This window comes from Ruditapes philippinarum, unplaced genomic scaffold (genome assembly GCF_026571515.1).
Source record: "Ruditapes philippinarum isolate M1 unplaced genomic scaffold, ASM2657151v2 ctg3031_1_1_1_1, whole genome shotgun sequence".
Lineage (NCBI taxonomy): Eukaryota > Metazoa > Mollusca > Bivalvia > Venerida > Veneridae > Ruditapes > Ruditapes philippinarum.
In genome coordinates, this window is record NW_026859889.1 from 1 (window position 1) to 107,134 (window position 107,134).

The 107,134-nt window shown below is 33.2% G+C and overlaps 7 protein-coding genes and 1 long non-coding RNA gene across 9 annotated transcripts; 5 read left to right on the forward strand and 3 right to left on the reverse strand.

Annotated features, from left to right (window-relative positions):
- The first annotated feature begins 951 nt into the window (after nucleotides 1-951).
- Nucleotides 952-5,347, forward strand: LOC132758204 (neutral cholesterol ester hydrolase 1-like). Its single transcript, XM_060749760.1, has 5 exons — nucleotides 952-1,248; nucleotides 1,797-1,925; nucleotides 2,569-2,698; nucleotides 3,176-3,239; nucleotides 3,817-5,347. The coding sequence occupies exons 1-5, from the start codon at nucleotides 1,105-1,107 to the stop codon at nucleotides 4,601-4,603; spliced, it is 1,254 nt and encodes a 417-aa protein (XP_060605743.1). The 5' UTR covers nucleotides 952-1,104; the 3' UTR covers nucleotides 4,604-5,347.
- Nucleotides 5,348-7,040: 1,693 nt separating this feature from the next.
- On the reverse strand, nucleotides 7,041-9,431 carry LOC132758205 (uncharacterized; the record flags this gene model as incomplete). The annotated part of the gene is given in 3 exon segments (XM_060749761.1): nucleotides 7,041-7,172; nucleotides 8,062-8,218; nucleotides 9,178-9,431. Coding segments are annotated over 3 exon segments (460 nt in total), but the record flags the coding sequence as incomplete, so codon positions are not given.
- Nucleotides 9,432-13,897: 4,466 nt separating this feature from the next.
- Nucleotides 13,898-15,499, reverse strand: LOC132758211 (alpha-(1,3)-fucosyltransferase C-like). The gene has a single exon (XM_060749765.1). It carries the CDS (start codon nucleotides 15,460-15,462, stop codon nucleotides 14,023-14,025), a length of 1,440 nt encoding a protein of 479 aa, XP_060605748.1. The 5' UTR covers nucleotides 15,463-15,499; the 3' UTR covers nucleotides 13,898-14,022.
- Nucleotides 15,500-24,985: 9,486 nt separating this feature from the next.
- On the forward strand, nucleotides 24,986-28,659 carry LOC132758206 (zinc finger and BTB domain-containing protein 17-like). Its single transcript, XM_060749762.1, has 2 exons — nucleotides 24,986-25,280; nucleotides 27,296-28,659. The coding sequence occupies exon 2, from the start codon at nucleotides 27,311-27,313 to the stop codon at nucleotides 28,499-28,501; it is 1,191 nt and encodes a 396-aa protein (XP_060605745.1). The 5' UTR covers nucleotides 24,986-25,280; nucleotides 27,296-27,310; the 3' UTR covers nucleotides 28,502-28,659.
- A 567-nt stretch (nucleotides 28,660-29,226) lies between these two features.
- Nucleotides 29,227-39,164, forward strand: LOC132758207 (zinc finger protein 585B-like). Its single transcript, XM_060749763.1, has 6 exons — nucleotides 29,227-29,678; nucleotides 30,863-31,005; nucleotides 33,421-33,494; nucleotides 34,078-34,161; nucleotides 37,209-37,303; nucleotides 38,483-39,164. Exons 1-6 carry the CDS (start codon nucleotides 29,508-29,510, stop codon nucleotides 39,086-39,088), a joined length of 1,173 nt encoding a protein of 390 aa, XP_060605746.1. The 5' UTR covers nucleotides 29,227-29,507; the 3' UTR covers nucleotides 39,089-39,164.
- A 7,745-nt stretch (nucleotides 39,165-46,909) lies between these two features.
- LOC132758212 (uncharacterized) lies at nucleotides 46,910-49,834 on the forward strand. Of its 2 annotated transcripts, XM_060749767.1 has the most exons (6): nucleotides 46,910-47,012; nucleotides 47,761-47,835; nucleotides 48,225-48,377; nucleotides 48,414-48,848; nucleotides 49,078-49,209; nucleotides 49,591-49,834. In XM_060749767.1, exons 1-6 carry the CDS (start codon nucleotides 46,955-46,957, stop codon nucleotides 49,599-49,601), a joined length of 864 nt encoding a protein of 287 aa, XP_060605750.1. In that variant the 5' UTR covers nucleotides 46,910-46,954; the 3' UTR covers nucleotides 49,602-49,834. The 2 variants fall into 2 exon arrangements, with proteins under 2 accessions (XP_060605750.1, XP_060605749.1); XM_060749766.1 differs by having other exon boundaries at nucleotides 48,225-48,848.
- A 1,336-nt stretch (nucleotides 49,835-51,170) lies between these two features.
- On the reverse strand, nucleotides 51,171-78,504 carry LOC132758208 (probable ATP-dependent RNA helicase DHX37). The gene is made up of 28 exons (XM_060749764.1): nucleotides 78,213-78,504; nucleotides 75,559-75,744; nucleotides 72,221-72,321; nucleotides 70,929-71,556; nucleotides 70,429-70,577; nucleotides 69,943-70,035; nucleotides 69,095-69,191; nucleotides 68,425-68,538; nucleotides 67,783-67,884; nucleotides 67,160-67,243; nucleotides 61,927-62,056; nucleotides 61,518-61,608; nucleotides 61,063-61,267; nucleotides 60,383-60,490; nucleotides 59,653-59,777; nucleotides 59,137-59,233; nucleotides 58,403-58,468; nucleotides 57,731-57,809; nucleotides 56,640-56,827; nucleotides 56,072-56,134; nucleotides 55,529-55,685; nucleotides 54,816-54,936; nucleotides 54,173-54,233; nucleotides 53,789-53,903; nucleotides 53,085-53,194; nucleotides 52,464-52,660; nucleotides 51,853-51,950; nucleotides 51,171-51,304 (listed from the first exon to the last, which is right to left on the reverse strand). Exons 1-28 carry the CDS (start codon nucleotides 78,291-78,293, stop codon nucleotides 51,228-51,230), a joined length of 3,723 nt encoding a protein of 1,240 aa, XP_060605747.1. The 5' UTR covers nucleotides 78,294-78,504; the 3' UTR covers nucleotides 51,171-51,227.
- A 9,580-nt stretch (nucleotides 78,505-88,084) lies between these two features.
- On the forward strand, nucleotides 88,085-99,316 carry LOC132758210 (uncharacterized). The gene is made up of 4 exons (XR_009629548.1): nucleotides 88,085-88,793; nucleotides 90,813-90,916; nucleotides 93,523-93,659; nucleotides 95,956-99,316. It is a non-coding gene; the product is annotated as an uncharacterized LOC132758210 (long non-coding RNA).
- The last annotated feature ends 7,818 nt before the right edge of the window (nucleotides 99,317-107,134 follow it).

Genomic DNA, 107,134 nt, shown 5'->3' on the forward strand with positions numbered 1-107,134 from the left:
CTGTATTAAGTTTCAAATTTTGTTTTAAGGGTTTTAATGAATTTTTTTATCAAAGTTTTTTTTCGGGCCGATTTTAGATAAAAAAAATATATTTTTGATATAACGACACCCCGTAAACCCGGGACACCATCGATTGAGTGAATAACCTCGCCTTTTATGTAGGCTTTTAAGTATCTAGATCTTACATCAAACGTGAGCGATCAGAAACTGTCAAATCAGTAAAAACTTGAGTCTTTGTCACTGGCATTTGTACATTTACATTTTAGTACATTAATATGGGTTAATCTGGTGCTTGACCTTTGACATTTTATTTATTGAATTTACTTGTTCTCTTAAGATGCTGAGCTAATTACATTATGTTCTCATACTTTGTTATCTACACTTTATTTTCTTAACACTTTTTTCTTATCGTCTATTCTTCCATTACACAGTTTTGTATTCATAAACCGGTGCTAGGGGGCATGAGGGATGATGCACTTTTCCACTATCCCTCATGAATAGACTCAACCAAACCGAGTCTGCAATTTTCAATTAAATTTGATGATTTCATTGCTTCCGAGGGATCTCCAATTTTTCAAGATTTTTAAATGTTCTCTAAATAAGTGGTTTAATCTTTTCAAATTATATTGTCTTACTTTAATGTGAAACAGTAATGTCATGTATCATATTAAATCTTGTAATATTTGAAATCTTTGCATGTATTTTAACTCGATCTACTTTCTTTCGTCCGTATATAGGTTGTAGCTAATGTTCCTTTGTCATATATGACCAAGGACGTTCAGTAAAATTTTCCCCTTTTAAATCTTAAAACTAGCCTTGAAAAAAGTATCCCCTTTTAAAAAAGAATTAAGTTTGTGGGAGGCAAAACATGTTGTTTAAGAATGAAAAAATTTAAAAAAACTTTTTCCCTTTACGACTTATTACGTAAACATTTAGATACATTTATCAAATTTAACCCACATATTTCCTGCACCAATATAATTTGATTTATCTGGCGGAACATTGAATTAGTTCGGAATAAAGTAATAAATCGTTTTTCCCAAAACTCCATAGTTGTATATTGAGTATAGTAAGTTAGCACAGCCATTTTCTCGGACAATAATTATGTTTTCATGGCGAATCGTTGTGTTAGTTATTGCAATTGGATTGTTTGCAAGTTGGTATTTGGACACGCCTCTACCAGACGATATGCAAGAGAAATGGAAGGTCAGAATCATAGATGCTGGGATGAGAACTTATGGGCATCTGGTAAAATTTACATGTTGTAAACTACTTTTCTTTAGTAACTCTTTAAAAATAACAATCAGATAAACCCGTCAGTTGTAAAGATTTAAATAGAAAAGGATAAGAAAATTGAGGGTAATTTGAATAAAAAAGAATGAAAAGAAGTGAAATATCTTGCACGACTGAATTAATAGTTTGTTTTAAATAATATTCGTTCATGCCTATTATGTTTTATATTTATCCATGCAAATGAATGTTACGTTGATATAGAGTATTGTTAGAAATGTTAAATACAGAGAATGTAGTTGCACTGATAAAATATTAATGAATTATAAAAACCTAAATTAAGTTATTTTTTCTACAGTAAAATAGAGAAAAACGAAACCCCTAAAGAACGTCCAAAACGACCATTTGAAATGTTGCAGACTCGGTTCAAAGCTGGTAACGGAAAGAGCGAGTTATCGTCCATGCCCTCTAGCACCGGCTTAAGCAGAATGCCATATTTGAACACAAAAAAATGTGAAATTTTGAATTTAGAAACATCCGCGGTAAAGTAATTTTTTATCTTTTAGAAAGGACTAATGGTAGCTTTGGGCATTATAGAGCCATTTTCAGTGATGGATCGATGGCTAGTTGATAAGTTTGTAATTCTTATGACTACCGGAAAACCTTGGGTTCAAAGGGAAGAAAAGGCATTACAGGTAATAGTCCATGTGAAATATTGATACAAATTAAAGCGTTCATTATAAATGCAATGAAATAAAAGTATGTCTTTAATAGAAATTCTACACGTATCTACGATTTATGACTTGTCATTTTCAGAAATTTCTACTCACCTTTTCAAATGACATTGTTGAAAGCATGTGCTATATAAATGTACACGGATAACACAAATTGCTTAATTAACAACTTTGTTGCATGTAATCAGTAAAAAAAACCGACACATTTATGCAAGAATATGATATGCTATAACGTATGCTAGAAAGTGTTTGTTTACATTAAATTGTATGTTTTATAGGTCATTAATTTTTATGAAAATGATGCGACATATATTTTGTTGCAGAATCAATAAAGAAAATTTTAGTTGATATTCTCAAATGTTTACTGTTTACCTCGACTATTAAAAGAATAGAGAGAGCTATTGTACTAATCCCGGTGTCCGTGTTAGGGTAGGCGTTTACTATTTTGCGTGCAAGCGAAGGCAATGGGTTGAAACTTTACGGTGCAGTTCCAATAAATCTAAGTTACCCTTTTACAGAGTAATGTCCCTTTTCTTACTGTTGAGCACTGAGAAAAGTCGAGCGTGCTGTCTTACGGACATCTCTTATTATATGCATTATTCAGATCAGCGACCTTTACACTGATGAAAACAAAATCCAAATGAGGATGTACGAGCCAAAGACAACATTACACCAAGATAAAAGGCCAGTTTTCTTCTATTTCCATGGCGGAGGGTTCTCATTGATGTCAATAGGTAAGGATGTACTTGCAGCCTTTTCGTCTTATTCCTTTTTATCAGGCATTAATTATATTCATTTAGAACAAAAGCATTTCTAAATTAGAAATTAAACTGTTCGCTATCGCAGAAATTTTTTTTGTTTCGAGTGGGGGGGGGGGGGTGTTACGTTATTGCATCCCAACACAGTAAATTGGGTTTCATGTATGTTCACATTCCTGCTAAACTAGTTTGGAGGAAAACTCCCTGCTCAGTTGCCCTCCTATGCATTGTTTCAGGCACCGTCAACTTTCAATAAGCTAGCTTGATAGCTTCCTCAATCCAAAGTCTCTGTCGGGATTTGAACCCACAGTGGTAACTAAAGAACCTATTTGAAGCATTCTCGAGTCTGCTTCATTGAACTAACCAAAGCTAGTGTCAAATATGGTAGCATTGTCGTAGCCCTAGTGAGGTTCGATGCAAAGTCCTGGGTTGACCAAACTCCATCTTTTTCAGAATCGTATGATGCCTTGGCACGGAAATTAGCACGTGACAGCGGTGTGGTGGTGATTTCAGTAGAGTGAGAAAAATATGTTTCCCTTTTTTTTTAAAAAATAAAAAAGGGCAAAAATTTTGATAAAAAAAAAAATTGGGGTTTTTAAAAAGTTTTCAAAAAAATTTTCCATTTTAAAATATTAATTTTTTAAAAAAAAAAAATTAAATAGGGGTAAACCCCATGTTTAAAAATTTTAAAATTTTTGAAAAATAAATTGCTTACAGCCTCTCTTTAAATGTTAATTTAACATATCTTGAGTACACACAGGGAAGATACATTACTTTTTAAACTCTACACACTATATAAAACACAGTATTATTACATAGTCATTAAAATGCATGATTTTTAAAGAAAGGAACACAGTTAGCATAACCATTTACAAGGAATACAGATTCCCAACACAGTTCATGCATATCTTATTCAAATTAGACATATTCAGTAAGAATTTCAATTATTATAGATTTCTGCAATACAAGTTTTTTACCTTAAAAAGAGCATAGTATATACATGCATTTATTGTCTATACAAACATGGATATATAGAAGAAACGCATAATGTATTTATTTTCAAATTATGCAAAAGCTAGTACTCTGTGTTTCAGTTATCGACTTAGTCCACAACATCCATATCCAACTCCATTAAACGACTGCCTGGAAGCGATTAGTCACGTGGTTAAGAAGTCAAAAGATTTGCGGATTGATCCGGATAGAATAGCTGTGGGCGGAGATAGTGCTGGCGGTAATTTGGCTGCAAGTGTGTCATTGCGCTTAAAGAAGAAGATCAAACTTCAACTCCTTCTAGTTCCGGTTTTTCAAATGTTTACATATAACACAACCTCTGTGATTTCAAATAAAAAATACTTCTCCAAAACGGTCAATAACTTAATGCAAATTGTGTTTTGGACGAACTATATCGGGTGCGGAAGTGAGTACATTTCAAATATGATAGAAAACAGGCATACGTCGTCGGAACTAAAGTCATCTAAATATGCGTCATTTGTTGATGGCGAAAAATGGTTGATCAGGAAGTATATTGATGAAGACTTAAAGAGGAAAGATTTGACTCAGAAAACTGACTTTGGAATGAAAGAGACACCGGATTGTTTAAAAAGAAAAATGTTAGATCCACTTATTTGTCCGTTAATGGCGGATAAAGAGATGTTTAAAGATTTGCCACGTGCTTATATTATGACAGCCGGATATGACCTCATTAGAGACGACGGTATAATGTATGCGCAGCGTTTAAAAGACGCCGGAGTTAGTTTAGATTTAATCAATCACAGAACATCATTTCATAATGCTTTAACATTTGTAGAAGGACCTTTGACTCTTGGAATAGCCAAACATACAATTCAAGACATTGTCAATTATGTTCAACTTCATCTATAGGGATCTATATATTATATTTAAATTATAACTGTTTAATGTTCATTTTAAGTATGTGCTGTTTAATGCATATACATGTATATCAAATATTGAAATTTACATGACTACCAATGTTATTAAGAAACGTTATTAGTAGGTTTCAGGTCCGTTTTTTTAAGTTAAAGATACACATTGTTATCTGAATAATTCAAATATCGCGTTCCAAATAATTTTATCTAAATTACATTTTCACATCCCAAGATGAGATAACCTATCTATTTATTTATGGAAAATGGATTCTTTCGGGTATCCCAAAGAAAGATAAATGCATGATGTAATTTCAGAACTCAGGAAATGTTAAATGAAAAAAAAATAATATGATATGCACATCTAAGAAAGTTTAATAAATAATATTAAACGCTTATTTTGCAAGTTATTATATGCTATGCATGTATAGGCAATGTGAATCGTATTTTCATCACTGCAAATTCTAATTTTTCTGAATATTTTCAAAATAAAATTTTCAATTTTGATAGCAATAATTCAAATGTTAATCAATTTATTGATTACAATGTGTAATTAATGATGATACAAATATTATTCGTGTTTGTTTTATTGCTGACTAAACATATTCATTTTAACATTTTATCAATTTCTATAATTTATATGTATACAATTATTACATATAGTTGAAAAGCATAAGCAAACTTATATATAGTTCCTCTTCCTGGATAACAACTAATATTCACATAGAAATATGGCAGAATATTTTTTTTCAATGTAAATTATAAGAGTTCTGTTTAAATTAAGATGTAAATTTGAAATTAAATGAAAAAGACAAGTTTCAGATCAATGTTAAGGAAAAAGGAAAAAAGCGCAATAATTTGAAAACGTATTATTGGCATTTTAAAGCAAGCTGAAAAAATACAGACATTAATATGACTAGAAATAAGTAAGAAAGCAGCATGTCTCAAGATTTATGCTAATTTTTATGAAAAATGAAGTAAAATAAGTAATTTACACAATGCAAACCGCACTTACGATCCACGTTAAATACAAGAAAGATGTCAAAATATGCAAAATAAGCCCTCTCTGCTTTAGCAACGCAGTAGAAATATGGTGATAAAAACTGCAAAATCAGTCATTTATCGCACATAACATGTAAATAATTATTTGAATCTTATATTATTTTACTTTTCAAAAAAAAGCACAATTTTTCTAGCACATTTGTAGGTTTGCAGCTTTAAATAGAACAAAATTTGGAAAATATAAGACTAACGAACAGAGATCATATGGAAATTGCTGATTTGATGTGATTATTCTAATTCGTAGTGCAAATAACTTTACAACAGTACTGTTTAGAAATATTCATAATAACGACGTAAACTGGTAAAATCCATAATAACTATCATTTCTTTGACATGAAAAGTGACTTCAGTTATAACAAAATATAAAAAACATGACTTATTTTTCCTTTTTATGTCATTTAATTTATCGACAAACTTGTTTAAGAACAGTTTGGCGGACGAGCACCTTTTTGGATCGTCCGAACTACCCCGTATGACGTTCCCACACAGAAAACTCGGTCTAAAAAATATAAAATAATAACATTGGTAATTAGCAGATATCAACTGTACGTTTGTAACGTCGATTTTCATTGGACAATTGTGACGTTTATAAAGTTTTATGTGCTTGACTGCTGTAAATGTATGAAGAAATCTCACTTTTTTTCCCCCTAAAAACGAAGTTTGTAGTATTATAAATTCGTTATAAAGATTCCTGGTAGGTTATATGGTAGTACATTAACGGTTAATTGCAATATAACCCTCGTCTCCCGGCTCGGGTTGTAAAAGCAAGCAATCGTATAATATAGGCCCATATAACCTGCTTAAAATCCTTATAACTATATTTAAACTTAACTGTGCATCTTCCACAATAAAGAACTAACTGTTTCTAATAGGGATCGAGGAGAAATTTCTGTATTAGTGTTTTTTTTAAATTTCTATCCTCTAATAAGAAAAGATAAAATTCCTTAAGACAAACGACAAAAGTGAAAACATTGTAGGTTCCCTTTGATTGAGGCTGTTCATTGACGGTAGTGAAAAGTGCAAGCTACTGTCCACACCCCTAGCACCGGCTTAAGCAGAATTCAAAATTTATACGCTAAACTAAACTATATAAAAACGTACATCTGATCACATAGAATTTGGTTAAACTGAACAAAATTTGTAAAAGCTTAATATGAAGACGGTCTTTGGTTGAAGCTAAAATACGAATATGGTATAACATGTACATGTACTGTATTACCGAGACAAAAATGTAATCGCTCCACTATGTTGGTTACCGGAATTGCTTTCGGGCATATTTCTCTTTAAATCTTTTTTAAAATAATAAAATATAATCTTGAAATTACAAAAATTAATATGATTAGGTTAAGTGTTGTATAAGACATGTTTCTTACTTATATTATCGCACTGTTCAGCTTTAAAGAGACCGGCGGCGTCACATTTTGGGAACCATTGCCCTCTGTAAACAATCATCGATATCATTGCGGAGATTCTTTTCTGCTCACATAGCGTTCGTGTCGATCTGTCTGTAAAATAAGACTGTTTTAAAAACACCGTGATATTCAACTATGAATAGGTTAAGAAGTTCAATGACTTTTGTCAATGAATATGATCGCTTTACTTCATACATACTAAATTATAAAATAACTCACTGAGTACTGCATCTCTTAAACATACCTAAAGGAAAGACGAGGTCATTATCATTTACTAGCCAATTGCAAGAAATCGGGATTGACATTTTATTACCAAAACCCGTTCCCTGTATGCACGCAGCGTACGCACACACTCACATACACGCGCACATGCGTGCACGTACTCATACGCGCGCGCACGCGCGCGCACAGACACACCGCGCAAACTTATAATTGAATAAACATGCATTTAAACACCGCACTTATGATGAAAAATTTTAGAAAATGAAGTTTAGCCTTCACAAAGATAAAAACATTTTGACCCTATTTAACACCTGCCTGTTGTGGTCCCTTTAAGATAGCGAGAAACTGCTGCCATCGATAGTTTAAAGATATGGTTTCCCAGATAGAAAATATATAACAATCATAATTCTTCAAAACCTTTCAAAATTAATAAACTTAAAGCTCGCAAATATTCGAAATGATATGGACACTTTCGTGAATTTGGTATTATTAATGGTGCTAATTAAGCGACGGGCAATGCATGTACAGCTAGCTGAATGGAGGACATCATCAATGTATATAAATTGTTTCTAAAAAATATATCACGCAACCTACAACAAAACAAAATAGTCACCAATTTTTAATTGATTGTTGCATTCTTAAGAAGCCCTTAGATATTGCTCTTACAACACGAAATTCATTTGTTAATATAAATTTGACAGCAGATCTAGTAATTAAGTTAAATAACGCCAAAAAAACTATGTTAGCACATGACACATACCTTGTTTGGGTGCAGTCACGTTAGTCTCCTCTGATTTAACACACTTTCCTGCGCCTATGATCATATGTTCTTGAGCGTCGCACACCAACCCGGTGTCACAGGTACCGAGGTTTGGCCGGCCTCTAATGGGACGTGATTGGCAAGTCTCCCCCTCTTGCTTAAAATCAATAAAATGATATGTAAATCTGCCCTTAGTATAGCGATGTCATATTATAACATATACATATTTCTAATGGAACAATTGAGTAAAGAACAATTCAAATATCATACATTATGTATAGGTATATGTATCCCATTTTGACAAATATGACATGGTGAGACAAACGAAGAAATCGTAATGAGCTGTTTCACTTTTAATTTTACCAATGAAATGTTAAACAATACTGGTTTATAAGAAATATTAAACCGAATAACAAAATAGCCGTGCTATATCATAATTAAATCAAGCCCAAGTGAATAACTTTAAGGCACATTAAGGCATATATGAATTTTTTTTCTTCTGTATAATGGAGAAACATGTGTTGAAATAGTGGTTTTAGAACATGTGAGATACTTGTTAGTTGAAGAAAATAACGGTAAATGTGAAATAATTTGTGATAAAGGCAGCAAAAAGTAGACAAAGAACTACATGTTGTACTTCGACTTCCATGCAGATACATGACTTATTGTAACTAGTATCTGTACTAATTACCAGAACGCACGCTGGCGCTTTATGAACTGTGTAAATATGAAGTCACATATACAAATTTAAAGATTCAATCGAAACTAAGGCACTTACTATTCCCCGAAATAACCTATATTTTGATAAAATATGCAAAATATATCTTACTTTATAAGTTATGCGGTCGAATTTTGACGAAGCGAATAAAGTAAAAAAAAATGTCATATTTTGCAGCCTAGTCCGAATTGTAAATAATGAGATTCTTTTTCTTAAAATTTGATTTTCTTAAGATCCATTTTTTCATCCCGAGGTGTGTACATATTTTTTAATAAAAAAATAATATGCATAGCTTTATTTAATATATTTTTCAATAGAAATGCTTTATTTACCGATGTCTTCAATAGATAAGCTTTATTTACAGACACATTTTTAACATCACTTGACTTAAACTTTACCTTGGCGCAGACATCATAACAGTGACAAAATCCTCCATTTTTAATCACGGATCCTTTACAGCCGGTGAGTGGCTCTCTTGTAGGAAGTCTGTCACATATACCATGGAAGCAAACCATTGCTTCAGCACCAATACACGCCACAACCAATAAAGTCAACCCTTTTATAAACATTTTCCTATTTTGTTATCAAACGCAGCTAATGACCAAAAGAACCGTCTTCAAATGGTGTAGTTGAACGTTTCAACAGTCTTATCTCTTAAACTTGATAGAGGACAACAAACAACACAATGACGTGACAGTTTACATATCATATCTCGGGTCAATATTTCCCTTTAAATATCACATGTATATCAGATAATTTAACGTGCCTCTGCATAACAAGAATTATGACAAAACTTATTAAACAGTACTCTTGTATTCAAATTTGTTATTCTTATTAACTTCATGTACGAACAGTTATTTAGGGCCATACATCGGTCTATCATATAAACCGGTGATATTTACGCATATAATTTTTTTTTAAACTTAGTCGATAAAGGGGTTCCATCAACGTTGATGAGAGAAAAAGAAACCCTAAAGAAAGTCCAAAACGACAAAATTGAAAATGCTGCAGTCGGTTTGGAGGATCTTCTTTGCACAATATGAGTACCAAAGCCCTAATGCAAGAAACATATCCGGGAGATTTCCGTGTGGCATAGTCGTTTTTTAGACCGGCGATTTGATTTCTTCTATATAACCTTAGGATGAACGCTACGTACCTAAAAAGAAATGATTCAGTAGATTTTAGTTGTTTGAAGGATCTTCTTCACAGCAATATAAGGCTTAAAGCTATAACGCAAGGAGAATGACAGTGAAGTGCCCGCGTAAATAGTCGCTTTTTGAACTGACGATTGTTCTTTCTGTACATAATGTGTATAGACACACTTTTCTCTAGCCTACCTTTGAAACTGATTCTGTTGCAGATTCGATTTGGTATAAGTTTGGAGGGTCTTTTTTGAACAACATGAGGACTAAAGCCCTAACCCAAGCAATATATCTGGGAGATTTCCGATGTGGCATGGTCGTTTTTTACTCCGGCAATTTGTTCCTTCTGTATAAAAAGTGTAAAAGTACCATTTTATGTAGCCTACAGTTAAAACACTATTGGTCTGATTAGGTTGCCGATTCGATTTTGTACAAGTTTGGAGGGGTCTTCTTTGCACAATATAAGTACCAAAGCCCTAATCCAAGCAATATGTCCGTGAGATTTCCACGTGGCATGGTCGGTTTTTAGTCCGGGGATTTGTTCTTTCTGTATATAAAGCGTTCATTTCATTTATACTAGCCTTTTGTGTGAGTCAGTCAGAAGATTTATGAATAAAGGAGCAATATGAAATCGTGCTGTTTCAGACTAAGTTTTGCAATGCAAAACAAACTAGTCAAGCCTACGGTGGCATAAGGATGGCATTTGTCCGTTTCTATTTATCTTGTGCGCACGAGATACATGTGCTATGTCGTGGCCAACAGTTACTAAGTCGTGGCCACGAGGAATTAAGTCGTGTGCACGAGATACTATGTACGCTATGTATATAGTAGAAATAGTATCTCATGCGCATCAGTTAATTACCTCGTGGCCACGAGGTACTTGTATCTCGTGTGCACGAGATAAATAAATTCACACACGTGCCACCTTTGTGCCACCGTACAAGCCCATAAGCGTGATTGCGGAAAGTATGTTAGTCAAAGTTTTGATGTATAAAATTTTCTTCGTTCATACGAAGTCCATTTGAAGAAAATTATTTCCCCATGCACTGTTCCTGTCGGAACATTCCCGGGCGCTTTTCCCGTCTTATTTTCTTCGTATGAAGTTAAATCGTTCAGTGCTTGGACAACCGACTGTCAATATATCCGAAAAAGAAAAATTAAATTTAAGAGATCTAAATATGTATAAGATGTAAATGTTCCATAATTTCTATCATTAGTGTTGTGTTTGTAGACAGCAAATTATACCCAATAAATTGATATAATGTATTTTATACGATATATGACTGTTTATATATTTTGTTAGTTAATGCGCAAGTACAGTCAGCTATACCCAAGTTATACACAACATATTAAAAATCAAAGCACAGAAGGCGCTGAATTTGTTTGGGTCTCAGAATGTTAGAAAGGTGAAGGTTGTGAGATTATAAAACAATTTGTTTTTGTATAGTGCCACCAATGCTTTCCAGCGTCTTAATTGTAGTAGATTGGCTATAAGACTAATTGCAACAAATTTAAACAATTTGAAAAAAAATGAGTTGCCTTAACTGGGATTTGAACTCCAGACCTCTTGTTTCCTAAGCGAGCGCGCAAACCCCTCGGTCACGGTTGATTTACATGTTAATGGCCTGAAGAAAACCATATTATTCTAGTTAGGGTTTGTAACGACGCTAACTGCAGTGGTTTAACACTTGTGTAAATAATCATGGCGCTTACTATAAGCATGTATATCTATCTATAAAGAATAAAACAATATTAGAAATCTTCGACCATTCGGGAATTATTTTGCTTGAAAATAAATCCGCCTGTCATGTGACCATATTTACGCAGTGATCTCCCCTAAATTTTTCGGACTAAGTGTTACATATAAAGGGAAGTAACCGCTTCAAAAAAAGTTGACTACTTTCGGCACTTGAAATTAACAGCATTAGAGTCTGAAATTTCGCTACCATTATTTGTTTGGTCTGACGACCAAAAACAAATAAAAACAGAAGAAATCAAAACATAAAGTTGTTTTTTTACTTTTATTATTTTTTTTATAGAAATTTACAGAGATGCATATGCATGACAAAATATCATACTCTACATTTTCTAAAACTAACATAATCAAAGCACAGAAGGCGCTGAATTTGTTTGGGTCTCAGAGTGTAAGAAAGGTACAGGTTGTGAGATTATATGTATAGTGCCACCAATGCTTTCCAGCGTTTTAATTGTAGTAAATTGGCTATAAGACTAATTGCAACACTGATATTCAATCCAATGTTTATTTGACTTAAACAATTTGAAAAAAAAATTAGTTGCCTTTACTGGGATTTGAACTCCAGACCTCTCGCTTCCTAAGCGAGCGCGAAAACCCTTTAGCCACGGTGAATTTATATGTGGACGGCCTTAAGAAAACCATATTATTCTAAATTAGGGCGTGTAACGACTTTAACTGTTGTTTAACACAGATGTAAATAATCCTGGAGCTTACTATTAGCATGTATATTTATAAAGAATCAAAGGGCTGCAAGTTCTCTGGTATTTTCTGATCTTTGCAATCTAATACGTACTGTATATCTGTATGCATTTTCCTGTATAAGTTTATTTTTATGTATTATAATTCATTTTGCAAGGCACCAGAGTTTGATACATACGGAATTCTGCATAACTAGAGTTGCATCAAAATATCATTTATGTTCATTTTTTACGACAGCTACACTTTATCCTTGCATACCATGGCTACTTCACTTAAGACACTTAAAAAAGAATTAAAAAAAAAGTTTCCTCGACTGGGATTTGAACTCCAGACCTCTCACTCACTAAGCGAGCGCGTTACCCCTGCACCACGGAGAAGTTATTCAACAATGTCTGAAAACATCAAGTCATTCTAAATTTAGAACTTCCATTGCATTTCGGGTTTGTAATCCTTATTAATTTCGAGGTATTTTGTTCAGGATAAACCTGTTGTTTAAAATTGAAGTAAATAATTTAGCGAAAATCTTCTCGCCCAAACAGTCCGACATGTAGAATCTATATATTCCACTACTCGGTTTGTGTAGTATTCGGTAATCGACATCGCTAAAAATAGTATTTTCATTGATAAAATCATATTCATCCGCGTAATTTGTGATTGTGCATTTATTGACAATTCTATAAGCCAACGCTATTTCTAAACTTTGAGTTGGATACTTGTAACAAAATAAAAATATTTCTTTCTTTTAAATCGCTAGTTTTAAGCTGTTTTGAGAACTACTTGTTGTTAGGTTTGTCGTAAACTTCTGTGTCAGAGATTGAATGTCCGCTTTGTATTTACTTATTTTCGATCAGAAAATACAATAAAACAATATTAGAAATCTTCGACCATTCGGGAATTATTTTGCTTGAAAATTAATGTGCCTGTCTTTGACCATCTTTACGCAGTGATCTCTCCTGAATTTTTCGGCGTTAGTGTACATATAAAGGGAAGTAACCGCTTCAATAAAGTGGACTACTTTCGGCATTTGCAATTAACAGCATTAGACTCTGAAATTTCGCTACCATTATTTGTTTGGTCTGACGACCCAAACAAATAATTATAACTATAACTTTTTGTTAATGGTTTTTGTTGTTTGTTTGTTGTCTTTTCTTTTTCGTGTATTTACTACGTGTAATACTGATAAAATGTATTCTTTCGTTAATGCCTTTTACCCTATGCAGAATGCGCATGTGCGAAATGCTATTTCACTTTGTCTGTCGGAGAGGATTTGAGTAGAATTAAGTGTGAAGTGGAAACTTCAGGCATCACACTTCTTAATATATTAATCACATGGTTTAACTGTTAAAAATTTACGTCTCAATAATTTACACCAGTAAAGTGGTCCTACTGGAATAGCTTACAAAATAGCAAGTGATGTGCTGTGCCAACTCATCGTGCCGTACAATATAAAGTTTTGTTTTCAGTTTAATTAAGTACAAAAGACATTTTACCCTATAAGGGACATGACTTGAACACAGTTGTTTAGAGGTCTAGCGACTTGGGTTACAAATGCAAACATCAGTTTATATAGAGCCATAAAAAAGCTTTTTAACTAATGATATAAACTATAGATATATGAACACTTTATGTAGCTTTTGTAATTCGTGTCATTCTTTTCTTAAACATCTAGAAAATGAAGTATGTACATGATTTCTTGCAAAATAACACAATAATAACGATATTAGAAATAAAACGGGTAGACTTATTATTAAAACAACATTGTAGTTGAATTGTGTAGTTATTGATTGTATATCTGATGGTTCCCAACAGGTTTCTTCGTGTATATAAGTCACGTGGTCAGCGTACATTCTTCTATTTCTATTCAGGTTGTTAAGTTTTTCACACATACTACAGTAGCCCGTTGTCATTGTAAACAATTCATGGGCAAAATATTTGTCTTTCCTTCTCAAAAAGTCCGTGTAAAGGGTTTTCGATGAACCCACTTTATGTAAGAACTTAACCAATGCTCGTGCAGTAGTAAAGTGGGCGGAGTTGATAAAAGTGTCATTTGGAAGGGCGTGGTCATAATCCGCTCCGCCTCTGGTCACCAATATAACATTAAGATTATAATACCGGAAGAACTTCTCTGTTATGTAATCTTGGCATAAACTGTTTTCAAAACTCAGGTAGAACTGATACTCCTGGTCAATAAGTTTAGTCATGTCACCTCTGTTATGAAATACATTATCAGAACAGACACCAAATATGTCAACCTCCAAGCCACTCCTCTTCAACTCCGACACGAAATCATCCCTCCTACTTGGTGCCCCGCAATTACTCACTAACCAAGCAGCTTGTTTGGTCTTTAGATGATATATTGCACTATAATCTTTTATTGGAACCTCTTTTCTCTCTTCAAGCATTCCATATGGAAAAAATATGTCCGAATCCAAACGATAAGACATGGACCAATTCATAGTATCCATCCAACTGTTGTGTCGGTAGTTTATTAATTTGTGATTTACTGGCGATTCTAAACCGAAAAATATCCAAACTTGATCACCATTTCTTTCATTTTTTACCACAGGGGGTATGATGTCTAATTGTTGTGTTAATGTAAACACCACGGCTCCATACTTTTGAATATCTGATTTGTCGTCTGACATTCTACAATTTCTGTAAATGCAATCAGATGGCAAAACACGATTTGCAAAACTAAGATCTATCCATGCAGGTTTATTGTACCACAGAATGTTAACTTTGCGATTTTCCTTCTCAGTTTCTTTATTACTATCTACATCAATTCTTGTATTGTTGTCAGAAAACTGCATTACCGTGTCTGCAAATTTCCCAGATTTTTTCTTTACTTGCACACCTTCAAACACGTTTATTAATCGTCTGCGGCTTTGTTTTTCAACTTCCGGTTTAGAAATGTTACTATTCCGTATAAAATTCTTGACATTTTCGAATGAATATGACAATGCCGTCGGCATCAACCAATATCCTTTCATATTAAACTGAATATTCACGAAGACGACACAAATTATTCCTACAATTACTAACAGAAAACAAATCTTACGCACAAATGTAATAAAACCAGTCTTCATAATCTTTGTTCAGAAAATGTATGAGTATGAAATAAAAATCGTATCGTGACATAGTGAACCGTCGTATCTTTTCTACGGAATACGTGTCGTGGTAAACCAAATATCGTCAAACCTACACAAGTCAAAACGAAATTTATAGTTTTTCAAATCGTACGAACATTTTGGCATTTCTATAAACATATTTTTAAAGAGTTTTCCATGTAAAAATACATGAATTTATTTGACATATAAAGGAATGGCAACGATTATAGCGTAGTCACGTATCAATCGAACAAGATAGCAATACCACAAAAAGGCTTCCGTACATTAATGAGATAAGGTGTCCAGGTTTTAAGGCGAAGTGACCTTATTACGACTTGTTAACGTCTACCTCTATCGCTTAAAGGGAAATATACACAAAGTGGTAACATCCTTAATATATGGCCACTTATTATTAAATATACGCTTAAAACTAAATCACATAAACAAATTAACCTATTATCGTTTGAAGAAAAATAAATGAATTGTATTTGATTCTGAAGAAAATTATTAATTCCAAAGCTCTCCTTTGTTTCATATTTTTTGTTTGTTTGTTTGATTGTATCGAATGTTGTTTTTTTTTTTGTGTTTTTTTTTTGTTGTTGTTGTTGTTGTTGTTGTATTTTTTTTTTTTTTGTTGGTTGTTTTTTTTTTTTTTTTTTTTTGGGGGGGGGGGGGGGGGGGTGGTGGTAGCCAGACACCAAAAAAATAAAAGGATTTTGAGGAATAAAAATAATAGCATTTTTGAGGCATAATGGGCCTTTAAGCATCATATGATATAAACATTAAGTGAATTTTAGAAGCTGAAATGAAATTATTTCTCACTCTTGCATTATATATACAAAAAGTACTGAAGCAATAAGCTTGATTATTATCTAAAGGAAGAATGTAGATATCATAAGTTGAATGTAAAAATATTAATTGTTCATATTAAAACAAACGTTGTTGTCAGTAGGATAACGCTCACAATATTTGAGCCGCGTCACGACAAAACCAACATAGTGCGTTTAAGACCAGCATGGATCCAGACCAGCCTGCGCGTCTGCGCAGTCTGATCAGGATCCATGCTGTTCGCTAACCAACCCTATTACAAGTAGAGAAACTGATAGCGAACAGCATGGATCCTGATCAGACTGCGCGGATGCGCAGGCTGGTCTGGATCCATGCTGGTCGCAAACCCACTATGTTGGTTTTGTCGTGACGCGGCTCATTTTGCAACAAATCTGCACGGATCTTAAATCAATAGCAGATGAGATTTTATATTTAAGATAGCTTTGCAGACCAATGTACAACTTTATGTCTAACATGACCAGCACACCAGTGTAATATCAACTGTTGAAATTCACTTATATCTCTTTCCTTAGAAATATTCTCTTAACATTATGTTTAGAAGGACTATATGATATAAATAATAAATTAATATCTTTCGGCGTGAAAATCGATAGTTTTACATTCCTCAGGGAACAAAAGTTGTGCTACTCAAGTATAAAGTAAACGGTTTCTTATCTCGGGGGAGTAACTGTTACTGATACACTACACTTCTTGCAGCGGTTACTTCCCCTGATCAGTACATTTAGAGGGGTAGATGAGTTTTACCTAGTGTGATATCTTTTAAACATTAACATCAGTAGAAGGCAGTCACTTTAATACTGACAGGCCACTCCCCTTGACAGTGGAAAAACATAAATATACATTATTCTGCATGCAATGTACGTAATCTTATACATGTAGTCCACTTCATAAATACCCTATAGCTGTCCATTATGAGTTATTGACGATGAATTTGTAAATTGTTATTAGCCCCTGGGCAACTTAAATAAAATGAATTAATATTCATCACTTAAAAATCTGAAAGGAATACATAAATATTGCTGGTTCGTGTGTATGATCTTATATAGGTATGCTTGACAATATTGTGTTGATCACTTATCAATGTTTAAGACTATCCTGTGCCCTGCTGTATTTGATCAGTTTCAACAAAGGTCATTTTTTCACACGTGGTTGGGTCATTAAATAACGGGAAGGTGTCAATATTCATCAAAATCCTTTAAAATGACCCATGGGTTTGTTTTTTGTTATACAGCCGAAAATATCTCGGCGTATATTGTTATGCACCTTGTTGTCCGTCCGTCCGTCACTTAGCAAGTTTCGTGTCCGATCTTTTTGAACCGGTAGAAGGAAATTGAACCTACTTAGCAGAAATGTTTGCCATAATGAGACGATATGCAGAGCGTAGGTTTGATCTTTCAATGTCAAGGTCACATTCAAAATCAATATCAAAATTTTGTGTCCGCCCTGTATCTTTTGAACCGATAGAAAGAAATTAAAATAATTTGGCAGAAATATTACTTCTATTAAGACGGTGTGCAGAACACAAGTTCGGGCTTCCTAATTTCAAAATTGACCCAGCCCTAGGGATTTATAGATTTATATAGATTTATATAGGAGTTTTCGTGTCCGGTCTGCATCTTTTGAACCAAAGAAGGAAATTGGAACTACTTGGCAGAAATGTTAACCATACTTAGAAGAATGTGCAGAGCAAAGATTTGACCTTCCTCAGGTCAAGGTCAATGTCACACGTAGTCATTTTCTATCAATTTCAAAATTCTGTGCCCGCTCTTTTTCTTTAAAAGCGATAGTAGGACATTAAATCTATTCGGCAGAAATTTTGTTGTTGTTTTTTGTGGGTTGGGGTTGTTGTTATTGTTGTTGTCTGGACATTACTTTTTTCAAAACAAAATCTTGGGATATCAGTTAGAAACTTCATAGGTGGATGTTTGTTTTTTCCTTCTTTTTTCATACTTAATTTTTGTGGTATTTCTCAAAAAGTATCGGAAGCTTCATATATGGATAGATCTAATTAGGGGAAAAAATGCAGCGCTTAAGAACCTGTCTTTCTTTTGCATAATTTGGAGTTATTGCCGTATGTAATTTTTTCATACCTATTTTTGCCACAGAGCATAATTTTGGGTCAATATTTGGTAACTAAATGGATAGATTTTTCTAAGGACAAATGCAGTGCACAGGATCCTTAACTCATTGATGAAAACACTTTTGGTGTTGCTGCTCTTAATTAGTATGTTCAGAACATAACTTGAAGGCTTTAAAGGAATAGGAATGGATGGATTGATGTATGTCTTATATAAATATTAATCATTTTAAAAGAACTACCATGACATTTTTTCTGTTGAAATCAACCGTATAATTGAGAAATTTGTGTTTAAAGACACTATTTTTTACTTGAGAAATAAGTTCATGGGCGCCGCCATTTTGGCGTTCTTTCACTCTCGCGAGACAGACGAGATCGCAATTATGACGTATTACACCCACTTACAGTATAGAAGGTGTACACGCTGGTACAACAGAAATATATCTTGATGAAGAACTTATTAATATCAAGTTTTTATTCTAACATTGCCTTTCCCTTTAAGAGATATCAACATGGAACTTCGGTGGTTTTAATCTTTATTCTGCATTAGATTGAATTCTCGCGGTTTCCCATGTCAAGAGTAGTGGAAACAAACGATATTGCTGACCACAGACCAATTTAAGAAGAATGTCGACAGTAAAAATTGCTGTTAACAATAATGCATTAATAGCACATTATAGTACAATGTACATTAATGCCAAACAATCATTTAATGTTGAACGAAATATCAACATACACAAATCAGAAATATTTATACTTATACGTTCGTTTCTAAAAATAGAATGATCGTGCCGCTTTTCTAATGTAAATAAAAGATCGGACCTTTAGATTAGAGGCATCAAGTGGTTTACTTATTGTTTGTTTATTTTATCACCACGTAATTTCATTTCCCACCTTTATTCTTTTTATTTCGATTTATCTAAAAATAACATATTTAACCTTTAGGAAAGCTGAAGGCCGCTTTGAGTCTGAAGGCATCTGATATAGCAAACACATTTCAAAATAAGACAGTTACAAAACTCATAATCGTTCATGATGCAAATCACAGGTGTCATAGCGAGGCTCTATTACGTTTTCTTGAAATCCCATAATTTGATAATGGGCACTTCCAAAGACTTCCTAAAATGGAAGCTAGACAAGTCCATTTAAGAAATTCAACAGATAACGGGTTATTTTGGTACGAATGTTACTTAACTTTGTGGGAATCCCCCTCCCCCTAACCCCCATTCCTTTTAAAAACTGGTTACAAACAAATGACAATAAAACTAACTCATGTTGTTGTTGTTGTTTTTTAAACATCAGCTTTTAATAGAACTAATTTTATTTTGATTACAGTTTTATCTAATGAAAGTTGAAAAAGAAAAGAATTTATATTCGAAGTCTCCCTTGTTTGCACCATTTTCTTCTACAGTTATCTGTAAATACAAAATAAAACATCACATTATTTGACTACTTTTCTAAAATCTTTCTTCTATAACCAAGATTGTAAGGTACATACATGTATTGTCATCAGAACATATGTTTTAGTCTTTACTTATATTAAACAAGACATTTAAATACTTGGACTGGTTTTGAATAGCATGATAGTATTCTAGTTTGCTCAATTCTTATTCTTTGATAATGATTAAAACGAATGACAGCAGTTGTATTACCTTTGTATGTTTCCATAGAAACCGTCATTAGCTATTACTAAATATTCAAAGAGAGTTTCTATTAAGTGTAAAATCATCTAGAGTTACATATTCGTTACAAAAAAGTTCAAAACATCGTTCATCTGAGTATACAATACTTACTTTGCTTAGTTCACAGTGTAGACCACTCTTTTTGTAGATTGTCAAAATACCACACTTGTCATCACCATCATCATCATCATCATCGTCTTCTTTTTCTTCATTTCCTTCGTCTTAATTTATAGATATACAAACGATTCTGTTCCGTTCTTCTGATACATTTACTTCATGATGCTCTGTAATAACTATTGATTCTATATCAACAACTGTTTCTTCTCCTTTTATTCTTATGCTTGTCTCATCTGGTATAAAGCCTACATTTGCATAAACTGATTCAATGCTTTTATTTGTTTTATATAATTTTAAGTCTATAACTTTGTCATTTGATACTTTGTCTAAGACTACATTATTAGTATGTGGATCATTGTCTAATGCCCTTTCTTTCTCCACAAGATCTATTTTTCGCAGCTTTGTATCAGCGTTATCAGGAGAATCAGCGTTGATTTCATTTGTCTTTTGTCTACCAATTCTTCCTCCTAATTGTCTAATATCTTTATTACAACTGTCGATATTTTGGATATTCACCTTTTCAACTTCTGAAATGAAGGCTTTGTCGTAATGTGCATTTTCTGCGAGTAAGCCATCTCTATCCTTAACAATTATAATATTTTTCTCAATGGAGCCGGGCTGCTCTGAAAATGGAATATTATTTCTTGTTTGTGTTCTTGTATTGTTTCTTGTATCAGTCTGTTCCAGAAGTCTCTTATTGGTTTTTGTTTTTCCGCCTGTTTTGTCAATGCATCTTTACTAAACATCAGAGAGTCTTGCATTGACTTAACAAAATCTGCATCCCATTCCATGTCGTTTACATAAGTCAAATATGACTCAGTTGTTTGGAATCCAGTATTCAAACAATTCAAATATGCCCGACTAATACGATTACCTACTGCAGTATCAATTAAAATTGCTAGCATTTCACTTTGATAAGCTTTATCAATTGCTTTGAAAGCTTTTTTATCGTATGAAGTGGCGGCTAATGTTGCATTTAAACTTGATTAATAGCGTTTATAAAAATTCATGTCAGTATTCAAACTTGTTACAGTTGGGTCTTGAAAATCGTGCTTTGGTTCTGGTAACAAAATATTTCTGGTGTCTGATATAGAAATCATTTCCAAGACGACATGCATGCTATCAATTATACTGTTCACACCCTCGGATTTAGCCTGTCTTAACAGGAGTCCAGTTTTTGACAATCTTTTTGCAGGTTTCGATATTGTCTTACCATAAAATGAGTTAACATACCTAAGCAAGTATCTGTCAATATCTTGTCTATTTGAAATGTCTCCAATGAACTTATCTTTAACTTCGACCAAAGGCTTTCTTTATTCTTCAAGGTTCATTTCTATAGCACCCACATTTCTCGCGTCTCTTTTATAGATTCTTTTCATAAACTTCTGAGTAGCATGTTTGAATGATGTTTTGATTTCTTTCCAATCTTTAACATCAGGCTTCTCTATAAAGATTCCTTGTCCATTTCCAATACCAATATGTAAAACAACTCTGTCGAAAGTGGCGCTGATTGGAATAATTACATCATCATTGTTTGGACTTATGAGGATATCTAAAAACAAAAATATGTTTGCTTTATAAAAATGCATGACAATGTAAACTCAAATATATCTGAGATTTAAAGTTAATGTGAAGGGTGGATAATCTAAATTCTGAAGAAAGAAACTTTTCATACAAACAAAGAAAAATTAAATCACTGAAAATCGCAAATTCGCCTTATGTGCATATGTATAATTGCACTAGTAATGTGTATATACTAATTGTCATGAAGTACGGTCTCGTTGCTCTCCTCATCGAAAAATACTTAACTCCCCTCTCTCGAACATCACGCCCTATATAGCTGGTGGATGGGGTACATCGCATTAACACAGTATTAATCATATGGAGACTTTCCAGCTATACTGGTTGAGGAAGACCTCAGGTGCCCTTCCGTGAAGTATTTCAGGCACTAACTGGTGCCTGAGTAGAAACACCGAAGTGGAAGAATACAAAGTCCCTGCGGTGAGGGACAAGTGTTTTGAAGTCAATACCACCGGACGTCCCATCTCCTGGGCTATGGCTTATTTACAGCAACCTCAGACAACTACAAATACCTTTTCTTTCTTATGACTGTTTACATCAGGTGACCTTCTCCCTACCCCATATCCCAACTCCCACTATTAGAGCAGTTCAATGCAGCCATATATCTAGCATATAACATGTCTCAGTTTAGTTTTCCAGTTCCCTAGTTTTACATCCCCCTCCCCTGCCCCCTCCCCAATTTTTTTTCTCGTTTATATCCTCTTTTAAACAACTCTTTTAACCTTCTTGCGATTTTTGACATTTAGTATATCAATAACATTATAATAAACTTCATGACAACGGTGCCTATGGGCCTACTACACAGACACATACGGGTATCAAATATTTTCAGCACAATATTTGGATGAAGGTCACTTTTAATTACTTCATTCGTCTTCACCGATCTACTTTACTAGACACTATACAAAGTTTTCATTTATTATTTCAGTCTGATATCTGATGTCTCGTTGAATCACTTCTGTGTTGCTCTTGATCGTTTTTCCGGCAATTATACCAGTCTAGTACATTAAAATAACTTACACATGACTGATATAAATGTAGAATCTATTCTAAAATGCCAAATCTTAAATTAATCAAAAAAGTCTTTTAAATTAAAAGTCAAGTGTAAAATTATTTAACTGATATAAGCTGTGTTGTGGTTTTTTTAATGTTGACAAATTAAATTTGTTATAAATTAGTCATTTGATATTGGCTTTGTGCTATACAAAATGCAAAATTCGAACCATTTTCATATAATGTTTCATAATCGTAATTTATCAATTTATCTTTCTGACAATTTCATTTCAAAACCCTTGCAACTAGAAGACAATTAACGTAGGACATAACGCATTATTACAGTTATTTCTAATAATAAATCATAACCCAAATATATTACCTTTAAATATACTTTTCGTTAAACTTTCGGTATTAATTCGTTCTTTTTCTTCCATAATTTAACTATTTTCTTCCCTGTTTTAAATCTTGCGGCATTGCCTATATTCTCCGACAGACGTTATTCGTTCAACGGCAAGGTATAATAATACACCAAGTAGCTACAGTGTGTTTTGGACCCCCCCCCCCCCCCCAAAAAAAAAGAAGAAATAAATAAATAAAATAGTTTAACCATTCAACTGAAATTGTGAAAAGAAGGCGTTAACACATGAACATTTTTTCTCAAAATGTGATTAAAGGGCCCATTATGCCTCAGAAATGCTATCATTTTTATTTCTCAATTTTTTTTTTTATTTTTTGTATCTTGTTATAGTTAAAAAAACTAGTTATTTGCTAAATAGATGAACTACCTTTTAATTCTTTTGGTCTGTTGGCAATTGTAATAATAAAAGTGAATAAGTGTTTTGTATGGAAGTCAAAATACTACTTTGTTTACATTTTGCTACCTTTATGACACATTCCTGCACGCTCAGTGCTACTTTCTTCAGTTGTTAAACATCTAACACGTTCTTAATTCATAATTAAAACATTATTAAACACATGTTTGACATTTCTAAAGAATTAAGAAATATGGATTTCTGAAGCATAATATGTGTCCTTAGCTTACCAGACATGATACAAGTACATTTATACTTACATTTGTACTTACATGAATACTTACAGTACATGATAAATTCACAGAATGGACCATTTAAGCGCTCGTTCAGTTTAAACACCATCTCACCGGTGTATGAAAACTATAAAGGCCTATAAAATTGCACGTGATTCCCTTAAAAACCACGTGGTACTTACTGACAATTTTATATGATATGATTTAGTTTACGACATGTTTTCTGTCTTAATTGGTGCACGCAACATTGTGGAGACATTGTATTGCAAACATATTTATATGTATGTAGTTGTAATAAATACATTATACATATGTGATAAATGAAAAAGCAATTTTATTTATATTTAAGTTTCCATGTCATATATTACATAAGTTAGTAGATATAGATGATATTTTATTTTATTTGTTTTTACGATTAAGATCCTAATGCGGCAATACAATCGCTTTGACAAATTACGTATCACTGGTATTGTCTTTCAAGAGCGACATAGACTAATATTTATCTATTTCCAAGAAACATATTCTTTAATAATTCCGACACATTTTTCTTGTATTGTTTTGGGTAAAAGTATCTCATGACATCCTTATCCACGATGGGCCACCAAATTATGGATTCACTACTGATCCCTTCTGGAAAATATCATATGGTGGCTGATTTGTGCCACTAGTGTTTTCGCCCCGCGACCCAGCGAAAAGTCGAGAATTAACAAGTTAAAATGGCGGGGCGCGGAGCGAAAACACGCTAATTAGCGAGAGCGCGGGGCGAAGTTTAATAAATAATAAATAAAACTTCGCCACGGGGCAGGGGGCGGGGCGCGGAGCGAAAACATGCTAATTAGCGGGGGTGCGGAACGAAGTTTAATAAATAAAACTTCGCCCCGCGCCCCCGCTTATTTAAAGACAACAGTTAACTGTATTGCATCTACCGTGTCTGACCATTTTATTAAATTGCGTGGCGTTGTCATGTGATCTTTTATTAATTTGTCGTGTGTCATGGCTGAAAGGAAACTACACGACGTTGCTTAATATATTATCAGGAGTCGTGTCGGATATTAACGACGTGTGTTTATTTTTAAAATAAAAGCGTGACATAGAATTATAACGACACGATGTTTGACATGAGCTGAAATAATACATGACACGCCATATACGACACGACACCACACAGACGTGTTTGCCCGCCATGGTCCATCGCAAGGCCAAAACGCTATATTTATCTTCTTATTTGCTAATCATGGGTCATATAGCATTTGTAAATTAAGATATAGACATGCTGAAATGGGTTAATTTGTTGTTATAGGCCTAGATCTATTTGTAAAAAATGTCTTGTAAAAATTCGGAAAGGAAGAGTGTAGGACTAATTTAACGGGAAGCTTATTACTGTGACACCTATTGTAATCGTAAAAAAGATGGCGTCTGGTTAGATATATTTTCTCTGCAGTATTATTTGGTAAATAGGAGTATTTTGGGTGATTTAAAGATTATTTAAGATATATTTATCTATGATATTCTTTTTGCTGTCTTTATTTTGACTTTGATTTAATATGCAATCTAAAACAACTGAGTACAATTGCGAATAAACAACAAAATTTACGTTGCACAATATCAAAAGTTTATACAGGGGCGGATATAAAGTGAGATAGCGAAGCAGTGGGGTTGCTGTTGCATAGAAGGTTCAATTAAATATTTTGCTTTCGCATGCAGGTCTTCAAAAGGCATTTAAACATGAATAATGGCGTATAATCCGAGCAATTGGTGAATCTAAAGGCAGTCATGGCACACTTTAACTGATAAAGCGAAACAAAAGGCATTATAACGTGAAAGCGTAACAAAAGGCGAAAGTGAAACGAAAGGCTTAATAATGCTCAGTGATAGTTGTAATTATGCAAATCATAACACGAAATAAAAAGCATTTAATAAACATGAATACAGGCGTTATAACGCAAATCAAAAGGCATGTCAGACACAAACCAAATTGCAGACTTACTGATTAAAGTGAAACGAAATGCGAAATGAAAAGCATAATTACGCAAATCAGAAACCGTTATAAAGCAAAACAAAAGGCATTTAAAGATGAATAGATTATAACGCTAACAAAACGACATAGTAACGTGATTCGTGATCAAAAGGCATAGCACAAACCAGATTGAAAGTGGAACAAAATGCGTTATAAATTATATAATGTAAAACAAAAGGTGTCGCAAAGAGAATCAAAATTCGTAATAATGCAAATTGAAAGGCAGAATTACATAAATGTAAATCAGAAATCATTATATTGGGAAACAAAAGGTGTTCTAATGTGAATAAAGGTGTTACAACCTGAATAAAAAGGCGTAATTACTTGATACAAGTGTGAAACATATAAGGCAAAAAGCGTTATAATTAAAGGCGTTTATAACATGAACAAAAATATTAAGGCATTATTACCATAAGGTGTTGTAATTAGTGATGTTCCGATTGTCGCCAGTCGCCGAAAATCACTTACTGTTATGTAAAGCGACAATAATCGATTCATAAAAATTTGTTCCGCGACGTCGTCGAAAATGTTTAAAGTTTCAAAGGGAATTATTCTGACGGTAATTTTCACCTCGCCGATCGCAAAAAATAATGTCAGAGACAATTTGGAGTTAAACAGAATCAATAAGTAATGTAAACAATAGTAATGTAATGTGATTTGAATGTTATTATTTGACATACATTGAAAAATAAAAGCTATTTCGTAAAATTATGACTATACAAGGTTAAAACTGTGTTGAAAAGTGCTAAATGAAGTTCATGTTACTGAATATAATCAAGTGCCTATGGAAGAAATGTTACTTCCCTATTTCTTTTTAAACGCGACTTTATTCGAAAAGTTATCGATTATGTCCCATCCGACTGAACCGATGATCGATTGGGACAAATTTCATCCGATTTCCATCACTAGTTGTAATGCGAACCAAAACACATAATATTGTTTATATTGTAATATGTTTATGGTTAAGAATTTAAGAGCAGACTTTACATACATGTAACTTGCATTTTGTATAAATTACGTTAAATTTGCCTTTAATACATGAACGTTGCTCTTTGTATTTAAAGGTGTTTTTTAAGGGTTTATAAATTAACTGGAAGAGTTACATGTATCATAAACTTTTATTGATCTAACTTGAGTTATTACATGTATAACTATGAATCACAATCTGGCCATTTTAAGACTAATAAATACCAATAAATCCCTGTCATATTCGTTTATCTAAAATATCATTGCAGCCCTATTGCCAGTCCACCTGTACAGTACTTCAGTACTTTGATTCCTTTTTTGAAAGCAAAGTTAATGGGCACAGATGTCTATAACTAAGAGCTGACTAAGTGTCTGAAAGATGTTGTACATCTAACTTTCATTTGGTATGAATCATGGTAAATTTGATTTACATGTACATTGCTCTTTGTATTTAGATTTAATTGTTTTTAATATTTGTGCAGGTAACTGAAATAAAAATGGAGATAATTGATGTTCCCTCCTACTCCATGCATCTACTAGAGCAGCTGAATCTTCTACGCCAAGATCAAATGTTCTGTGATGTCACAATTGCCTGCCAAAACAGCACAATGTTAGTCCACCAGGTTGTTCTAGAGGCCGCCAGCCCATACTTTCATCAATGCATTGAAAAATCTGCATCTGACCAATGCTGCATAGACTTTACTCGTTTTGATGAGAAATTGTTAGGAATTGTAATTGATTTCCTATATTCAAGTAAGTTAAAAGTTTCTAGGGATACAGTAGGAAATGTTATGGAAATTTGTGATGAACTGCATCTACAGTCTGCAGTAGATGCTTGTAACTTCTTCATACAGTTCGGAAATCAGAAACAACACACGGAAAACGATACTGAAACAGATGTTATTGAAAATGAAACTGCAACAGGTACTGTTACTGACAATCCTGTAAGGAAAAAACGTAAAGCAGCAACCATGCATGAAGAGATTTCCCCAAAACTTAATGCAAAAGCCAAAAAGGTAGCCACTGATAAGCCTAAAAGAACAAGGAAAGCATACAAACCAAAACAAAGGAAAGCATCTTCCAGAAAGGTAGTACCTGTTAAGATAACTAAAGCAGCTGAGAAAAATGTGAAAGATGAATTCAATCTTGTTAAAGAAGAAGAAAATAATCTTAATAATAATGGTGATGAAATGGATTCTAATGAAGTTGAAGAAACTGCTGAAGCTATTGTTAAGATAGAAAAAACTGGCTTTGAACCTGAAAATGTGCTGCAAGAAAATGAAGATAATGTTAATGATATAGATGATGAGGATGATGATGAAGATTGTAATGATGATGATAGTGATACTGATGATTATGATAGTAATATTGTTGATGAGTCACAAAATTCTTTGACCGCTGATGATGGTAATATAAAAAGAATTGATGCCGAAGGTAGAGTTTTGAAGAAAAAAGTTAGAAAGAAAAGAGATGATCCAACAGTAAAGAAATCCAAGAAGAGGAGAAGAAAACCTTTTCCATGTTCTATGTGTTCAAAAACTTTGACTAGCAAGAAGAGGCAAATTTTTCATGAGTACAGCAAGCATGGAACACCAATAGATTTCAAGAACATCACATTTGCTGTCAGCCCTTGCAGTGTTGAGGCAAGTTTGATTTCATTTATTTTCCTAATTAAATATAATTTGTAGTATGTACTTAAAGAAAGTTTGAGACATTTAGTTTTGTGAAATATATTCACAAAGTAATGTATTGCCTTTCTGGTTGATAAATATGAAAATTTATACATTTACATAATCAAACGCCTCCTGTGGCAGAGGGGTTTCCATCAATGGCTGAGACATAAAAATGCCTGGTTGATCATAAAAGGCAATTAAATTACCTCCAGCAGAAGAGGCGGTTTTGACCCCTGAGGTTGCTTTACTCATTTATAATTTGGCTCTCCTTTACCAATGACTTTTTTCATGTATTATTGACACTTACAGAAGATCAGTGGTTCAACTTACGCAAACAAAAATCATTAATATGAATAATTAATAATGTAATATTTCATAAAGTTTGTTTTTTTTTGGTCAAGAAATATATAACTATTGAGGTACATACTTCTATGTAAACATTATTTCATATTCAAATTATACATGATTTAATCATTTTTCTTTTTGCTTTACTTAAGCAATATTCACATTTATGTATTTTGTGCTAATGTTATTATGTTTTATGGTGATTTTGTCACATGCTTGTTCAGACTGCATGGTTCAGTGGCTACATAGTTATAATCCAATCCTTACAGGGTAAAATAAATTTGAATTTTAAGACCAGTCTCCATCTTCTGAGTTTTTATTGGTTGATCTACCAGACACAGTCTATAAATTTGACCAATAGATATGTATTTAATTAATTGACTGGTTTTCAAATTCATTTCAAAATACAAATTTTTTCTCCTTAAAAAAAGTTTATGGTAATTATACAATTTCACAATAAATGCAGCCAGTTTACCATTTGGGGGAAACAGCAATTTTTTGATATTGGGATTGCTTCTTTGACATGTATATATGTACATATACATTGTACATGTACAAGAAGTAACTTTGTAGGGGAGAAGTCAGTTTACTGCTGTAGGGGCACCAAATTAAATTAAGAATCCATTTATAATTATAGGGCTGTAACTATGTAGCTGCTAACCCACACAATCTCGACATGCATATGAAAAGTCGTCATGGTAATGCACGGCCACATATTTGTGAATTTTGTGGCAAAGCTTTTAAGTTACCGAACATTTTGGCGACCCATCTCAACATTCACACTGGCTCAAAGTCGTGGAAGTGTGACTATTGTGGAGAAAGTTTTAACCAACAGAGTGGACTGCAAGTAAGTGTCATAATAATTAATTACCTAAGATACGATTAAGATGAGTGCCTGTGAGCATTTTTGAATGTTTTTCGTCATATGTTTCTCTTTTGTGGAAATAGCATTTTGGGAATAAAATTATGTTGGTAATAGTCATAAGCAGACTGTAGCTGAAGGAGCACCCTTATTAGCTGGGCTTGTGATAGTAACTAAGGGAATGTCCCTGATTCCCTGGTCCTGTGACAGTCACTAAAGGAATGTCCCTGATTCCCTAGTTTTGTGACAGTAACTTAAAAGAATCCTTGATTCCTTGGCTCTGTGCTTAAACTGAGGGAATGTCCATGATTCCCTGGCCCTGTGACAGTAACTGAAGGAATGTCCCTGATTCCCTGGGACTGTGACAGTAACTAAAGGAATGTCCCTGATTCCCTGGGACTGTGACAGTAACTGAAGGAATGTCCCTGATTCCCTGGCCCTGTGACAGTTACTAAAGGAATGTCACTGATTCCCTCATTAAATAAAGTCGTTACTTACTTACTTACTTACCTGGGACTGTGACGATAACTGAAGGAATGTCCCTGATTACCTGGTCCTGTGACAGTAATTTAAGGAATGTCCCTGATTCCCTACTTTTGTGACAGTAACTTAAAAGAATCCCTGATTCCTTGGCCCTGTGACAGTAACTGAAGGAATGTCCCTGATTTTCTGACCATGTGAGAGTAACAAAAGAAGTGTCCCAGATTCCCTGGGCCTATGACAGTAACTCAAGATGCCTATGACAGTAACTCAAGATATGTCTTATTCTCTGGTTCTGTGACAGAAACAAAAGGAGTAACCCTCATCCCTGGACCTGTGACAATAAAAAGGAATCCCTTATTCCCTGGCCCTGTCTTACTAAATCAGAATCAAATTCTGATTTTATTTATATTTCTGCTTGAAAATTACATTCCAAAGAAACAAATTTATTTCATACAAACAGGGAATATTTACTATGTTTATTTGCTTTAAAAAAGATCATATACATTAAGTTTGTGAACACACGCTGAATGTTATTCAAATATCATGAATTTTTTTTTCAAAAATACTGTAACATTTTATTGATAACTCTTAATCGTGAAATGCCTTGTTTTATTGGTTGTAAGTTAATTGTATTAAAATGTTTGTGTACATGCAGTAAAACACTATTTCATCATTTCTATATTTAGGTACATGTAAAGCGGTATCACATGGGAGAGTCATCGTGGACAGAGATGTGTCACATGTGCTCGGAGAAATTTCTACAGAAAGCTGACCTGGCCTGGCATCTGTTTAAAGTTCATAAACAACCTCTGCCAGACAATTATAAAATGTATGTTTAAAACAATTTTAGTTTCAAAATGATACAATGTACATGTATATAGGCATGCTCTAGCTATGGCGACCTCAATCTATAGAACCAGCTCATGACTAACATTCAAACTACACAACCATGCACTGTCTGATACCTGAATGGGGGTGAATATGAATCTTGGCTGTGATTGGTTAATATTTATATTTGTAGTTAATGCTTAGTTTACTATATTACTGCTGGTATAGACACATTATTGAATCAGTGGAGGTTCCATCACATCATATTAAAGGGAATTATAGAATTTGCAGTTGACTACTTTTTTTTTACTATCACATCATATAACACACTATTTAGATAAAAAAAGTTTTGTTATGTTTTTAGCTCACCTGTCACAAAGTGACAGGGTGAGCTCTTGTGATCGCTTTTCGTCCGGCGTCCGTAAACTTTTACTTTAAATGACATCTCCTCATAAACCACTAGGCCAATTTCATCCAAACTTCACAGGAATGTTCCTTTGGTGGTCACCTTTAAAAATTGTTCAAAGAATTTAATTCCATGCAGAACTCTGGTTGCCATGGCAACCGAAAGAAAAAACTTTAAATATCTTCTTTTAAAAAACCCTAAGAGCTAGAGCTTAGATATTTGGCATAAAACATCTTCTAGTGAGTGTCTACCAAGTTTGTTCAAATAAAAGCCCTGGGGTCAAAAATTGGCCCCGCCCCAGGGGGTCATTGTTTTTCCCTATATGCATATAGTAAAAACTTAAAAAATCTTCTTTTAAAGAACTCAAAGAGCTAGAGCTAAGATATTTAGCATCAAACATGTTCTAATAGGTGTCTACCAAGTTTGTTCAAATAAAAGCCCTGGGGACAAAATTGGCCCAGCCCCAGGGGTCATTGATTTTCCTTATATGTGTATAGCAAAAACTTAAAAAATCTTCTTTGAAAAAACCCAAACAGACAGAGTTTAGATATTAAGCATGAAACATCTTTTAGTAAGTGTCTACAAAGTTTGTTCAAATAAAAGCCCTGGGGTCAAAACTGGCTCCGCCCCAGGGGTGTCATTGTTTTTAACTATATGTGTATAGTAAAAACTTAAAAAAATCTTCTTTTAAAAAGCCCAATGAGCTAGAGCTTAGATATTTAGCATGAACATCTTCTTATAGGTGTCTACCAAGTTTGTTCAAATAAAAGCCCTGGGGTCAAAATTGGCCCCGCCCCAGGGGGTCATTGATTTTCCCTATATGCATATAGTAAAAACTTAAAAAATCTTCTTTTAAAGAACTCAAAGAGCTAGAGCTAAGATATTTAGCATCAAACATGTTCTAATAGGTGTCTACCAAGTTTGTTCAAATAAAAGCCCTGGGGTCAAAATTGGCCCCGCTCCCGGGGTCATTGATTTTCCTTTTATGTGTATAGCAAAAACTTAAAAAATCTTCTTTGAAAAAACCCAAATAGCTAGAGTTTAGATATTAAGCATGAAACATCTTCTAGTGAGTGTCTACAAAGTTTGTTCAAATAAAAGCCTTGGGGTCAAAATTGGCCCCGCCCCGGGGGTCATTGATTTTCCTTATATGTGTATATCAAAAACTTAAAATCTTCTTTGAAAAAACCCAAACAGCTAGAGTTTAGATATTAAGCATGAAACATCTTCTAGTGAGTGTCTACAAAGTTTGTTCAAATAAAAGCCCTGGGGTCAAAATTGGCCCCGCCCCAGGGGTGTCATTGTTTTTAACTATATGTGTATAGTAAAAACTTAAAAAAAATCTTCTTTTAAAAAGCCCAATGAGGTAGAGCTTAGATGTTTAGCATGAAAAATCTTCTTATGGGTGGGGGGGGGGGCTATATACTGGTGAGCGACCTCAGGGCCATCATGGCCCTCTTGTTTTTTTAAACAATTTAAAGAACCTACACATAGTAATCAAAAAAAAATTTTAAGGCTTTAAGAATTTAAGAGAACTTAAAACCTCATCATTCAAACCATAAGCTACACATACTTTCCTACTTAAGGCATGAGGCAAAAGTGTAGTCGGACCTCTTTCATTATAATTGTTTTCTAGATCAAACCATCCAGCTAGTTTGCAGACGGTTTTTAGTTCTCCTACGGAACTAACTGTACACATTCCATATTTACTACATTTAATTCATTTACCGATACTGGTATACGGTATATTGCCTTGGTTGATAGTGCCCACTTTTGACTGAAATAGTGCATGATTGATCCAGTGTCTTTTTTGATTGGAAATCGGTAGCATCCAACAAATCAAAATACCGAATAGGGAGACTGTTTTCACTGGTAGTATCTGAGATATTGCTTAATCTAATAATCTAACAGAATGATGTAATGTTTAAAGGTGCTGTAATGCTCTGAATTAGATTTGGTATGACTTGTAGACAAAGTTACATTTTGAATATCTTTATTTTTTTTTTTCAGGTATGTGTGTGATATATGTGGATTTAGTACCATGAAGTCTCAACAGTTAAAACAACATAGAGAGCGACATGATGGTAGGAACTATTTTACCTGTTGTATCTTAACCCCTTGCAGTAGTAGGTTCCAATCCTTTTAGGGATATTTGAATTTTTTCGTTTATGCAAGCTGTCAAACTTGTTTAGTTTACTGGTTTCACAGCAGTATTGTGGCCTTGTGGCTGAGGGGATGCCTCTACCAGTTGAGGCATCAGAATTGCAGCCCGAGTTTAACCCTGTGTGAAAGCAAGAGGTAACTTAATGGGTTCGAATTATTGAAGTATATATATATATATATCTTTGCTCCAGCAGTTGGGGTTGTTTTGACCGTCACCCCTGATGTTGCTTCAAATTTGTAACAACCAAAGTTTGGCAAAATCATCTTTCCAGTTTGGCATAATATGGCCTAAACTGTGTTGGTTAGTGGTTGTACTCAGGTGATTGCTTGTGCCTGAAATAATGCACAGAAGGGCACATGAGGTTGTCCTCAACCGATAAAGCTGGAATGTTGCCACATGACCTATGCTGTGTGGTGTGACGTAAAACCCAACAACAAAAAATATATTAATAATAATTCTTCCAACTTTGAAGTTTTCAATATATTACCTGATTTATTTTGAAGGTATAAAGAATTTCATCTGCTCAATTTGCTCAAAAGGCTGCAGTACAAAGAGTGAACTTAGGAGACATGTTAGCTTTCATGGAGGTTAGTACAGTTTTAATATCATCTATTATAATGATAAACATTTTTGGCCGGGTTGCACTGGTGCAAATCCGGTTTATAATATGGTGAATGTCGGGCGGCGGGCAGGCAGGCGGGCGGGCGGGGAAAATATTTTCGTAACAGTTTTCTCAGCAACTACTTGCAGGGCACTCGTTTGGCCATTTTTGGGGCCGAATATCGGCCCCATTCCCCTCTCAAAATCATATGGTTTTTTCCCCTATTTCAGTAAAAAATTCCCCTCAAAAAAAAAAAAATTGTAGTGTTAATGTTTGATATTTAAGAAAAAGGTGATGTTTTGATTTCATACAAATAAAATATAGTTAACTTTCAATGGACTGAAAACTAAAAAACAGTAGTCAACAACGCTTATGTTAAAACCGAAAGTAGCAGGAAGTGTACAGAAGGGAGTTAACTCCCGTAAAATTATTGACAAAATTAATGTGGCAGATTATCATCGTAGGAGTTTACCTTATATTCAATTTGTTTAGAGAATATACATACATTGTCAAACTTCTGCTAGAAAATAAACAAATCTGTTTTAATTTCTGTCTGTTGTTGTTGGAAAAAACGTATTTCTCTTGCATTTTCGTACTCAAATATTTTCGTACCAATTATTTCCGTACCCAGTTTTACAGTTTCATACAATTTCCTCTGAAACCAATACCTTTCTTAGAAAAGTCAAAAAGCTTTCTTGTTTGTTTTTATTTAATTCTTATTTCAGTTTTCATTGTTATAATTGTTTCATTCTAAAGAACAGACAGAAATATGTAGAAAATAGTTTAAGAACTGACCAGTGCAGATTGCAAAATAGTGTGATAAATTTTTAACATTAGAAATAAAGAAAACATTAATGACTATAATAGAAAATAATTTTGCTGTGTTTCCATAACTTGGGTACAAGTTAACATACCCTTGCCTAGGAAAATCTGCCTTTCCAAAGCTTGTTGCACTGAATCAATATTTTTTGTACAAGTTTAAAAAAAAAACACAACAAAAGCAACTGTCAGTTTTAATTTTTTATCATAAAAAAATGCATTATGCTTGTTATAGCTTTTAATATAACCCAGGCCCTTATGTTTTTCAGAATTTGCATTTTACCCCTCACTCTAGAATTTGAGTGGTATATTAACCCTTGGCCAAAAACATATATCTGGACCTCTGATTGATGTCTGAGTCAGTCAAGTGCAATAAGAAAACAATAAAGAAAACAGTGAGATAGCCTACTTCAAGAACAACTTCATGTTATATGTTTTATTTGTTAGGTCTATAGTAATAAATATACTAGCTATTGTAAGTAATGGTAGGAAATAGTGCCAAGAGTTAGTGTAAAACCTAAATTTAAAGAACTCATATATGACTTAAAATTCCCCTTTTTGTCTTAAAATGACGCAAAATTCCCCTTTCTGAGGGTATGGGTACCTGTCCCCAAAAGTTGTCTAGTGCCCTGACTTATCACAGCCTCTTGATATTTGGCATACAGCATAGACACATGGTCCCATACTGTGGGATTTAATTCTGGTCTGCAGCTCATCTACTTCCTGTTTATCCACTTAGTTAAATTAGTTAGATTTTTTGACATTAATGATCAATGGTAGGAAATTTTCGTAACAGTTTTCTCAGCAACTACTTATCACAGCCTCTTGATATTTGGCATACAGCATTGACACATGGTCCCATACCGTGGGATTTGATTTCAGGTCTGCAGCTCATCTACTTCCTGTTTATCCACTTAGTTAAATTAGTTAGATTTTTCGACATTAATGGTCAATGGTAGGAAATTTTCGTAACAGTTTTCTCAGCAACTACTTATCACAGCCTCTTGATATTTGGCATACAGCATTGACACATGGTCCCATACCGTGGGATTTGATTTCAGGTCTGTCGCTCATCCACTTCCTGTTTATCCACTTAGTTAAATTAGTTAAATTTTTCAATATTAATGGTCAATGGTAGGAAATTTTCATAACAGTTTTCTCAGCAACTACTTATCAAAGCCTCTTGATATTTGGCATACAGCATTGACACATGGTCCCATACCGTTGGATTTGATTTCAGGTCTGTCGCTCATCCACTTCCTGTTTATCCACTTAGTTAAATTAGTTAAATTTTTCAATATTAATGGTCAATGGTAGGAAATTTTCATAACAGTTTTCTCAGCAACTACTTATCACAGCCTCTTGATATTTGGCATACAGCATTGACACATGGTCCCATACCGTGGGATTTGATTTCAGGTCTTTCGCTCATCCACTTCCTGTTCACATTAATGGTCAATGGTAGGAAATTTTCGTAACATTTTCTCAGAAACTACTAATCACAGCTTCTTGATATTTTGCATACAGCATTGACACAGTCATGGTCCCATACCGTGGGATTCGATTTTAGGCGTGTAGCTAATCCACTTCCTGTTTACCCACTGAATTAAATTTTCAACATTAATGGGTCAATGGTAAAGTTTTTTCGTAACATCACAGCCTCATGATATTTGGTGTACAAATGCTCCGGCCTTTTCTGTCTTTGACCCATTTTTTCTTAAATTCTGATGTCATGCAGTTACCGGGTGCAGTTTTGAGTTTAATTTTTGACTCTCAGTTTAAGATTCCGTATCACTGACTCCATGACTGTATGTGAGCAGTCTCTGAGAAAGAACAGATTAATTCTGGCACAATGCCAATATTTATCGAGTCTGTTGAGTAATTTTTGTTGAAGACATAATGTTATTAACCATTTTTGTTGCCATCCAGTGGTTGTTGTTATTCATATGGAAATATTTACAGTACCTTATTAATGAAAATATTGGTTCTCACAGAGCTATATTTATATAGAGAGAAAGCTATGACTCCATACACTTAAATTTATATGAGGGATTTATTATCCTGCAAGTTCACATTTTTGCTAGACTTTGCACGACAATGTTTGACAAGACAAAATTTACCGAACTGTACGCAGCCATGTCATCTAAAATTTGTTACAAAAGAAGTTACAAAACAGAAGTCATGTTTAACAAATTATATAATGTATAATTTCAGAGAAGAAATACAAGTGCAATTTTGAGGGATGTGCCTATGCCTGTACAGACAATATAGGTCTTGATAAACATATTAAACTTATGCATACTCACAAGGTAAGTTGATGCTTATATTTCACACTTACTTATCTGAAAATATATACAATATATTGTGGTGGCAGTACTCATTGACCTGCCCAGTATTGGGTTTGGAATAGTTCATTAATACTTCAAGATATGAGCCGCGTCATGACAAAACCAACGTTATGGGTTTGCGACCAGCATGGATCCAAATCAGCCTGTGCATCCGCGCAGTCTGATCAGGATCCATGCTGTTCGCTATCAGTTTCTCTACTTGTAATAGGGTTTTAAGCGAACAGCATGGATCCTGATCAGACTGCGCGGATGTGCAGGCTGATCTGGATCCATGCTGGTCGCAAACCCATTATGTTTGTTTTGTCATGGCGCGGCTCATATTATGGTGGAGAATATTAAAATTGATCAGCCCAGTTAGGCTGCAACGATGTCTAGGCTGGCATAGCTCTTTGTGTATTCACCTTACTTATTTCAGGACTGCCTGTCTCTTTCTGCCTATAGGTTTGAATTCTGCCTTTAATGTTAAAGTTTTTATTAGTTTACTTGAAAGTCACCATAGACTTTAACCATGCTGTGATTTTTCCTTAAAACTATGATGAGCACACTGTTTTGTCTTTCTTACTTTTATAGCAAGATCACTATTTATTTGATTATGCTTGTAACACGTTACAAATAAAGGGGCTGACGCATTATTGCATATGACAATAACATATACTAGCGTTTCAAAAATATTTAGAAAAATTGCTCTTATGCAGATTTACACATATGTTTTGGACTTAATATGTTCATTCCTACAGGCATAGACCAGAAACAAATTTTGACCATGTTCAAAATTTTTCAGTGTACACACCTGAATAAATTGTTTGTTATATTACAGCTGTATAGTCATATATGCTGGACATAAACTGAAAAAGAAAGACTTAAAGTTGTTATACATACGTTGACATAGTTAACATATCCACACATACGTTTTTTACATGCCGGCTATACATCAGTTGTACATTACATACACGCTATTCATACGTTATCCATGAGAACCTTATGGACAGCATTCGAAAATGCTGTTCTTATGACACGAAACTGTTTGTGTAAGAACTTTTAAGGAATTTTTTCTTACACAGTGTTTAAATTTGTTATTTGCGTATTATATTTATATTTGTATTTTGAAATTTTAGAAACTTATTTTATATAAATTTTCAGGATTTTAAGCCGTATGCCTGCCCGGTGTGTCAGTACAGGACTGGAGTTAAAGGAAACGTTGACAAACATATACGTACAGTTCACGACCTCATTGTTGTAACTAAACATACTGTCAATTTGAAAATGAAGTATTCCAATTTTGACTCGGGTGACGTCATTACCAAAGATGGCCAACTAATTTCCACAGCAAAGGAAAGGAAAGCCTTACAACAAGTTCCGACAATTGACAAGGAAATAGGTCAAGACGGGAATATGACGATGAACAATGCCAATAATCTTACGTATGCTGATTACAAAGTGAAAGAAACTGCCGATAACACTTACTCTTCAATAAAAAAATCGAAAAGGCATAAAAGTTACATGGATCCGCCCAATATTTCTGATCTTGATGACAAACATTCGATTCCGACAGTAGTAAATGATCAAACTGACACATCAAAAATGGAGACGATAATTCATGATTTACCTCCTTTGTCCAATTATGTATACATCCATGGAGACCTTTCTCGTGCCCAAGATCTCACAGTCTCGGGAATTAATCCAGCAGACGCAGGGTCGCTTTACAACATAGGAAATGCTGAAATGTACTTGCAGAATAAATATTAGGTCAATCAGTGTCATATAAGTTAACTTGTAACCTGCTGAACTCCTTAAATGGACCTGTCCAGCTTCCACTTTTGAATTGTCCAATATTATTTTTAGCTCACCTGTCACTTTGTGACAGGGAAAGTGACAGGGTGAGCTTTTGTGATCACTTTTCGTCCGGCGTCCGGCCGTCCGTAAACTTTTACTTTAAATGACATCTCCTCATAAACCACTAAGCCAATTTCAAACAAACTTCACAGGAATGTTCCTTTGGTGGTCACCTTTGAAAGTTGTTCAAAGAATTTAATTCCATGCAGAACTCTGGTTGCCATGGCAACCGAAAGAAAAAACTTTAAATATCTTCTTTTAAAAAACCCAAAGAGCTAGAGCTTAAATATTTGGCATGAAACATCTTCTATTGAGTGTCTATCAAGTTTGTTCAAATAAAAGCCCTGGGGTCAAAATTGGCCCTGCCCAAGGGGGTCATTGATTTTCCCTATATGCATATAGTAAAAACTTAAAAAATCTTCTTTTAAAAAACCCAAAGAGCTAGAGCTTAGATATTTGGCATGAAACATCTTCTATTGAGTGTCTATCAAGTTTGTTCAAATAAAAGCCCTGGGGTCAAAATTGGCCCCGCCCCAGGGGGTCATTGATTTTCCCTATATGCATATAGTAAAAACTTAAAAAATCTTCTTTTAAAAAACCCAAAGAGCTAGAGCTAAGATATTTAGCATGAAACATGTTCTAATAAGTGTTTACCAAGTTTGTTCAAATAAAAGCCCTGGGGTCAAAATTGACCCCGCCCCGGGGTCATTGATTTTCCCTATATGCATATAGTAAAAACTTAAAAAATCTTCTTTTAAAAAACCCAAAGAGCTAGAGCTAAGATATTTAGCATGAAACATGTTCTAAGGGTGTTTACCAAGTTTGTTCAAATAAAAGCCCTGGGGTCAAAATTGGCCCCGCCCCGGGGGTCATTGATTTTCCTTACATATGTATAGCAAAAACTTAAAAAAATCTTCTTTGAAAAAACCAAAATAGCTAGAGTTTACATATTAAGCATGAATTATCTTCTAGTGAGTGTCTACAAAGTTTGTTCAAATAAAAGCCCCGGGGTCAAAACTGGCCCCGCCCAAGGGGTGTCATTCTTTTTAACTATATGTGTATAGTAAAAACTTAAAAAATCTTCTTTTAAAAAACCCAAAAGAGCAAGAGCTTGGATGTTTAGCATGAAATATCTTCTTATGGGTGTCTACCAAGTTTGTTCAAATAAAAGCCCTTGGGTGAAAATTGGCCCTGCCAGGGGGGAGGGGATGAGGAGGGGTGGGGGAAGGGAGGGAAAGGGGAAGGTCATTATTTTTCATTATACATGTGTAGTAAAAACTTAACATCATGAAACATCTTCTAATGGGTGTCTTCCAAGTTAGTTCAGATAAAATCCCTGGGGTTTAAACTGGCCCCGCTCCGGGGCCAGTTATACAGGTGAGCCACCTAAGGGCCATCATGTCCCTCTTGTTTGGTTTATCCAGGTAAAAAGGAAGTTAGTTTGTCGACAGTGTAAATGCTGGTCAGACTACACAAATGTGCAGGCTGCCATGGCTGTATACTGATGGCAAAGGCTGATCACTCTGCAGGTTAAAATATTAGTATAAAAATAACCAGCATATTTAAGGTCACATGAGTTAAACAGTGCCATTTTACATCATGTTTATCATCATTTTTGATACTTTCACATTTGAATTTTTTTATGCTCACCAAAATCATACGATGAAGCAGTTTGTCTGTCTGTCCCTCTATTCTTCCCTCTATGACTCCTTCCAGCTTTCTATCCCTCCATTCTTCCGTTTCCTATCCCTCCATTTTCCCATCATTCACTCACACTTGCCATTCCCCAAAGTACCTTCCTGCATTGAATTGTATCTTTAAATATTTGATGTGTAGGGACCCTTCAAGTTAGGGAGGGTTACAATGGTTATTAAGGCTAAAAATAAATTTTCCCATATATTTCCTCATAGTAAGGTCATGTTTTTACCTTTGTCATAATCAGGAAGCACCTATTTGATAAAACTTATATTTTTGTTTTCATTGCATATTGATCAAGTCATAAAAAAAATGCAAATGTTACATAAACGGTTAAGTGAAAATTGGGTTGTTATAACGAACTTCTGTTGCCAATAGTCAACCATTCGCGCAACTAGATTTTGTTAACCTTCTTTTACTTACTTTGTTAATGTCCATTTTTGCTTTGTTTTCATTTTATTCATTTTAGTCTTATTTTGTTACATGATGTTTTTACAGTTTTAACGCAGATTGTTAACTTTGCTTTCTAGCTTCACTTCTTTATTTCTGTGTTCATAAAATTTTTATGCAAAGTGTTTTGCCATGTTTGTGTATAATGTCGGTTTTTAAAGTATTTTAGATAGTATTTATTAATATTTTAGCTATAATTTATGTAATTTTAGTTACGAACCATGCCAGATGTACAGGCTGGCCTGATTTTATACCGGTTACATATCATCACCTTAGTGCATTATTGGGTTAAGTCCTTATAAATTTAATAGGAGTTAACCCGTTATTGCACCAAGGTGATGATATGTAACTCGTTCTGCTGGTAGTGGCCAAACAGTCCTATAGGATTTCTTTGCATTTTAGAATACCATTTGATATCCTTCTGTAAAGTTTTAGCAAAATGAACATTTTTAGATGTTATTTACATATCATTTATTTTCTATTGTCCTATTAGTTAATGTTTTTTATCCAAAACGGAGAATCGTGTGACCTGAAATAGAGAGAAAAGTATTTCATAGGGATCAAAACTTTAAAAGAAAAGTTGAAAACACCAAATAACTTGAAAATTTGTATTATAATATTTCAAGATATACTATACTTTTACTGCAGAAATTTATTGAAATCTTGGAAATTTTTACTGAATATGTCGAGTTTGAATAAAAAATGCACAGCTTATTTTTGGATAGCTGCAATCCCTATTACAGATGAAGTTAGTTTGGTCCTTTCTTGAAGGACTGCCTTTTTTAATGACCCCATGTTTTCATTTACCTAGATAAAAACGTAACATCTTCTCTGTGTGTACTCAAAAGTTATTTATTTTACATTTAAAATGAGACTCCATTGTAATTACCATTATTTTCAAATATAAAATTTGAACACACAAGAGTTACCATATGTATCCTTATTATATGTAAATTGCTCCCTTTTTAGCTCGACTTTTCTATGAAAAGGGGAGCTATCCTACTCGCCCCGGCGTCGGCGTTGGCGTCACACCTTGGTTAAGTTTTTCGTACCACCCCACTTTATTTCAGAAGTATTACAAGTATGGCTTTGAAACTTACCATACTTGTTCACCATCATAACCTCCATCTACAGACAAGAGTACATAACTCTGTCAAGGTTTTTGACAGAATTATGGCCCTTTTTTGACTTAGAAAGTGTATTGAGCTTGGTTAAGTTTTTGTACCACCTCACTTTATTTCAAAAACCATTGGAGGTATTGCTTTGAAACTGACCATACTTGTTTTACCATCACGACCTTCATCAACAGACAAGAGGACATAACTCTGTCAAGGTTTTTGACAGAATTATGCCCCTTTTTGACTTAGAAAATACATTGAATATGGGTAAAATCCACTTATTGCCTTAACCCTTTGAGATATTGCTTTGAAACTTTTAATGCTATTTCACATCATTACCCCCATCTGTACGCAAGAGAAGGTAACTCTGTCAAGGATTTGTTTTAAAAATTAAGGCCTTTTATCGACTTAGAATCTTGGTTAAGTTTTTAGTACCAGTCCACTTTTTGACTGAACTGTTTGAGATATTAATTTGAAAGTTGGAATACTTGTTTACAATCATGATTCCCAAACATGTCCAGGAGAAGGTAATTCTGTCAAAGATTTTATTTGAATTATGGCCCTTAACTGTCAATGTTTTGTATTATAGGCAAGCACTAAAAAACTTAAAAAATCTAAAAAAATTCATTCCTATCCACTGAACCTGCAGTGTTCAAGGGTATCACACAATTCAGTAAAATAATTCTTCACTAAATATCTTAATGCTCATGGCCATTGTTCACTTTAAAAATACAGAGATTCTTGTATTGCCTTTTACTGCAAAAACTTTTTTTATTGGCAAGCAATAAAAAAGTCGAGCGCGCTGTCTTACGGACAGCTCTTGTTTAAAGTGTTCTAGTTCATCGCAGCAAATAAATAAGCACAAGATGATTTTATAATCTGAAGAATTAGACAGACCTAGATTATAATAAAGATTTTATTACAATAATATTATCTTTACCTATTTTGTGAGATATAGATCCGCATTTGCCTTTTTCTCTCCCTATGATACTGTCTTAACATTTCAGGTCACTTGATGTCCATATTTATTTTATTGTCAGATTTTAGAAGCTTACCATTTAAAGATTTTGAGATGAAATTTTATCAATTTTAATTGATGAATTTTTTTTTTTTGCAAGAAATAAAATATATATGTGATATAAATGAGGAATAAAAAAATGAAAAATTCACTTTTTGTCCATTTTATTAGCATGTTTGAAATAGTGTTGCATTATGAAATGCCCATGGCTGACAGACAGGTGGCTTTGGCTTTGTCCGGTGCATACCTCAAGCATGATGAGATAGATTTGAGTATTTTTTTATACAATGAAAAACACCAGGAGACAGTGTTTAGAGCTTGAACCAGAACTCTATGCCTAAGGTCAAGATCACAGTTTAACCAAAATTCGTATCAAAAGCTGTACTTGCAAAAAGGGATTTTACATCATTTGGCACATCTGATTATCATTGTTACGTTGAGTACTTCATACAGGGCCACGTCCCTGTGGTCAAGGTCACAGAGGTGAAAGGTCGGTTGAAAAAACGTTTGTACAATGGAGTAGTTATTATGATAATCCAGATCAATAATAAGGTGAAGGTCACCAGAGTTGTAAAGATTTTGTCCCCAGCATAATTTCTACAAGCAAGTGTTATTTGATGCAAATTGCCACTGTCATCAAATGTAGTGTTGCACACATAAATCAGACTCGTATGTCGGAAGTTAAGGTCACACTTAAGGGCAGGTGATGTAGTCAAACTTGTACATGCATTGAGGGACTGTTACATAACTTCACATAAATGTTCAGCATTGTTTAGCATACACATATAGTGTTGTGGCAAAATTTAGGTTCATGTAGTCAAGGTCACATGCTCATCACTAAATGCTCAATATCATGAGTCCTAGATGACTGAGCATTTATGACTGGCGTGTTTTGTGACAATGGCACTCGTGTTTATTTTAAGAACCAGTTTGGCTAAAAAGTCGCCAGATTACACGAAAAGTATCTGTATAATCCGCCTATTAAGGCACAAGAAGTAGCTTTGGCTATCGAGTAAGGACCCGGACAAGTCACCAGCCATGACCTTGAAGGTTTAATTGTAAAGAGCACAAAGAGGTGATACTTTATCTCTGTGTAATTTCTACTGAGTATTAGCCAAGGAAAATAATAAAAATAGGTCACTGTTCAACAGCTAATGAGACCTAGAATGTTAAGTTACCTGTGGCAGTAATGAAGGCGATAGCCTTGATAAGGGTTTTTGGTGTCAAGCAAAGGACGTCACTGCGTGCAATGGTCTCTTGCACCCTAGTACCCTTCCTCGTCATCCCTGCTTACTTAGAGCCACTCTCCTCGACTTAAAGTCAAGACATTAGCAGCTGTTTCGATAAAAGTATCGTTCATGCTTGTGCCGTCTTATTCGTTATATCTTATTCATCTCGCATTGCCCGAATTGTCTTATTCGTTACTCCTAGTCTACAAGTCTTCTACCTTGTGAATTTCCGGCGTGGTACGAGAGAGCAATTAGAAAATATAACGCTGAATAATGAATTTGACTTTATATTGTAACGCTTTGGAACAGAATCTTTCTGTGCATGACAGAAAAGTATCGTTGTTGATGATACAAAATGACGATAATATTAAGCATTTGCGTTAGTAAATGATTAAGTTTTGTTTTAAGACACATATTTAGATAAGTATTAGTTTACATATATTCATGCAACAATTTTTCCAGCTTGATTATTAATATAATGTTCCTGGAATTTCAAAATAATGTCTGTGTCATAATTTGTTGCCCCGGTAACATTTATTGATGGTTATCATCTTTTTTACAGTATTCTTTTGAAATATTAGATATGAATTAAAGAATTAAAAGAGCCATTTTCAAGAGCCATTAACCATTGAAAAACATACACATAAAAAGATAAATTGTCTATGAATTAGCCAAACATGTTTATATAAGTCAGTGATAACTGACCAATAATTAATAATGAAAAAAATTTAAGATAAAATATGAAAAATGCCTTAATAAAAAAGACTGTCCCGCTCTTTTTATCAATTGAAATATGAATGCGAATATGTAATTATCAAAGGCTTTTGCAATAATAGTCAGATTTTGCACAACATAACACTCTCACGAGAGGCTTACGGAAGACGGGTTGAAATGTCCACACCCGTCTTCATAAAGGCTCGCATTCTATTAACTCGTTTAATAAATTCAGTATTGAACTTACACTCATTCAATATCCTCTAGATATTACCTTTTAGGGAGATGTGGTTTATTTGAAAACAATTATCAGGACAGTGTCTTTGGTTATATCTTTGCTTGCGTTTTTTTTTCTCTCGAAATACAAAAATGCAAATGCCGCTCAAATGAGTACATATAATCGGGGTCTTCCAAAAAAATTCTATTTGAAATACCCAGATATAATTGAATTTTAAGTGCACGCAATGACCGGCAATGGATTTTATTTAATCGTTACCATGCGGTATACCTTTGTGAAGGAAAAACAACAACACAAATATGTAAAAATAAAAAACACAACTTTACCATAATTAAGACAATATGAAGATAATGACATAATTATTATGGTATACTTATGTTGTACAACTTTTACCCAGAGTGCATCACAACTGTTTTGTCACCTAGGATACCGTTGACAACTGGGCCGTCATGTACATTTCGTAAAAGCGTAAGCATATTAAATCATTAAAAACAGTGTTACATGTATAATAAATATAAATATACATGTACGATAATTGTTGTTTGTAATACACTGTCATGTTAATGTTAAATAATTATTGGTTTGTATATTTTATGAATGTTACCTCTACTATTTGGAGCGGACACTATATAAGCTGGTAAGTTCTGAATGTAGTTACCAGAGGTCCACTGAACGGTGCATTTAAGGTATGGACACATATTTTTGTTATTTTATATACATGTATAATTTTTCATTTCTTTTTTCGTTTTTTTTTATTATTATTTTCTTCTTTTTTTCGATAACAAGAATTACTGCCATTTTCATTCTGTTTTATTGAGTTTTGAATGGTTTTTATTCTTTAAATATAAAAAATAGTTATTAATGGTAAAAAAATCGACAAAAAAAATTACAAAAATATTGAAATCCTTAAGATAAAGTAGAGGTGCATTAAGTAGGGCCTATCTATAATTATTGTATTAAGTAGATTTTTTTTCAAATTGTATTTTTTGTTGTGAACGGTTAGCACAGCATTTTTTTCCTTTGATAGTTATTATTTTATAGTAAATATATTTAGAATACATTTATTACACATTTTTTGTTTTCTTGTATAAACTTACATACTAAATAGCGTTAAAAAAGAGCACAGCTACAGTGCGCGGTTACTTGATTCGAAAACATTCACATATATATATTCAACTCATCATTTTTCTTTCAAAAAAACGCCTCCGTATGGGAATTTTGCTTTGAAGTTTTATTTTTAATGGCGAAACTTAATAATATATGTATAATATTTTGCAGGATTTAGAGAGGTTTCACGGAGTGATACAATAAATAACAATGGGTGTTTATGTGCTAATTTCTGTCGTAACAGTAGCTTGTTTCGTAATGGTCAAAGGTACGTGCATTTTATATTTTAAATTGTATTTAATTTTTGTTTATTTATTAACTTATTTTTAACCCTTAAACCTACCTTTGCCGCCGGTAAAGTCATACAAGGCTCCATACTGACGTTAGCTTAATTTTGATTTTTTTTATCTAACGCACTGTTCAAAATTCAAAAATAACGAATCAATTACACAAATCATCATGAACCATTACGCAACGAAATAATGTACATAGAATGACCATCACCAGCATACGCTCGCCGGTTCATTTCATAATAATATAATAAATAATTTTTCAAGTTATACATGCACATTAATAATGTTGAGTTTACAAAAGAAAACTAAAGGTAAATAAATGTATTATTGTAATGTTTTACAACACATCGAGTTAACAAAATGATAACAAAATTCATCTTACAGGTCACTTTCCGCCAAATTTTCTTGTATGTATTGCTCTTGTCCTTCGCCATATATTAAAAGAAAATATTGGAACATGCTTTTAAATATACATTGTAAATGTTCAAGCACTGCCTAACAAATTTTCGAGTTGATTTTATTGCGTAATCTTATTTGAGTTGATGCTAACCGCTAATTATTAATAAAATTTGACAAACGAATATTTTGCATAATTTACTCCAAACATTCTAGTATTTACAGAATTATGTCCAAATGCACTGGCAACTATGGATGATTCTTTTTAGGTTATTTGTAAATGAATTACAAGTGTGTTTAAAAGTAATTCATTGCACGCTCTTGCAGGTTCCTTCGTAAATGGACGGTTTGTCAGCAATTATGCAGATAATGGGTTTGACGACTCGGGGAGTTTTCTTGGAGGTATGGATTTTCTTTGGCTTTAAAAGTGCAAAAGTTGAAAGTAGATCTTAAGAAGGTATAACGTAACTATTATAATAATCCGAAGTTTGACGGAAAGAGCCGGGAAGATGCGATTGCAATAAGTTGTGGAAAGGGAATCGGGGTGCTTTAATCGTATGCTTAATACTTAGTCCGGGCGTCAAACTTTACATTACTTCTAATGTAATGCCTCTTCAGACTCAGTGGTTATTTATCAACAAGAAGGAGAAGAACGTTTATTTATCACCTATACTGTTTATGCAGACAGTCAACTCAATAACAAATATGCAAGACTTAGTGTGCAAACTGTAAGTTAATTAAGAATTAAATAATTGCTATGCAACTTATGTTGAACTTTTATTCTATTACAGGCGGTAGCGGAGGAATTGGAGGAGGAATTGGGGGTGGACTCTCTGGTGGTATGATAGGAGGTGGAATGAGCCATAAATTCAGCGGAGGCTCTGGTATCGGTGGTGGTATCGGTGGAGGTATCGGTAGTGGTATCGGTAGCGGTATCGGTGGAGGTATTGGTGGAGGTATCGGTAGCGGTATCGGCGGAGGTATTGGTGGAATTCAACAAGGACTTGGAGGCGGTTTTGGTGGAATGCAAAAGGGATTTGGCGGTGGTATAGGCGGTATTGGCGGGATCCAGCAAGGAATTGGTGGTGGATTAGGCGGTGTTGGTGGACTACAGCAAGGAATTGGCGGTGGATTCGGCGGAATGCATAAAGGATTTAGCGGTGGCATTGGTGGAATGCAGCAAGGATTCGGTGGTATTGGAGGGCTTCAGCAAGGAATTGGCGGTGGCATCGGAGGAATGCATAAAGGATTTGGTGGCGGTATGGGTAGAATTGGTGGAATCCAACAAGGCTTTGGTGGTATTGGTGGGCTTCAGCAAGGAATTGGTGGTGGTTTGGGTGGAGGATTAGGTGGAATGCATAAAGGATTCGGTGGTGGAATTGGTGGTATCGGTGGAATGCAGCAAGGATTATCTGGTAAGCTTACGCTGTGGTTTGTCTAGGTCTTAAGTTTTTTATTGGAAGTCTGCCAGTTCTTTCTACCCTCGGGAAAACTTATTTACAATTATTTACATGTCATATTCAAAACAACTTCAAGTTTAAAAAATTGAGGTTTTACGTAATCATTTGAAAATATTATTTTTATTTCAAATATTTATCTTTATATACAACTAATTTTCGAAATTGATTATATTTCTGCAAATAGGTGGCTTTATTGGCGGTCGACACGGACAATTTGGCGGCGGACAAATGTCAGCAGGGCTCGGAGGATTTTCAATGGGAACTAGCAGTTTGGGCGGTATGGGTGGGATCATGGATGGCGGAAGAAGGTCATGGAGTAAGTAATAATGCTTTATCCTGTTTTGTTTTTTCTTGTTTTTTTTTTTCACTCCCCCCAAAGTTATCTCCCTTCTATCATTTGCAAATGGGGTAACTTAACTAGAAGGGAAGTAAACGTTGTATGCAGATATGATTTATTCCAGACTCTAACAAAGTTGACATGTAACCGGGGAATGACTTCAATTAATACGGTATGATATTAAAACATAAACATGGAGTTGATAAAAATATACGGAATAAAGGTCAATATATTGTATATAAATCCTAATATTGTTCATTGTATATAAAAGTGTGCATTTGATTGTGAACAATTTTGTTATCTAGAACATGTAAACAACTTGCTTTGTTGGTTAAAATATTGTGTCACTTCTCTTTTCAGAAATGTACTGAGACTGAGAATAGAAAATTTGACTGCGAGCGATTCGCATTTTTGATTTTTGGTTCTGCGTGAAGTCACGTGACATTTGCAGACGGTTTTATGACGAAAGCGGCAGACGACATTTTTAAATGATAACAACATCGTGTATTGAATTGTTTTATGTTTATATACTTATTACTGTAAAAATGACAACACTTTATGTTATCATTCTGCTACATATTTGAATAAAGATAAATGCATTATATGTTTTACGTTTTTCGTTGTTTTTTTCCCTCATTCTTACCGTTGACACAGAGGCAAAAAGAAGCAAATCTTTACGCCGAAAGAAATAATTCCGCATTCGAGATCTTAAATAACAAATGCTAGTCAATTTATTATCTTGTTTGACGCTGTTATATATAGATATGCCACGTTTGTTTAAAGGCACATTATTCCTCAGAAATGAATATATTTTTCATTGTGTAGATAAAGTGAGTTGTTCATAATTGGTTAAAAGATGAGAGATAATCATCAATCGAGCGCTGAATGTGGAATTCTTTGTCAGAAATGTAACATTGAATGTAAACAAAGTGGAGTTTTGACTTTCATACAAAGTACTAAATCAAAACAACTGTACTAATTACTTCATTTAAGTTACATTGTCTATCATGCAATCCCAACTGCAAAGTGAAACATCCTAGTAGTCCTTTGCATAGCTTAAATTTTCAACAAAAATTGCATGAAATAGAACATGATAACATACCAGGATACGTTCAAACACAAGGTATTGCATGGTAATGCATGAATGCAATATTTTAAATTTCACAAAACTGTAACCCTAGGGGGGTCGTAGTCGCCAGTATTTATCAGGATCGATGGTTTGGGCCTATTCATCTAACAGAAGATAACCGACATCACTGTACCCCATCTTGCAAGCCTATACCATTCAATGTGCATCCTGTCTTGCGATTACAAGCACGTGTTACGTAGTTTAATACCACAAATTTCAAATTTTAAGAAAAAATACTGGTGGAAGAACTCCATTATACAGATGCAGCATTCTATAGGCTGACCTTTCATAGGCAATTCATTGCTCAACCAGCATATTTATAGTAAAGTTTCAATTTTAAAGCCAACAGGAAATATGATAGACAGCTGTTGGTAAAATACTTTTCTTGAAGTAACTGGGATAATTTCAATGCCTTTCAGTACCAATGTGAGGAACAAGACTATTAAAAGCAGCGGACAGGGGCTTACTTTCATACTACATGGTATCCTAAAGTGCAATGGGGCAATTAAGAGGCTATTATAATTATACTGATGTTATCAACAAAATATGATTATACAGTGAAACCGAGAGAGCTGCTGTCTGTACACCTATAACCACCTTGCAAAAATAATATCAATTCTTCTTAAAGTAAGGTTTCACAATTAACTCTATTTCTGGAGCATCACCTCTCAGTCACACCCAAAGTCTTTGTCTCTTCTAAAGTAATTTGCTCCTCAAAGGTTGTACCATATATTTGACATTACAAAGTTTGTCTACTACCATCTTTTAATATAGCTTCCTTAAATAAAAATTAAAAATAAAATAAAAAGTTATGTATTTAAATAGTTTAATCGATTAACAATACACCTATAATATAAAACAACATTAGTTATTTGGGTGGCCATTTCAATGACAGTTCTAAATGTTTAGATTCTGGTATCCATTCTTTCAATGCTGCCAAAAGATCTGAAACAAAAGACCAGAAAAGCTTATAAAATATGATATAATAATATGTATTCCAAAATATTACAGAACACATGTGAAGCCCTAAGAATAATTTGCAAATTAACTGTGTATTTCTCAGCTAGGTTCACACATTATGAGCATACAGTATAGCAAGGTACAAACTTATTTACAATCAAGGTAAAAAATTTACAGACAATCTATAAACAAATAGCAGGTACAAACTTCATAAACAATCCATAAATATATAGCACATGGAACAAACTTTACAATCTATAAACAAATACCTGGTACCAACTTCATAAATAATCCATAAACAAAAGTATAGCACAAGTTTTACAGACAACCTATAAACAAATAGCAGGTGCCAAATGTATACACAATTTATGATATTTATCTATTCCAACCAGACTCCAGTCACTTGGTTACTCAGTTTTACTATTTTTAAACTGGAAACCCTTAAACTTCTTATGGACTGGTCCAAATTTTTAAACAGGGCAACTCCATTTCACAAATTCAGGACAGTAAAGGTTACAGATAAAGTTACTCACAATCTGGTTGTTTCTTCCAAGTTTGAAGTAAAGTATCTTTAGAATCCACTCTTTCTGAGATCAACAATTTTAATAATGTCTCTGTCCTCGGCTGAAGCCTGAAATACATATTATACACTTATTAGCCAACATATTATTTTTATATTACTTTGTTTATTTGTCTTTAATGTTAATATATTGCTATATCTATATAAACTTAAATTTTCAAGCATTAAAAGACATATTACAAAACACAAAATTACATAGACTTGTACTTTTATGCAAGAATAGTGCTAATGCACCTTTTTTTGAGCATCAATATATATGCTTTAAAAGCATCTCCTGTGGTTCTACAGATGTTAATGCATAAATAAAAGGTGAATAACCCAAAAAATCAACATGTCATTTTATTTGCCAAAAATGAATTTTCCATAAACACCTAACAAATATAAATCAAACAGCTTCTTACCTTTCATTCATTTTCTTTTTTACAAATATATTTTTTTTATCAGTTTCATATATATCTATATAAAATCGTCACCTTAGTGCAATAATGGAATAAGTCCTTCTAAATTTAATTGGAGTTAATCAGATACTGCACAAAGGTGATGATAGGAAGAAATAATTCATACTTTGCCCATGTTTTAATCATTGTGGCAGGTGGGGACAACAGGTCAGGAGTGAATTTTTTCAGTTCTGCTATAACTTCTCCCTCGAGCAGAAATCTTGCAAACCACTTCATTTTCTCTATACCCCTTGGATATTCCAGTTCCACTGGAGTAATCGGCCAGGCTCTGTTACCAAATGTTCCAGACATGTGGCACATGACCTGAAATATAAACATTGACCCTAAATCTAAACAAAATTCGTGAATTGTGCAAAAAGTTCCAACACTATTGTCATAAATCAATTAAAAGATTCTGTTTTAATTTAGCTTTAAATACCTTATTCCAAACCCATTCAATAATAGATTTTCAAAAAGTATCCTAAAGAATAAAACATATTCTGAGATAAACTTTGAAAGGTCAAAAAAAGACTTTAACATATCACCAGTTTGACCATAACACATGACAAAGATGCATCTTTTATGCGTCTTTTTTTTTTTTTAAAAACAATTACTTGTATTCCTATTGTAATTGAGAAAACATAAAACAACTGTTACCAATGATGCCAAAGTTATGATCAAGAAAACCCTCTGTCAAAAAAATAATTCCTCAGGTGTAACAATTAAATGATGTGAAAATAGTACTCACTTGACCTTTGACCTTATCATATCTTGGTGGTGGTTCTTCCATTGGCTTAGAGAGGGTCACATGACTTTCAGCAAACAAGGGCAACCACTCTGGCTCAATTGAAGTGATACCTGAAATATAAACATCATGTTTGAAATTGAATGTCTTTGCTATATTTAATTTATAAAGCAAATTCTAGTTTTTCAATGTCTATATTTCAATCTCATTTCTTGTTTGGTTTCACAGCCAGTTTCTTCGAGTATTTCTTTGGAAAAATCTCTACATCATATTTTTTAATGTTTGCTTTTATGACAGTCTTTCAATTTAAAAAAAAAACAACATTTTCTTGCTGGTCCCTTCATTCTTATTCTTTATTTTTACCATATATAGCTTTACAGGTAATTACCAATTTCTGTATAAGTAACAGATTACTAGTTTCACATGACTTAAGAATCAGCGGCGAGAGACAAATGTTCATTAGGCTCAATGTGATAGAAAAATTCTGCCTGGCAAGGGGATCAAATCAGCTACCCCTGGGTTAATAATCTGATAATTTCACTATTGAGTTAAGCTGGCGGACCATGTTCCTATTAAACATTGCATAAAGCTTTCCAGATTTTGTATTTCATTCATATAAACTCTCAAGATAACAAATCGCCTCTATGTTTGGACACTTAGGTCATAATTTGAACAGTTTTGTTAGAGGTTTAAAATATAAACTTTACCTTTCATATATAATTTGGAAGTTTCTTCTATATGTTGATAAACAACAAATTCTGGTCTTTCTCGGTAAAGAACTGATGTTGGATGTATAAATACTGGCTCTTCTAAGTTTGGACACTGCAAAACATAAATGGAACCGATAATAAAAACTATCACTACCCCTTGGTGGTTGTTTAAACTGTTTCATATTTACCAAACTCATTTTATTACTTATATTACAACCATAAATTAAATCCCTTTAGAAAATTTATATAGGATTTTAGGTTTAAAATTCAAACTGAGAAGCTCATATGCCATATTTCTTGTTTTACTTGTTTCCCCTACCTTGCACATTTAAAAGGCATAAGTGATTCAAAGTTCCATTTAACACTGAATAAGACGATTACCTGGTAAGCATTTTTAAGTTTTTTAGCATCTGGATTTGTTGCAGGAAGTTCTGGCATCTTTCTGAAGTAAAAAAGGAAATTTGTAAGACGACTTTAAGTCACACCTACAAGTTTAAGAGTATCTGCCAACTTTTGAGAGGTATAAGTGTAGTTTAAAGTAAACCAACATTTTTTAATTCTGTCAGGATATCTTTTTAATAAGCATAATGGGAAAGTTGTGAATTATCTTGCTACTGTCTATATTATCCGATAAAGCCTTGCCAGATAAACTTATCTATCTCCAGTCATTACATCACATGGTTAGCCTATGAGGACATCACATGGTTAACAGCAAAACAAAACTACATATAGACGCTGTTTTATCCAAGATAAAGTAAGAATGAAACCAATTAAAAATCTAAAAACATAATTAAAGTAGACAAAAGTAGGATAAATCAAAAACTTGTTTGATGTCCGGATAGGAGAAGGATTATCCAATTCGCTTCGAAAGTGAATCTTGGTGCGCTAAAGATACACTTTCTCGCTCACCGGATAAACCTTCTCAATACCAACATCAACCATGTGTTCTCTAATTCTCTTTGTCTCCACACACAGGATTAAATTGTTAATCATTCTTCAACAGAACAACAGAGCCTGCACCTACCTTGCTACATGGTCACCCATCCCGGACAAGACAATCTGCCTCAATAGTTTAGCCTGGGTATCATTAGGAGGGGACATTTTGGGGTCCACACATACATTGGCATCAGGTATCACTGTATTCACTAAAATGTATATTTACACTCATATTACATAAATAAATAATTTTATTCTTTATTCATTTATATATTTTATGTCTTTCCAACAGAAGACCCCTGTGCAGCTTAAAAGTGAACCTTAATACACACCAGTGATAATCTGTACATTCATTTTTTTCATTTATTTTTATCTTTTAGTGGCTTATACATTGCACCAACACAGTATAGGTCATACATATGGTGGAGAAAGACCTTGGGCGCCCCTCTGTCTGCTCTGTGCATTACTTCAGGTTCAAATTGGCACCCTGAGTAGAACCATCAACATTCTGCAAGCTAGCTGGATAGCTTTCTCATATGAAAGAATCTGAAGACGCTTGCGCTCGAACTTACAGCGGTGAACGGCAAGTGGTTTTAAGTCAACAAGTAATCTTTACAGTCATGTAAGCTTAAAATCCTTTCATGGCATTGAAGGCCACCAGAAAAAAATGGCACCTAGTGATGCAAAACTGCAACAAATTTGTTATAAAAATATATCTTTCCCATTAAAAAATTATAGAAATAAGATGTAAGTATTTCAAAATGATCAAAATGCTGGAGATTAAAATAGAAATATTCATACCAGAGTTGGTCAATTGAGTTCTCAGTTTCCTAACCTCCCTCATGGCTTTATACCTTATACCATGAGCCTCGCAGAACTTTGGTGACCCACCCTCGTACTCGCTGGACCCTACTGCTTTCAACATCACCATCAAATCTCCTAGTAAAAGCGAATGACCCTAAAAATGTAAAATTGTATATTGCTGACAGATTTTTAACAGTCTTTTATATGACCAGGCAAGGTAAGCAATTGCTGAAATATTACTTTTTGGACAAAGCCAGAATGCAAAGTTTGTTAATAATCTGACCAATTGTAAACTTACATACTTTCAATAACAGTGACTTTTAATGTGTATATACATATGGATCCAGTTTAACCTAAATACTAATTTCTTTACTGTCAATTCTTAGAATTTTAATAAATATCTTACTTTGAAGACTAAAAAAGCAAGGCTGATAACTTGATTGGATAAAGCCATTATAAGAGATTTGAGACAAAGTGATCTGTTTCTTTCAATGTGTCTACTATCAAGATATATCAATATAAGTAATACAATATACATACAGCTCCCGCCCATCTCCTCTTGATCTCAGTCTGGTGTATCAATCTTTGTCTAAACTCTTCTTCCTGTAAAATCAATAATAACAAACATCACCTTGCACCTGATATTCCAAAAGAAACATTTAACTTGTAGGGCAATGAATTTCAGGTCCCTTCTGTTTAACAGGTGCTGTTTGTTAAAACTAAGTACAATAGCAATTTAATTTAGATTTTTGTAATCAGGACATGAAAACTAGGCAAGATGTAGTACAATACAAAGTTTGATATGGATAGTTTGGACTAGAAAAAATTAAATGGATCCAAAAATGATTTATATTTGGAAATCAAATGGTGCAAACGCTGGAATTTCATTGGTAACATTCTATAAGGTGTGAGACAAAATTATTACTCTAAAACAATGTGTGACTAGTATGTGAAATGTAGTGCAAGTTGTATACCTATGTATGCCTTATACTTTCATAAACCAATCATTAAACTTTCTGTAACTTAGAATGATTTCATTACGAAATTTGTTTAACAATAATATATACCATAGGAATATGCGGCAGAATTTGGTAAATCTTTATCTTACCTGACCTTCATCTTGTGGATTACTATAAACTTCCATAAATAATTCCTGCACGGACAGTGCGGAGACAATCACCACTACATAAGGTAATAAATTCTGCTGGTGCCCCATGGCTAACATCTTAGAATATCGCGGTGAAACCGGGAAACAGGCCATAGCTCTACCTACTGGTGTGATTGTTGTGACAGATTCTAGAATGTATAAACAGTTATTATAATAATTTTCACCCATTCTGTTTCAAATTCTCCCATTCTCCTGCTTTATAAGGTATAAATCAACAATTATTGTAATAATTTTTACCCCTTCTGTATGATTTGGTTTGGTTTTTAGGCGCACCAATACAATTTAGGTGATATAGCACTGAAACAGGAAAGATGATTTGGACTAACCTCTGGTGTTATAAGCTTTAAGCAACAACAGGGGTCAAAACCACCTCACCTGCTGGAGTAAAGAGATGCAAAGACTCCTGTTCAAAATCCTCCTGTTCCACTTTGTCTTCATAATTCATCAATTTCAAAAAAGACAGAATTTTGAACAATTTTCAACATGTTTAATCTAATTGTTTTGCATCAAACCTGTTCTACTATTGCTTTGGAACTATCCATTAAAGTTTTAGGGGTTTCAAGAAAAGCATACTTAGTCTGTAAGAGTGATCATCTATATTTTAACATTTTAAAACAGTAGTATTTTTCTTTAACAGATCTGAATAGTTTGACCACACTACAAAGATGTGTAAGCAAGACCATCACTACAATTTCAACAACTAAATAGGTAAACTACAGTGACCACTGCCCTCTGTATCAAACAATCAAAAGAGAATATTCTTTAAAACTTTCAAACATATTTTATTAAAGATGCAAAAAAAAGATATTATCAACCCTGTCCCTCTTCAATTTATATAATGGACCTATCCTATTTTTTCAAACTGCCCAATAGTAGCTATAGGGATTTCAATATCAAATGTTTAACTCAGCAGTCAACAGTATATCATCTGTTCAAACTGGACAGATACACAGGCTGGCTTGGCTCTATACTGGTGACATAGGTCTGTTATTATCACTCACACTGCTAGAACACAATGAGTTAATGCCTACCTTTCTTTGACTCCCTGAATGATCTGGGTGCTGCAGGTATTGTTAGTGCTCCCAAACTAATTAGAAGATTCTCTGCTGCCTAAAATAAAGAATAAACAGTTAGGGTCATATGATAACTTCTCCCATATTGTTGTAGGAAAAGTACATGAAATATTTTCAAGTATACACTTGGTAGAAATTTTCACTGTCTATGATTGGTTGGTTAGGCTTAAAGCTATTTTGACCTTGTAAAGGTCATTGGCTGGCAACTTTTTAATACTGATGGTTGAATACCGTTTATGTGCATAATTTCAGGCACCTGAGTAGAACCACCAACATTCCGTAAGCTAGCTGGACATCTTTCTCACAAAGAGATTTCAAAGTACCTAGCAGGACTAAAAACCTAAAGCAATGAGGAGCAAATGATTTCGGGTCTTAAGACCGTAACAGCTGTCAAAGATAATATAATATAGTAAATTTCTAGTTGTAATGGTGGAGGCGTCTTCATTCATTATTTCAGGCACAAGCTTAAAACCTACAACCTGCATTAAGCTTTACTGTATCTGAATTATCTTCCTTGCATGAAATAATATAATGTAACTCAGTGCAAGTTAGTCAGTGTACTTACTAACTTAAATAGTTTGAATAATTCAGTACAAATAAGTTTATAACTGCTAAACTATATAGATCTACCTGTAACTGCTCTTTGTCAGGTGGGGTGGGGTATGGGAAATTGATCACCTTCTCTATATTCATGTCCTGAAAATATTACCAAAAGCAGTTGATATGATGCAATACTCAACAAATGATTATCATTTCAATGCTATTAAATATTCAATTTAGTAAAGAAATAAGAAAGTTAATACAAAAATGTTATTTTTGCAGTTTATACAAATGTTACATAATATTTCATTCAGTAAAGGAATTATAAAGTGAGAGAAAATAAGATATTTTTGCAGTCAAATACAAAATTATAATGCAATAAATAAAATGCAATGACATTAGCCAAGTATCAGGCAAATTCGAAACTTCAACATAAGATATAAATTACATTAGCATTTTCATAATACTTGGGTAATGTTGCATAATTATGATGTTGGAAAATGCCATCACACTGTATAAACTGTTGATAATAGTAGTGGCACAGCCAGGTGGTTTACGCACCGGATAAGTAATCTAAGGATTGCTTTTAGCACGGGTTCAAACCCCTGTCAGGGGCAAGCTGTTGTTTTCTGAGCAAGAAACATTACACTTATTGCTCAGTACTGGTTGATTCCAGGGACGGATTTGTGAGTATGTCTGTAATCTTTAAGCTTCCTACTCGATCAAACTAAAAATAAATTCGTATACACCAAATTCTCGATATGAAAAAAAGAGAAATCAACAGAGTTGTGTTCAGAATGTGAAACAACGTTAAGCTCCTTTACCTTCATTTGTAGCACAAGGTCATCTACAGGTCTTCTAGTGATTTCAGCTGGAGAAAATTTCTCAAATTCGTCATTGAACACTGCTGATGAATATAACCTGAAAAGAAACACAGAAAAATAATATATTGCTGGGAGGCTAAGAGAGAATCCTGTAGTTTTTTATACTAGAATAAGATAAGATAATCATTTCTTATAGTGACTTGTGTTTGTGTGTTTTGACAATAATCACAAAACAATATATATAATCATAATACAACCCAGCCCTACAGGACTATAAGTCAAACTGCTTAAATCTATGAATATAAAATTAATTCAAATCCAACATTTCTCTACATACTTTGTTCAAAATACTCTGTGTCCAAATAGCAAATTATTTCAGTATGATCAAAACAATAAATATCCTCTATACTGTAATATCATTATTATTCGTGGGGCACAAATTTTTGTTGTTTTTGTTATTACTTGCATCAATTAACACTGTGCATTACACAAAACTTTAAGTTTAATTCAACATACCTATAGCAGTGGCCTGGCCCCACCCTGCCTGCTCTACCAGCTCTCTGATTGGCTGATGCTTTAGATGTCCATGTGATCCTAAATGTTGACACCCCAGTTACCTTGTCATAAAACTTTGTCTTACTCTGAAAAGCACATACACTCCCAAGATAAAATTACAGTCAATTTTTTGACACCGCAATCTGATGTCACGCACATGCTTTAAAGGCAAATTATGCCTCAGAAACAAGTTTTCCATTTTTTAACAAAGGTCAGACATGGTGTAAGAGCATGTTACATACATAAGAAGTGCTGAATATATAATTATTTGTCATAAAAAGTAGCAAAATGTAAACAAAGTAGTATTTCGACTTCCATACAAAATACTAAATCAATATTACTTTACTTATTGCTAAAAAGCAACAAAAACATAAGATGGTTCAGATAATTTTCCGATTACTAACTTTAAGAAATCAGAACAGGACACCAAAAACAAAACAATATTGAGAAATAGAAATAAAAGCATTTCTGACACCTAACGGGCTTTTTTGTTTGTCATAGTTTTAACTTACTGTTGATGTTTTTTGTATTCCACTTTGAACAGGACACCAAAAACAAAACGATATTGAGAAATAGAAATAAAAGCATTTCTGACGCCTAATGGGCCTTTAAAGAAAATGTCAATTAAACTCGAAATGTGTTAAAAAGGAAAGTAGGTTGGTTAAAAGAACAAAAAAACAATACTACATACCTTTCCAGTATCTACAACATACTTGATGCCAGGTATGGTGAGTGAAGTCTCCGCTACATTAGTAGCAACAACACAAAGCCTGCAACCTTCAGGTACTGGACCAAATACCTAAAGTGATAATGTTGATATCATTAAAGCAACATTCCAACTTGACATCCCAATTTATCAAACTTTTGGCACATCAACAAATTACAGGTAACACATTCTCGAAATGTGCATCTTATATTCAAATTATAGTTGTTTGTTCATTTGTTTTTGATGATAATTTTGATACAATCGTCATATGTAGGCAGTCTGTCAACCTAACTTGCTTCCCTGAATAACTGACCAGCAATTACCCATTTCTAACCAAGTGACTGACATCTAATACAACATGATTTCTGAATTAGTGGTGAGGAACAAATAATCATTACACTCAATGTCTGAGATAAATTGTCACGGAGAAACTACCCCTCGCCCCAAAAGATCGAATCAGCAACCTTTGGATTTCAATCATATCCCATGCACTTCTTATTGAGCTAAGCAGGCGGACTCAGATTTAGGCATTTATAAGATTTTGGCAGAAACTTATTGACTTAGAAGTTTTACGATGACCTTACACAGAAATGTAATAAAGTTCAAGAAAATAATTCATCCCATAAGACTATTATAATTTATAACTAGGAAGTTCAATAACTAACCTTAGCTTGTTTCTGTGTAGATAGTAATGAATATAGTGGCAATACATATAGTGGTTGTGAGCATTCAGTGACCTTAACATTTTCAATGCCAAGGTCATCATCATCCACATCATCATGGTTACCAAGGTCATTCTCATCATCACTAAGGTCAAGGTCAGAGCCGCCCTCCATTTCAGCTTCCTCATCTATTGGGGCCACTGAATAACTGTATAATAAAGTTTACAGAATATATTTCATGGAGGTCCCAGTTTTTTTTTTAGTAATATTTGTTTTTGGTTTGGTTTTACGTTGCACCAACTGTAATGGGTGAAAGACACCTTAACTTTATACCCTGTATTCTTAGACTAATACAGGATCTTTCAAATACTTGAATACTTTTATCTGACTGATGTCAAATTAGTTACAAAGGTCACAGATATGAAAGCATATATTTAAATACAAAAAATGTTATATACTTGTCTAGGTTAATTTTTGGTAACTCCACTTTCTCTGCCTCTTTATTCTTATCACCATGTTTATGTCTTTTCCTTTGATGTGAGATTGTTCCTGATAACGAAAAAATACATTTTTTTTTTATAAACAATGATTATCATTAAGATCCCTTTAAAACAGAGAAACCAAATTTCGGAAGTATATAATTTACTTATTTAATCCATCTTTAGCTTAACTAATCTAGGAATAGGGTGCAAGCTGGTATCTCCAAAACTACTGAAAGTCAATGGTTGAAACTTCACACTGTTCGTCCCTTTGATTATCTTACTCAGAACAGGGCCCATAACTCTTGATTTACATTTTTACATGGTTATGCCCCTTTTCTTACAACAGTTAAGGGCACCGTCTTACATTCAGCTCTTGTTTTCCTACCTGTTCCTGGGTTATTTTTATCCAATGGGAACGTCTGTTTTAATTTTCTGCACAGAGTATGCACTTCCTGTTGGCCTGTTACAAACAAAAGTATACCACCTTCCGGTAATGTCTTGTGAATCTTACATGTCTGAAATATATGATACAGAAAATCATGTCAGAAAGGTTTCTGAAATACCAAGCCATTGAAAGCCCCTCCCTCTATGATCTTGGGTACATTCAGGACGTAAGGATAATAAATTGGTAAATATCAACTACCTGATGAGACAGCGTTTTTCACCGTGACCGTTATTTGAGAAAATACTAGTATGACTGCTTGTTTACAAGCTCATTATGGTTCAGTCCTTCACCTGAAGACCATTGACCTTATATAAACCTGTAGCAGTCCTTCCAGACAAATTCATCTTCACTTATTTCGAATTTTAATCAGCTACATGCAAGAGATTGATAAATTACTGAAATAAACATAGCACAGCCATGTGACAATGGAGGGCTAATCTTTAAATGTGTAAGTTGAATACTTAGAGAGCTGAAAACATAACAATGAATTATGAATAATATTTAAGATATTGACAGGCATGTGCAGTAAATTAGAGATTCATCCATCTGCCTCAAATCTGTGGAATCACAGGTTTGAGTCGGAATTCAGAGAAAAAATTTTAAAATCTCAAGGTCAAACTGGTTACAAAGCAAAACCAAAAGCAATTCAAACTAGAGGATGCTTTTGTAAAAAAGCGCATGTCTCCCCCACTGCTGAGAATAACTGTGAATGGAAACAGGAATGGAAATGGAGATAAGATAATGTAAATACCCGGTAGTCACTTCAATGAAGGCTGTCTATGGATGGTTTCTATTGTTAAGGTTGTATGAGAAGATGCTTCCTAAACTGTTTGTTTTTAACCAGGTATTCAATTTTGAAAATCCTGGTTATTCAATCAGCATATGGCAGGCGGGCGTCAAACGAAATTGCACTTGATGGTCATATCATATATAGTTTCACAAATGAAATTAAATGAAATTGTGTCTGCTCCATAATTCTTCAAACCTTTAAAGGATTTTGATGATACTTGAAACAAACGTTCATATTGTCAGATTTTTTTACACTATTGAAAGACAACTCAAATTACAATGTATGTAAAATCATGATAACTGTAGTGTGTTGGGATGACTCCACTCGTTTTCACAATGAAGCCTCTCTGGTAGATACTTGAAACAAAAATACATCAGCAAACAAAACAATGCGTGTAATACACCTTGCTGTGACCATGTAGCATTGAACGCTCAGCGGGGAAGAAATGACTGCATAAGGGTGGAAAGATCAAAAAAGAACAGAGTATATAAAACCAGACAACTGATATATCACTGATATATCAATAATAGTTAAATGTCCTCACTGATAAGAACTCTAGTTATCATCCGGAAATGAGAAAATGACCAATGGTCACTGTGACCTTAACCTTTGACCTACTGACCCCATAAACAAGAGGGATCATCTGCTCAATAAGACCAATCATCCTATGAAGTTTGAGGGTTGTAGGTCTAAAGGAACTCTAGTTATCATCCGGAAAGGAGAAATTAACCAATGGTCGCTGTGACCTTGACCTTTGACCTACTGACCATTAAAACAATAGGGATCATTTGATTAATAAGACCAATCATCCTATGAAGTTTGAGGGTTGTAGGTCATAAGGAACTCTAGTTATCATCCGGAAATGAGAAATTGACCAACGGTCACTGTGACCTTGACCTTTGACCTACTGACCCCAAAAACAATAGGGATCATCTGCTCTATAAGACCAATCATCCTATGAAGTTTGAGGGCTGTAGGTCTAAAGGAACTCTAGTTATCATCCGGAAACGAGAAATTGACCAACGGTCAGTGTGACCTTGACCTTTGACCTACTGACCCCAAAAACAATAGGGATCATCAGCTCTATAAGACCAATCATCCTATGAAGTTTGAGGGCTGTAGGTCAAAAGGAACTCTAGTTATCATCCGGAAACGAGAAATTGACCAACGGTCACTGTGACCTTGACCTTTGAACTACTGACCCCAAAAACAATAGGGATCATCTGCTCAATAAGGGGTACGTTACGATACCGAAATCGGTAAAGTTACCGAAATCAACTTTTCATTACCGAAATCAACTCGTAAAAACCAACCTAGTTAAAATATTGCTATTATTTCTTCATTATTTGATGAAAAATAGTGAAATGGACTTCCAGTTAAAAAATCTACTGAAAATATTTTATTTTAATGATGTTATTAACAAAAATGTAATTATTGAGTTACTAGCCTTTGTTCTAAACAACCCGTTATGTGTTTAGCTTTACCGAAATCAACTCGTAAAAACCAACCTAGTTAAAATATTGCTATTATTTCTTCATTATTTGATGAAAAATAGTGAAATAGACTTTCAGTTAAAAAATCTATTGAAAATATTTTATTTTAATGATGTTATTAACAAAAATGTAATTATTGAGTTACTAGCCTTTGTTCTAAACAAACCGTTATGTGTATAGCATTACCGAAATCAGCGGTGAAGTTTAAATTATGTATATAATTAGTAGATAGTAGATTAGATAACTCTAGTAGAGCTCTATTTTATAGACATATTTCTGTTTTTAAGATTCAACCATATCTAAATAATATCAATGTTGAACGGTTTTGTAAAGATCTCACTAGGTTAAGAGTATCATCGCATAGATTGCACATTGACTCAGGTAAATGGACTAAACCAAATAGTACACCTTTAAATGATAGAAAATGTTTTTCATGTAATGTCTTAGAAGACGAATACCATTTCATATTAGAATGCAATGTATATAATGATTTAAGAAAAAGTCTGATACCGCCATATTAGCATGTTATATATCTGCACGTGATTGTCGTGCATAACAATTTTCTAATCAAATCGTATTTTTAAAAAGCTATGATCGGACTATGATGGAAAAATAAAATACTCTGTAATATGAGTTAAAGATAATTATAAATTTTGTACATGTTTATGTTTTATGAAGAAAAAATATCCAACTTCAAACGGAAGTTTATGATTTTCTATTATAAATTTGAATACAGATATATAATTCGACTGCTCTAAAAATGTTCCATAAAAATTGTATAATGTATCAGGCAGTACAATTGGAAAGTTTGTGTCTTTCTTTTATTGAACAGTTAAACTTATTTTAGCCATTTAATTAAATGTTTAAAATAAACAGATGGTTCATTATAATCTTTTATCTTTAACATACATTGTATGTCAACTGTACCTCCTGTCTTAATTACTTTACACCTTACATAATACAGTATACAGATATTTAATTTAAAATGATTTTAAACCGATCAACATAAAATCATGACTTAACACTTTTTCAATAAGTAGAATATGTAGTTAAGTATCCGGGACATCAAAAAATTGCATACATTTTTAGAACCACTGATAGGCAATTTGGTAGTAATAAAATCAAAGCACCTTGTCTCATATACCGAAATGTTTTCTACGGAAACGTTTAGCGACCACCCCTACAAATTAGTTAAAACAGGTCTTTTGACAATTTATTTAATATAAAATTATATTTTTACCAGCTTAATAGATCTGAAATATTTATAATATAGAACTATAAAAAAAGTCTTTTGATATATATTATATCAGGATGGTCGCTATACGTCATTTTATATTAAACTGTAATGTATTTTTTGTCTTAATGGAGACAAGCAGCTTTAATTTCATGTAAAAAAATTATGTCTAATTATGTTGTTTGGATACTTTAAAGTTTCCATGCGCCGATGTATATTAAAAGATTGCGGTTAACGAGTATGTTATGTCAACTAACACCTCCATTGTTCCCGAGCACGTGTATACTTGCTCCTTATTAGTAAAGGTGTTATGATGAATGGCTACCGCTACGTCTTTTTATTTTAATCAAATCATAATCATTGGATTTAAATTAAATACTGTGATAATTTCCAATCAACTCTTTTAATAGTGATCTAAATTAGGCGGATAACTTCAAGCACAGTTTTGTTTAATCTTGTATTTTGAAATCATTAAGAAACATCAAAGAGATGATACGCTGCAATGATACCTGACTAAACATTGAAAATAAGCGATATGAATTCAAAGTTTAAAACTAACTCAAATACCTTTTTCATAGACTTCTGAAATTCATGCAAATATTTTAGGTGTTTTTCTCATCTTTGAAATGAAATCTGATTTGATTTCGGTAATGCAACACATTAATAACAAGGGAAGTATAATCATGATATAATATACATATCCGTCTATAACATCATCATTTTTTATAATTAAATATTATTTTCCTTTGTTTATGGTTCAGTTAGAATGATTTTATATTAATTAATTAAACAAGATCTATGAAAATGTTTATTTAAACTTTTACAAGCCGATTTCGGTATGGTAACATATATTTCGGTTCGAAGTAATCTTGATATATAGGTATTTGTTTCTAATTTCATAATTATTAATTATTTCGAACTGATTTTTTGCATGAAAGTCAAACTAAAACCTATTGAAATAGATTATAATGAAAAAATTATAATAGAAACGCTTAATTGTGATTTACAAGTCGATTTCGGTATTGTAACATATATTTCGGTTTGTGACAAATTAGGGAATAATCTTGATATTTAGTTATTTTTTTCTAATATCATTATTAATGATTATTTCGAACTGATTTTTGCATGAAAGTCAAACTTTACCTATTGTAATATATTATAATGAAAAAAATATAATAAAACGCTTAATTGTGATTTTATAAGTTGATTTCGGTAATGAAAAGTTGATTTCGGTAACTTTACCGAAATCAAGTTGATTTCGGTATCGTAACGTACCGCTCAATAAGACCATTCATCCTATGAAGTTTGAGAGCTGTAGGTCAAAAGGAACTCTAGTTATCGTCCGGAAACGAAGAATGGACGGACGGACTGACGGACGGACGGACTGACGGACGGACGGACAGGGCAAAAACAATATGTCTCCCCCCGAGGTGGGGGAGACATAATAAGTTTCAAACTCTCGAGCAATTCAAAAGTTTCGAACTTTCGAGCAATTCAAAAGTTTCGAACTTTCGAGCATATCAAATAAGTTTTGAACTTTCATCACACAATCAAGCTAAAGTAAATATAATATCAATGGTCATAACAAAGTGAAAATTTCTTGTAAAATGTTATATAAACTTATTAAAGGAACAATATTATTCAGTAAATAATTACCTTCTTGTAAGCTTCGTTGAGGTAATTATCCAAGGGTGTTCTCTTATTGTAGTGAATTGTTACAGGAAACTGCCTTGCATCAACCTAGAAAAACATCAATATTTCATGTTATGATTCAAATTGATATTCAAAAACAAGCAATTCTTTTTTCAATTTTAATAAGTTGAAAATTATCTTTATAACACCAATTAACCAGAAGATTTTGTGTCAATCTGTGCTGTATAATTTGTTTGCCAATATCTATGTCTTTTTTAAACTACACTGTGAAGTCCACATGAAAAATGAATATAAAATGTGATCTGCGTTAACAACAACTTTGCTAAGAACCCTGTTTTGTTTGTTTGTTTGATTGATTGTGTTTTACATCACACCAACACAGTATAGGTCATATGGCAACATTCCAGCTTTCCTGGTGGAGAAAGACCTAAGGTGGCCTTCTGTGCATTGTTTCAGGCACAAACGGGCACCTGAGTAGAACAATCGATATGTTCCATAAACTAGCAGGGTAACTTCCTAACATGAAAGAATCCAAAGTCCCTGTCGGGATTCGAACCCACAGCGGTCAGGGGCAACACTGTTTTTAATCAAATTCTTAAGAAGCAAAACTGTTACATATATATTACCTTGACAACTGGTGGTGTCACACAGAACAATCTATTATTCTCCGTAAAATCTTCTACTCTCAATGTGGCAGACATAATGACAAGCTTTAATGGATTCCCTCTCTATAAATAGAAGATGAGATATTTTTTTCTAATTTATGACACAGTAACTTCACAAATTCTGTAGAATTGTCTTCATTACATAGGGGGGGACACAGAAATCTGAGATTTATTTGCAACATTCAACTACTTAAGGAAATTGTGAAAGTTGAAAGTCAGAAAGTGACACTGATTTTAGTTTATACCTGTCATTAAAACAGTATCAATGTTTGTATGAGTATTTGAGAATTTACTTTTATAAATATCTCAGTCACTGGCTTATGGTCATTTACCATATCTATAGCAAAACAGGCTCATTACAAAAACTACTTAAGAGGTTGCAATGCATCTCATTAAGCCTAGAATACATACATACAAAAACAGCTCTTGTTAAGCTAAAACAAAATCATAAGCAGGCAAACAAGTAGAACCACACTCCTACAAGCAGTAACAACTAACAAGTCCTCATCTAATGCAACATTGTAGCTAATACCAATATCAAACAAGCAATTTCAAAGTAAGCACCCATAACCAATAGAGACCTAATACTATGAAATAACTCACTTTGTGTCTTAGAGGAACTATTCTTGATAGTAAACCAATCAGTATATCAGTGTATACACTCCTTTCATGAGCCTCGTCTATTATCACAACACTGTACTTTGTCAACAAAAAATCCTGAAAAATCAAAATTAAAATCATGTTTCTCCTAGTACTATGTTTCTCCTAGTACTACAAGTATTTGGCACTATATATTTTTTAATTCACATATTACTTTAAGCATTGATGATGCTATAACCACTATTGACAATTACCTCCCCTGGCTGCCATTTTTGGTTTCATTCAAATACATGTATATCATATGCTTTAGATAATAAAAAAATCTCTCATAATTCTATCATCTTCATGAAGACTGATAAAAATCTTTTACATATTGGTGCTATTTATATTAATACAATAATACAATAATATTTTACTGCGTAAGTAGTATAACAGAATTTGACATTTCACGTAAATTGGCTGTTTATATATTTTTTTTTTTTATATTTTGTCAATTACAGTATACAAAATATTTACCCCAAAAAATGGCTGCCACTTTTGGCAAGGGAGGTAAATATTGTAAAAGTCTGGAACTATTTGGATTTCAGTTTTAGCATTTTTAATATTGAAATTTCTTTAAGATACTATAAAATGATTATTTATATATACGATCAAATAGTGAATAGTTATATACCTGTTGTACTTCCTTCAGTAAAACACCATCTGTCATAAACTTGATCTTTGTATCTGGTGTCACATTTCCTTCATATCTTATCTGGTATGACACTTCTCTATAAAAAACAAAATATTTAAATTTTAAATCATCAGTTATAAAGATTTTTTTTGCAGGTTATAAGGCCCAAATATCCCGAACCGCTAATTGAGGTGGTTTTTTTTTTGCAAACAACTGTTTATATACGACAATATAACAAATTTATGATACAACAAACTTTCTTTTAAGAGAAAAATGTGGGATATCATCATAAATTGACAGTAGTTGTGTATATAAAACTATATAAACATCAAGATTGTCTAATGAAACGCGACGTTACAAACAAGCAGTATTATATATGTAAATATATAAAAAAATCTTCTTGTAGAAACAGACATCGATCAGGAATAAATAACAAATATACCTGTATTACAGATGCTTGACTCAAAATAAAAAATTTCATACACCTATGCAAGTATATTATAATGTAACTGGCAAATTTCAATGAACATTTCAAGTAGAGATATTTACCAGATAGACAACTATGCAAAATGTAAATTAATTTGCAAAATTTCCAAAAAAAATTGTAGTTCTGTTCAAAGAAACAATTTTTACACACTTTAAATATTTAATTATATAGTACTTTCAAGAATAATTCTTTTAAAGATATTTGCCCCATATAAACAATTTTACTTGACTTATTCAAGCATATAATTACAAATACAAACAGAAGTTATTTATTTCCTAGCAGATTTCTGTCCCCCATATGTCTGCATCACCCTCTATATTACATCTACAAAAAGAAAAAGAACTTGACATGAATAGAATACCTGTTTGACAGTGACATTTCAGTGGCTACTCGGTTTGACATACTGACAGCTGCCACCCTTCTCGGCTCTGTAACTGCGATAGTTCCACTTCCACTGAAACAAAAGTAACATTTTCATAATTTAACAAACATCATATCTATGGTTACAAAAAACTAAAATACTTTTTGAAACATAAGATTATCCTTTATAATGGCATATCACAGACATTTGATCTTTGAACTTTACATTAACATGCTTCAATGCATTTGTCACAAGGTGAGAAAAATGTTGTGCAGCCTGATCGCAACTCAAAACCCAAACCTCAGAATATCCTTCCAGGGTTCTCCTGACTTATACATTTTCTCCCCTATTTGGTCAAAAGTTCTATCTCGCAACACATTTAAAGCTGAAGATAACTGTACATAATGCCAAAGCTAAATGATTTAGTCACCCTAAAGATTGTTCATTGTTATTCTATGGCCATTAAAGGTATCATGGTTCACTTACTGAGCATACCCAGCTTCATACAGAAACTGCGGTACTTGAGTAGTTTTACCACTTCCTGTTTCACCACAGATAATCACCACAGGATTTTCATTGATTGTTTCCATAATCACCTGCTCTTCTCCTAAAATAGGCAGCTTTAATCTTCCATCCTATAAAATTCAATAATCTTTTAGAATAATACTCTGGACAGTTTCCTTTCAAAAATGACTGTCTAATTATGATTTTGATATGTGTGTGTGCATGCATGTGTCTGTTTGGTTTGTTTACCCTTGCCATCGGAATTAACCATATGGGCGAGCATATACTTCATTCAAAACTGACTTAATTTTAATACAGGAAACTAAATATATTTGTTTCAATATATATTTTTTTGTACACTTGTCTATGTGTCTACCATTATATCAGTCACAAAATCGTCACTAGGTATGTATATTGTGACAGGAATAAAATGAGATAACTCCCATACGAAGTTAAAAAAGTATTTTAAATAACAATCTTACTTGTATATGCTTTTCTCTTTCCACAGGGATATTGACAACTTTCTTTGTTACAGCCTCTTCTGATTTTATAACTGTTTCTACTGGTTTTATACTTTCCACTGTTTTGACTTTATCTTTAGATTTTTCTATGTCACTTTTATCAACTTTCGAATCTTTTTCAACCTTTTTATCATTTGTCACTTCATCTTTTTTAGGCCTTATTTCACTCACTGTCCATTTCCCAGAAGTCCCTCTGGCATGATGTTTTGTCTTCACAATTGTAACATTTTCTTTTGCACCACTATTCCCAACATTTGAATCAATAACTCTCCCACTTTTGTCGTTTTGTTTCTCTTTGGCTTCATTATCTGTGCCTCTATTCAATTCACATTTATAACATGAATCATCTTCTTTCTTCATACTATCTGTCCCACTATTTTCAACTTTTACAGAAGTTCTCTCCCCTGAGTGCTCTTTTTCATCATCACTTATCACCCCTGAATCCTCTTCATCTGTAGACATGTCAGAGGTATGAATAGACTCATCGTCACTCTCCTCTATTTCCTGTTCAGATATCATTTTCCTTCTTTTCTTATTACTACCAGCAATAGTGTTTACACTTACGTCACTTTGAGTCTGTTCAATTTTTCTACAGAAATATGAAATCAAACTTAAATGCTCAAAAAGAGTTAACAAATTTTCTTAATAAAATAAACCTTTAAATGAAAGTAGGCAAAGCAAGTCAGATAAAAAATTCCATACATTTTTTATGTAACATTTTTCATTTTAGAGGTGTCATTCGGTATTTCATGCACCACTTCTGTTTTCAATTGGAACACTGCAATGATTCCTTAGTCGAAAAGTTGCAATTGTTCTGTTTTCGGAATACCTCAGCTATTATCATTAAGTTTCATTAAAAATGGTGGCGCGTGACTACAAATGAATGAAAATTTTACTTATAAGTATAGAAATCTATATACTTTTTAAAAAAAATTATTTGATTTCCTTTTAAATATAATAGTATTAGTATACAGCAGGGCAAGCCCAGTGGGTAACAGAACATGTTTTTCTCTACCAAACTTAATGTACCAAATTCTTATATAAAAATTGTTAATATAATTTGAATGATTTATAAATGTTCTATACTGAACGAAGACAATTTTAGGCATCAAAATATATTTTCTAAGTCACTCAATGTGCAGGCAACATTTTTCGACTTGTCCTGCATCAAGTTCTATTAAATTCTACTTGTAATTACGAAAGGAAGAGTGGAAAATTCGATCTCTGAATTTTTAAAAAACAAATTAACCAACCTTTTTAATTTCCCAGTTTGCATCTCAGCTATACTAACAAACTGGTTCATCTCATCCGGACTGGCCTGATGTAGAGCCAGAGATTCCAGTACATCTGCTCTCTAAAACAATATCAAATAAATATTGCCATTACAGTAGAAACAAATTTTCAATCCATTATTTGAAAGAGGTTCAATAATTTGAAAGAGAGAAAAGACACCAAAAAATCTAAGGTCATTGCTAACTGTATTGAGGGCAAGCCTGGAAATTTGGGGAAGCTGACAGATGAGACTGTCATACGTGACTTTCCAAGGGATCTTCAGAAAAAGGTCACATATGACAGGGAGTCTCTAAATACAGTCTCAAAGAAAATTAAATTTAAATACCATCTATCTGTCTATATACCATTGTGACATAACATACATAACTGTGTGAAGGAATAATATCAAACCAATTGCAAACAAGAAGCGCCGCAATGCGACGAAAACCAGGTTTTCAACGACCAAGTTTTGATGTGACAACAATCAATAGGTCAAAGTGCACTGAAGTTATTGAGTAGATACTGAAAATTCTATCTGTAAGCAAATTACCTTGACCTTGTACCCAGATATCTAAGTGGCAATCCAAAGCTGCCACTCAGCAAGTTCAGTGTCAAAAGGTCAAAGCAAACTCAAGTTATAACATGGAAAACTAAATGCATTAACCTTGATCACAGACACCTGGGTAGCAATCCCAAGCTGCCTCTTGATATAAGCTACCCATTCATCAAGTTTGGTGTCAATAGGGCAAAGCAATCTCAAGTTATTGAGCAGAAACTGAATTTCTATTTTTAGTAACAGTGACCTTGACCTTGATCACAGGCACCTGGGTAGCAATCCCTAGAACTGCATCTTGAGATAACCTATCCATACACCAAGTTTGGTGTCAATAGGCCAAAGCAATCTCAAGTTATTGAGCAGAAACTGAATTTCTATTTTTAGTAACAGTGACATTGACCTAGATCACAGACACCCTGGGTACCAATCCCAAGCTGCCTCTTGATATAAGCTATCCATACACCAAGTTTGGTGTCAATAGGCCAAAGCAAACTCAAGCTATTGAGCGGAAACTGAATTTCTATTTTTAGTAACAGTGACCTTGACCTTGATCACAGACACCTGGGTAGCAATCCCAAGCTGCCTCTTCATATAAGCTATCCATACACCAAGTTTGGTGTGAATAGGCCAAAGCAAACTCATGTTATTGAGCGGAAACTGAATTTCTATTTTTAGTAACAGTGACCTTGACCTTGACCACAGACACCTGGGTACCAATCCAAGCTGCCTCTTCTTGATATAAGCTGTCCATACACCAAGTTTGGTGTGAATAGGCCAAAGCAAACTCAAGTTATTGAGCGGAAACTGAATTTCTATTTTTTAGTAACAGTGACCTTGACCTAGATCACAGACACCTGGGTAGCAATCCCAAGCTGCCTCTTGATATAAGCTATCCATACACCAATTTTGGTGACAATAGGCCAAAAGCAAACTCAAGTTATTGAGCGGAAACTGAATTTCTATTTATAGTAAACAGTGACCTTGAATTTGATCACAGACATCTGGGTAGCAATCCTAAGCTGCCGCTTGATATTAGCTACACACACCAAGTTTTGTGTGAATAGGCCAAAGCAAACTCAAGTTATTGAGCGGAAACTGAATTTCTATTTTTAGTAACAGTGACCTTGACCTTGACCACAGACACCTGGGTACCAATCCCAAGCTGCCTCTTGATATAAGCTGTCCATACACCAAGTTTGGTGTGAATAGGCCAAAGCAAACTCAAGTTATTAAGCCGAAACTGAATTTCTATTTTTAGTAACAGTGACCTTGACCTAGATCACAGACACCTGGTAGCAATCCCAAGCTGCCTCTTGATATAAGCTATCCATACACCAAGTTTGTGACAATAGGCCAAAGCAAACTCAAGTTATTGAGCAGAAACTGAATTTCTATTTATAGTAACAGTGACCTTGACCTTGATCACAGACACCTGGTAGCAATCCCAAGCTGCCTCTTGATATAAGCTACCTACACACCAAGTTTGGTGTCAATAGGCCAAAGCAAACTTAAGTTATTGAGCGGAAACCAAAAGTTGACGCCCGCCCGCCCGCCGACTTCGGCATTACAATAACCCGGTTTTCGTTGAAAACCTGGTTAATAAACATAGGTATTCTTAAAATTTTTCATGTAAATAAAATAAGAATCCATGTAAAACAAATATGTTCGCATGTATACCATATAAAATCTAATTTAATTTTTTGTATTAAGATTTAAATTGAATCTTTATGGTATAAAATAAACTGGAATTTGATGCATTCAAATTATTAAAATAAATATCATACTTGTTTAAAAGGTTAAACATATCCATATCCAAAGCTTTCAATATTTTTTCATATTAATTATGCAGCCATAGAAAGGTAAATTAAAAAAATGCTGCCTAAAAAAATCTTCCGTTGGCACAAAAAATCTGACACAAGTCTTAATCCAGTTTACTCAGGTCATTACGTACATTACACACACATCGATTGCATCATGCTTACCATATTTGGCAGTAGGGAACAGACGCTACGTCACTTGATACCTGTATACATGTTAACTGTGTAATTGAACCTGGCAGAGGTGTGTAGAGTTTGTTTGCTACTGGATTATAATTGGACATATTTTGGCCCTTTGGGTGTTAAAATAGGTATTATTTCTGATTAACAGACAATTAAAAGGTGTGAAAGTTGTTTAAATCAGACAAAACATTGCATTGGGACCAGACAATTAGGGTCGCTTGTCACATATGACAGGGAGTCGTTAAATTCAGACCATTTATATAGGAAAATAAGTTGGGAGTACTGAAACAAGGTCGGATAAGACAGGGAGTCGTTGAAATCAGGGAGTCGCTAAGGCAGTCTCGACTGTATATAAATTTATTTACTGCTCATTTTCAATATTTTGTACATACATGTACTAAATGTTCATAGCCCTTACAAATCTTAATATCCTAAAATAAATGGACTGGTACATCTTTCAATCTGGATAAATATGTATTTCTCATTTAATGGAGCATTTCAAAATATGTACCAAGTGAATAGTGAACATGGCAGTCCATAATAAGACAGCATGGATGTGTCATCTGAATTTGGTCAGAACTGGTTGCATGGTTAGAATCAGTTTGCTAACAGCAGTCAACGGTTAATATTTATTAATAATCAAGAGACACTAACAGTAAACTTTCTGTTAACAGCCATGAACTGACAATTTTAACAGCAATATGAAGATGAAAAACAAGCAAACTGATTTAAAAACCGTTTAGTTCAGGATTTACATACATACCTTTGCTTTCTTTTCTTTCTGTTCAAGGACCTTCTCAAGCTTTCTTCTTTCTTTCTTTGTAAGTTTCTTTGGCATTTTTGTATTCTGCAGAATGGACTCAGATTCTCTCTTCTTTGAAGGGAGTGCCAAAATGTTGCTCTCATCATAACCTTTGTCAATTTGTACACCTTCAAGATCAACTTTCACCTAAAAAATATAATATCAAAATTGATGTAATGACACCTGGTAGAGTGGTTAATGCTTGGGACAAGTGATCAAGTAGGATTGGTTCAAACCCTGTCAGGGGTAGGCAGTTGTATCCTTAAGCAAGAAATTTGACACTCATTGCTTACTGTTACATGTATTACAGACTGGTCCCAGGAATATTTTAAGAGTGTATCTATAAGCTCAGTGATTTTCCTACTTATATAACAGACCCCGAAAAAGGGCCTCTTCCCAATTGAAATTTTCTTTAAAATCATGCAGTTTTCCCAAAAATCTGAACTGAAACATGCTTTTTTTCTTCCCAAATTAGCCAATTTTAAAAAGCGATAATTTTTTCCCAAAATCAAGAGGCTTAAGGCTTCTTCCCAATTAAGCGAGAAAAATCACTGAAAGCTTATAGCTTCATGCACAATTGAACTAAAATAAATTCTGTATTAACTGAAATTGCAAATATAATTTTGCAGATTGGATTCTATCATTTTGCTGAAGTATCTGAGAATTCTTTTCAAACTGTACTTTGACTTATATTATCAAACACAGAAAAGTAACATGAATTTTCTTTGTACTGGAATCACTGGTTCCTGATGTCGACTCCTGTAATTTGTGAGTTGCTCGAGCCAGTGGTTCCAGTATGCCATTTTGCAAATCTTATCTCTGCATATTGCTAAATTCCCCAGGGAAACAGCAATTTATTATTTACCTAAAATTACCTAAAACTCTAAGAATTCAATGCCATATGCGACAGGTTATTATTTAGTATGATGTGTGTGAAAACTGTTCAGTTGCATTGTCTGATGCATAATAACACAGACCTACTTTGTAAGCACACATCTCATTGGTTAGAATGAAGAATTCTAACCAATGAGATGTTTGTGCAGGAGCATGCGTGTTCCCTTACATGTCCACTTTAGGATTTGAATTTGACATCTGAATTATGCATTTATGCAGCTAGACTCATGTTTAGTTGTGACATATTTAGAACAAGTTTCAGGGCTTCCATATAATTCTAAAATTTGGAAGTCAGAGACTGAAAATGTCTAACATAGTAAGTCACATTATAAGAAGGAAAAGCATTACATTTTTAATGATTATGACTATACAAGTAATTATAAATAAATTATAAATATAATTTGCATATAAATAACAGTTCCCTGACAACACGCCTGCTAGTCATAATTAGAATACACCCATAAACACTTTCAATATGATCTACGTAAATAACCGAGGTGTATCGAGTAAAAAAAAAAACGAGTTGCTTCCCTTATCTTCGAGTAAAATCGATATCGCTTATGCTAAAACAATACAAAAATAACCTGTTTTTAAACTGCTAGTTTGTTGTGATTAAATGTCCGATTTTAATATGTATTACACCAATAGAAAACTTTGGATCTTAGCTTTGTCACGGTATAAAATTCAACACATCTTTGGACTTCAAAGTGTTTTAATTAATTGCTAAACCTACCATATGTCAGACCATTTTACATGTGATTTATACAGTGAGATACGCAACCCGTTATCTTTACTCGAAATACTACTGATATGAAAAGCCTGTCGTCTGCTAGTTCTGAAAGTGTTTATCGGTGTATTGATTGTTAAGCAGTATGATGTAGATGTAGAAGTCACAAGCAAAATCAAGGAGTAAATGACTTCCAAACTTCACTGGACAAGGTGCAGAGAGTTGGATATCTTGTCATAGTGTGTATTGTAATTTGTATGTTTTTTAGGGATAACAGTAATCTCACATATTTATTGACATCACATGCAAGTGAAATTTATATATTCAGGTCTAAGATTTCATGATATTTACGGACAGTCTGTAAATTTTTGGACGATCCATAATTTTACAGATTTTCTTATCTGTAAATTTACAGACATGAAGTAAGAAAATAGTAGAAGTTGCTTTAAAATTTAAAACCGCAGGTTAAAATGAATAAGGTTAGGTATTATATGATTAAATGTAACAGAATGTTAAGATTCAGAACAGTTTGATGACTTTCAATTTTCACATTTTTAAACAAAAATTTCAAAATCATCATACAAAGATGAAAATTAGCCCATTACCTTTGTAAATATAAACAGATCAATTAAAAACAACTTGTCTTAAGCTGCGGATTTTATTGTAAAACTAAAAACAGCAAATTTCACATTGAATATCTGTAAATTTATGGATTGAAAAATCTTTAAATTTCTAGACTGTCTATGAATTTACGGACAGTCCATAAATATCATGAAATCCTAGACCTGATATTTAGGTACCGACCCGACCACCGTAAACATGTGGCTAAGACTCAGAAAAATTTAAGTCAGACTGAAAATTAATATATAAGACATAGTGTCAAGTCAGAATACTCAACAAGACTAACAGTAACACTAGAGTAGTGACAGAAATGAAAAATTCTCTGAAATTTATAAGATATTTTTTGGATTTTTATTTTCATGGCCATGCATACCTCCTTTTCAGAAGATCTGTCAATGGTTACATCTGGCTGCTGCCTCGCTTTCCAATTAAAACCCTTTTTAGCCTTCCCCATCGTGTTTGTTAACACAGAGAGTTATTGAAAGTTTAGAAATTCAACTAAACTACACATGTGTTTTTGCTTTACAACATGTAACGGAAGTTACTACGCCCACAACATAATCCTTGTGTTTTTAGAAACTATTTTCTCATATCTGTCTAGAAAGAAACAAATAGTGTACTGTTTTTGATTATTCTTTTTTATTTTACACTATTAAAGAAAGTTAAAGTGTTAAAGATATGAATATAACAACTTTTTATAATTTAGTTGTTTGTTATTGTATTCAGTCGCGTGAGAAGATAAACGCATAAATCGCGAAAGAAATATTTTAGTCGAAAAGAACTGAAAAAGAACTACTTTGTGTAAATGGGACGGTATAGAACAGTTCACATAGACCAGTTGGGAAAAAATGTGTAGGCTCAGTTGTAGCATCGGAACGTTATTTCTAGGGCACATTTTCCCAACCTGTGACAAAATAATTCATCAAGGATGCTAAGCCGACTAATTTGGGAGCGTTTTCCCTCCTTGTTATTTTCATCCATATAAATGAAAAGGGTTAATATACAAAACACAAGGTGTAAATTTCGCACAAAAAGAATCAATAAAAGAAAAAAAACTTACAAATTTATCATTTTGATACACTCGTAATATAAAATTTTCATTTTATTTTTTTTTTCATAGAACTACATGTATATCTATAGGTCATTTAAATCTCTGGTGTCAGTTTTTTTTTTAAATTTATTTACACATTAAAAGCATTAATTATATCTATTGCAATCTAATCTCTCTCAGTCAACATTACAAGTATTCATTCATTCATTCATTCATTCATTCATTCATTCATTCATTCATTCATTCATTCATTCATTCATTCATTCTTACATTCATTCATTCATTCAATCCATCCATCCATCCATCAATCAATCAATCAATCAATCAATCAATCAATCAATCAATCAACCAACCAATCAATCAATCCTTCCTTCCTTCCTTCCTTCCTTCATTCATTCATTCATTCATTCATTCCTTCATTCATTCATTCCTTCATTCATTCATTCATTCATTCAATTATTTATTTATTTATTTATTAACCTGCCTGCCTGCCTGCCTGCTTACCTTATATGTTTTTAGAACCACAACAGCTAACATGTTTGTTTGTTTTTTGTTGTTGTTTTTTTCATTTTTATACATCTATCGGAAATGCCATTTATAATGTTTTTTATATATTTATTCACGCGTTCTATATAATCTGGGTGACGGATCTTCTTCACCAATATATAATGCAGTATTATTATTGCTTAATATTGTTTACTTCACTTCCCTTAAGTGATTTAAAAGATGATTTCATTTTCAGAGAGCACCTCACATATATGATCGGCAAATCTGTTAAGATTTACGAAAACAACCTTTCATTTCAATATAAAATGCCGCCCGTCAGCCGACAAACAAATATGCATGGCTATTAATTTCATTTAGATTTAATGATATCCTGTTTAAGTCCTTGAGATTGTCTGTTACCATTTACATATCGGATAAAAACGATTATACTGGTTGTACAAGTAAATATTTGTAACACAGGATATAACCGTTTTTCAATTTCCTGCAGCATTCAGTCATTCTTTATAAAGAAGAAAATGTTTAAATTCATACTCGGGGATAGAGAGATGGTGCACATTTCATATTCTCTCTTGAATAGCCTTTCTCAAACCGCTAGATTGTCCTTTGTTATGCATTGATCAAATAAGTAGAATCAGTTGTCGGCGATACTTTATACGTGTAGGAATTTTAAAAATAAAAACAACTAAATAGGAAAGTAAATAAAAGAACAACTCCTGATGCATAACATGTTTTAATATTTATTTAAAATTACTGTTATTATTGAGATTAAAGTTCTGAACATTTTTTTGCAGGTTTTCCTTCCAAATTTCCGAATTTTCAGTTAATTAATGCAACAAATATGCTATCAATTCGTTGGCACTTTTCACTAGGTATTCAAATAGTTCTTTTTAACACAATGTTTAGCTACAGATACACTAATAAAATAAAATAATACAAGAACTGTGTGAGACGTATATTTCGTTTGAAGATCTTATATGGTATCAATATTTTAGAATATATATTATTAATTTATTATTTCACACCTTATCAAATATAATCAATGACATTTCAACGTTTAAATGTTCAAAACATTTAATACACATCATTTAGGACAAAATTTTATCAATTTAGTCTTCTTTTTTTTCATTTTCAGAGTCCAAATAAGTCAATTTTTAATATTGTATCAATATAGCCTCGATTTCTCTTTCAGAATCCAAAATATCTATATAAATGACATATCCAACTCCAGTATAAAAAATCATATGAAATCCTTACTGTACTTAGAGTATCGTAGTTCTGACAAATTGTCAAAATGATTGTGTGAAATTAAAAGAAGTCATTATACATTGTTGAGAACAACACTGATTATATATATACATGTATCTATCTCTGAATACTTCCAACCCTTCCCGCGAGTGTTATAGACAGGAAATCAGTGAGCGTCAGATAGTTAGTAAAAACGAAATAAAAGAAGGTCCAGACATTGTAAACATGTCGGGAAAGGTGATATACTGGAAAAATATTCTAGTTTTGGTTAAAATGTTAAAATAGTGAAAGAAAATAAAAAGATAGAATAGTTAAAAACATCGGGAGCAATACTAATACTGCAGTCCAACTGCTGCCCGCTTGAACTGACCTAAGTCTGGCAGGTTGGCAATGTTGCCAGCGAGTTTTTTTCCATAGTACAATGCTATGGGGAGAGAATTCAAGAGTGTCGGAAGAAACCTGTATTTGACGTAGGGGTAATGGGTGCATATTTCTGTGATGCTTGAACATATGGTGGGGATTATGGTGACTAGATTATGGATGGTATTATTGGTATATCTCATAAAAAATGATAAGCATACTGTCTGAGATATTCAATGTTCAAGGGAACGCTATTGGACTAGTAAACAGCGGCAACCCCTATATCAGACTCGAATATATTTATAAATTTATTCTGTCAATATTATATCTGCTATGGATCAATAAATGTGAATATAACTATGAACTTATTTCTTTTACCATTCAAGTAGATGTAAGGTCTAAAGTATCTTCATAATTTGTACTTTTATCAATAGAAGCGTACACATACAATTACTTTACATTTACCTCGGCCGCATCTAGTTACCCAGCTTAAGACTAAGTACAATAACTGGTTAACTCCTATTAATGATAATAATGATCAAAAGTCACCCATTATACTTCAGTGGGCCATATACAATAACTAAATTTTTAAATCATTCAGTATACAATGAGCCTATATTGATCTCTTTTTTCGCCATATCATAACAACCGCAAGAACGTATCATATTTATTTTGCCTAACTATTCTCAAAGTATTCAGTTAGATTAAAGTTTTTTTCAATTATTCCCGCCCCATAGTTTCGTTATATTTTATTGCTGTTTTATAATATACATTTAATTATATACAAAAAAAACATATAATATATAATAAAAGGAGTAAAACTAGTATAGTTCTTTACAGTACTGTAACTATAGTACGCCTACACATCATTGATTTCTCATCATTTATTGCATTTCGCATTATTTTGCATCAGTTCGCGACATTGGGGATTTTTCGCGCATGCGCAATGTCAAATATTTATGTTGGACGAATTAGTAGCCATTAGCAGTTTCGTCATGAAGATATGTCAGTAGTGGAAATTATATTATTATCAATCTCAATTGCAGCACTTGGAGGATGGTTACTGACATGGTTTATACACACTGTAGCTTTAATTTATGGGTGAGTTTTTCATTGACATATTTTTAAATGTCCGAAAGAGAACGGTAAAATTCCCGGCGAAAAAATAATCTTGACTCTTTTTAAAATGTGGGCGGGGTACATGTCAATGTGTTTGTATCTCGTATTTTTAAAGAAATACAAATTAAACATTCTTTAGACATTGACTCTTCTTGAATGGTGAAAAGTATAACGAATTGCATAAATATATTTGTAATTATTGATCTGTATATCAATAAAGGTTATGACAGATTTATCAATAATCAAAATTTTTGACATTTCATGTTCACATTCCATTATCATTTGTTATCAGGTATGAATTTGTCATGTATATAGATCAACAGATGAACTGGCAATTTACATGTCATCAACTGTTATTGTACAATTAAGTGTATCATTGTAATATGTATCAAATTTTTGTTACGTATTTAATTTATAAATAGTGTTACCATAAAATTATAACACTGGCTAGAGCGGTTGGCTCTACTCAGAGATAGATAATAGTATACTAATAATAAAGTCTGAGTAAGTATTGTGTGTAAAATTGTAAAGGTGTCATTCATCAATTCCTCCTTAGAAGCATCTATGATATTTTAATTTTGGCATGAAAGGATTAAGTTTAAATCTTGCTTTTATGTTGTTGGTGATTAAACCAAACTATTTTATATAAATGTCATTTACTGCCACTAGTTTTATGCACTGTCAATCTTTATTAGCATCAACAGTATTTCTCACCATGGGTAGTGCAAAAGATAACAGTGGGATTGAGCTGAGCGGAGAATGAGGGATATGTTTGCATCTGACTGGCATTTGTATGTTTGCTAAAATGCTAAGAGAAAATTAAATTAACAGATAAAATCATGTGAGCTTACATGTTCATTGCACACATTGCTAGACTGTTCAAAGGATAGGGCGAACTATTGTACTCACCTGAGCATTGGCATTGCTGTCACACATTAAATTGTGTTGAAATTGATATCTAATAAAGTATTTAAGGGAATTGGTTGAAACTACACACATTCCTTGGAGAGCATGATATGATGTTATCTCCCAAGGCCCATAACTCTCAAACTAACATGGATTTTGACAGAATTGTTCTGAGAACAGTCAAGCATGCTGTGTTATCAACTTATAAAGTTTCATTGATTCAGGGTGCCATGTTGAAAAATTGCTTAATGAAGCATGACCTAATTTAGTAATTAAGATACTGGTAATTTAAAATAAAACATTTCAAAGCTGGTTGCTATGTGAGAATATCTAATGACCTGGCCCCATGTTCACAAAGATTTAAGGATCAGGATCAAGATCAGGATCAAATTTAAAAACTCTATTAATCTTCATTGTTTATCCTCATAGATTAATATCTAATTATAAATTTGATAAAACTGGACTTGAAATAGCAAGTATATGAAATTTTAGAATAAATCAATTGTTAATTTTGCAAGATATGGGCATTTTAGAGTTGATCCAAATATTGATCCTGATCCTAAAATTGATCCTTATTTTGATCCAAATATTTTTGTATTTGTTTTGTTATTTGTTGATTTTATCCCAAAATAGTTTGTTTTCTTTGCAAATCACCATATTTTTACTTTTTGAATATTTACAATTTAATTCAACAAAACACAAATAATTTAAGTAACATTAAACAATTAAAATAAAATCAGGATCACTTGATCCTGATCCTGATCTTTTCTTAGTGAACACGGGGCCAGGCTTCGCGAAAGTTGCCGGACCGTTGGACATGTCCGGCAAAAATCAGGCCGGTCCGATATTTTTTTTCGGAGTTCCGGACCTTATGTCCGGTACGAATACCGGGATATATCCAAGACCGATCAAGACCGAGTTTTCTCCCTTGAATAAAAAAATGTAAAACGAGTTTTGATTCGCCGTTTCATTATAAGTGTCTGATACATACGACTGTCAATAACCAAAATGTAGGTGTTACTACATTATTACGCTGGCAAAAATCGTAAACTATCCAATGAAGAAAAAAAAGCGAAACAAAAAGAATACGAGTCCAGGCGCCCGCCGAGAAAATTTGTGGGTAAATGGAAAAATGGCCGCTTTGATCATGAATGTTTTGATTTCCAAACAGAGTCCATCCACAGGTGCTTGAAACAAACTTTTTAAAGTTTTATATGGGCTATATAGTATATATCTTTATATACATATATAGACTGGTTATGTAAAATATTTGATTATGTGACTAGCGCCTGTGAGTCCATCAATCTGGATAAACTAATGTTTTATTTAAGGGAATAAAATTATGTTGCAAATCTTTAAAAGTTATGTCTTTAAAAAAAAACACCAAGGTATTACCATATACATATATTTGGGGGGGGAAATTCGGTCAGACAAAAGTTCTTTCGGTCAGACAAGAATTGAAAGTTTGTCTGACCGAATGTCAGGCAAATTTTTCAGCAGTTTCGCGAAGCCTGAATGACCAAATGCAAAATTACCAAATCATATTATATGTGTACATTGTATGTTATACTAGTGATAATATAAATATATAAGCTTTTTTACATGCATGAACATCTGCAGAAACTCGCAGGCTTAAATAAAATATTGATCTCTTGCTGAAAGGGCCCTGGCTAAAATGTTCCCTCATGCAGAAGTTAATGCAGGGAAAAAAGTGCATACCTCTCTACTTATAAATGACATACTGATCTATTTATAAATGCACAGAAAAAGCAACATACATTGCGCACACATATAAGAAATCCTTTACCCAATTAGGTGTGAATTAGACACTTCTTGTAGTTATTTTGTCAACTTCAATGATGAACTCTTCTCAGTATTTTATACAAAATATCGTTATATACTTGTACTGGTATATATTATAGACTATAGTTTCTCGTATAATTTAACTATAATCTTCGAATATATTAGTGTAGTACTTTTTAAATACATTTGTAGTCAAAGAAATCATTTATATTAAGTTTATTTAATGTTTGTTACACACACACCATTACAATTTAAATGCAAGCTTTGAATTGGGACGTTTATAATTGACTGCATTGATTGCCATAAGGTATTACCGGTATGTATTATCAATGTATAATTAAATCTGTCAACCATTTATCATATTAAGATAGAGTGGTAAAAATGGTCTAAAAAATGTTTGTACATTGAACTAATTTTATTATTATTATGTTTACTATAAAAACTAATTTCCTCACAGTTATAGTCTGATTTTATTGACCTGTCAATTATGCATACATTATAGAACTCATTTAAATATTCGATCACACTTCGATTTGGTCCGTGTAGTTTACGAGAATTAATGAAGTGTATATTAGTCATGGATTGAAAGTCACGCCAGCTGAATGTGAAGGTTTTCGTTAATTCAAAATAGTACAGTCGGTTAAGAGAATGCGTGATAATTTAGAGGTCTGTGGTTCGATCCTTGCTGTTGCCATTGTTTTAGTACTCTTTCTTTATTTTTGCCGTATATTTTAATGGAACAAATTGTAGTGTGTTTTACAGCATTGAAAAGACATTTATTGATTTTAATCCGTTTTAATTTTAAACATGAATTCTTAAAACATGTTATAGACATAATAAAATTAAGTAAAACATAATAAAACAAAACGAACAACATAAAATAATCATATATAGCTTCAATATTGTTGAATGTATTAATAAGAAGAAAAAACATGGACCTACGCGGTCTCGAACTTAAAACACGTGTGGCACTTAGATTATAAACTCGTGCTTTACCCTATTGAGCTATAACGCACAGTGCACTTAGTTGAGAGATACAAATTAAATTAAATTCCATCGCACAGTGTACATCTCACGGAACTTACCGAAAATCTACCGAAGATTAATATACTGTGTGCATCGACCGTGTAATCAGTATGTAATTGACAGTTTAATAAAACCAAACAATACCTCTCTAAGGTGATCATTACTGATACATTATATGGTCTGCTTACTATAAGGATTAGTTATTTTTTGTAGTCTTTACTGAGTGCTGCAAGTGCTCTTGTTTTGTCAATGTTAAAGGTCAACACCATATATACAATTAAATTCTCCTGCTCTTAGCTCAACAGTGAGAGAGTATTAGTGATCTAGGCGTTACTGGTCATCAGACAAGAGCAAATTGCTCCTTCACGTCTGATCTTGAATATGGAATCTAATGGTCATTTGTTTCTCACTGCTGATACAGTGTGGGAATAGTAGATGGTCACATGTCGAGAAATTCAAGAAATAGGTTTTGTAAATTTTAGTTATCCAAGAGCACATGTAAGCTAGATCAACCGTCAAGATATCAGCAAAATGTTTGTGATTGCCATAAAAACAGAAGGAAAAAAAAAAACAGAACATAGTAAATACTAACTCAGTTGATTTCTTTTTGAGAAGTTGGTAACTTTTATAGTACTTATATTCTAGGATGGCTTGATACTTAAACTTAGCGGCCTGCTGTATGGTACATGTATGTGACTGTAATAATGTTGCCCTAAATAAACATGTACATTGTAAACATGTAATCATGTGCTGTATTTTTGTGTATTTCAGAATACGGAAACTCCACAAGCCATCTCCACAAATTTCCCCGGAAGACCTCCAGGGTGTTTCCATCATCAAACCCCTTGTTGGAGTTGATTCTAATCTTTATTATAATTTAGAAACTTTCTTCAATATCAAATATCCAGCGGTAAGTAGTGGAGTACTGTATTTCATACATTTTCAATGAAATTTTAACACATCTTTCCTGGTTGATAATTACAGTGTAGATGGTTTTTTTTTGTGCACTCAACAGGATGAACATTTCTCCTTGAAGTCCTGTTTAAACTTGCTAATATTCATGATTGATACAAATTGAGATAAAGTGAAATATTTATCGGTCTAATTCGTTGAGATACGAGGTCATATAGAGAGTAAGCGAGGCTTATCAATGTATTAATTTGCAATATTTATTCCTAAGCTTATTGTGCACGGTGTATATTCCAGTGTTTTTCCATTGATATTAAAACAATTTATTAAACATAGTTTCGATTAAAAACTTTCCTTGGTGTTTAATGAGGTCACCCTGTCACTGCCACATTTTTCTGTATCTGTTACAAATATATAGGGGTTGTAATAGAGGTTATCTATTAAAATGACAAAAAATCATTAAATGGGGAATATTAAGTCTTATTTGAACATGATAAAAGAAGAAGACAACTTCTGTTGTAACTTGTATAAATAAATTTTTTGAAAGTCTTCATAGTATTTTTTGATAAAAGGAAAGTTCCAACTTCATTGTCCATCTTTACAAAAAATTCATTGTCATAACATTACAATATTATATTCATAAATATGTTAGGTCTGAATTCTGTATTTAACAATATTTATCTCGAATATGTGCAAACAGTCATTATTTTGGGTCTTGAATGTATCATTTATTTGGCTTTAATGAACTAGGGACATTGACTCGTTTGGTAACAAAAGATCTTTTAATTCAGCCTTTTATGTCACTTCTGTCAATTTTTGGTCTTTATGATTATTGTATTGGATAAAGCCATGTTTTTAATATATGGGTAAATACTTTTGACACATTTATGGTTGCAATGAAATAAATTTCTGACTTTATTATTTCCCTATTTCAAGAAAGCTGTCACAGAATTTTGGATTTGGAATCATCAACAATAATCCTAACCTGTATAGGGACTGGTTATGTCAGGTGATAGTTGCTGTAAATTAAGGTCTTTCCGTGATTTTAAACTTCTTGATGATTATTAAAAACAGAGTTTTCGCACATTTTACATTCTTCAGTTTGGGATAAGTCATTAAGTGCATGTTAGTTACAATTATAGTGCAAATAAGGAAGATAAATTTGGTGGTGATGGTTTCATGTTAATCAGATATGAAAATTGCTTCAATTTAAGTGGAAGCCTCAGATACAAATCATGAAAAAAAAGAAGAACAGGGTATTATCTGAAGATGGAATAATTTTTAAACCTGGAATGCACTTAAATAACTGCTGCAGGGGTTTAGTTCATCTAAGGGGGTTAGTTGATGCCAAACATAAGAAAATGAGGGTTAGTTGAACTAAGGGGGGTTAGTTGATGCGGCGCATCAACTAACCCTAAATCTAATCTAAGGGTTAGTTGATGCGGCGCATCAACTAACCCTGTATGTGATCTTAGGGGTTAGTTGATGCGGCGCATCAACTAAGGGGGAAGTTGACATGCCAAATCAACTACGGGGTTAAGGTGATGTTGTTGTAATTGTTAAAAGTTTTATATCTGTTTTTAAAAATTGTGGTCTAGCAAAGTAAATTTATAAAAATTAGATCTGTGTGCCAATCTTTGATTTAAAAAAAAAATTTATTTTAATTTTTTTATGCAAGTAGATACCTTTAAGAAATAAAAAAATTCTATAATCATTCAATCATGAATGAATTATTTTGTAATTATTCTTTAACGCGTCGTATTTTCCATAAAAATAACCAAGCACTACAGTACATGTATATTCCACTGAACTGTTTACAGCAGACGTGTCAAAATGACGTCACAACACAAATCGTCATAGCGCGTGAACTTAAACGCAGTGCAAAAGGCCTTCATCATGAATTTGGGAAGTCACAGATCTAGATCTATAAATTTTGACATTTTTTTTTTCATTTTATCAACAATTTATTTGAAAAATTGTCATGCGGGAGATTATGTGTATTTGCCGGGAAAATAACGATTATCTGAGGTAAGTCTGATCTATTTCTTTACGACTTTTGATTTAAATAAACAGAGAAAAATCAATGCAAACGGTGTAGTTTTAAAATTCTAAAAATTTCCGCTAAAAGTTACAATGTGTCTATATTTAAAATTATTTACCTTATTCTAAAAATTTCCGCTAAAAGTTACAAATATTGTGGTCTCACACTCTGCAGTCAATTTAGGTCATTGACATTGACAGAGTCAGCTTGGAAAATTACCGATAACAAAGAGGTGAAATATGTATGAAACTGATGTATATTTCGTCATTAAAAATTTGACAGGTCTTACGACATAAGCCAATCAGATAATCTGTCTGAACTGGAAGATTTCTACATCAACATGCGGTGAGTGCCTTTGATGTTGAGCTGTCAAAGGAAACTTTTACTTCCACTAGGGAGTAATAAAAATGATCATTGAGTGCATTTTACAAACAATAAATTTGGACATTACACATTATGTCATGGACTTAAAAACAGTAGGATTTGTTTTCATTTCATCAAAAATGTTAGTTGTTGACTTGTTAATTACTTACTTAGATCTAGTTAATTAGTTAAATGATAGAATTTGCAATGCCAGCAGGTACTCATTGATGCATGTTATTTTTCCACAGGTATGGGAAGGGGCTCTTCCCATAATATTTGGGAGAACTAACACAGTTTATTTGCAATACTGTTCTAATAATACAGGAAGAAAACTTTATATAAATTAGGGGTAAAAAGCAATTTTCTAGGGGAAGCTGAAACACCCCTGCTATTATATAAGCTCTCCATGCTGAAGAGACCATGTGTATTGATAACCATGCCTATTCCTTCTTCAGTCAAATCACTTGTGTTTTTTTATGTAAAACATTTTATTTATTTATTTTTTTTTGGGGGGGGGGGGGGGAGGAGTTGTTCAATACAAGAAAAAAACATATACATCTTCAGGTAAGGAAATGATCAATACATGTGCTGGGATTGACAAATATACATTTTATTTGGGTTTTAAAATTTAAAGGCGTTTTTTAAGCTCCACACCCCAAATGTCTGTGCAAACATCAGCCCCAAAATTGCATTAAAAAATTACTGTACTGACAATGATTACTGCTGTCAGTATTCTTATGATTAGTTTTAACAACAAGCAATTAGACAGTAGGAAATACAAGCCCAGGGCCAAATCACCATTTTTGGGGAAGGGGCCTCACTCTTTTCTTGGGGAAAATATGCGTGATTTTGGCATACTTTGGGAAAATGGGTCTCAAATTTAACACAAACTTTTAACAAGTTCTTCAAAATAGAAAAGCAAATAGCACTGGGAAATAGTAATAAGGCAGTAAAAGACCTTAATTCAACATCATCATTAATTTTAATTTTGTTCTAAATTCTATGGGAAATTTCAAAAGACTGGGGAATTTTGAGGACCAAACTTGGGAAAAAAAGAGGCTATTTTGGTTGGGGAAGCAGCCTTATGATATTCAGCCTCTACAAGGGTTTTAAATTTTTGGCCCTGAGGCCTAAACTAAAAGTAAAACATTGTTTTTTAATTGTATCACAGCTGGGAGATCTTTTCATTCAAATGGCAATGTGTTTGGGATAAATCATCTATTGCCACCTTAGTGCAGTAATGGGTTAAAATAACTCCTCATATATAATTCCGTAGGAGTTGAACTGTTAAACAGTTAATTTTAAAACTGAAAGTGCATTTGATTTGTTTTCAGATTTTACCGTATTTTTTAACTAAAAATGTTCATTCCCCAAATTAAAAGTACATGTACATTTGTTGTAGTAAGCAGTGACTGTGTATTCTAGGAGGGGGGATGGGGGATTCACTCCTATTTTTGAGAATTCCCCCCCTAGTTTGAAGAGGCAAGGGGGAAATTTTACATAGAGAAAGAAGGAAAAAAATCATCATGTAAAAAATTCTCACTTTTAGATAAAAATCCCCCCCCCCTATTTTTCAAATCCTAGAATAGACTCTGAGTAAGATACTGTGATGTAAGATGAAATGCAGTTCTTTTTCATTTCAGGTGTGTCACAGCTTGATCACAGGCTTACTTGTGTCAAAGTCAGAATGATGTTTCCAGTATACTGCCCTCAAAAGCCATGGTAGGACAGTATTTAAGTAGCACCAGTAAGCATTATAATATTCCTGCTAAACAAAGTTTGTGAGGGCTATATAGGAATAACTAATTAATTCCCTTAGTCCCCCTTACCAAAATTCAATAATGTGACTTTGAAGGTCAATGTCATTTATGAATCAAGGTCAAGGTCAGTCTGGTTGACTTGAGTATTATACTATATGTTTTAAGTTAAAAATGAGCAGAATTTCTGTTAAAATAGAAGTTCTTAGTTATGACATTTGACACAGATGAATTGTGATATTGCTCTGATGTGACAAGTTTCAAGTCAATATCTTTACTGGTTCATGAGATGAGATATGACGGGACAAAATGATTCCTATATAGCTCTCCCCCATCCCAACTGTTCACTGTATAATTATGACTAATTGTATGATGACAGTGCTTTATATGCCCCTGTATAATAGTTATTGAGCTGTCTGTCATTCTTCACAAGTTTAAACTAAACTGAAAAGTTCTACATGTAAATCTTAAGTCCTGTACCAATTATTTCATAATTTATGCACTTGCATTGATTGTCATGTTAATGGAACAGTCACTATGTTTGAATCTTAATGGTGACCTTTCACCCTGATCTTGTAGTGGGTCTTGGCAAAATGCATATACCTGTGAAATTTGGAAGAAGCAGGTGAAAAGACTTCAGTCTAGTGCCAAGTGGTCAAGTATAAAGTAACTAACAGACAAACACACACACTTAGACAGACAGCAAACAAAACCCCTCTCCATTCATCAATTTAGGAACATAATAAATGTAAATTATGATATGAATGTTTTACAGTTAAAGCTTATGATTTCTATAAAATCACAAAATTGCATTCTTTTGTGTATGTGTGGCATATTAAAATCGCACCATCAGTCCGTGTCTGTGCGTCCCCACTTCATTCATGTCCGGACTTTGTCATACATAGATGGATTTTGAAGTAACTGGGCACAAATGTCTACCACATCAAGACAATATGTCGCGTCCAAGAACCACGTCTTTACCTCAAAGGTCAAGGTCACACTATCATTTTGAAGTTTCACATTATTACAATAAGAGTAAAGTGGTACACACACTTGTGTCAGGACTGTAACTTTGTCATGCATCCAATGATTTTAGAATAACAAGGCATAAATGTCTTCCACATCAAGACAATGTGTCGCGTCTAAGAATTATGTCCCTACCTCTAAGGTCAAGGTCACACTGTGACTAACATTTTGAAGTTTCACATTATCACAATTAGAATTAATAGATACACACAATCATGTCAAGGCTGTAACTTTGTTTTTAGAATAACTAGGCATAAATGTCTACCACATAGAGATGATGTGTCGCATCCAATAATCATGTCTCTACCTCTAAGGTCAAGGTCACACTAACATTTTGAAGTTTAATCCCTTTATCACAATAAGAGTTTATAGGTATACACATTTGTGTCAGGATTGCAACTTTGTCATGCATGGAAGAATTTTAGAATAACTAGGCATAAATGTTTACCACATCAAGACAATGTGTTGCATCCAATAATCCTGTACGGCCCAGTGGTTAAGGTCGTTGACTTCAAGCCACTTGCCCCTCACCTCTGTGGGTTTGAATCCCGACGGGGACTTTGGATTCTTTCATGTGAGGAAGCTATCCAGCTAGCTTACGGAACGTCGGTGGTTCTACTCAGGTGCCCGTTCGTGCCTGAAATAATGCACGGAAGGGCACGTCTTCCGCCACCAGTAAAGCTGGAATGTCGCGATATGACCTATACTGTGTTGATGTGACGTAAAACCCAAATCAAACAAACAAAACAAACGTACCTACATCAAAGGCAAAGGTCACACTGACATTTTGAAGTTCACTTTATCAAATTTAGAGTTTATAGGTACACACATTCGTGTCCGGACTTTAACTTTGTCATACATCAAAGGATTTTAAAAAAGTAACTAGGCATAAATGTCTACCAAATCATGACGACATGTCGTGACTTAGACCCATGTCCCTACCTTCAAGGTCACACTTATAGTTTGAAGGTACTCATTCTCTATACACATTCATGTCCAGAATTTAACTTTGTCATGCATGGAAGGATTTTAAAATAACTTGTCTCAAATGTCTACCTCATCAAGACAATGTGTCGCGGCTAAGGCTCATGTCCGTCTGTCCTTGTGTCTCTAGTTACACAACAATCATGTCCAGACTGTAACTTTGTCATGCATTTCAGGGATTTGAAATAACTTAGCACAAATGTCTGTCTCTTAACAACATTCTGTCGCGTCCAGAAACCACGTCCCTTCTTCAAAGGTCAAGGTCACACTTATATTTTGAAGGTTCACACTAACACAATTAGAGATTACAGGTACAATAATACAAAGAGCAATATTGAGCAATTAGAATAGTTACTTTCATTCTCTTTTCTTTTCATAATACCTGCATGCTTAAGAAACCTTTTCAGGGGCATACGCCACTTGGGTGACAGCTCTTGTTTTAACATATATTAGTGGCACTTGTACATTTAAGTAAATTTTTTAACATAAATTGCCACTAGTACATTTAAGTAATAATGAAAATAATGAACTATAAATTTAAAAAAAGCTTTTTTACAATATTTTATATAATGTTCTCATGTTTTAGGTACATGGAATTTTGAAATTGAGTGTGAACTGTAATTACACGAAGAGGTGAAATTTTCAACAATGTCATGCTATTCCATTACACTGAACTTACATCATGAACTTACATCATATGTAGTGGCAGTTATGTCTTTTCAGGTAATCTTTCATAGTTATTTTTTCGCCATGTATTACCACTTTTATTTCTAATACAGATTATGTTTTAAAATGTCTTTATATGACTTTGATGACTTAAGCACAACTTACTTTTAACTATAGCCAATCAACTCCTGGAAAAATAGTTGAATGTGTTGTGCTGGAACAAATTGTTCAACAGTATTCATTTATTCTAGCATTATTAAAGTCTCGTTTTATGAGTTTGCATAAATTATATGATCTCACAATCTTTTTGCATGCCTTGCCCTAACAAGACGTCAGGAGAGTGATGTCAAGAAACTTCAGTATCGTCCTAATAAGTTTGACTTTTTTGGACAAAAAAAGATCTACTGCTAGAGTCATGTTGTTGTTAATATTGCCATCCAAAAAAATTAATGTTTATTATAATCAGTTCATGTGTGACTTCCATACCAAAAAGAAAGTTTAATGTTGATTTCTTGGTCAAGTTAAAATATGGTTTGCCTGGGGTTAAAAAAATCAGTCAGACAAGGTCAGATATGAAACTTTAATTATGTTTTGTACAAGATAAGAGCTGCTGCCGGGCGGGGGCAATGCTAAAAGCAAACAATTAAACAGTTTAATAAAAAGAAAATAAAAGAAGAAAAATAATGTATTTTTCTTTTTTTTTGTCTAGTCACACTTGTTTTGTCCAAGTATGAATCTTTTCCATAAATAAATGACCAAGTAAAGAATTCAATAATTTGATAGTCAGGGTCATTTAAAGGTCAAGGTCAGTTCAACCTTTAAGAATGTCATGTTCAAAAGGTTGTTGTTTTAAAGTATGAAAAAAAAATCATTGATAAATTACAGAATAACAGCCATTTATAGCGATATCAGAGAAAATAAAATAATTTACCTTCAAGGTCAAGCTCAAACATGAGTAAAGGTCAATTTGAGTTTGATATACATGAAGGTCCTGACCTAAGATATGTTATGTCTTAATATGAATTCATTTATAAATAACAAAGTTATAGGCTTATAGCTAGTTATATAATTTCATTAATTTAAAGCAACATGCATCCAGATTCATGATAATTTTCATGAAAATTTTGAAAGTAAAATATTGTGAGGTGAACAAAAATAGTAATTTACATATGGCAATCAGCACTTACAATCAAAGTCTTAGAAAATTATAAAAAGTGCAAAAACAGCCCTTACTGTGTTAGTAACGCAGTAGAAAAATGGTGATAAAATACTGCAAAATCAGTCTTAAACCACACATAACATGTAAACTATAACTTGGATCTTGAATGTTTTTACCTTTCTTGAAATTGTAGTACATTTTTCTTAATATTGATTTTCGTGAAATATTTTGGCTCATCTTGGAGGCGAGCAGCTTTAACATTGACAATCCAGGTTCATATAAGTACAAGGTCACATCTAAATTACTCAATGTGTTTGTTAGGTTGGAAGTCTTGTCATGTCCATGTTTAAATCAAATCTGTACATAAATAATTTGACAGTCAAGGTCATCAAGGTTACTTCAACCTTTTAGAAGGTCTTGTTCAAAATGTTGTTTTCTTAAGTATAAAGATGATCCATTTATTAATTACCAAGTTACTGTCAATTAAAGCCAAAAGTAGTAAAAAAATCAATTATTCAACCTTCAAGGTGGTAAACTTGATAGTATATCCTTTATTATGCTCAAGTTTAAAGACAATCCATTCATAAATAACAAAGTTAAAGCCACTAATAGCAAAAAAAACAAGCAAAACTTAGATATTTGACTTTGAATATCAAGGTCAATGAAGGTCAAGGTTAGTCTGGTCCCAAGTATGAAGACAATACACCAAGAACTTAAAAAGATATAATCAAGGTACAAGTTTGTGTATGGCAATGCCAAAATGACTGTAACAATACCTCTATTTATTTATGTTTTTTTAAAAAGAAGTGGGGCTAAAAATGATGTTTTTTTTTCTTGTAATATTCTTTACTACAATATCCTTCTGATGTTTTTGTTTTATGAATAAAAAAGGTCCAGCATGGCGGATTTTATTGCTCTTTCTACAGAAGGAAAAATAATTTCTTTCTTAAGCATGAAATTTTAATGCAAATTTATTGCACAATAATCTGCAATAAACTTTTTAACTTGAGTAAGAAACAGATGACTTACTTTGGACTAGTGTTACAGTGTTGACTGCTTTTTGGTGGGGGATGCAAATTCATTAAAAGAAAAAACAAAAACAAAAACAAAAAACAAAAACAAATTCATTGACATGAATATTATCATTGATAAGAAATGAAAATATGTTAAATACTGTGGTTTTACTGATTTCAGGATGGAGTGAGTTACGCCTTGGATACTGGAAAACATGTGGCCATTTCCAAAAGAACTGTTGGTGCCTCACATCAATGAGAGAGCCTGACACTGTCACATATTGGACATAAAGTAGTGCAGTGCCTGACAAATTAGCCATAACTTGTCACTTGTACCAGGAGAATGAAAATCCAATGTCAGAAATTGCAAGACTTTTGAAAAACCTACACAATGGGGGAAAAGTTGATTGCATATATCTAAAGATAAATTACTTGAGAGTGTGTAGCTTCTTACTATTCTGACAGTCAAGATCTCATTGAATTAATTGTCCTTTGGGACAATGTCGATAATGTTTTATAGTGATTGAAAAAAACAATGCAGCAACAAGCAATTACCTAAAATTAATTTAAAGTGAAGATCTCCTTATGCAGTATTCTACCTTTTAATGCTTCCTGAAGAACATTTGCAAAGCATATAGTTGCCGCTTTGTCCTTCTTTAATTATGTCACACTTATGTCACAATTATGTCCTACAGTTTTTCTTTTTAACTTTATTTATTGACCAATATCTTTCATATTTGATAGGTAGATACTTTTTATGGTCCTTTTAGTAACTCGGTGCGAGTTTGAGATTACTAGGGTAAAGGTCACCAGTGAAAAGAATATCCTACACTTGCTTGAACAACCATTATTAATTGACAAAAAAGCATTTCATATTTGGTAGGAACATTTCTTCTGTAGTTCTCTAACTTAAGTTGGGGTTGTTGAGGTCAATTGCAAGAAAAATAGAGAGAGATTTTTACATTTTCCTTCACATACTTCAGTTTAGTGTTTGGAAACATTCATTGCCATTTTGCACACTGTCTTAATTTATTACCTGAATTATTCCAGGAAAGGTAGAATACTGTTATTTTCTGATGTGAATTTTGACTAAATAAGGCCTTTAGTGTAGCAGTATTATAAATTTGTTGTCATAGAAAAGATAGGTAATATTGTTGAGAATTTAGGACTTTTATAATGTCAAATGCAATGAAGGAACACAGCAGAAACCAAATACATTGTACCAGGAGATGAACTCTTTGTTTAATGTGTTTTTTAGTTCAGTCTGGCAAGATTTTTCAATTTATTTTTGTAACAATGTAAACTTTGTTTCTTAGCTCACCTCGGCACAATGTGCTCATGCTGAGCTTTTGTGATGGCTTTTTGTCTGTCATGCATTATAACCAGTTACTAAAAAAATATTGTCTGAAAACATGACTGTATTTGGACCAATCTTCACAGGAAAATTACATAGGTGGTCTCTTACCAAAGCTGTTCAAATGTTTCCAGTTGGTTGCGTATGTGGGTCATAGAAACCAAACAACAAAGGGGTTTTATAATGCTTGTATTGAAATATTTCTGGCCAAGAGTTTTAATGTTTATTTTGTTGCATCATTTAAAGGAGCTCTACCAAAGTTGTTAAAAGAAATTTACAATTATTTTTTTGTGTCGCCTTTAAAAGGTGATATATAGGGGTTACTTTTGTCGACGGCATCGTTGTCGGCGGCCCCTAAAGCTTGTCCGGAGCATAACTCAGTCACAATAAGTCTGATTGACTTCAAACTTTGTATGCATGCTTCTTTTAATAACCCAAAGTGCAGTGCACAAGGACCGGTACTCTGCACTTCTTAATTTTTGAGTATTGCCTTTTGTTAATTTTCATATTTATTAATTTTGTCTGGGCCATTTCTCTTCAACTATAAAAGCTATGGACTTGAAACTTCATAGGATGACAGATCTCATTAAGAAGAAGTGCAGTGCACAAGAAATGGTACTCTGCATTTCTTATTTTTTTAAATTATTGCCCTTTGTTGATTTTCATACTTCATTTTTGTCCGGGCCATTTCTCGTGATTTATAAAAGCTATGGACTTGAAACTTCATAGGATGATAGATCTCATTAAGAAGTGCAGTGCACAAGAACTGGCACTCTGTTTTTCTTATTTTTTGAGTTATTGCCCTTTGTTACTTTTCATACTTTATTTTTGTCCGGGCCATTTTTCCTATACAATGAAAGCTATTTACTTGAAACTTCATAGAATGATAGATCTCATTATGAAGAAGTGCAGTGCACAAGAACCAATACTCTGCACTCCTTATTTTTTGAGTTTTTGCCCTTTTTAATTTTCATACTTTATATTCATCCTGGCCATTTCTCCTAACGTATAAAAGCTTTGGGCATGAAACTTCATAGGATGATAGGTCTCATTGAGATGAAGTGCAATGCACAAAAAAACCGGTACTACATGGTTTTTGAGTTCCTGCATGCTCTTAGGGTCAGTTAGTAAAAGGTCCGTCACTCAGAGTCACTGTGGTCTTGTCCACTAAAGGCATGTATAACATATAAAAGATGGTGCTAATGGTCAGCTTTTATTATCACTTGTCCAACCAACCAAATTGTTTTATGGATAACCAATAGGCCACATTTCATCAAACTATCAATTTTTGTATATAGCAATGTATATTGGACCATAACTGTGATTATTTAATTCATACCCCACAGGTCAAAATTGACCCTGAACCTGGACAAGTAAGTTTTACAAAGTCTTATATACATGGGTGCAAGAATACCTGAATTTACTATAATATTTATAGGTTTTCTTTACAAAGTTTACTTTAAGAAGTATTAAATAACCTGAACTTATATAGGAAGTCCCCCAATGCTTAGAAATTATATATTTTGAGTGTAGCATGTTTAGTGGACAACTACCAAGTTTTTCCTAACCATGGCTCTTCTGTCTACTTTTCATATACTTAAACCTATAAAATTCTTCTCCAAGACAAGGCCTTGTGCTTTTATATTTAGTGTGTGACATTTTCTAGTTAAGTAAAGTTATAGTTTGCTAAAAGGTGAGCGAATGTGGGTTATAATTATGACCCTGTTCTATTTACAATTGGTTAAAAAAATGAATTTGATTATTGAAAAACTAAAATGTTAAAGTAAATTTATGTGTAAATAAATATATAGAAAGCTAACTTTTATTGTTTTGTCAATCTTTTTTAATTCATTGTCTCCAGGATCAAATAAAGCAAAAAAATTATGTCTGTATGTGAAAAAATACTCTTCAGAAGTCAGATTTTTGCAGTATACAAAGTTCTCAGTGCTATGTTTATAAAGCACTATCCCTATATGTGATCTAATGGGGTTAGTTGATGCGCCGCATCAACTAACCTCTTTAGATCACATATAGGGTTAGTTGATGCGCTGCATCAACTAACCCCCTTTGATCAGATACAGGGTTAGTTGATGCGCCGCATCAACTAACCCCTTAGATCACATACAGGGTTAGTTGATGCGCCGCATCAACTAACCCTTAGATCAGATTCAGGGTTAGTTGATACGCCGCATCAACTAACCCCCCTTAGTTCAACTAACCCTCATTATCTTATGTTTGGCGTCAACTAACCCCCTTAGATGAACTAAACCCCTGCAGCAGTTATTTAAGTGCATTCCAGGTTTAAAAATTATTCCATCTTCAGATAATACCCTGTTATAAAAAGAAAAATTCAACTCAAAAACTGTAAGTGAAATTTTGAAGTCATAGAGATGAAAAATTATCTCCATGAAATTTCCAAAAATGTCAAACATAAAAAATTCACATGTATTGAAGAAAAAGAAAAGTGCAGCACCACATATAAGCCACAAAAATGGGAAGAAAACTAAACTCAAAAACAAGAAATGTCAAACAACACATATGCCCTCTTTCTAGCCCTTGACTCACATTATTGGTTATTTTGCTATAGAAACTTGCCATAAATGGGTACATGGAAGTGTTCAGTTATGGAAAAAAGAAAAATATGAATACTTTGTGACAAATAGTTTTTAAAGATAATGACCCCAGAATCAATAGGGGTCATCTACTAGTTATGAGTCTAATAGTTTTGACTAATCAATATGTGAAATATGAAGACGTTGCGATAAATAGTAACCAAGATAATAAGTTAAAAACATACAACTATTCAAGGCCCCTGTGACCTTGACCTTTGACCTAGTGAGCTAAAAATGAATAGTGGTTATTTACTCGTTATGATAATCGCTATGTGAAATATGAAGACTTTGTGATAAATAGTTTTTAAGATAATTAAAGGAAACTATGTGGTCTACCGACAGATAGACAGACTGACATTAGCAAAACAATATACCACCTCTTCTTCGAAGGGGGGCATAATTATATGTTGCATGTTTAAAGAGAAATTTTGAAGTCATAGAGGTGAAAAAATTACCTCTATGAAGTTGCCAAAAATGTCAACCCTAAAATATTCTTTTTTTATGTTTTGCAGAAAAAAAATGCAGCAAGTTATATATAAGCCACATAAAAAGAAAAATTCAACTCAAAAATTGTAAGTGAAATTTTGAAATCATAGAGGTGAAAAAATTACCTCTATGAAGTTGCCAAAAATGTCAACCCTAAAATATTCTTTTTTTATGTTTTGCAGAAAAAAAATGCAGCAAGTTATATATAAGCCACATAAAAAGAAAAATTCAACTCAAAAATTGTAAGTGAAATTTTGAAGTCATAGAGGTGAAAAAATTACCTCTATGAAGTTGCCAAAAATGTCAACCCTAAAATATTCTTTTTTTATGTATTGCAGAAAAAAATGCAGCAAGTTATATATAAGCCACATAAAAAGAAAAATTCAACTCAAAAATTGTAAGTGAAATTTTGAAGTCATAGAGATGAAAAATTATCTCCATGAAATTTCCAAAAATGTCAAACATAAAAAAAATTCACATGTATTGAAGAAAAAGAAAAATGCAGCACAACATTTAAACCACAAAAAAGGGGGAAAACTAAACTCGAAAAATAGAAATGTCAAACAACACATATGCCCCTTTTCTAGCCCTTGACTCACATTATTGGTTATTTTGCTATAGAAACTTGCCATAAATGGGTACATGGAAGTGTTCAGTCATGGAAAAAAGAAAAATATGAAGACTTTGTGACAAATAGTTTTTAAAGATAATGAGCAAAAACCATTCTGACATTTAAGGTCCCTGTGACCTTGACCTTTAAACAAGTGACCCAAAATCAATAGGGGTCATCTAATAGTTATGACCAATCAATATTTGAAATATGAAGACTTTGTGTTAAATAGCTTTCAAGATAATGAGCGGAAACCATACTAACCTTCAAGGACCCTGTGACTTTGACCTTTGACCTGGTGACCCCAGAATCAATAGGGGTCATCTACTAGTTATGAATCTACTAGTTATGACCAATCAATATGTGAAATATGAAGACGTTGCGATGAATAGTAACCAAGATAATAAGTTAAAAACATACAACTATTCAAGGCCCCTGTGACCTTGACCTTTGACCTAGTGACCCAAAAATGAAAGGTGGTCATTTACTCGTTATGATAATCACTATGTGAAATATGAAGACTTTGTGATAAATAGTTTTTAAGATAATTAAAGGAAACTATGTGGTCTACCAACAGATAGACAGACTGACATGAGCAAAACAATATACCCCCCTCTTCTTCGAAGAGGGGCATAATTATATGTTGCATGTTTAAATTGGAATTTTGAAGTCATAGAGGTGAAAAAATTACCTCTATGAAGTTGCCAAAAATGTCAACCCTAAAATATTTTTTTTTTTATGTATTGCAGAAAAAATTGCAGCAAGTTGTATATAAGCCACATAAAAAGAAAAATTCAACTCAAAAATTGTAAGTGAAATTTTGAAGTCATAGAGATGAAAAATTATCTCCATGAAATTTCCAAAAATGTCAAACATAAAAAAATTCACATGTATTGAAGAAAAAGAAAAGTGCAGCACCACATATAAGCCACAAAAAGGGAAGAAAACTAAACTCAAAAACAAGAAATGTCGAACAACACATATGCCCCTTTTCTAGCCCTTGACTCACATTATTGGTTATTTTGCTATAGAAACTTGCCATAAATGGGTACATGGAAGTGTTCAGTTATGGAAAAAAGAAAAATATGAAGACTTTGTGACAAATAGTTTTTAAAGATAATGAGCAAAAACCATTCTGACATTTAAGGTCCCTGTGACCTTGACCTTTGAACTAGTGACCCAAAATCAATAGGGGTCATCTAATAGTTATGACCAATCAATATTTGAAATATGAAGACTTTGTGTTAAATAGCTTTCAAGATAATGAGCGGAAACCATACTAACCTTCAAGGACCCTGTGACTTTGACCTTTGACCTGGTGACCCCAGAATCAATAGGGGTCATCTACTAGTTATGAATCTACTAGTTATGACCAATCAATATGTGAAATATGAAGACGTTGCGATAAATAGTAACCAAGATAATAAGTTAAAAACATACAACTATTCAAGGCCCCTGTGACCTTGACCTTTGACCTAGTGACCCGAAAATGAAAGGTGGTCATTTACTCGTTATGATAATCGCTATGTGAAATATGAAGACTTTGTGATAAATAGTTTTTAAGATAATTAAAGGAAACTATGTGGTCTACCGACAGATAGACAGACTGACATTAGCAAAACAATATACCCCCTCTTCTTCGAAGGGGGGCATAATTATATGTTGCATGTTTAAAGAGAAATTTTGAAGTCATAGAGGTGAAAAAATTACCTCTATGAAGTTGCCAAAAATGTCAACCCTAAAATAATCTTTTTTTATGTATTGCAGAAAAAAATGCAGCAAGTTATATATAAGCCACATAAAAAGAAAAATTCAACTCAAAAATTGTAAGTGAAATTTTGAAGTCATAGAGGTGAAAAAATTACCTCTATGAAGTTGCCAAAAATGTCAACCCTAAAATATTCTTTTTTTTATGTATTGCAGAAAAAAATGCAGCAAGTTATATATAAGCCACATGAAAAGAAAAATTCAACTCAACATTGTAAGTGAAATTTTGAAGTCATAGAGGTGAAAAAATTACCTCTATGAAGTTGCCAAAAATGTCAACCCTAAAATAATCTTTTTTGATGTATTGCAGAAAAAAATGCAGCAAGTTATATATAAGCCACATAAAAAGAAAAATTCAACTCAAAAACTGTAAGTGAAATTTTGAAGTTTTAGAGATGAAAAATTATCTCCATGAAATTTCCAAAAATGTCAAACATAAAAAAATTCACATGTATTGAAGAAAAAGAAAAGTGCAGCACCACATATAAGCCACAAAAATGGGAAGAAAACTAAACTCAAAAACAAGAAATGTCAAACAACACATATGCCCTCTTTCTAGCCCTTGACTCACATTATTGGTTATTTTGCTATAGAAACTTGCCATAAATGGGTACATGGAAGTGTTCAGTTATGGAAAAAAGAAAAATATGAATACTTTGTGACAAATAGTTTTTAAAGATAATGAGCAAAAACCATTCTGACATTTAAGGTTCCTGTGACCTTGACCTTTGAACTTGTGACCCAAAATCAATAGGGGTCATCTAATAGTTATGACCAATCAATATTTGAAATATGAAGACTTTGTGTTAAATAACTTTCAAGATAATGAGCGGAAACCATACTAACCTTCAAGGACCCTGTGACTTTGACCGTTGACCTGGTGACCCCAGAATCAATAGGGGTCATCTACTAGTTATGAATCTACTAGTTATGACCAATCAATATGTGAAATATGAAGACGTTGCGATGAATAGTAACCAAGATAATAAGTTAAAACCATACAACTATTCAAGGCCCCTGTGACCTTGACCTTTGACCTAGTGACCCGAAAATGAAAGGTGGTCATTTACTCGTTATGATAATCGCTATGTGAAATATGAAGACTTTGTGATAAATAGTTTTTAAGATAATTAAAGGAAACTATGTGGTCTACCGACAGATAGGCAGAGTGACATTAGCAAAACAATATACCCCCTGTTCTTCGAAGGGGGGCATAATTATATGTTGCATGTTTAAAGAGAAATTTTGAAGTCATAGAGGTGAAAAAATTACCTCTATGAAGTTGCCAAAAATGTCAACCCTAAAATATTTTTATATGTATTGCAGAAAAAAATGCAGCAAATCATATATTAGCAACATAAAAAGAAAAAACCTGTACTCAAAAATTGTATGTTGCATGTTTAAAGAGAAATTTTGAAGTCATAGAGGTGAAAAAAATACCTCTATGAAGTTGCCAAAAATGTCAACCCTAAATTTAATTTTTTGAAGTCATAGAGGTGAAAAAATAACCTCCATTGAAGTTGCCAAAAATGTCAACCCTAAAATATTTTTTTTTTATGTATTGCAGAAAAAAGTGCAGCAAGTTATATATAAGCCACATAAAAAGAAAAATTCAACTCAAAAATTGTAAGTGAAATTTTGAAGTCATAGAGGTAAAAAAAATACCTCTATGAAATTGCCAAAAATGTCAACCCTAAATTATTTTTTTTATGTATTGCAGAAAAAAATGCAGCAAGTTATATATAAGCCACATAAAAAGAAAAATTCAACTCAAAAATTGTAAGTGAAATTTTGAAGTCATAGAGGTGAAAAAATTACCTCTATGAAGTTGCCAAAAATGTCAACCCTAAAATATATTTTTATGTATGGGAGAAAAAAATGCAGCAATTTATATATAAGCAAGAAATGTCTAAGGACATATATGCCCCCCCCCCCTTTCCAGCCCTTGACTCGCATTATTGGTTATTTTGCTATAGAAACTTGCCATAAATGGGTACATGAAAGTGTTCAGTTATGGAAAACAGAAAAATAATGAAGACTTTGTGATAAATAGTTTTCAAGATAATGAGCAGAAACCATTCTGACATTTAAGGCCCCTGTGACCTTGACCTTTGAACTAGTGACCCAAAATCAGTGACCAAAAATCAATAGGGGTCATTTTAGAAATATGAAGACTTTGTGATTAATAGCTTTCAAGATAATAGGCAGAAATCATTCTGACATTTACGGCAAAATAAAATAGTTGGTAACTTTGTTATACATGGACAATTGGATTCATTCTTAGAGGAAACATCACTTATGACAAATATTGAATAATAAAGTTTGCCCTTAATCTTATGATAACATTGGCGCATGACTGTCATGGTTGAACCTTTGGATTTTGCTCAGATTGTAATTGCAATAACAGTTATCTATTTACAATTTTGGTTCATATCTTGACAAAACAACACTCCTGACTCAACCAACATGTTGAATTCTAGATTGACCGCAATATACTTTAAAATGATATTGACTGTTAAGGTTAGATTGTGTCGAAGCATGTACAGGAAATGGGACGGAGTCAACTTAAATATAAGGGATGTGTACAGGTTTCCGGAAATGGGATAAAGTCAACCTAAATTGTAGACATGTACAGGTAAAGGACAACCAAAATGACATAAAGTCAACTCATTTATTACATTATATGTACAAGCAGAGGGTATGGTATAGTCAAATCAATCTAAATGTTACAGATATTTATGATAAAGGAAATGGCGTAAAGTCAACCTTAGCATTATGTACATGTCAAAGGAATGACATTAAGTCAATCCAAATGTTAAGGGTGTTGTGTGTATAGGAACAGGAAGTGACAAAGTCATCTTAAATGTTAGATGTCTGCAGGTATGGTACAGGACATAAAGTCAACCTAAATGTATGAGCTTTGTACAGGAACATGAAATGGAATGAATGATGTAGATCTAAATGTTATAGATATGTACTGGTATAGGAAATGGCATTAAGTCAACCTTGTGAACAGGAAATAATTTTGTCAACCTTTATGTAAAGAGGGACAGGAAATGGCTTGAAAATAGCCTTAATATGAAAGAAATAAGCAAGCAAAGGAAATGGCATGAAACTTAACCTAAAGGCTAAATTGTAAAATGGTAAGTAAATCTACATGTTATGGGTGTGTACAGGTACTGAAGAAGAGGTATAAAGTCAACTGACATGTGTAGGTACAGGAAATGGTACAGTATCAGGGCTCTAGCTAGACCAACATTTTAGGGAGAAGTGACTTCTCTCTCAGCTCCTATATGACATAGGGAGAAATGAAAAAGTGCTAGGCCCATTGATTTGATCTATAAAAAGATGTTTTATCTATTTACTCAGTAATATTAATTAATATTAAATTATATATAAAAGATGTAGTCATAATAGGAATACATATTCAGATTTTTTAATTTAATAAAAATGCAGATATTTTTATTTAGATCTATTTATTTTTTTTAATTAAACAAGTATTTAATTGGAAACACTTAACTGTTAGAAAGTGATTGAAATTTATTTGAAAGATAATATCTAAAACCCTCTATCATCAGACCATTATACTGTTTTCTTCTTGATTAACTCCACCCCCCCCCCCCCCCCTTTCAGAAAATATTCATTGTACAACACATACTGGCAAATTTCTTTATCTAAATTATGTAAACAATACCTGAAGTAATTTTCATAAATAAACTACATTTAAAGTTCTAGTTGACACATTTTTACAAAAAACTTTTCCTTTTGGTTACTTTATTTTTTCATCGTAAATATCGCCATTGCGAAATATGTGACAAATGAAAGTTTGTATCCTGCAGAAAAACTTACAATTCTAGTCGTTGATTTTGATTATATTATATTAAATTAAATATTTTATGATTATTTGTAGTTTTTTTTATCCGCTATTGCAATAGGCAATATTTTCAAGTTTCTAGTTTACGGCAAAGTTTACTGATGTTGTTGATGTAACTTTTTGTAGCTGTTTATTTGACTTGTCAATAATTGGTCTAATGTGGGTCAATATCTTAATTAAGTTCTTTAACCCATTACTTCATGAGCATTTTGTGAAAAATGGCTGTTTTCATTGAAAAGTCTCCCCTTACAAGTTCAAATTGCTATAATACTATAAAAACTCTTAAATTTTCTGTTACCAATAAGCAACTAGAGGACATCTCAAAATTGCCAAAAATCACTATTTTGCACTGATTTTTTTACATCAAAATTGATTTCAAAGTGCTGCAACTTCACAATGGATTGAGATAGAGTCAAATGCTTTTCAGCGTTGGTTACACGTTACCTAATGATCAATCTGGGGTCATTTATAGCCTCTCACAAGTCCAAAATTTTCTTGGCGATGAGGGGGACTCCGCCCCCCTTCAAACCCCTCAAACAGAAGGGGGCACATCCCCCTTCTGGCAACGCCCTGATGTATCTTTTGGTTGGGGGGCCGCGCCGAAAAAGAGGTCACTTTTTTTTAAAAACAACATTTCTCAAACAAAAACAAGTGTTG

Coding starts and splice junctions, on each gene's coding strand:
- LOC132758204 (XM_060749760.1), top strand. CDS start 1,105: ATGTTTTCATGGCGAATCGTTGTGTTAGTTATTGCAATTGGATTGTTT. Junction 1,249..1,796: donor TGAGAACTTATGGGCATCTG/GTAAAATTTACA, acceptor TTTATCTTTTAG/AAAGGACTAATGGTAGCTTT. Junction 3,240..3,816: donor GTGGTGGTGATTTCAGTAGA/GTGAGAAAAATA, acceptor TCTGTGTTTCAG/TTATCGACTTAGTCCACAAC.
- LOC132758208 (XM_060749764.1), bottom strand. CDS start 78,293: ATGGGGAAGGCTAAAAAGGGTTTTAATTGGAAAGCGAGGCAGCAGCCA. Junction 67,244..67,782: donor TGACACCACCAGTTGTCAAG/GTAATATATATG, acceptor ATGTTTTTCTAG/GTTGATGCAAGGCAGTTTCC. Junction 59,234..59,652: donor GGGCCAGGCCACTGCTATAG/GTATGTTGAATT, acceptor GTTTCTTTTCAG/GTTATATTCATCAGCAGTGT.
- LOC132758207 (XM_060749763.1), top strand. CDS start 29,508: ATGCATATGAAAAGTCGTCATGGTAATGCACGGCCACATATTTGTGAA. Junction 33,495..34,077: donor ACATAGAGAGCGACATGATG/GTAGGAACTATT, acceptor TTTATTTTGAAG/GTATAAAGAATTTCATCTGC. Junction 37,304..38,482: donor AACTTATGCATACTCACAAG/GTAAGTTGATGC, acceptor ATAAATTTTCAG/GATTTTAAGCCGTATGCCTG.
- LOC132758212 (XM_060749766.1), top strand. CDS start 46,955: ATGGGTGTTTATGTGCTAATTTCTGTCGTAACAGTAGCTTGTTTCGTA. Junction 47,013..47,760: donor TTGTTTCGTAATGGTCAAAG/GTACGTGCATTT, acceptor ACGCTCTTGCAG/GTTCCTTCGTAAATGGACGG. Junction 47,836..48,224: donor CTCGGGGAGTTTTCTTGGAG/GTATGGATTTTC, acceptor ATTCTATTACAG/GCGGTAGCGGAGGAATTGGA.
- LOC132758211 (XM_060749765.1), bottom strand. CDS start 15,462: ATGAAGACTGGTTTTATTACATTTGTGCGTAAGATTTGTTTTCTGTTA.
- LOC132758206 (XM_060749762.1), top strand. CDS start 27,311: ATGGAGATAATTGATGTTCCCTCCTACTCCATGCATCTACTAGAGCAG.